The sequence below is a fragment of the Ceratotherium simum genome, chromosome 35, assembly GCF_057802395.1.
Source record: "Ceratotherium simum simum isolate JZ-2026a chromosome 35, ASM5780239v1, whole genome shotgun sequence".
Taxonomy (NCBI): domain Eukaryota; kingdom Metazoa; phylum Chordata; class Mammalia; order Perissodactyla; family Rhinocerotidae; genus Ceratotherium; species Ceratotherium simum.
The window spans coordinates 26,511,660-26,622,531 of NC_141934.1; the positions used below are offsets into that span (position 1 = coordinate 26,511,660).

Genomic DNA, 110,872 nt, shown 5'->3' on the forward strand with positions numbered 1-110,872 from the left:
TAACACAAAATTAACCATGCTGAAGTGAACAATTCAGTGGCATTCAGTACGTTGACAATGTGTGCAACCACCATCTCTGTCTAGTTCCTAAACGTTTTCATCACCCCAAAATAAAACCCTGCACCCATCAGTCACTCCCCATTCAACCCGACTCCCAGCCCCTGGCAACCACCGTTCTACTTCCTGTCTGTATAGATTCGCCAGTTCTGGACATTTCATATACATGGAGTCATACAATGTGTGGTCTTCTGTATCTCTACTTGTTTTTAAGAAATGAAGTACTACTGACACACTTGAAGACTCAAATACGCCCCTAGCCCACATCATGCTGATTATTCCATCCTCAGAACTGACTATGTTTTTAAATGAAGAGGATGTTTCAAGAAGAGAACAAGACTTGGCATTGTAATAGAAATATCTCCCCAAGATAGAAAAAAATTATTGTTATTCCCTTCAGTATTTATTCCACAAATATTTCTTGAGTACCCGCTATTGTGAAGCCCTGTTCTGGGCACCAGGAGACAGCACGGGAAGGACAGACGAGGCCCCTGCTTCTAAAGCACACCGAAGAGGTGGGTGATAAGCAAACACCAATAAGTAAATAGAGAAAAGTGTCAAATAAAGAAATAAAACAGGGCGGTGGGGCCAGGAGTGACCAGATGGCCACCTCGGATTGGGAGGCCAGGGAAGGCCTCTCTGACAGTTCAGCTAGACCTGGAATGACAAAAGGAGCCTGCCACTTGAAGACAAAGAAAAGCATTCAGGCAGAGGGAACAGCATGTGCAAACGTCGGGAGTTTGAACTAACTTGATGTGTTAAAAAAACAGCAATTTGATAAATGTGATGAGGCGACAGAGTGGGTGGGAGAAGTCCCAGGAGTCTCTCTGAGGAAACGACTTTGACATAAGACGTGAATGGTTAGAGGGAGGAAGGTGGGGGTGAGGTTGGAAGGACCGGCAGGGCCAGATCTTACAAGGCCGTATAGGCCCCGTAAGGAGGCCGAATTTTATTCCTGTGCCCTGGGGATAAGCCATCAGAGGGGTGTAAGCAGGGAAGGGGCAGAAATCAGGTGTCTGTCTTAAAGGAATCCCTGGCTGCTTTGCGGAGAGTGGAGGGGTTTCAGAAATGAGCTGAAAACACTTCAAGTTGAGAAAGTTTGCTCATCAAAATCAAAAAGGAAGGAGGAGAAAACAGTTTGGTGGTTCCTCAACACGTGAAACATGGAGTTAGCACATAACCCAGCAATTCTGCTCTTAGACGTATACCCAAAGGCATTGAAAACAGGCGTTCAAACAAATATGTACTTACAGGGGCATGTTCACAACAGCACTATCCATAACAGCAAAAATACACATAATGTAAAACTCACCATTTTAACCATTTTAAAAACCATTTGGTGGGGCCGGCCTGGTGGCGTAGTGGTTAATTCCGCGTGCTCCGCTCCGGTGGCCCAGGACTCTCGGGCTGGATCCCAGACGTGGACCTACGCACTGCTCATCAAGCCATGCTGTGGAGGCGTCCCACATATAAAGTAGAGGAAGATGGGCACAGACGTTAGCCCAGGGCCAATCTTCCTCAGCAAAGGGAGGAGGACTGGCAACAGAGATTAGCTCAGGGCTAACATTCCTCACCAAAAAAAAAAAAAATCCATTTGGGAAACAACCCATACATCCATCAACAGCTGAATGGATAAACAAAATGTGGTCTACTCACACGATGAAATATGATTCAGCCATAAAAAGGAGTGAACTTCTGACACATGCTATGACATGGATGAACCTTGAAAACACTACGCTAAATGAAATAAGCCAGACACAAAAGGCCACATATTGTAGGATTCCATGTATGAAATGTCCAGAAGAGGTAAATCCATAGAGACAGAAAGCAGATTGGTGGTCACCAAGGGATGGGAGGAGGGGGATTGGGGACTGACTGATTAATGGGTAGGGGGTTTCCATTTGGGGTTATGAGAAAGTTCTAGAACTAGATAGAGGTGATGATTGTACAACATCCTGAATGTCCTAAATGCCACTGAATTGATCTCTTTAAAATGGTTAAAATGGTTAATTTTATGTTGTGTGAATTATACCACAATTTTAAAAAAGGAAGCAGACCCATCTGGGGGCAGACGCCAATAGTGGGGGAGGCCGTGCAGGTGTGCGGCAGGGCGTGTGTGGGAAACCTCTGTGCCTGCCCCTCAATTTTGCTGTGAACCTAAAACTGCCCTAAAAAGTAAAGTCTATTCAAAAAAAAAAAAGAAGAAGAAGGAAGGAGGAAATGGAGGAAGGGAGGGAGGCAGGGACAGAGGGGAGGAGGGAGGGGACTGGAAAGAGAGACGGTCCTTGCTCAGCCCTTCTGTGGTGCCGAGCCGCCTCGTCACGCCCCCTTGTGGCTGCTGAAGTTCTGGGGCGGCCTCGGAGAGAGCGGGGTGCCGAGGCACTCCCGGTACAGCTAACAGATAAGGTTTCCAGCCATGGGCTCGCCGCCGGGGTTGCTCAGTTCCTCACCAGGCCCCACTCCACATGAACGGCCCATCGCGCCCCTGAGCGCGCACAGAAACCCGCACGCTGGGGTGGTGAGCGGGTGGGTCATCTTCTGGGCAACATTTAAAAATCTTCCCAAATGGGAGCCTCCATGACTGTTTCCTTTTCTCCACTTATTTCCTAATCACTTTCCCATGTCTTGCCACTGTGCACACAATTTTTTTTTTCACCATTTTAACTCTTTTTCAAGTGTTTAGTTCAGTGGCATTAAGTACATTCACACTGTTGTGCAACCATCACCACCATCCATCTCCAGAACTTTTTCATCTTCCCAAACTGTTCTGTCCCCATTAAACGCCAACTCCCCATCGCCCTCCCCCAGCCCCAGCCCCCACCATTCTACTTTCTGTCTCTGTGATTCTGACTACTCTGAGGACCTCACATCGCTGGAATTATACAGTATTTGTCCTTTTGTGACTGGCTTATTTCTTTCAGCATACTGCCCTCCAGGTTCATCCACATCGTAGCCCATGTCAGAATCTCCTTCCTGTTTAAGGCTGAGCAGTACTGCATTGTTTGGACAGACCACATTTTGTTTCTTCATTCATCCATCAATGGACATTTGGGTTGTTCCACCTTCTGGCTATGGGAATAGTGCTGCTGTGGACATGGTGTACCATAATTATCTTTAAAGGTTGTTAGCTAAGTCAACAGTCCAGTGTGTCTGCTACTGCATAAATCTTGGATTCCAAGAGCAAATCAGTCAACCAGTCACTGAGGCTAAGGGCCAGGTGACAGCCCCTTACTTGTTCAATGAACAGGCCACAGCTGATAACTAAGTCTCCTGTGAAAAACATCATCCATCTTTTTTAGAAGTGACAGCCAGGCAGTCTGACAGTTCATCATAGCTTTGGGCATTACATACCCCATACCCCATTTTACCTTTTCCTCTGCATCCACCATAGCTAATAATTAGCAGTGCACAGCTCAACACCCACAACAGATGAGGCAATCAATATAAACATGAGATGCCCTCCTGGAGGACAAAGTCCCCAAGTGAGATACAAAAAGCTTCAAGAAATGTTTTTCACGTTGAAAGTGACTTTGTCGAGAGGAATAATGAAGGGGGTCCTTACTGCGTTAAGGGAAACTTAATTTTCAAATTAAAACTATATAAGATACTATTATTCACCCAGCAGATGAGCAAAGATCAAAGTCTGAGATGCCCCTGTGCTGGCTAGGGTGTGGGGAGGCAGGGGTTGTTGACTATTGTCGGCAGTAGTGTAAATTTGTATAACCTCTTTGGAGGGGGACTTGGCAAAGTCTGTCTGAATTTAAAATGCATACGCCCTTTGACCCAGCAAGTTCCCTCGAGAAGTTTATCTTTCAGACATACACGCACATGGGCAAAAATCTATGCGTAAGAATAGTCTTTGTTGGACTGATTATAGTAGCAAAATATTGGCAGTAACGTGAATATCCAACAGTAGGAGATTGCTTAACTAAGTTATGGCCCGTCTACACCAGCACCATCCAACCGAACTTTCTGTGATGATGGAAATGGTCTATGTCTGCGCTATCCGGTATGTCAGCCTCTGTCGAATCTTTCTGTTAAGCACTTGAAATGTGGTTAGTGCAGTTGAGGAACTAATTTTATTAAATTTTAATTAATTTAAATTTAAATAGCCACGTGTGATTAGTGGCAGCAGCGTTAGTACAGATTTACACAATAGAATATTTTGAAGCTGGGAACAAGAATGAGACAGACCTACAGATACTAATAAAAAAATTATTCTCAAACTATATTCTTAAGCAAAAAAAGCAAGGTAGAAAAAGTATATATAATGTGCTTTCCTTTATGTAGGGAAAAGGACATGTAAATAACCTCCCAGATACATAAAATTTCTAGAAGGGCTCACAAGAAACTGGTAACCATGGGGGAAGGCAACCTATATGGTCTGAATGTTTGTGTGCTCCCCAAATTCATATGTTGAAACCTAAGCCCCAACGTGATGGTGTTGGGCTGTGGGGCCCCTGAGAGGCGGTTAGGTCTTGAGGGTGGAGCCTCCATGAGGGGATTCGTGCTCTAATAAAAGAGACCCCAGAGAGCCCCCCTTCCACCGCGTGAGTTCACAGCAAAGAGCCGTCTGTGAGCCAGGAAGGGGGTCCTCACCAGACACCGGATCTGCCGGCGCCTTGGTCTCGGACTTCCAGCCTCCAGACTGTGAGAAGCAAACGTCTGTTGTTGCAGCCCCAGGCTGTGGAGCTTCGGTATAGCTGCCCCAACAGGCTAAGACCAGAACGGAGGGCCAAGGACACCGATAAAAGAAAAACTTTGTTGTTATTCTCTTCCATTTTTATTTTTATTTATTTTTTTTTTGAGGAAGATTGGCCCTGTGCTAACATCTGTTGCCAATCTTCCTCTTTTTTCTTTTTTTCTCCCCAAAGCCCTAGTACACAGTTGTGTATCATAGTTGTAGTCTTGTAGCTTTTCTTTATTTTATTTTGTGAGGAATACACTTGTTAGCCCTGAGCTAACATCCGATGCCAATCCCCCTCTTTTTGCTGAGGGAGACTGGCCCTGGGCTGACATCCGTGCCCATCGTCCTCCACTCTATATGGGACGCCGCCCCAGCATGGCCTGACAAACAGCGCGTCGTGCGCGCCCGGGATTGGAACCTGCGCCCCCGGAATCCGAACCCGAGCCGCCTGCGCCAGCAGCGGAGCGCGCACTTAACCGCTAGGTCACAGGGCCGGCCCTCTCCATTCTTAATTTTTGACATGCACATGCACCACTTTCTAAAAGCAGTTGTTTTAATTCTAACAAGAAGGATGCGCTCAAGTGGGTTCAGCAAAGCCGGGGCTGCCTGAGAAACCACGCGTGCTTAATCAGTAAATATTCGGGACCTGCTTCCCACCCTCACCCCCCGGCCAAGAGGATCCTCTCTTCTTCGTCTCTAAGTCTCAGGTCTGCTCCCGGATCTCACTACACAGCTGGACAACGAACAAGCAGAGAAGGACAACATGAAATGCCGTTCAGAGGCAGTCACCACCCGTGATGATGACCACAGTCAGGTGGCCAGTTAGAAGCTGTCGCCAAGACCAGGCGTCAGCTCACTGGGCCCTCTGGCAGCCCCGAAGGCAGCCGTGGAAGGAACCCAGATGACGCGAAAACTAAGGCAGAAAGCTGAAGACGCCCGTTCCAGCCTGCTCCCTCCCTCCAGGCCTCGCTGGGCTGCAGCGACATGTCTGCAGTAGAGGTTTGCAGAGTGTTTTCGCGAATTCAACAGTCCTGCCGAGGCTTGGAAGGCCCCTAACATTTTTGGTGTAAACATTAACTCGGGTACCCCATTGCAAGCGAGATCTTGGAAATACAGAATTTCAGATTAAAACGCCAGGTTGCTGGGGACAGTTTTTCAGAAAAAGATCTTTGACCACTGTGGGAAGAAGCCCACTGCCAGGCAATGTCCTAGGAGTAATTTAAATAAATACCCCGCCGTGACCTTGGTGACTGAATTCCATGAGGGTGAAATGATGGTCCATCCATGCCAGCGTGTCCAACAGAACTTTCTGCTGTGATGGGAACGTTCTGTGTCTGCGCTGTCTGGTAGGGTAGCTCCTAGCCACGTGTTTCTACCGAGCACTGGAAATGTGGCTAGTGCAACTGAGGAACATATTTTATTTCATTTTAATTAATTTACATTTAAATAGCCACACATAGTTAGCTTCTTAGAGTTGATCTACGAACCTGTGACAACTGGACCTTGTCTTTCGTTTTTCTACACCAGTGAGTTATTCCTGAGAACTCCCTGAAGCCGTTCATTCTGCCACTCCTGAATCTGGCAGACTATCCCTGAGGCCCTTGGCTTGCTGAAATGGCTCAGCCACCCGTCCCCACAAGAAGACAAAATGTTGCTTCTTGGGATCAGAGCCTGACGCAGACACTTTGGGTGCTAAGCGCCGAAAGCTGTGGTCAGAGCAGTAAAACTTACAGAAAAAGCCCCAATCTTTGCAGTGCTTAAGTGGGGGTTCTGAGAGCGTCATGGTTAAGGAGCTGGAGCCAGACTGCCCGGTGACCCCACATTACCTCTCTGTGCCTCAGTGTCCACATCAGTAAAATCTGAAAGAGAACCGTGCCTTTGTCACAGAGCTGATATGAAGTTTCAAATTAAAGTGCAGGCTTGGAACCACTCCTCGCGCATCACAAGTGCTCAATATGGGTTATTGGCATTCTAGTGGGGTGCAGGAACTAACAGTATGCACATACACAACCAGTCAGAAAGTTCTGAATCCCGACAAGGGAGTGCTACGAAGGATATAGAAGTGGATCACGGAATGAGAGAGCGACTAGTTGGGGGCAAGTAGACTAGTTTAAGATGGTGGTCAGGGAAGGGAGATTTGAGTTGAGACCTGAAGGAGGAAAAGGGGCCTCCGATGGGAAGATCTAGGGGGGACGCATCCCAGACTGAGGGGACTGCAAAGGCCCTAAGAAGGGAAAAGGCTTGGCCTGTTGCTAAGCCAGAAAGAAAACCGTGTGGCCGAGGGAGAGTGACTGGGGACAGCACTGCGGGGATGAGCCTGGTGGCCCAAGGCCGAGAGCTGGGAGTGTGCTCTGAGCGGGGTGGGGAGCCTTTGGGGAGTTTGGAGCTGGGGAAGGAGAACCCTTCTTGTTTTCAGTAGCTGACTGGGACTGGCAAACAGCGAGCAGGAAGACTCAGACACGAGGGCTGGTGGTGAGTGTGCTAGCACGCTGTTGCCTTCTGGGGGTCCCAGGGCCCGTCCCCTTCAGATTCCGTGTGTTTTCCTCTCCTGGTTGTTGTTTTCAGTCAAAGAGAGAGCCGGAAGTGAGGAAGGAGGGACACAGGCTCCAGCCATCATCTTTCTAGAAATCTGTGCACCCCACACTGAGAGGAGAATGGATCATCCAGGGCCCAAGTGAGAGCAGAGAGACCAGTCGGGGGGTTAAGATGAGAGAAATCGGTGGTGTCGGCAGGGACACAGGGCTGCAAGAGTCTGGCCATGTTTTGCAGGCTGAGTGGACGGGATGTGCTGATGAACTGGACTGGAGGGATGACAAGAGGAGAGGGGTAAAGGCTTCAGCCGGAACATGAAGACACGGTGGAGATATTAGCTAAGACAGAAGGATGGAGAGAGGGACAGGTGGAGAAGGGAGGGCAAACTGGGAGACAACAAATGCATTTTGCTATGTATTTCTCAAAACGGCACACATTCATGAGGAAACAGACGAACCCAGAATGGGGGACATCTCTTAAGTCAGCTGGCCTGCTTCCTCCAAGTCAACGTTGTAAGAAATAAAAAAGGCAGGGAATGGTTCGGATTAAGAGACGAAAGGAGGGTTGTGTGACGGGAGAGAAAGTTAGCACTCCCCTCGGCAAGGATGTCAGAGGCCCTCAGGCCTGACAACACGAATACCATTAAGGCTTAAGGCATGGCCATCTAACCACGGTTTTTCAAAGTCGGACACTTGAGATGCATGGGTGGGGAAGTCGGTGCCTCATCTGCCCTGGCCCCCAAGATCAGCCCCCTGGGTCTGTCTCCAAACAAGTTTGGTGACACCATCGCCAAAGCAGTCAGTGACCAGGTCTGAGGATGACAGTGAAACTGACCATTCAGATTAGACAGGCCCAGATTGAGGTGGCACCCTCTGCCTCTGCCCTGATCATCGAAGTCCTCAAGGAACTGCCAAGAGACAGAAAGAAGCAGAAAAGCATTAAGCACAGTGGAAGTACCATATCACTTTTGATGACTTTGTCAACATTGCCCAGCAGATGCAGCACCAGTCTTTGGCCAGAGAACTCTCTGGGACCATTAAGAGATCTTGGGGACTGCCCAGTCGGTGGGCTGCAATGTTGATGCTGCCACCATCACGGCATCTTAGATCACATCAACAGTGGTGTGGTGGAATGCCCAGCTAGCTAAGAACTAGAAAGGAAAATGTTGCAATAAAGGATCATTTGACAACCAAAAACAAGAGAGAGAGATGGAGACAAAGCAACCAATGCAAAGCATGAATCTTTATTGGAGTCTGGTTCAAAAAATAAATCAGGGGCTGGCCGGGTGGCATAGTGGTTAAGTTCATGTGCTCCACTTCGCTGGCCCGGGGTTGGCGGGTTTGCATCCCAGGTGTGGACCTATGCACTGCTCATCAAGCCATGCTGTGGTGGCATCCCACATATAAAGTAGAGGAAGATGGGCACAGATGTTAGCTCAGGGCCAATCTTCCTCAGCAAAAAGAGGAGGATTGGCAACAGATGTTAGCTCAGGGCTAATCTTCCTCACCAAAAAAAAAAAAATCAGCTGTACAGACATTCTTGGGATGATTAGGAAAATTTGAATGTAGATTGGATCATAGATAAAATTTACAGGTATTCATTTTATTAAATGATAACACCCCTGGTTATGTAAGGGAATGCCCCTCTTTGGAGAGACAAGCTGAAGAACCAGTAATTAGGGATAAAAACATGATGTTTGCAATTTACTTTCAAATGATCCAGATAGACAGATAAAGCAGATATGGCAAAATGCTAATTATGGAATCTGGGGGGGATTCATTATACCATTGCATTATTCTTTCAACATTTTGGTACATTTGAGAAATTTTATAATAAAAAGTTGGGGGGGAAGTAGAAAAAATGAACGTATTTATATGTATCCCAAAATGCAAATTGCTTTTTTCTGGGTTTTTGGATGCAAATTAATTAACTGGTCCCTCTGCTTTGCTGACAGCAGCTGGGCAGCAGTGTGCTTCCAGGGGAGAGTCCTATGCACACCAGGGCATGTGGGCCTGGATTATCCTGTACCACAAAGGGTATGATTTGGCCTAAATTTTGCAAGAGTACCCCAGTGAGGAAGCAGCTTTTCGGGGGTGACACCACTGAAAAGTGGGAAGAGTTGGCCTCCGACCCACAAGAACTGTGTGAGGCAGTGTTTCTTCAACAACATCCAGAGTCCCCGGGGGTTTGATTAAAAATGCAGATCCAGGCGCTACCCCAGCCTGCTGAATCACAACGCCCGGGATGGGGCTGAGGCATATTTTTAACAGGTCCCCGTGGTGTTCTCTGGCACACTTCATCTGAAGAACCACTGGTCTAAAGATGCGTAACGTTGTGCTTTAGCAAGATGACATAAAGAATGAGTGTCCTGGGCCGGCCCCGTGGCTTAGCAGTTAAGTGCGCGCGCTCCGCTATTGGCGGCCCGGGTTCGGATCCCAGGCCCGCCCCGACACACTGCTTCTCCGGCCATGCTGAGGCCGCGCCCCACATACAGCAACTAGAAGGATGTGCAGCTATGACATACAACTATCTACTGGGGCTTTGGGGGGCGGGGGGAGAATGAGTGTCCTCATTAGGTTTCATTATCACTGCTTTTAGCTGCCTGCCGTATACCTCTCTCCATCTTTTTCCTTTGCTAATTGATTTTTTTTTCAGGGTGGAAACATAACCAGCCTCAAGTAATGGATCATGATTGGTCTAAACCAGTGGTTCTTGAAGGGGGATGACTTTTGCCTCCCAGGGGACTTTGGAAATGTCTGGAGACATTTTTAGTTGTCACAACTGGGGGCTACCAGCACCTAATGGGTAGAGGCCAGGAATGCTGCTAACCATCCTACATGCACAGGAAAGCCCCCACAACAAAAGGCCAAAAGGTTAACAGTGCTGAGTTTGAGAAACCTTCTATTTTAAACCAATCTGGCCCCTTGACCAGTTCTGATCAATGAGACCTGAGGGTAAGTCAGCAGAAGCTTTTATTTTCTTCATAAAAGAAACTGATGTGGCTGGCCCCACTGCTCCCCCCTTCTCCCTGCTTTGAATACAGATAGGATATCCGGAGCTGTGGTAACAATCTTGCAACTATGAGGGAAAGAACAAGAGAATCACAACACAGCAGACCCTTGCTGCGTCCTTTCAGACTTCTTGTTATGTGAGAAAATTAACACCCCTTTATTTAATCCTGTGATTTGGATTTTGTTTCCTGTAGCCAAAAGCACTCCTAATTCACACACTATTGCTCAGTCTAATTCTAGTTGGTGGACCATTGAGGAAATTCCAGCTATCTCAGCTCTGGTTATAGCCCCGATGCTTCTCTTCAGCACGGTAAAAAATTGAGTGCTTTCACAAAAGCCAATCAGAGAGCAGAATGGCTTAAAAAGGGAGACAAAGATCCAGATTCTCGACCACTCTGCAAGTCAGAAACCAGCTTTTTCTGGTGGTGGAGGTGGGGCTTGACACAACCCACTTATTACTATTACTCATTACTACTTATTTCTTACTCTTAAAAGCATCCTTTATTACTCATTGAAAGCTTTTGATCGTAGAAAACCCACTATTTTACTAATTGTTCAGATCTATGCAATATATATCTGTCTCAAGATAGAAAACATTTGCATTCTGTTTTCCAGTTCTGTGCCTATCACAAGAACATGGTTCTTAACCTAGTTTTCTTTTTAAGCAAATTAGGAGGCCCAGTAGGAATCATTTAAGGATTTCTATAGCCATATTGTTTGGGGAAGTACAATGAAGAGCCCATGAAAGACTACATCTCATACTTAATAAATACGCCAGTGTGCTGGGGAAACAAATAAAGGAACAGAGCTATCTCATTTGAATAAAGAGCTTCAATACAAAGTATAAACAGCTATGAGACTTCAGGGAAGACAGATAACTTCCAGTTGGGACAGTCAAGGAAAGCTTTGTGGCATCTTTGAATTAGGCGTTGACATTAGGTAGGATTTGATTTGTTGAGGTGCGAGTAGCGCTATTTCAGAAAGAGGGAGCAGCTTGAGTGAAGGAAGGAGGTGCAAAATGGCAGGGAGCATATGGGAAAAAGAAAGTGGCAAGCAGAGAGAAGAGCATTTTGAGGGGTGAGGTCCAACGAGATACAGTAGGAAACAGAGGCTCTATGTTGAATAACAGCTACACTAGGTGTAACAGAATAATTCCAGCTGGGTGGAAACAGTGGCGGCTACAGGACTGGAAGAAAAAGGAAAGTAAAAGGCATTTGAGGGGACAGTAAATCAACCCTTACTGAGTAGTAAACAAGCCTCTGTAACAAAGCTTCAATCGCCTGATCAACCACAACCACTTGGGAGCGCTGCAGGCTTCAGGACTCAACCAAAGTCTGTCCCTGTAGCTCCCTCTTCCGGCAGAAATAAGCACTGCACATTAAAATGGCTGACAGCCTTTAGTAAAAGGCACCTGCCAATCTCGAAACAATATACCTCTATCAGGGCCATCTTCATAACCTGTCAAAGATCCGGTTTTAGTGAGGATTTTGCTCTGCTTTCAGACAAAACATAAAAAGTAACACGACTTTTAATACAAGCCACACACTTTTCACCTGGTTTATTCAAGACACAACCACATCTATGTAAGTGAATTCTCACATAGCATTCATTCAAGTGTGAAACCAAATTTAGGGGTGCTTTAACAATTATTCAACAAACCTGAACAAGTCTAGCATCTCTGTTCTTTAGACTGAGGACCCCTTGATGGCAGAAATCCCTCTCATTCATCACTGTATCTCTACCGGTTCTGACGTGTTTTTTATTTATCGGATGGAAGGGCCTGTGTATGTTCACTAGGGATTGTGTTGCCCTGGTGGCTTTTTGTCCTTGAGAAAATTATATAAAAGGTATTTTTCCTTTATACAAAATGGAACTTTAGAACCATGCCAAAACCATCAAAGAAAAAATGGAAAATGAAAAAGGTGCAGGACAGACTGCAAACCAGTATGCTACCTTTTCTGTGCGGGGGAAGAATTAACTAGTAGTTGCTGGTATACGCACTCATCATTAACAGATTTAAGAACCTTATGCCTGTCCTGCAGTGGACCTTTTCAAGATGCTATTGAGGTCTTTTCCCTGTGCTATGACCACTCATTTCTAACGAGCACCAGAATTACCCGCACCAAGACTCCCAGCATAGTAACCCCAAGTGGTTACAGGTGCTGGTGAGGTTCCTGGGGTTCTTGTAAGGGTTCCTGACCCATGTGTTGACTTGCATGGGTGAGTCATGGAAATTCAGCAAAAATAATGTTACACATGCTTGTGTCAGCACAAAGTGAACCACCACCAAAACTTGTCTAAAGTTTACAGACTTCTCAAATGGCATTAATTTTCCAGTTGCGATCCCTGAAGCTAGGGACTTAACCTAGACTTAAACCCTGTTTCAGCCATATTATAATGGGAGTGACAACACAAAACCTCCTCTACATCAGAGGTTATGCACAGATACCCTAAAACTGGGAGAGGGGGAGGATTGAAGGAGTGGTGCTCCTTGGAGAAAATAATCCCTTACAGTCCTTTAACAGGCCTTGGCTTTCTGGGGCGCCTATCACCCAAAGCCAATTGCTTGTACTAAACCTGCAGCTTCCACCTTTGGTTCTAGTTATGACATAGAAAGATAATTCCTTACCAGCCCCACGTGATTGGGTAAATGCCACTACCCTAAACTTTTGGAAATGAAGACCAAGGGCCACCCACCACCAATGAAGTTATATACAAACCTTTTATCTACAGTCACATGAAAATTATGGAATCATCTTGACAACTTATTTCAGCAATAATTATGTGACATTTGAATCAACAGCTTTCAGTCTCTAAACAGCCACTAATTCCTAAACATTCTCGTGTAATGCCTGACAGGTACTTTTCATTTAATACACATTACCTGCCACATTCTTTAGGAAGTCTGGTTAAATGATGACTTTCTACGCAGCTCAATGTGGATTTAAATAGAGCTATGTATTAAAACTGATTCTTATACATTCTCTTCCACCACACTCACCTTCTGTTATCTCCTTCCTGCTAGTATTCCAGAAACTTTTCCATTCTCAGGTACCTCACAACCATGCCCAAACTCAGTATTTTTCAAGTCAGTAGTCTACAAGTGTCTACATGTAACTGTACATATGGAAAATTATAAAAGCAACCTCTAATTTCTCACCCACTACAGTTCTACATTAACACCATCTTTTAGTGGTATTTCTTACCTCCTGGTTGCCATAGGATTGGGGTAGACTGAAAACCTTAATTCCTCACACCCCACCCTAACTAAAAAGAACCTAACTCAGGAAAAAAAAAAAAAAATCACACTATTTGGGTATGCAACAACTTTATTGAAAGGAAAGTGCAATGAAATTTGTCAGAAGCTTAAAAGGGGGAACTTAGACACCCCCCCTCAAGCGCAGGACCAAGTGCAGAGTAGATTCTTTCTGGATGTTGTAATCAGACAGGGTGCGTCCATCTTCCAGCTGTTTCCCGGCGAAGATCAACCTCTGCTGGTCAGGGGGGATGCCCTCCTTGTCCTGGATCTTGGCCTTGACGTTCTCAATGGTGTCACTGGGCTCCACCTCGAGGGTGATGGTTTTACCGGTCAGGGTCTTCACGAAGATCTGCATCCCACCTCTAAGACGGAGGACCAGGTGCAGAGTGGACTCCTTCTGGATGTTATAATCAGACAGGGTGCGTCCATCTTCCAGCTGTTTCCCAGCGAAGATCAACCTCTGCTGGTCAGGGGGGATGCCCTCCTTATCCTGGATCTTGGCCTTGACGTTCTCAATGGTGTCACTGGGCTCCACCTCGAGGGTGATGGTCTTGCCCGTCAGGGTCTTCACGAAGATCTGCATCCCACCTCTGAGACGGAGGACCAGGTGCAGAGTGGACTCCTTCTGGATGTTGTAGTCAGACAGGGTGCGTCCATCTTCCAGCTGTTTCCCAGCGAAGATCAACCTCTGCTGGTCAGGGGGGATGCCCTCCTTGTCCTGGATCTTGGCCTTGACGTTCTCAATGGTGTCGCTGGGCTCCACCTCGAGGGTGATGGTCTTACCGGTCAGGGTCTTCACGAAGATCTGCATCCCACCTCTGAGACGGAGGACCAGGTGCAGAGTAGATTCTTTCTGGATGTTGTAGTCAGACAGGGTGCGTCCATCTTCCAGCTGTTTCCCGGCGAAGATCAACCTCTGCTGGTCAGGGGGGATGCCCTCCTTGTCCTGGATCTTGGCCTTGACGTTCTCAATGGTGTCACTGGGCTCCACCTCGAGGGTGATGGTCTTACCGGTCAGGGTCTTCACGAAGATCTGCATCCCACCTCTGAGACGGAGGACCAGGTGCAGAGTAGATTCTTTCTGGATGTTATAATCAGACAGGGTGCGTCCATCTTCCAGCTGTTTCCCAGCGAAGATCAACCTCTGCTGGTCAGGGGGGATGCCCTCCTTATCCTGGATCTTGGCCTTGACGTTCTCAATGGTGTCGCTGGGCTCCACCTCGAGGGTGATGGTCTTGCCCGTCAGGGTCTTCACGAAGATCTGCATCCCACCTCTGAGACGGAGGACCAGGTGCAGAGTGGACTCCTTCTGGATGTTGTAGTCAGACAGGGTGCGTCCATCTTCCAGCTGTTTCCCAGCGAAGATCAACCTCTGCTGGTCAGGGGGGATGCCCTCCTTATCCTGGATCTTGGCCTTGACGTTCTCAATGGTGTCGCTGGGCTCCACCTCGAGGGTGATGGTCTTGCCCGTCAGGGTCTTCACGAAGATCTGCATCCCACCTCTGAGACGGAGGACCAGGTGCAGAGTGGACTCCTTCTGGATGTTGTAGTCAGACAGGGTGCGTCCATCTTCCAGCTGTTTCCCAGCGAAGATCAACCTCTGCTGGTCAGGGGGGATGCCCTCCTTATCCTGGATCTTGGCCTTGACATTCTCAATGGTGTCACTGGGCTCCACCTCGAGGGTGATGGTCTTACCGGTCAGGGTCTTCACGAAGATCTGCATCCCACCTCTGAGACGGAGGACCAGGTGCAGAGTGGACTCCTTCTGGATGTTGTAGTCAGACAGGGTGCGTCCATCTTCCAGCTGTTTCCCAGCGAAGATCAACCTCTGCTGGTCAGGGGGGATGCCCTCCTTGTCCTGGATCTTGGCCTTGACGTTCTCAATGGTGTCACTGGGCTCCACCTCGAGGGTGATGGTCTTGCCCGTCAGGGTCTTCACGAAGATCTGCATTGTCTGTCAGAACAAAACGATAAAGAAAAAATCCAAGAGTTTAACAGGTAATTCACGGGTCAACACGTTCCTCAGGAGCAGGAGTCAAAGGTCACTGTGCCAGCCAAAAGACGGAAATGGACACCTCTCTTGAACAACCTCACGCAATGAAACGGGACACGCTTGACAAATGAGCCGGAACCCATTTCAGGAACTTACCAGAGAAAAGCAGGGACACCTGGCCCGGTAGATTTGGACGCCTCACTTATCTCCCCCCTCAGCGGACCCGTGTCCCCTGTCATGTCAGTCCGGCAGCGTCCACATCAGGCCCAAACCCCGTGTCCCGTGACTCACACAAAGCTGCCCCCCACCCCTGCAGGCGGCCCCACCCCGCATTATGAGCCCACAGCGGCGCTGACGTCACGAGCCCGCTCCCGCGAGCGCGCCCCTCCCCCACAGTGGGTGCGGGACTGGCGGGAGCGGCACCCACGACGCCAGGACCCCCCGCTGCGACGAGACCAGGTTCTCGCGCCAGTCACGCGGCGAACCGCTCTCTTCACCGCAGCCGCCCCACACGCCGCCCGACCCGGCCCTACAAGTAGCCGAGCTCCCCCGCGCTCGCGGCCTTCGCGGTTTCCTTCACCCACGACTCCCCATCTCTCTCCAACCTCCTGGCCCGCTTCAGAGTCCCGCTTCCCCCGACTAGGGATCGGAAACGGCCGCCATCTTGCTCGTTCCTTCCCCCCCCTCACGGCTGCCCTGCTCGCGGGCCCCGGGAACCTGAAAGCCTCAGCCGCCCCTGTGCCCGCGGCGGGCAGCGCGGCCTCCCCCCTACCCCGCAGCCGCACGGCCACCAGACCCCAGGGCCACCGCAGCGGCCTCTACTCACCAAGTTGCGCCGACAGCAGCGAACGAGCAACACGAACAGAGCGCCTGACCTACACCGATGTGCCTGCGCCACGCCCGGCGCTTCACTTATATAGCAACGGTAGCCCCGCCCCGGGGATCACTCCGCAGAAAGGCCGAGAAGGGACTACTTTTCTCAGCCCTTCCTGCTGCCTGGAGAGAAAAATAGTTCCCCGGAACCACCTAATCGCCCCCCTGAAATGTTCTCCTGTTAATACGGGGACTTTGGGGTTGAATCTGGGGCCGGGGGGGGCGCTGTCCTGAGAGGCCGGGCGGAGGGATCACCGCGTTCTTTGCGCGCTGCGTCCGCGGACGTGGCCAGCGCTCGATGGAGGGGGCGGGGGAGAGGCCCCCGGGAGGCGCGAAAACCCGGCGCGGAGTCTCCCGGGCGCCCGGAGCGGGCTGTCCCCGCAGCCCGGCCCCGACGCCCCCTCCCCTCAGCCCCAACGGTCCCGCCGGCCACGGGACCCGCCCCTGACGGCCACGGCTCAGGCCGAGCGCCTCATGCAGAGGCGGGGTCCTGCTGCCCTCTCGCGCACCGCGCCCTGCCCCTCCCCCCCCCCGCGACACCGGGGGTCTTTCGGGTCACATTTGAGATAATAATCGTGTTTTTGCTTCACCAAACTCCCCTCACTCCGGGCCGTGGCGGGGGCTCCCCGGGGCCCCCCGGGCCCCAGCCCCCAGTGGTGGCGGCCGGGCCCATCCCCCCCGGGCGGGCACCGGGACAAGGCGAATGACTCGACAGATCTTGGCTTCCGCTTCAGACGCCGGCGTCTGCGCAGGAGGAGCAAGAATGCCTCAAAGCAAACGGGCAAAGCGTGCGTTTCCAACGGAGAAACGACTGTGGCGTGTCTGCCTTGAACTGGGAGAAGAAAGGCAGAAATTCCACACAGCTTTGTGAGACTACTTGAGCTGGACCTGAAAGCTGACAGAACTAGATCTTTCTAGATTGTTCTTTAGCTTTCCTGTTTAATCTGCGTGGCCTTGGGTTTGAGAACTTAGTGCTTGATTATAAACAAGGAGGCTATCAGAATTTCAGCTCTGTCGACATTTCGTTGGACTCGGAAGTTGAAGCTATTTAAGCCTGAGATTTAAAAAGACTAATTGAATCTCAGCTCCATGTATTTCCGGGGAGAAAAAAACATTTCGATATCCCAAATATGAAATTTAATTCTAGAGACAAATTCCATTTTGATAAAAGAGGAGAAAAAGGCTCACCAGCCAGATCTTTTTCATTTTTACGACAGGCTATTTTGTGATCTCGATGTGTCATTTCTTCAGCGCATTTTTAAAATGTTTTAAAATAGGTGAGCATGGTGAAACTTTAAAACAGGTTTTTTTTAAGTTTGCAGTCTCCCTCATGCCCTCAATTCTCCTGCCACTGTTCCTTCTGGGCTCTTCTAGAATTATTCCCTATTTCTACAAATGGGGAGGGGGGAAAGATATTTTAATTTCTACCTTTAACGCCTTGAAGAAAAAAATAGAAAAAGAGGCAACTGACTGAAAAATGTTCTGCCATTAGGAAAAGATTACATTCCTGTTTAAAATTATGAACATTGTTTAAACATTATACTTAAAATGTGAATGAAAATAAAACTGTATTTTCTTCAGTAACCCATGTATGTATGTATTTATGAAAAAAGTCGGAGTGTAAGTGAGCGTAAGTGAGGCCATGTGGTTACGCTAAAATGGCCCCAGCCCCTCCTCTGTGTGACTACTCGTTCTGCACGTAGTCTAAAAAATTCAAATGCTCTCCTGATTTATGGCCTCCACTCAGGTATGTACTCCCCAATAACTTGATAAATTAAAAACTTTGTTCTATGAGTTTCTCTCCAGGAACAGGCTGACCACAGGCAGGGACACACCTACAAGGTATCCATCACAGCTGACAGAAGAATGGAACAATGTGATGCCTGGAGCCCATCATGCTTGGAGTCCAACATCCCTGGACCCCCCACCTTACTGCCCATTTTACTGCCTCAAGATTCTGTAATCTTTGAAGATGGGTCTTTGAGACATTAGTCACCTGTCTTCCGGTTTACCGGATAATCTACTTAAGCTTCGTTTCTCGATCTCTAACTTGTGATTAATTGGCCCAGATCTTAGCGAGCAGAGCGAGCCCATTGCTTGGTATCATGAGCAGTGTTGCAAATAGACTTTAACCTCTAATTTTTAACATTTTTCTAAGAGAATGAATTTTATTACTGGAGAATTAAAATGAATAATAAAAATAAAATTCATTTTTCGGGTTAGCAGGAGACCCTGGTGACTGCCAATACAGATTTCTGTGAAAGATATTTCTTTCTAAGTTTCTGGAAAGAGATTTTAAAGGACCAAAAAGTTGAGGCTCTTAATAAGATTATGTCTCCCTAAATTTCAGGAAGAAGTTTCTAAAGGAAGAAAAACAGGTTCTTTCTCAGGTGATCAGGACTCGCTTCAAACCACACCTTGTTTGCTTTTGGCTGTTGCTTTGCTGCAAGCCGTGTGATTCATGTTGTTTAAAGGCTGAGTCACGAGCTTTGCAACGTGGCTTGTCTCAGAGTCCAAAAGGTACAGAGAAAAATAGGCCTGATTTCTGAGGCAGAGGAGGAAGAGGAAGAGGAAGAGAGGAGGAAGGAGAGAGGCTCAGAGGGTGGGGAGTGGGCCGAAGGTTATCTCCAAAGAGAAAACAACATTCTTAGGCTGAGAACACTGATTTTTTCTCTAGCAGAAAACATTCTCTGAAACACCCTTGCATCCCCTAATCTAAGTCCAATAAGTAGGTTTTTGTTGAAGGAAATAGAAGTAAACATTTGTCCAAGGGCACAGAGTGAGAGACCGGAGGAGACACTGACCTCCCAAGAGAGGGGCTGGTGTTTCTCTGGAGCAGTGGCTCTCAACCAGGAGTGATTTTTGCCTCAGTGGACATTTGGCATTGTCTGGAGACATTTTTGGTTGTCACAACTGTGGTGGCTGAGGGTTGGGGTGCTACTAGCATCCAGCGACAGAGGCCAGGGATGCTGCTCAACATCCTACGACGGACAGGCCCCCACAACACAGAATTACCCGGCCCCCAGTGTCAACAATGCCCCGGTGAGAAACCCTGCTCTACAGAGGATTTTGTTGTTGTTGTCACAATTGCTTTTCTACTTGCTGAGAAGGGCTCCCAAAGTCTAAATGTCCCACTTGGAATCGGGAATCAGGTATCAAGTCACGCTCCTAAAACCTAAAGCCCTCTGACCTAGAATGCAATGCACTAGAATGTGCGAGAAGCTGGATGAGTCACTGGATCCATTTTCAGTTCTTTCCGCCCACAGATCCGTCCTTTGCAGGCGCCCCAGAAGAAATTGCTTCAGAGCTGGCACCAATGGAAAAGTGACAGAGGCCCAGCAACAGGGCGGGATTGGCGGGCAGATGCGAGCACGTGATGGGCTGAGCTCACAAAGGGCCTGGCTGTTGGGCTGCTGGGGGGAAGGGAGGGTTGGGCTGGTGCCTGTCTGCCTGCCTGCCTTTCTTCCTTCCTCCAAAGAATCCAGTTCCCCTGAAGGTCACCACCTTGTATGGGACTGAGCTCAACATCATGAGAATGTTCCAGAGCACAATGGGCAGCAAACATTTCCCCCCTAAGAGAAAGGGTGAAATCAGAGAGCTGGGTGGGAAAGGCCTGCCTTGCTTTGTCATCACTTATATAACCGTAAAAGGTAGTCAAGGGTATCTGCAGCTCAGGAAAAAAAAAAAAAAAAAAGCCCCAGGGATTCTGTTCTTTTTCCTGTTTACGTTTGTGCATTTGCATTGTGTGGCAGAACACCCACTGCTCCTGCTTAAAAATAACCAATTTCATCCCCCACCAGTCAGAAAATCAGACTTAAGTTCCAGGCCCCAAATTTGCCTAGTTTAGGAACGTTAAGGAGTTAGTTAACCTATTGGAACTCTTTTTTTTTTCAATTTTGGCAAAATACATATAACATAAAATTTACAATCTTAACCATTTTTGTGTACAGTTCAATAGCGTTAAGTGTATTGTAGGGAAGGAAAAATAATTTTTCCTCTACTCCTCTGAGTTCTTAACTGAGACCCCTGTAACAAAAGATTAACAAGAGAAAAGAAGAAAAAGCCCAGAAGTTTGTTAACTTGTGTACCTCATGTATACATGGGAGACACCCAGGGGAAATGAGCAACCCAAAGAGGTGGCTTCAGCGTTTAGCCTTAGAAACCATCTTAACAGGGGAAGGGGACCAGGATGTGGGCCCCTTAGGGGAGAGTAAATGATTTTTAGGAAAGATGACTGGGCCTTAGAAGAATAGATGGGAGGTATGACACTTTGTGACAAAGTTTGATGTCGATTCCTAGTCCCTTCTCCTGTGACGAGAGCCAATCTTCCCCGGTGAAACTTCCGGGGAGGGGATCTGTGACCGCTGAGTTCCCTTTGGAGACTGTATCTATAGGCAGATGAGGGGAGTTCAGAGAAAGCCTCTCCTGCATTTGCTGTTTTCCAAGTGCCAAATGCTCAAAATAATCAACAGAACAAAGCGGCATATCTTAGGACGGCGTGTTCTGCTACCCTGCAACAGTCACATCGCTGTGCAGCCATCACCACCATCCATCTCCAGAACTCTTTTCATCTTGCAAAACTGAAACTCTGTACTTGCTAAATGATTCCCCATTCCCCCCTCCTCCAGCCCCTAGCAACTGCCTTTCCGCTTTTTGTCTCTATGAATTTGACTGCTCTCACCACCTCATATAATGGGCTCTGTTTTTGTGAGTGTAAAATAAAATGTAGTAGTTGAAAAAACAATTTTTTCAAATTCACAATAACTTTTCTAAAAAGTTCTGTTTCCCAACAAGCCTTGTGGTATTTTTTCCTTGTCATTGCACTATTACAAATATTTAATTATAAGGCACGAAGTAAAACAAAGTATGTAATTGGTTTCATGTTAGACCTGATAACTTTAGAAATAACCTCAACGTTTTGTTCCCTTAAAACCTTGTTGACATTTAGGGAGAAATAACCTTCACAGAAGATCATTAGAAACAGGAGCTGTCACCAACACTCCACCACCTAACTCATGAGTCATTTCATGAAGTTTAGTTTCCTCATCTCAAAAGTGAAGGCTTTGCAAAGAGTCAGGTCCCTGCAGGTCTAAGATGAGATGTTTTCATGATTTAAAAGTCAAATGAGAGACAAGATTTGATGGGGGAAGAATTCAATATTACAGCAGACAAAGAACTGTACCCACAGAATGCAACAGGATCCCTTCTTTCAATAAAATACATCTTTTTAATGATAAAATACAGATACGGTGTATAAATAGAAATATAAACCGTACGTGCACCAAAGCCATTCACTCATCCATTCGTGCCCTGTTGCAGATGAAGCAGGGAGCAAAAGCCTGCCTAATGGGGATGCTCCAGCTCCCTCCAGAAAAGGTTGTTCCTGACGGCACAGAGGGCAGGGCCCAGCACAGACGCTCAGACCTTTGCACGACTTACACACTTGCCCTCTGATGGTAATGAATGAGTCAACAAGCCTCGAGGCCTTTTACTGCAGTCACAATGCCAGGAACCGTACAGTAAACTCCCCAAATGATCATTCTGTGGTTTCAGCTCCCATCAGGTTTGGCCTTTCCATTTTCCTGCTAACTGCTCCCTCCCCTTCGCATCTTCCAACGAAAGTACCTTTGGACTGTTGGGGATTTCAGAAAGCGGAGATCACGAAGATCACGTCTGTTGTGAAAATCCCACCTCCAAGTGGTAACTGGATACTTGTTAATAACTTGATAATACTTGTTACAATCACATCCGTGGCGCTTTAATGATGAAGAGCATGGGCAGAAATTTTAAAAAAGTAAATCAGAAAAGAACGGTAGTGGAGATGCCGGGGATCGAACCCGGGGCCTCATACATGCAAAGCATGCGCTCTACCGCTGAGCTACATCCCCCTCCCTCTTTACTCTCTTTCCTGAAATTCTCTGCTGTACTCTATTCCTAAGATTTTTTTCCCCCCTAAATTAGAATTTCGTATAGTTTAAACGGATGTTAGGGTTTAGCAAAAGCAAACCAAAATAAGTCGTCTTATGTTTCCCAAATAGGTCCGTTCTTCATAGCCTTGCAGCTGAAATTCTAGCTGATACCAGAAATAAACCTATTCTTGAATGTTGCTCCTCACAGACAGAAAAGAAGGGAAGGAAAATGAAAATTTCTTTCCAATGAATAAGGGCATTGCCCCATTTGCACCTCCACCCAGAAATCTCTGTTTTGTCGTCCTTTAAAACCATTCCAACCTTCAGTGACTTCGAGGTTTGCATATCTGCTTGAATGCATAGCTACCTTTTTTTTTTCCCCAAAAGAACTCTTCTGAAGATAAAAGTAAGCAAACAAAAAGGATACAGATCCAGCCCCCAGAATCATGGGTTAAACTCTGAGGAAGCAATCTTTCTTGGCAATAGCCCACTGAAAAAAGCTACTCTTTAACTGTCAGGGAGCCCCTCTCTCCTCCAGATGCTTAGGATCATGCTTCCGGTCACCAAGGGGCCACTCAGTGGGGAAGCAATGGGTGAGAGGCGAGGCGAGGGCCCCAAACAGAAGGCCTCACCTCTTTCCACCGGTGCTTGAGATTTCCTGGCAGGAAACAGTGACTTATATGATGGGGAGAACGCACCCTAAAATGTCGCGCCACCTCGGTCCCCAGTCAGCCCCCTTACCGCTGCTGATGCGGGAAACCCTTCGCAGCTAAGGGCCTCAGTGAGCTGGCGCACACTGGACCCAGCGGCGGTGCCCTCGCGACCTCGCCTCTCTGGGCTCGTTTGTAAAGTGGAGGTTTGAATAGCAGCTGCTTCACGGGGTGGTCGCGACCACTGAACGAGTTACACGTAGAGCGTTGAGAACGGCGCCTGGTACAAGGTCCGTGCTCGGAAACGTGAGTTCTCCTTGTGATAAGCGCTGTTATTAAGTGAACTCCGGGAAGGGCTGCTGCCCCGCATCTTCAGCCCAGGCGTGAGCCGATGCTTTGCTGATGCTGTTGCGGTGAAACAGAACGGCCGAGCAGGAGGGCAATGGGGTGAGGTGCGGAATAGGGCTGCTGTGTAAGTAGTGCTTTGTCCGTATCCCTCTAGCTCAAGGAGGCAGCCCTGAGAGAGAGAGTTTGGCCACAGAACAGGAGGATGGCACCACGGATGGCATGATTTTGGACACAGTTTGGGAGGGAGCTAGGGGATGGTATTCAGTTCAGGAAGTGCCCCTGCTTGCTCTCTTGCCAGATTGCTCTGCTCAAAACAAGCTCAGTTATGTTTCCTCTCTGCATAAAACTCTTAGAGTTAAATCTATACTCCTTATTCTGGCCTTTAAGGCCCTCTGTGATCTGGCCTCTGTTGATCTTGCTAGCACCATCCCTTACTCCTCTCCTCCTCCCTCGGGGCACTCCAGCCACACTTGCCTGCTTGCTGTTCCTCAGGCATGCCAGGCTCCTTTGCACCTCAGGGCCTTTGCACTTGCCGTTCCCTCTGCCTGGAATGCAGTTCCCCAGATATTCTCATGATTGGCTCTGTCTCATTGTCCAGGTCTTCAGAAAGGCCTTCCTGGCCACCTCTCTAAAGGGGCCTAGGAATCCCATGCAATCCCTATCTCACCCCTTAGATGTGTTCTGTTTTTCTTCATAGCATTTATCACTCTGGGAACCCATTTTTATACTATTTGTTTACTGTCTGTGTCTCTCCCTTGGTCCCTCACTCAGTAGGGCGGGGCCTTGTCTGTCTTGTGTCTTGCTAGATCCCCAGTGCCTGGCACACAAGGAGTCCTCAGTACCGATTTGTGGGATGAGTGTGAAATGAACAGACAAATAAATGAATGGAAGCTGGGAGCCTGGGAAGGATGACAGCTGTGTTCAGGAAGCTGAGTCTGTAAACGAGTTAAGAGAAGAAAACGTCTCAGTTTAGACTCGCCCTCCCTGGTGTCTCAAAGCCCTAAACATTTTCTGAGAGGCAGCCCTGGGCTGGAGCAGGACATAGGAAGACAGAATATTTGCAGCAGAGCGAGCAGTTCCTGGCCTTAGAAGGCCAGGCCTTATATAAACCAAACCCTTTACAGGAGCGCTGTGGGCATGCAGGAAATGGAAAACAACTCTTCAGGGAGAGAACGTTTTTTCTTTCTTGTGACCAGGCGACACTAGGGAGCCAGAGGGTGGCTGGGACCAGGCAGTCGACAGGCGACCGCCGTCAGTTTGAATGTCGCTTGCCTGTCGGGTTTATTCTTCCAGAGGAGAGTAACGAATTTCTCTGAAACTTGAAGGATTTGATTTGTTTAGAAGAAAAATGGAAAAGTGGAGATAAAAAACATAAAATGTAAGTAGCCTCCCCGTCGGGGAATCGAACCCCGGTCTCCCGCGTGACAGGCGGGGATACTCACCACTATACTAACGAGGACAGGCTGTACTGGGTGTTCTCCGGTCTCCCCCTTAAGGTATGTTTAACTTCCGCTAGCTATTAACGCGCCCCAAACGGTTAAACAGTTTCTCTTCCTACAAAACCGAAGAACGAAAATCCCTGTCTGGCTTAATTCCCTCTTAAAGAGGCCGTTTCCTGCTCAGTCCTTGATTTAGCCGCTAGGTTCAGACAGCGGGCGTTAATAAACAGCAAGCAAAAATTAACGAGCAGACATCAACAAACATGTAACAGAGATCAATGAACGAAACAAAAGAAATAGGGTCAGGAGGAGCTTGTCCTCGTTGGATTTCCCGGATGAGGAGCTGCGAGGAGGTTTCCACCCCTCTGGCTTCCCGTGGACACTGCTCGGAGCCGTCTTAAATTAAAGGTGAAACGCTTTTATTAATTGCGAAGAATCAGCTTTCTCTGTTCATTGTCCCCTCCTTTCGCATGGGGAGAAAAAGGGAGCTGCCGAAACCCGGGATCGAACCAGGGACCTTTAGATCTTCAGTCTAACGCTCTCCCAACTGAGCTATTTCGGCCACTGTTGGCACTGCGCTGCGATTCCGTCCTCCTCGTCGTCCTGACGGCCCTGGGTCTTCGCTTTGGGGACCAGATGCCGGGAGACCCGGACCAGCTGGAGCCCATGACTGCCCGGCTCGCCTCACACCTGCCCCTTCTCGTCCTTGAAGGCCACCGCCTCCAAGAAGCCTTCCCTGACCACGCCTCCAAACACGACCCCCGCCCCTTATTTACTGTTAGTTTACATATTGTTTTCTGTTTCCATTATCTGAAGGGCAGATCCATGAGGAGCAGGGAAGTCCTCTGCCTCTGTCACTGCTGTGTCCCTCAGGGCCTGGAACAGTGCCTGGCACATAACAGGGGCTTAATTAATATGTGTTGAGTTAGTGAACGAACGAATGAATGAATGAATCCTACCCCGCTCAGAGCTTTGCTTTCTCAAGCTCCCTTCTCTGTGCAAAGGAACAAGGTCACCCCTTGGGGTCAACTCCCCAAGCAGCCCAAGGTATGGCCGGGATGCTGACCACGCCAAGGCATGTGGGAGGACGCATCAGCCAGAGGTGGCTTTCCTTGGGGCCGTGAGTGACTCAGATCCGGCCTCCAACCACGGCCGCCACCCCGGCGGCGCCTGCTCAGGGTCACGGCATGAAGACATCAACAGGTCGGCATCCAGGTCCCTCTGCGTCCCTTCCCTTGGGCAGTGGCTGGGTGGGGAGCGTTGTCTGGAGAGGATGAGCCAGTAAGGCAGGTGCTTCAAGATGTGAAGTCACTCAACAAGTGTTTGCTAAGCACCTAACGACCCTCTGGCCCTCCACAAGTACGGTAACAAGATAACTGGGTACGATAGTAATGCCGACAGGTAAAATAAATCATGTGACGGGGGAATACCAGGGACAGGGGGCAGTCAGAGAAGAGAGAGGAGAGAGCTGAGAAGACCCGGCGAAGGAAGAGCCAGCTGTGCCAGAAGATGGAGGAAGAGCCTCCCGGACAGAGGGGACAGCTGACGCAAAGGCCCTGAGGCTGAAAGAAGATCGACTAGCTGGAGGAACAGAAAGTCAGCCTGGAAGAGGTGAAGAGGGTGAGAGGGGAGAGGGTAGGTGGCCAGGACCAAGAGGTGGACAGAGGCCAGAGCTTGGCGGCCTTGACGGCCACGGTGAAGGGTTGGGATTTTCTTCCGAGTATCTTGGAAAGCCAGTAGGCAGTGAGGGATAGGATTTACATCTTGGAAAGTCTCCCCTGGCTGCTGCGTGGAGGAGGGACAGGAGGGGCTCAAGTAGCAGTGAGGAGATCGGCGAGGTGGCTACTGCAGTGGTCTGGGCAGGAGCTGGTGGCGTCTCAGACCTGGGAGGAGGCGTGGATGGAGGGGTGGATTTGAGACGGGGTTTGGAAGAAGGGCGGGAGGACGTGTGGATGGATGTGGGGTGGAAATAACGGCAAGGCAGGGATGACATACGACACCCCAGGGCTGGTCTGGACTACCTGGTGGATGGCGGCCACTCTTGAGCCAGGGCCGGAGCCCCGCAGGGTGAGCGAGGGAATCAAGGCCTTCTGCCACAGACACCTTAGGTTTTGAGACGCCCATTAGTCCTCCACATGGAAACTCGGAGACAGCCGATGTCCTGAACTTCCTGGAGCAAACCAGAGTCCTCTAAGTGTCCTCAAACCCAATGTTGCAGGCTAAATTCTGTCCCCTCCAAATTCATATGTTGAAGCCCTAACACCCAGCACCTCAGAATGTGGCTGGATTTGGAGATAGAGCCATTAAAGAGGTAATTAAGGTAAAAGGGGCTTTTTGGGGTGGCCCTCATCCAATAGAACCCATGTTCTTCTAAGAAGAGATTAAGACACAGACACAGAGGGACGACCTTGTGAGGACACAGTGAGAAGGCGGCCATCTGCACGCCAAGGAGAGAGGCTTCAGAATAAACCAAATTGCCACCACCGTGATCTCAGACCTCCAGCCTCCAGAACTGTGGGAGAGTAAACGTGCTGTTTACGCCACTCAGTCTGTGGTATTTCGCTATGGCAGCCCCAGCAAACCAATACACCAGGCTGGAATAGACCTGCTCATCCTAACACTTCCTGTGGCTGGATTTTCCTGGATAGGGGGCAGATTTCAAGGATCTGTGAGAAACAGGAAGGTTTGTCTTCCTTCTGGAATCTTTGGCTCTCTTTCTTTCTAGAATAGGTCCCCTTCTGAAGATCCTCCTACAGAAGCTTTGCAAATGGCCTATCGGAGGTACAGCTGTGTGTTCATTTCTGATAGAGGTGTCAGGTCTGGCTAGATCCAGCTCCAAACAGCCAAGCCAGCAATGCAGCACACCCAGCTTTGAGCATCCAAGAGAAGGAGTGGGCTTCAATGTTTATTGAGCCTGAATCTACAGCGATCCCAAAGCAAAATGCGTGTTTTGGACACGTAATTTATGTCATTAAAAGTTGAGGAGGTAAAACACTACCCATCTCATGACCATTGTTACCACTTTTTAAAATTGTTTATTCACTTTGTTTTGTTGCCTCATATTTTTTTCCCAATCATTCAGTTCATACAGTCTGTCCCCTGTTTTTCTCACTTAAATATATCAGCTCAATGACTAGCACATAGGAGGCTCTCAATAAATATTTGTTGAATAAATGAGTTACGAGGTCTTAAATATTGTATTAGCCTCCTAGGGCTGCTGTAACCAGGTACCACAAACTGGGTGGCTTAAAACACCAGAAATTTATTCTCTCACAATTCTGGAGGCTAAAAGTCTGAAATCGGGGTGTCGGCAGGGTTGGTTCCTTCTGGAGGCTCCGAGGGAGAAAGCTCTCTCCTCGCTTCTGGCGGTGGCCACCAATCCTTGGCGTTCCTTGGCTTGTAGATGCATCGCTCCACCTCTCCCTGGTCCTCACCTGTCCCCCTACATCTCTGTGTGCCCTTTCCTTTTCTGTCTCTTGTAAGGACACTGGACTTAGGACCTACCCTAATCCACGATGATCTCATCTCCAGACTCTTACTTTAATTACATCTGCAAAGACCCTCGTTTCAAATAAGATCACATTCCTAGGTTCAAGGTGGACATATCTTCTAAAGGTTACTATTCAATCCACTACAATTACCATCACATTATTTTATTTTTATGATTGATTTTTTTATCAAAATATGCTCAATATCAAAAACCATAGAAAAGTATGAAGAGGTGGGCTAATATACACCCACATTCCTCGGCTGAAAAACAGCCCTCATCGACGGTAGTTGAGCATAATTCTAAACCTCTCTCTATGGACGTATACAGAGAGAAAGATAGGTGGAGAGATGAGCAGATAATTTTTATTAAAATGGGATCACAGGGGCCGGCCCTGTGGCGTGGGGGTTGGGTGCGCGTGCTCCGCTACTGGCGGCCCGGGGTTCAGATCCCGGGCGCGCACGGACACACCGCTTCTCCGGCCATGCTGGGGCCGCATCCCACATACAGCAACTAGAAGGATGTGCAGCTATGACATACAACTATCTCCTGGGGCTTTGGGGGGAAAAAAAAAAGGAGGAGGATTGGCAATAGATGTTAGCTTAGAGCCAGTCTTCCTCAGCAAAAAAAAGAGGAGGATTAGCACGGATGTTAGCTCAGGGCTGATCTTCCTCACAAGAAAAAAAATAAATAAATAAAATAAAATGGGATCATATTCTAAATGTCGTTTTTAACAAAAAGCATCAACATTAATTTTATTTTAACAAAAGAAAAAGAAATCATAAATGGAATTGAGAGTTACTGAACTTCAGATAAAAGTTTTCTTCACTCCCACAAGACAAATTAGTTTCTAATCGATTCCTCTGTATTGAGAAAAAGATGATGAAAAAAATTTAAGCATTTGGAGGCATTTAAAAAATTCACATCAATTTAAATGGCTTTGTGATGTTCCATCACCAATATACAGTAATTCATTTAACTGTCTTCTGATCTGTGGCTATTTAGGTTATTTGTACATAGGCTTTTCCTTTTGTCCGTAAAATTTGTTTCCCTAATGGCAAAATTCCAAGCTAGGCGGTGGAGTACACAGCATTCCAGGCACTTTCTGTAAGGGCTGAAGTCATTTACTTTCCCATCCCCCCATCCCATTCCTTTCTTCCCCAAACAAGTCTTGATCATTTTTTTAAAGTAATTTTTTTTATTGAGGTGAAATTCATATAACATAAAACTAACCATTTTAAAGTGAACAATTCAGTGGCATTTAGTACAGTCACAATATCATGCAACCACGATAGTTCCAGAACATTCTATCTAGTTCCAGAACATTCTCACCACTCCAAAAAGACAGCTGTTCCCATTAGCAGTCACTCCCCACTTGCCCCACTCCCTGCCCCTGGCAACCACCAATCTGCCTTCTGTATCCAGGATTTTGGTCATTAAAAAAAAAAGCCAGCAAAGTTTATTAATATCATAGGCCAAAAGTGGTAACTCTGCTTCACTTCTATTTACTTAAATACTTGTAAGAGCAAACTTTTTCCATACATTTTATTAACATTTCTTAATATTTTTCCTCTTCTGCAAGTTCACACATTGTTGACTGCTGACTGTGATCTATTGGTATTTTAGGATCTTTCTTAGTGATTTGAATAAATTATTCCTATAATAAAGATATTAATCCTTTGCCAGAGTTCTTGAAATATTTTCTACATATACCAAAGTAGTACATGGACATGGTTAACAAAATAATACTTAAAGATTTATAATGCAGAAAAACCTTCTCCCCTTCTGTGCAGGGAAATCTGGCGAGGCCTTAGGATTCCTTTTATGCTGATTCTTCAATATGCTGCTGTACTGTTCTTCACATTTAATCTCTTTTGCTTTTTAAAATACATATACCTTTTAAATCCATCTGGAAGTTATTCTTGCACAAGCGAGATGAGAGTCTAAATAGATATTTTTAGTGTAAAAAGAAAAAAGACGTTTCTTAACCCAAGATCTTCGACCCAAGTTATTGATTAGATGTTTCCACAGTTTCAAGATTTCAACTAAATACAGAGGAATATGAAGAAAGAGAGAAAGAGACCAGTGAACTTCCTGTCCATATAAATCCTGTTGGTATTTAAAAAAAGAAAAAAAGAGAAAGTATAAGGTTTAAAAATTGTGATGGAAAGGACTTTCCCTGTACCCTCCTGGGTTCAATATCAGGGTCCATGAAATAAGCTAACAAGCAGATTAACAAGAGAAAAGATATATAAATTTATTAATTTTTAACATTATCTATGCAGGGGCATCACAGGAATACTGCCTGGTGCGTGACGGGAGCTAGAAAATTGTTAGTTATTGTTACTGTGATGCCAATCAGAAACACAAATATGAACATACTCCAATAAAAATGCATATTTTGTGCACAACGGGGGCGCGAGGACGTCGCTTCCCTCAGCTCGTGCCGGGGGTGCAGGGTAGCTTTTGGAAGCGCCCTAACGTACCCGTTTCCAGGCACAGCCCGGGTGGGCGCGTCCCCGTCCGCGTGCACATCAGCGAGCACGTCGCGGACGCAAAGGTCTGCGTCTGTAAAACGCTGGGCCGGCCTCCCCGTCGGGGAATCGAACCCCGGTCTCCCGCGTGACAGGCGGGGATACTCACCACTATACTAACGAGGACGCGCCGCGCCAGGCCCCCTCCGGGGCGGCCCATGTGGAGACGGGCTGTGCGGGGCCGCTCCGTGCGTGTGGCGCCGGCGCCTGGCGGGGGAGCCCCGGGGGCGCGCGCGGAGAGACGTCCCGCCGTCGGCGGAGGCGCTGAGCGTCCGCAGAGGCAGAGCCGCGCCGCGCAGCGAAGGCGCGGCCTCTTACAGCCTCGCTCCCGGCACTCGGGCTCCGGCGGCAGGGGATGTAGCTCAGTGGTAGAGCGCATGCTTTGCATGTATGAGGCCCCGGGTTCAATCCCCGGCATCTCCACGTGCTCCTTTTTCCTTCTAAATCACAGTTACGCGGTGGGATGGCGAAGCAGCCAAAGGGTCCCAGACGCCCCCCGTCAGCCGGCCTGAGGAGGCAGCTCCCTTGGAGCGGGCAGCTCTAGGAAATGTCCCTGAGCCAAATCACAGGCGCCGGGGTCCCCTCTGCTGGAGATTCGGATCCAGTTGATCGTCCGCGGGCCCCGGAATCTGCATCTATAAACGAACACTCCTAGCTATTCGTGTCACCAAGCAGTTGGAAACACTGGATTTCTAAGGAGAGGTTTGCAACTGGCCATTCATTCAGTGGCTCCTGAGCGCCTAATGACAGGTAATGTGCACACATTGAGCACCTATTGTGTGCGCTGCTAGTGTCAAGTACCGTGGTACCTGGATAAGACATCCAAGGTTTCTCAGCCCTCCTGGACTTTACATTCCAGTTCAGGAGACTAGCAATAAGCAAGTAGCCACAAATTTTATGAAGACAGTAACAGTGAAGAGATGGAGACTGAAGGGCGATGCTGTAGATAAGCTGTCAAGGAGGCCTATCTGCAGAAACAGAGGAAATGGCAGGTGCAAAGGCCCTGAGGTGGGGGGGGCGGTGCTCTGTGTTGAAGGGACAGAAGGAAAGCCTCGTGCATGGAGTTTAGTGAATGAGGGTAGGAGGGAGTTGAACTTTAACTGGAAGGCCTGATGCAGGGGAGTGGCATGATCAGATTTAGGTTTTAAAAGGCTCCCTCTGGCTGCCATGTGAAGAATACACCACGGGCTGGTGGGGTGGACACGGGAGACCAGCAAGGAAGCCACAGCCATGGCCCCGGGCACAGCTGGGGGAGGCTTGCTGCGGAAGCAGGGTGGGGGCGCGGCAGTGGAGGTGCGGAGCATGGGGGGTTCTGGACAAAGTCTGGAGGTGGAGCCCACAGAATTTGCAGGAGGCTTGAATGTAGGGGGTCAGTAGGGGAGACCGCCTGGTTTGGGGCACAGTGGGGTTGGTGGCCTGACTGTGGAGAAAGTGAATAGCTTTGGAATATTAAACATGTATCTTTGTTGTTTTATTTGTGTATTTATATGATGGAATTTATGCATTTATACTATGATAGCACAAATTAATTTAGGAAAAATACCGAAGAGAGAGGAAACCAACCACCCCTCCAGGCTCACAGTGCCAGACAACCATCCTAATGGGTCGTGAGCATCGTCCAGACTAGTTTCTAGACACGTGTGCGGGTGGGGCAAGATGTCCCCAAGACCAGCCTGACTTCAGAGATTCGCTAGAAGGACTCACTGGACCTGGTGTAGAGCTGTTCTCACAGCTAAGAACTATTATAACGATGTCATGAGGACACAGTCGGATCTTAAGGGAAAGACAGCGGTGGGGTCTGGAGGAGTCCACGTGCGGGTTTCCTCCTGTCCCCTCCCTGCCGTGAGGGCTACCAGAGCCACCTCCCCCAACAACAAAAACAGAGCAACTTGTGTTTGGTGCTTCTGCCTGGGGAGGCGTGTTAGAGCCTCAGCACACAGGACTTGTACTGGGGCCTGATCACGTCGGCGCCCTCCAGCGCCCTCCACCCGGCTTGCAGCAAACTGGCAGACTCCCCAAGGAGAGCGGGTGTCCAGCACAAACCATATTGTTTGTACGGTCTGGGCACGGTGAGCCAACCTCATCAGTTGGGGAACAGTGAGAATCCTCCCCAAATCCAAGTCCCCAGACCCAGCCGAGGGCCGAGCTGGCCAGCAGGCTTTCCAAGGAGGGAGCTGCCGGCCTGCTGTGTGAGCTCTCCCTGCACAGCTGAGACAGGGGCTCACCGGGCAGTTTCGTAGCCGGATTATGTCCACTTAGCACACACTTCCGAAACACTGCTTCAGGTTGATGACATTACGACGTCATACTGAAGGGCTCCAAATCTTTCATGATCTGGTTGTGCCATAATTAATTTAACGAATACCCTCTCCACTCCCAATGCTGCCAGATTTTTCCCATTATTAACAGCACCTGTAATGAACATCCTCTACATGTGTCTTCACACTCTTTTCCTATGATGCTTTTTGCCTTGCAGTGTGAATTTGTTTTCTTTTCTTCCCTTATTTCTTCTATCTGCCTCCCTAACTCTCCGCTCCGGGCCCAGGTAACCAGTTGTTTGCTGTCTTTCCTGAAGTGGAATCCTGCAGTTTACACTGCAACTTGCTTTTTCTCACTTGATGGATGGTGGGAATGTCTCCAGGTCAATAGAGTAGCTCGTTTGTAGGAAGAGCTGCAGAATCCTCCCTCACACAGGTATACTGCACTGCATTCAACCATTCCTCTGTCACTCAGGTCACTGTGCTTTGTCTCCGTGAAGAGCTGTGGTCGACATGTGACACACACGCGATCCTCGCTTCCGGTGCCCGTCTCTGTTGGAAAGCCCATATGGGGCATTGCGTGTTCATCCTAAATGCTGCTGGCTTTGTCCTCTCAAGGCTGCGGCCATTCCACAGCCACCACCAATGTGTGAAGGTGCTTTGCCCCATGTTCTCACCAGCAATGGGTGTTGCCACGATTCTTCATATTTTCTAAATCTGTTGGCTACGAGGTGTTATTGCATTATTTATTTAATTTTATTTCCTGCCCACCTGAGAGGTTGGGCGTCTTTTCGAAATCTCCCAGCCACTTAGATGAGGGTACTTACCACTCACCTCACAGCCTTGCCTCGTCTTTGTCTCATCCCATCGCAACAACTCCTCCGATGGTGTGCTGTTTCTTTATCATGTTTTGCAATATTTTTTGTCTATTCTTCCACCTTCTAACTTTACATCATTTTCCACGTCGATCTGAAATTTCCACGATGTCACGTCTTTCCTTTCTAGTTTCTGGGATGCCTGGTTTTTCCAGCCTTTTTACAAATCTTTGTTGCAATTTTCTTCTTAACATTTGCACTCCCACGTGTTGGGGACACAAGATGGTGAGTGAGACAGAGGCACTTGCTGTCACTGGACTTGCTGTCCTGGGTGGAGGGCAGACAGGCCAGCCTCCCTGGAGACGGTCCAGAGGGGCCTAACCCGGATAGTGAGAAGCCAGCCAGAGGGGGCGAGAGGGGGCAAGGCACAGAAGCATTCTGGGAGAGACAACTGCACCTGGGAAGCTGATAAGGGTGCTTGGGAAGATGGGAGTCCAGGGTGGTCCGAGGGGTGTGGTGTGAGGTGACACAGGAGTGCAAGGTCTGTGCACGCACACCCTCGGAAGCCACATCACAGAGTTGGCCTTTAGCCCTCGGGTAACAGGGAATCTTCCCAGGGTTTCAAGCAGGGCAGCGACATGACCTGATCTGATCTTGAGGAGAGCATGGTGGGAAGTTGGAGGACAACGGGACCATCTTCCAAAACAAAGACTCCCCAGCCTCTTGACCTGGTGACTCCAACTCCCAGTATTTGCCTCATGGGTACACACACAGATACGAAATGACACATGTACAAGGATATCCAACACAGCCTTACTTGTAACAGCAAATGATTGGAAAGGACCACCACCGGGGCCTGGGTTAACAAACGATGGCAGAGCTACACTGTGGAACATCCCACAGCTGTTACCAAGGTCGGGGCAGCTCCGCGTGCAGACAGGGGATCTCTGTGATGCACTGAGGAAGCAGGGTGCAGCGCGGCAGGCTTAGGGTGCTCCTGTGCTGATCTGCAGACAGGAAACTGAGCACCGGGGGTGCCTCTGGGAAGGGGATTCACTTTTCTGCTAGAACATTTTGAATTTCATAATGTGCAAAAATTGAGTCAGTGCAGAAATATACCCATGCACCTATGCTTAATTTTTGACAAGGGTCCCAAGACCATCCAGTGGGGGAGGGAACAGTCTCTTCAGCAGGCTGTGCGGGGACAACTAGATATGCACACGCAGATGAGGCTGCCCACCTACCTCACACCATTTGCAAAAATTAACTCAAGATGGATGACAGACCTAAACGTAAGAGCTAAAACTATAGACTCTTACAAGAAAACACCAGGGAAAAGCTTCATGACATTGGACTGGTCAACGGTTTCTCAGATGACACCAAAAGCACAAGCAACCACAGGAAAAAACAGATAAGTTGGACTCTATCAAAACTAAATTTTTGTGCTTTAAAGGGCGCTATCAAGAACGCGAAAAGACAACTCACAGAATGGGAGAAAATAGTTGTGCATCATTTATCTCATAAAGGACTTGCTTCCAGAACTCCTATAGCTCAGTAAGAGGAGGAACCCAGTTAAAAATTGGGCAATAGCAGCATTATTCACAACGGCCAAAAGGTGGAAACTCATGTCCATCAACAGATGGATGGATAAACAGGACTGGTGGACCCACACAACGGAATATGATCCAGCGATAAAAAGAATGAAGAGCTGACACGTTACAACCTGGATGAAACCTGAAAATATTGTGTTAAATCAAAGAAGCCAAACACAAAAGGCCACGTACGGCATGATTCTTTATACGGAATGTCCAGAATGGGCAAATCTACGGACACAGAAAGATGAGTGTTGCCTAGAGCTGGGGAACTGGGGGTTGACTCTGACGGGTACGGTGTTTCTTTTCAGAGCCATGAAAATGCGTTGGCGTTAGACAGATAACAGTTGCACAACTGTGAATGTAAGTCATCAAACTGTACACTTTATTTTTTAATAATTTTATTTATTTTTCCCCCAAAGCCCCAGTAGATAGTTGTATGTCATAGCTGCACATCCTTCTAGTTGCTGTGTGTGGGACGCGGCCTCAGCATGGCCGGAGAAGCGGTGCGTCGGTGCGCGCCCAGGGTCCAAACCCGGGCCGCCAGCAGCGGAGCGCGCGCACTTAACCACTAAGCCACGGGGCCGACCCCGAACTGTACACTTTAAAACAGTGACACTTATGGTATGTTAATTATATCTCAAAAATTTTTTAAAAACCGTCTAGGTACAATGGTTTTTCCTTCGCTGTGGCTGCGGAGCAAGGTGGAAGGAGGGCAGGTCAGTCAGGAGGCTACTCAGTACCTGAGGGAACGGCTCTTACAGCCACCTCGGAACTGCCAGCACCTGTGTGGTCGGAGTTTTCCAGAAAGGCTGGACATTAGGATTTCTGAGTGGGAAATATCCCAGTTCTACTTATCGGCAAGAAGTAAAGCCACCTCAGTCACAGTGCGGGTCTGCAGGCCGCTCCGGGGCTGCGGGCACCACCTCGGAAACCACGGGAGGGCTGAGCTCCAGGGCGGGGTGTGAGGTGAGAAGTGCGGGGCTGGCACCCCGTCTGAGGGGCGGGAGGGATCTTCCTCCCAGGGAAGCTGCGGAGGGCTCCGGGAGCAGCCTGGGAGGGAAGAAAGCCCAGCGAGGGGAGGCCTCCCTGAGGAGCCGGAAGGGCAGTGTCTTGAGGCGGGAGTCGGGCACCAGGACAAGCCTGGCGGACAAGCCATGCCCCCCAGAACGGCCACGTGTCCACCTGCTGAGTCCTTCCCTGAGTTAATCGGGCAGAAAGATCTAGGCAGAAGGAATATTTTTATTTCATGACTCCACTTCCATGTGCAGCAGAAGCAGGACGCTGGTGACGAGTCCATTGGGCCCCTTGCCATGGAGGACGGAGAGTGGGGCTTGGTCCTGCCCGAAGCCCTCTTGTCCTGCCTTCTGGCTCAGGGACCTACCTCTGTCTCCTTACTCTCCTCCTCGACTACCAGAGAAAAGAAGGAGGGAATGTAAGGGGTCAGGGTCCCGAGGGCTCCAATTCAAGGTGAACGGGACAGCTGTACGGGTGCCCGGTGCAAGGCCTGCCCTCTGCAGCCTGGCAGGGGGGGCCCCCCCGCCATCCTGGCGCTGACCACCAGGGGAGGAGATGCCCCGCTCCTTGCGGTCACCCGTCCACAGGGGAAGGTGTGGAGCTTGAGGGGCTGGCGGCCGGGTGCACTGGGGGCCCTCCCTCGCTGTAGGACACCCTCTCCTGCTCTCGGCCACCTTGCTCTCCAGCCCTGCTGCCCCACAGGGACGAATGTGGTCCACAGAGCACGTTTAAACAGGAACCAGCGTGTGAGATAAATCGTTACCCACTACGCAATCAACAGCTAGAAAAAGTCACCCCTCGGGCAGGATGCCCAGGGCGGCAGCAAACTGTGTCCGGAATTGGGCTTGACCTGTCTCTCGGGAGCAGTCCTGTGCCAGGGTGACCACACCAGAAACCGGCCGCTGCCAGCCCCCTTGGTCTCCAGAGCAGTCCTCAGGCCTGCAGCCAGGCATCGGGTCAGCGGTCCGAGGCTGGGGGCCAGGCTTTCTCCACGTCAGCGTGCACAGCCTGCGGGAGCCACTCGCAGTACTCGGCCAGCAGGTCTGCAGGGCGGGAGGGAGGACGGCGTCAGGGCGGCCGTGTGCCAGCCGCTCACGGCAGGGCAGATCCCCCGCCAGCCCCGGGCTGCCTCGGCGGGCCCCATCCTGTCCACTTCCAGCCCCCTGGCCAGGGGTGCCTGCCCAGGTCAAACTCACATTTGGGGTTTTTCTTCCAAGCAGCCAGCAAGGCGTCCCGGCAGTCAGCTTTCTCGGCAACAAGGGCTCTCAGAAGACTCTCTGTCCTGGGCTGGAGCCTGCCGACAGGATGTGGGTTAGAGGATGCGAGCCATAGGCCATCACGCTGTCTACACGCTGGCCACTGACAGGCCTGGTCAGGAGCCGCGGGAGGGGGCGGGCACCACCGCCAGGCCAGCCCTGCCAGGAGTGTGAAGGGTCCTCCATCAAGCTGGGGGTGTGGGCTGGATGGAAGGATCTAGACTCTATCGCCTCTGACCCCACCTCCTCCTCTGATCCAGCTGCCTGGCCTTCCTCACGTTCCTTGAGCACTCGCCCTCCCAGGCTGCTTCGGTACTCGCTGCTCGTGCCACCCAGAACTTTCCTCCAGATTTCTGGCTGGCTCACAGCCCCGCCTCCCTCGAGTCGGCTCAGTCAGGCTCTCCTGACCACCCCACCCTGCCCAACGCCTCACCCCCAACGTCCTGCTTTGTCCCTTTGTAGTGGCGTCACCACCTGCCACCTGTACTAGTTACATTCTGGTTGCTGCCAACGTCCCTGCACGGGAACCTCCCCACGGGGACGAGGTCGGGCCTGCATCCCAGCACGAGAACATGCCCGCCACAGGCAGACGCTCAAAACTGTCTGCTGGGGTGAGTGACTTGGCTGGCAGCACCTGGCGGGGGGGTGCTCGAGTCCCCAGGAGGGAGTGTTGGTGCACGCACGCGCCTGCACCTTCGGGGCCCCCGCACCATCTAGGATGCCAGCCTCGGGAAGCGGGGGCGTCTTCTTGGGGCTGAGCCATGGCAAAAAGAAAGCAGAAGGGAGGGGCAGGGAAAGGTGGGGAGGAGGAGGAGGAAGGGGGGAAAAGCTGGGGAAGAGAAGAACGAGGAACAAGGGGAGGAGGAGGGATAGGAGGATGGGCAGGAGGGAGACGCAGACAGGGAGGAGGAGGAGGATGGGCAGGACGGGGGTGGGCCGGTGCTCAGCTGGCAGAAAGCCCCCAGCGGCTCAGGGGTGCAGGATGCCTCCTGCTGACACCTGGCAACTCCGTAGTAGGTTGACCAGTGTCCCCTCAAAGGCTCATGTCCACCCAGAACGTCAGGATGTGACCTTATTTGAAGAGAATCTTCGCAGACGTTAACTAAGATGAAGTCATACTGGATTGGGGTGAGCCCTGAATCCGATGATGGTGTACACAAGAAGAGGAGAGGACAGAGACAGAGAGGACGGGCAGATAGAGAGAGAGACAGAGATGGGAGGGATGTGACCACCAGCCATAAGGAGCTGGAGGAGGCAGGAAGGAGCCTCCCCTAGAGCTTTCAGAGGGAGCGCGGCCCTGCCCACACCTTGGTTTTGAACTTCTGGCCTCCAGAACTGTGAGAGAATATATTTCCGTTGTTTTAAACCACTCAGTTGGTGGTCACTTGTCACGGTGGCCCCAGGACACTAACACCAGCTCCCCCCCACAGCCTGCCGCCCTGATGCTCCCGGAAAGCCTGTACCTGGCCCACGTCTTCAGCATCGTGCTGGGGCTGGACAGCAAACAGCCCTGGTATGAGGCCAGCTTGGGGAAGACCTGAGGAGAGACCACGGGACGGGGTGAGGGATCCTGGGCTCACATCCCGCCCACGGCACTGAGAAGGGGCCGAGGGAGCCGCCGGGCTGCCTACCTGCCCTTCCAGCAGAACCCGGGCAAAGTGCTTGTAGCAGTCAACGCCTTCTGGAAAATCCACCTGGACCACGGGCAGTGGCCAGCCGACGCGATCTGAAGGGCAGGAGCCCGTGAGCGAGGGATAGGGATGGATCCCCACAGCCCCCCAAGTCCCATCCCTGAGCCCGGGTGCCACCCACCAAAGGGGCAGGCGACTGAGATGACACCACCCATGTCACACACACCTCCTAGGGCAGGGTGTGGGACCCTGTGTCCGCTGGAGCCCAAGGCCACCAGGAAGTCACCCCAACTCACAGAACACACTGGCCCGGTGACACAGCACCCGCCCCTTCTCGGGGCAGTAGGCAGGGGGCGGCTCCTCCAGCGGCTTGTCGAACTGGCAGTAAGAGGGCAGCAGGACTGGAACCCACTGGGCCTCCACGGTCGAGATGCCTGGGCCAGGAGAGCAGGGCTGGGGTCGCAGTGGGCACTGCTGCCAGGAGGGTCCCGTGTGTTCTCCCCACAGGGGCCCGGTGACACAGCTCACCAGGGCCACATGGGTCAGGCGAGGGGCTGGCCACCAGCTCTGCTACCTTTCATGTACATCTTGGTGGTCTCCACAATTTCCTGGTAGACAACAAACTCGGGGAGCTCTCTGAAAAGGACGGAACTGGGGTGGATGAAGACGGGGTCATCGAGGAGAGGCGTCTGCAGAGAGAGACGGTGCGTGGGCGTGAGTCCAGGTGAGATGAACCCACGTGAGTTCAACGACACACTCAGCCAGAGAAGCAGGAGCCAGCATGCCATCAAATGAGGAGTGGACACGCCAACGTGGTGCATCTGTGTGACGGACAGTGTTCTGCCACAGAAAGACACTGATATGCGTTCTGACTCCTGCTACACAGTGGATGAACCTCGAAAACATGACGCTGAGGGGGGAAGCCAGATACAAGAGGCCACGTGCTGTATGATTCCATTTATGTGACACGTCCAGAACAGGTGAATCCACAGAGATGGAAAATGGATTCATGGGGTGGGGAGATCAGGAAAAAACGGAGAATGACTCCTAATGGGTACAGTTTCTTTTCGGGTCGATAAAAATGTTCTAAAATTGACTGTGGTGATGGTTATGTGACTCTGTGAATATACGAGAAACCACTGAACTGTACAGTATGTGGTTTATGTCTCAATTAAGCTGTTGTAACAATAAAGTTGGGGGCAAAGCTAACACTCAAAGAAAGATTGATTCCACTGTACACCCCACCCTGTTCCTCAGTGGAAACTTTCCTGGAGGCCGCGGGACCTGCGACCGAGGAGGACAGGCCCACCCAGACCCCCAAGGGCCCCCCTGGCTGCCCCTTGCCAGGTGTCCTGACGACGCCCAGGCTGGCAGGATGAGACAGACGGAGGACAGGGAGGGCGGGGGGAGGGGGAGCCTGGGCGCAGAGCCTGCCACGTGGCCCGCCCCCAGCCGGCGCCCAACCTTGTAGGCGTTCCTCCACTTGTCGTCCAACAGATCCTCGCTCTGGACCCTGCGGGCCAGGTGGTCACCCAGGCCGGCCGTCACGATCTGCCGCAGGTAGGTCACCTGGCTCTCGGAAGGCGGCTGCATCTTGGGGTCCACAAAGAGCCCGGCCTCAGGGCACACGGCATTGACTGGGGGGAGAGCCAGGTGTGAGGACAGAGGCGGCCTAGGGCTGGCTCTGCCCTGACCTTCTGGAAGGCTCCACACCACTTAACACGGAGCTCTGGCCTCAGTCACCTGCTTCTCTTGGCCCCTGTCTACTGAGGCTGCCGGGGGACTTCAGCAGGACAGAACTAGCTGCCCGCCCCACACCCACGTCCTCCTCTTCCTGAGGACAAAACCCCAATTCCTCTGGGGGCGGCAGAGTGTGCTGCTACGAGAGAACCTGCTGGACCTGCCCTGGCCTCCCCAGCAGCCTCAGCAAAGGGAGCCCACCTGCCCGCCCAGAAGATGAGCGGGATGTCCTCTCTGAGCGTGTACGACAGGGCAGAGGCCACGTCTCCTCTTGAGTGGCCCTGGGTGCCGCTGAGGGGGAAGTCACCCTTGTTGCGTGAACCCGGGGCGAGACCGCATCCTTCCGCACCAGAGAAGGAGAGGATCTGAAGCTCTGGGGACATCTTGGATCGGGGAGTGGGGAGAGGAGGCAGGTCCTTGCCTGCCTCAGGCGGGGAGGTGGCAGAGAGAAGACGAGAGGGGCAGGGAAGGAAGGCAGGGAAAGTGGATTTCTTTGTTCTGAGGTTTGCAACGTAAACCTCTGTTTTCCCTACAAAACCTTCCATGAGAAGTACGTTGTTTAAAAACAGAGAAAAGGAAAGACATAAGAAGGAAGGAGGCACCCGGGACAGGACACGGGAGCCCCCGCCTCCCAGACCCGGCCCTGACATCTCCGCCAGCTCCGACCACGAGCGAGCAGACAGTGGGCACTGAATCACCAGCTGCTCCCCGACCCCAACAAGGGCCCCTCCACAGCGGGAGAAACAAACCAGGGCCGGCCCTGCTCACGAGTGTGGACCCCAGGATCCACACTCGGCCGGCGGCCGAGGCAGCTGGGCAGGAGGTGGCGCAGAGCCAGTCCAGGCCAGAGCCGGGGACAGAGAGTGACGAGAGGGATGTCCCCAAGGAAGAGACAAGACCAACAGATAACCCGATGGGCGAGCACGCGCATGTCACCACTCTGCTTGTGCGCGTGTCCTCGAAGGACCACAAAGCACCAAGTGCTGATTTGGGGTTACAAATAAATTTCAGCAAGCAGGTGAGTTCACAAACGTGGAATCTGTGAACAATAGGGATCAACTGTACAAGGATAACACTGCTCAGAACGAGTTTTAACATTAGAAAGGGCCAGCTCAGGTTCTCTGCTGGGTGCTGCCGAGGGACGGGAGGACCCAGGAGCGCCTGGAGGCTGGTGTGGGGCTGTACCTGCAGTGGTCAGCTGGCCCCGCAGGCGCCGGACCTCCATCATGGCCTTGTACCGCAGCCCGTTGGCCTCGCAGAACTGGGGTGAGCAGCCGGCAAACTCACAGGCTCCCACGGCACCTGTGGACAAGGGGGCACGTTTACTCGCTCGCTGCCCCAGCCCAGGCCCGCCTGAACCTCCCCTCCCCCTCCAGGGCCGGGGCACACACCCAGCAGCACCATCAGGTCCCCGAGTTTCAGAGAAGCGCCTTGCCCAGCCCAGATCCTCTTCATCTGGGCCACCCGGGCCCGCCTGCCCTTCAGCTTGGCCAGCTCCTCCTCGCTGGCGGCTGGTCTGCAGACACACACACATATCACATGGGTTATTGCCGGGGCCGCCCTGGGGGCGGCAGGGGCAGGGCGCACAGGCGTGGGGACAGACAGAATGCGTGGTGGCATCACTCATCAACATGACTCATGGCTTAAGCTCCAGCTCAAAATTCACCTTCACGGCCAACAAGGATAAAAACCTGCATGCCTCCTAACTCAGCAATTCTACATCTAGAGAGTGATATAAACAAATAATCCAACAAATGAGTAACAACACACATTGCTGCACTGCTTATAAATAACGAACAATCCTGAAAACCGCTATGCTACCCACCAAGTGTGGACCAGGTAAAGGAATTATTCTCATGGTTCCCAAACCTGAAAACAACAGCTGACGCTTAGGCACGCATCAGGCACAGTGTGAAGTCCTTTATTGGTATTAATTAACTCAACCCTAACAACTCAATTACTATTAACATCTCATCCCCATTTTCCAGATGGGGAAGATGAGGCACAGAGAGGTGAAGCTGCCTTCCCAAGGCCACACAGCTTGGAAGTGGCAGAGGGAGATTTGAACCCAGGCGTCTGGCCGAGTCTGGGCCCTTAGCCATTATGCTACAGAGCCTTGACATCTGCAAAGCTCAGGGAGTTTTGTTAAAACAGAGTTCTGCAGAGATCAGAACACTGTCGGGCTCCGGGAGGACGGGGGGCTTGCACAGGCCACCCAGGAGCCAGTTAACCCTGGAGGCTGGGCTCCAGGTCATCTCTCAGGCCGGGGGACCCTGAATGCCCAGACCACCAGCCCCACCTGTCCAGCTCCTCGAACAGCTCCCGGACTGTCATGGCGGCCACGATGGTGATGGCGTAGGGGAGGCAGCCGTGTTGCCTGCTTAGTGCTAGCATCTTGGCATAGCGGGGCGCTACGGGGAACGTGGCCATGGTCTTGCCCAGCTCGGTGATGGGGCAGCTCAGCCGGGACGTCTGCAGCTGCTTCACCCTGGAGGACGGAGGTCTGCGGTGGGGGGCGCTCCAAAGGAGGCTGGAGTGCCAGAGCTGAGAGGCCCGGGCGCTCAGGGCAGCTCAGGAGGGGGTAGAGGGGAGTGGCCGGGAGTAGGGCGGGAACTGGGCTCTCCCTGCCATCCCCTGCCGCCCCTGCCCTACCTCTCCGCTTTCCGGGGCGCCTGCAGGGCACCCAGCGCGATCAACAGCTCCTCGGCGGCAATGAGGGACTCCACGGAGGGAGGGGTGGGGAAGGGGAAGTTGATGACCTGGGACAAGGGAGACGAGGCAGGAGACAGGTGAATGCAGAGAAGCCAGCACGGTGACGGCAGAGGGAGCAAGGCCGGCCTGGCAGGCGGACGGGGCTCCTACCACTGTCCTCTGAGCACCCACGCCAACCGGAACCAGGGGCCTGGACACCCAGAAAGGGGCCCGGGCGCGCTCACAGCCCATGTGCCAGGGAGCCCAAAGCCTCCCTCCTCCACTGAGTCACATCGTCCACGCACTCAGAAGCACCGAGCGCCTAATGTGCGCCGGGGCTGCTCCTGGCGTTGGAGATGGAGAAAAGCACAAGACGAGGGCTCTCCTCCACCGAGCTTTCACTTAACCAAAAGGGGCCACAGACGACCAGCAAGGAAACACATAAATAAATGGGAATAAGAGTGCCCAGACAGTAAAATGGTAAGGGCAGAGAGTGACCCTGCCCAGGGACGGTGGCACCTTGGAAAAAGTGCCCAACTGCAAACAAGAGTTACGTAAGTACGTGTGCACGAATGCTCACAGCAGCCGAGGGGGAAACGCCCAAGCGTCCCTCAGCTGACGGACAGATGAACAGATTGTGGTCCAGCCACACACTGGGATACGATTCAACCACAAAAGGGAATGAGACTCTGACACATGCTACAGTGTGGATGAACCTTTAGAACTTTCTGCTAAGTGAAAGAAGCCAGACACAAAAGGACAAATATTGTATGATTCCATTGATAGGAAATGTCCAAAATGGATAGCTCCATACAAACACAGCAGCCTCGTGGTTGCCAGGGACTGGGGGAGGAAGGAATGGGGAGTGACTGCCAATGGGTACGGGCTTTCTCTCTCTGCCTGCACCACCCCTCCTGGAGCAGGGGAGAGGTGAGCGACCCCGGACAAAGGGAATGTGAGGACGTTCCTCCCCCTCCCCCCAGAGGACTGAGTCAGAACATTCTGTGAGCCCCAAGGACACTGAAAGCCCTACACACAGTGGGTGGGCCCTCTGCACGGCTTCTGTTCCAGGCAGCTGTCCCCCGGTGTTCAAGGGGTGCAGCATGGCGGAAGGGGGGCTCCCGGGACATGGGAAGGCCCAGGCGGCTGGGCAAGCACCTCCGGGCTCAGCTCCTGGCTCCCTGTGCCGTGGGGAAGGGAGCCGGCCCATGAGGGGCTGGGGCCGCCCCACCAACCAGACCAGACACAGGTGTGCCGGGAGCTCAGCGGGGAGATGGCAGGGCTGGGGGCTGCAACGGACCTTTTCAATGTTGAGAGCTTTCATCTGAAGGATCAAGTCTTCAACGGGCCTCCGGGTGATTTCGGGAGGAGGAAACTGCTCAAAGTCACCAAAAACCGCAGACGAATAGAGCCTGGGTGGAGAGGAGCACCAACAATGGAAAATGTGGATAAAGAGAAAAGAAACTCAGCCAAGCTCCCCGGCACTGGATCTGCACTCGGCCACTCACTAGGCAAGGTGTCTACCCTCTTCCTGCCTCACTCTCCTCACCGGGGAAACGGGGCTAAACCAGCAGCTGCCCGTCGGGGCTGGTGAAGATGTTCTAGATACCACATCAGAGCGCTCGGAACAGCACCTGGCTCACAGCACTCGGTCAATTCTAACTACTGTTATTGCTTATTAGCTTCTCAACTTTCTTTTTTTGTAATTTAAAACAACATTGAAAAGAACAGCAGTAAAGCTATTAAAAATAACAGCACACAGACTAAAAGAAACATCTGCCAATGATACCTCCGATAGGGACCTAACATCCAGATTAGATGAAGAACTCTTATAACTCAACAATAAAAAGACAACTCCATCAAAAAATAAGCAAAAGATCCGACTACACATTTCTCCAAAAACATATACAAGTGGCCAATAAGCAAGTGAAAAGATGCTCAGTATCACTAGCCACTAGGGAAATGCAAACCAAGACCGCAGTGAGATACCACTCCACACTTCCATTTTCAAAAAATGGAAAATAACAAGCGCTGGCAAGGACGTGGAGAAATCAGAACCTCCACACACTGCTGGTGGGAACGTAAAATGGTGCGGCCGCTGTGTCGCCATCCCACACAGCAATTCCACCCCTCGGTACAGACCCATGAGAAACGGAAACAGATATTCAGGCTAATACTTGGTCACGCATGTTCACAGCGGGACTACTCACGAGAGCCAAAATGTGGAAACAACCCAAATCACCAACAGATGAATGAATAAACAAATGTGTTCCATTCACACAATGGAATACGATTCAGCCACAAAAAAGAGTGAAGCACCGACACCTGCTACCACAGGGATGAACCGTGAACACATCACGCGAGGTTGGAGAAGCCAGACACAAAGGCCACGTACTGCCTCAGGCCACTTACAGGAAATGTCCAAAACAGGCAAATCCATAGAGACACAGAGCAGACTGGTGGTTGCCAGGGGCTGCGGGGGCAGTGTGGGGAGAAACTGCCTGATGGGTGTGGGGTTTCTTTTAGGGTGACGAGAACGTTTGAAAATTGACTGTGGTGATGGCTGCACAACTCTGAATACGCTAAAAACCAGGGACTTGCACACTTCAAAATGGTGAATTTTACGGTATGTGAATTACATCTCGATAAAGCTGTTACCAACACAAAAACAAATCAGCTGAGAACAGTCTGCCTCCAGCTGTGGAGGGAAGAATGCAAGAACCGAAAGCCAACAACGGCTTGCGGAGGACGCAGGGACAGTCCCCAGCGTCACCGAGCGCACCCGGGGAGCCCCACCTGTAGCAGTGGCCGGGCTCTGTCCTGCCCGCGCGGCCCGCCCGCTGGTCAGCTGAGGCCTGGGAGACCCAGGTGACGCGGAAGGAGGACACGCCGGTGACACGGTCGTAGTGCCGCTTCTTGACCTTCCCGCAGTCCACCACGTACTTGATGCCCGGGATGGTGAGGGACGTCTCGGCCACGTTGGTGGCCACGACGCACAGCCGCGTCCCCTCTGGGGGAGGTTTGAAGACCTAGGGTTGGGGGGGGAGGGGCAGCAAGAAAATACCAGAATCAGGAGACTCGTGGGACAGAGGTGGGGGGCAAAGCCGGAAATTTCTCTCGATCAGAGAGAAGTCAGCCAGGCTGGGGGGGCCGGGGAGGGGACGAGGTCGACAAGTCCTCTCCTTTCTCTTTGCCTCCGGCCACAAGGCTCCTAAGCTAAACGCAGGGAAGCATTTCTATTCTCCAAGAACGAGACGCCAATACCCTCTCAAACATCTGGGGGTGCTGATGGGACAAATGACCCAGGGCCTGACCTGGCCCCCTTCTTGACGCCCTTAGGAGGTGCCCCCCGAGAGACGAGCTGGGCGCCCCCAGCCAGGCATCCACCCGAGGCCCCGCGTTCTTACCTGCGCTTGCTTCTCCGGGGCCAGCAAAGAGTAGAGAGGGAGCACGTGGAGGGGCAAGGAGGCGTCCGGCTGCTCACCTGCAGGGTAAGCAGACGCCCGCTGGCACCCCACAGACCCTGGCAAGAGCCACCTCAGGCAGCCAGCACCCCCCGCCTGCTCTGCCGAGAGGTCCCTGCGCCAGCCCCACTGCCAGGGGCTCAACCCAGCACAGCAGGCGGACAGAGCCTGGGTGGACGTGAGAGGCTCCAGAAGGCTCTCCCGGCCCCACTGCCCTGCCCCAGGGCGGGAACGCCCACCACACTGCCGAATCTCCTCAGAAGAGCCTGGCCGCGGGCCCCACAGCTTGTTCTGGCGCCGCTGCCGCGTGGCGTGTGTGGGGCCCCCTATGGGCTTCATCCTGGCCCCACATCCCAGGGCCTGCATTCACCCAACAAAGCTGAGCCTGGAGTGGCACCCCCATTACAACCAACACAATGATACTCGACGGCCTGCTCTGTGCCAGGCAGCTTTAGCAGCTCAGGAAACAACAGGGCACAAAGCAGCCGGAAACCCCAACCTCCTTGGAGTTCAACACCAGCGAGGAGCAAAGACGCTCCAGGTCACCTCGCTTGACTCGGAGCCCCACCAGGGTGGGACACGCAAGTCTGGGCTACAACAGGGCCTGGCACGGCAGGGGCTCCAGACACTTGCTGAGCGAATGAACAGAAGGAGCGGACGCCCTGCTGAGGGCACACCTCCGTCCGCTCCATCGTCTCTGTCGTCTCCCAGGTCCAGGTCGAGGTCGGAGCCCAGGGCCGCCTCCTCGTCGTCCATTTCCGCTGCCCTGTCCTCGTCGCCTTCACCCGCGGGCAACACGGAGTAACTGTCCAAACTGATCTGGGGCAATGCCTACAGTAAACAGGACATCAGCTCACAATCCGTTCAAGTACGAGGCCCAGCCTCACCACCCTCGGGTCACGCCACCGTGGCAGGTCACGCAACCTTTTTCTGCCTCGTTTTCCTCATCTAAACAGGGCCCATCATCCTAGGACTTATCTCACAGGGCTGCTGTGAGCACCTTTAGCTAACACGTAAAGCACTCAGAAGGCTGCCTGGACACTGTAAACGCAGCAGGAGGGTCAGTGACTGTAGTGACACTTGCCAACGGATCCACGGTGACATGGTGCAGACATCCTCGGGGTGAGGGCCCCACAGCCTGGCCTGCCCCTCAGCTCGCACCCGCCCCCCGTTGTTCAGCAACCACCAAGGGTCCCTCGCCCTTGTACCGCCTGCCCTCCCTGGCGATCCCTGCAGGCCCTGCTCAGGGCCTGGCCTTCTGGAAGCTTCCCCTCGGCCCACAGCATAGGGAACCTTGAATGTTTCAAATCACAGCCCCCCTGCCGCCTTTGGAGCAGCACCACCCAACAGAACTCCCTTCCACGGTAGGAATGTTCTAGACCTGTGCTGTCTGATACGGTCACCAGCAGCCCCAGGAGGCCACTGAGCATCTGAAATACATCTAAGACGACCAAGGAACTGAATTTTAATTTTATTTCATTTTAATTAAATCTACATCTACACAAGCACACAGGGCCAGCGGCCACCACACGGACAAGGCAGCTTCAGGGCCCCGAGCTGCCCCACGAGGCTCCACGTACCACTGCCTGGGCCTTCTTCACCCTCGCCCTCGACTTCTTAAACTTCCGCACTTCTTCTACCGAATCTTTCTGATCTTCCTTTTCTGGGCAAAGATGAGCAAGTTAGGGAGCAGACATCTTGTGGCCAGGGCCCAGTTATCAGGGCTCTGCTCCTCACTGTCCAGGGGAAGGTCACTGCCTCGGTGACCATTGATCGGGGGACAGGAGGGCAGGCAGCGGCGCCGACAGAGCGAGGCTCTGAAGCCACAGCTGACAGCCCCCAGCCGCTCGGGGTGAAGTGCTTCCCCGGGGAGTCGGGCTGCCGGGGTTACCTGGTGGCCTGGGTCTGGGGTGTGGGAAGGCTCTCCTCAGCCTGCGGCACAGGGCGTGTACCTCTGCCTGCCCCGTCAGGAACACCAGGATGCCGCCTGCGGAAGGAAGGAGGCCCCTCTGTTATCTGCTCACTCGCGAAGCAAACATTGTCTTAGCCACGATCATCTGCCAAGCCCTGCTCTGAGAGCTGGGGCGCCAGGAAGAGCCAGTCACACAGGACTGCAGACAGACGGGCAACGGGCAGTGCCTCCCAGACTGAGGGCGCTGTGATGGGGAGTCAGACGGAGTTACCGTACCACCCCGCAGTGCCACTCCTGGGCATGAGCCCAAACGAACGGGAAAGAGGGACGCAAACTCAAACCTGCAGATAGATGCTCACCACCTCCACTCACAACGGCCAAGAGGTGGACGCAACCCAGGCATCCACCAATGGATGAATGATAAGACGTGGTCTATCAATACAGACGAATATGATTCAGCCATTAAAAGGAATGAAGCACTGACACCTGTTACAACCTGGATGAACCCTGAAAACATGATGCTAAGTGACAGAAGACAGACACGGAAGGTCACTTACTATGTGCTTCTATTTATATGAAATGTCCAGAATAGGTAAATCCACAGAGACAGAAAGTAGGCTGGTGGTTGCCAGGAGCTGGGGGGAGGGGGAATGGGGAGTTAGTGTTGAATGGATACAAAATTTCTCTTTGGCAAACAACCAGATCAAAAAATGGGCAAAGGATATGAACAGACATTTTTCCAAAGAAGATATACAGATGGCCAACAGGCACATGAAAAGATGTTCAACATCACTAATTATTAGGGAAATGCAAATCAAAACCACAATGAGGTACCACCTTACACCTGCCAGAATGGCTATAATCACCAAGACAAGAAATAGCATGTGTTGGAGTGGATGTGGAGAGAAGGGAACTCTCCTTCACTGCTGGTGGGAATGTACACTGGTGCAGTCACTATGGAAAACAGTATGGAGATTCCTCAAAAAACTAAAAATAGAAATACCATATGATGCACCTATCCCACTACTGGATATTTATCCAAAGAACTTGGAATCGGGCCGGCCTCGTGGCTTAGCGGTTAAGTGCACGTGCTCCACTGCTGGCGGCCTGGGTTCGGATCCCGGGCGCGCACCGACGCATCACTTCTCTGGCCATGCTGAGGCCGGGTCCCACATACAGCAACTAGAAGGATGTGCAACTATGACATGCGACTATCTACTGGGGCTTTGGGGGAAAAATAAAAAAAAACAAAAAAACAAAGAACTTGGAATCAATAACACAAAGAGACTTATGCACCCTATGTTCATTGCAACATTATTCACAGTAGACAAGAAGTTGAACCAACCCAAGTGCCCATCAACTGATGAATGGATCAAGATGATGTGGTACATACATACACAGGAATACTACTCAGCCATAAAAAAAAAGACAAAATTGTGCCACGTGTGACAACATGGATAGACCTTGAGAGTATTATGTTAAGCAAAGTAAGCCAGACAGTTAAAGACAAATACTGCGTGATTTCACTCACATGTGGAAGATAAACAAACACGTGGATAAGGAGAACATATTAGTGGTTACTAGAGGGGAAGGGGGCTGGGCAAAAGGGGTAAAGGAGGGCATATGTATGGCGATGGATAAACACTAGACTATTGGGGGTGAGCACGATGCAGTCTACACAGAAACTGATAAATAATAACGTACACCTGAAATTACACAATAAGCCAATATGACCTCAATAAATAATTTTTAAGAAAATTTCTGTTTGGCGTGATGAAAAAGTTCTGGAGATGGATGGTGGTGATGGTTACACAGCATTGTGAACATACTAAATGCCACAGAATTGCACACTTGAAAATGATTAGAATGATAAATTTTACCATAAAAAAAAAAGCAAGTGACGATAAGTTGAAGCCCTGGAGTGGCCGTGGCTGCCCAGGGAAAGGGCGTCCGTCACGCAGGAATAGAAAAGGGCCCTTGCAGAACCCCGAGGAACAGCGGCACCTGAGGAGGACGAGGAGGAAAAGGAGCCACAGACGACACGGAGAAAAGCCACAGCGGTGGGGCGACACCACACAGTGAGGAGGTGGGAGCCGTCTACACTGTCCACTGTCACCAAAGAACCAAGCAAGACCTTTTTATTTACAAGTGTCAAGAGAGCTGATGGTGACCTCAGGAACAAGTTCAGGTGAGGACGTGCAGACGCCACACTACGCCGGAGGAGCAAGTGAGAAACGGAGGCGGACAACGTAGCAAGCTCTCAAGGAAGCTGGATGAGGGGGCAAGCAGGTCAGAGGTCAAGGGGGGTTTGCCCCACGATGACCTCTGAAAACGTTCAATGTGACAGTGGAAAGGGGCAGGTGGCGAGGAAGCAGATTGGGGAACAGAAGACTGAGAACAAGAGGCCTGGAGAAGCCAGAGGGAAGCGGGGTGAGGCACGGGACACACGTCTCCCGTCCTGATGGGACCGAGGAGAGAGGGTGCAGGAGGCCTTGAGTTCTCGGGTTTGACGTGAGGAAGCTGGAGGGTTCCTAGCCGACGGCCTCCTTCCCCTCTGCGAGGGAGGGGGTCTAAGAGCAGAGCGGCCAGCAGAGCAAGGAAGAGCCAACAAGGAACCAGAAGACAGCTGGGCATGGGGGGAGGCCCTTGAGTTTGCAGACACCAGTCCACAGAGGCAGCGTGGGGGGCCCCTGAGCAGCGAAGTGAGGAATACTGGCCACACTCACGAGATGGAGACGACGGCGAAGAGCGCACAGGAGTGGCCGAGGGGCAGATGCGGTGAAAGAGCAGGAGACGAGCCGGGAGCAGACGACATGCTCTGATGGGCAGACCCCCCACGCAGGGGAGGCCAGCTCCCCATACTCCACTGCTCCCAGACCCGAGGCCACTCCAACGCGCTCTGCCCGAGCCCCCGCCTCGGCCTCACGCCCTGACACCCCCGCCATCCCCTCACCCACCAGCTCAGTCTCCCAGAGAGAGGATGTGAACCCCGAACCCCGAGATGCCTTAAGCAGACAAGCACAGGGCATCACGGAACAACAATGCAGCCTCCTGGCAGGACACAGGCAGCCTTGGCGGGAAGCATCTCTACTGCTCTCTACGTCTTAGCATGGAGGAAGCAGGCCTCGGGCCCAGCTGCAGCAGACCCGAGTCTCTGCTAGCAGTCACCATGACTGTCTCGGCTGCTGCATTCTCCTTGTGTGGTTCTCTCTATTTCTGGTCAGGAAAGCTGGTTCCTATCGATACTATTTCCTTTTGACAGACATTTGTTCACCCAGAGAAGGTCAAGCCAATTTAAGTAACAACATTGGGTAAACAGCTGAGCAAGTGTCACGGACGTGGTGAAAACTTTGAGGGGATCAGGAGTGAACCCAGGTGGGCCGCGCCTGTTCACCTGTCCTGCATCCGGGGGCACCTGTGCCAACTGGCACCTGCCCGGGCCCTGTGGACTGTTCTCATCCGAGTGGACAGAGGGCACACTCGACGCCCACTCTCACCCCACAGGGAGTCACTGAACCTCACAATCCTCTGGGCGGAATGCAGCAGGTGCTGTGGACACTCCAGAACCAGTGAGGAAACTGAGGCCCAGCCAGGACAGGGGACTACTCCGAGCCCCTCCGAGACGGGCCGAGAGCCCACACTGCCTGCACCCCGTGGGTCTGCAGGAGAAAGACCCGGCCTCTCTCCTCGCCAGGCCTCACCTGCGGGCAACATCCGGTGGATCTTGCAGACCTTCCGGAAGCACTCCCCGCTGTAGTCTTCCAGCGGAGTCCGCTTGTTAAAGTGAACCGTCACCGGGAACTGCCGGGACTCGACCTGCCAAAGACCCCAAGGAGGCATCGTGGGGTGCGGGTGAGCGTTAGCCCAGGCTTGGTCCCTCCCTTTCCTCAACTTTCTGCACTGAAGGCCTCAGTCTGGCGCTCAGCTCTCTAGCGCCTCTCCCACACTGTCAACCCTCCACGCGGCAGAGTGAGGTCTCTCAGGGGACCCCTGCTTCCAGGGTGCCCTCGTTCTGTCGAAGCTGACATGGGCCCCTCGTCACCTGGTGCCTGAGACTCCGGCCTGGGCGGTACCTTGATGACAGGAGGCGGCGTGGCAAAGAGCCGCGGGTTCTGGGTGAAGTCCTCCACCCGCAGTGTGGCCGACATGATGAGCAGCTTCAGCGGCAGGTGCCTCTGTGGATGACAACCTCGGTGACCCACGGCCACCCAGGGCAGGGGCGGGGGACTTGTGCCATCCCAGCCTCCCTCCAGCCCCCACCCGAGCCCCTTTTCTGGTTGCCAAAGATGCCAGACAAAGTGGCAAAGAGAGCTGACGGCAGGAGCTGCCTCTCCGGGGGCAGCGGCTTGTTAAGGGCAGTCTTTAAACTCCCCCAAGGTTAAGCTCTGTCGGCGGAACGTGAGGCAGGTGGGCTGAGCCTGGGGTCCACCCAATGCAAAGGGACAGCAGGCGTGGCTGCCTCAGTTCCTACCCCACATCATGACTACCTGTCTGTCCCCAAGGTTCAGGGAGGAGCGGCCCTGACTCTGGTGTGTGGTGGGGGGTCCCTGGTTCCCGGCCCCCTAGACGGCACCTGATGTGCCTCATGGTGGGTTTTGCTCTCAAGCCCCTGGACACTGTCTTCTGAGGCTAGTAGCCCCAAACCCACAAGCTCAAGGCTGTTCAGAGGGTTTGGGTGAAAAAAGCCCAGGGGAGAGGCACAGCGCAGATCAAAGGCCCCGTCTCCTCCCCACAATGACCCCAGGCTGGCCCCACGCCATGCACCTTCCTGCCCCGTCTCCTGGTTCTCCCCACCTCACTCCACTCGGCCACTCTAGGCTCCCTGATCCTCGAAAGAAACAAATCAGAATCACGAGATACCGCGTCACCCCCATGGGATGGCTAGGACTAAAAACATGGAAAGTAACAAGCGTTGGCGAGGATGTGGGAATTGGCACCCCCGCACAGCACTGGTGGGACGGCAACACAGTGCAGCCGCTGTGGAAAACAGTCTGGCAGGGGGTTCGAATGGTTAAACGTGGAGCCCCTGTGACCCAACATTTCTATCCTAGGCACAGGCCCACGAGAAATGAAACGTGTCCACACGGAAACCTGTTCACGAATGTTCACAACAGCCAAAAAGTGGAAACAACACAAATGTCCATCAAATGAATGGATAAATAAATGTGGTCCATCCATATGATGGAATGTGATTCAGCCTTAAAAAGGAAAGAAGCACTGACACCTGCTACAACATGGATGACCCTTGAAAACATGATGCTGAGTGAAGGAAGCCAGACACAAAAGGCCACATACCGTATGACTTCATTCATATGAAATGTCCAGAACAGGCAAATCTACATACAGAAAGTAGACTCATGGATACCCTGAGATGGGGCTCCAGAGTGTGGGTGGACTGGAGGTGACAGCTAAGGGGTATACAGTTTCTTTTTGGGGTGATAAAAATATTCTAAAATTGATTGGAGTGATGATAACACAACTCTGAATATCCTGAAAACCACCGAATTCTACGCTTTAAGTGAATCCACTATATAGTATAAAGCTCATTACAAAAAAAAAAAAAAAATACCAGCTGGCTTCTGCCTCAGGGCCTTTGCACCAGCCATTTCCTCTACTCTGAATCTCTTCACTGCGGTGGCCACCGCTCGCTCCTTCATTTCCTCCAGCCCTCCACTCAAAGGCCACCTTCCCCATGAGGCCTTCTCTCACCACCAACCCTCTACCTTCCCCGCCTCCCTGAGTTTGTCCATCACCAGCTCAGACTCTCTGAGTTTCTTACTGCCAGTGGCCCTCACTAATGCGGAAGACCTAGGAGGGCAGGAACTGTGGTCCTATCCACTGCCGAGTGCTCGGTGCCTTGAACGTGGCCCGGCACACAGCACACACAGAAGCAGCATCCGCTTGACGAACAGCCTGCACTTGAGAATAAGGCACAGTCAACCTCTCAGCAGGACGGGCGGGCTAGAACAGGACTGGAGCCCCACCCCAGGGCGGCCTCCTCGACCCAGCAGGCCTCTGCCGTCCACCTCTGCCCGATCGGGGGTGGGGTGGAGAGACTGGGGGAGAGGCTGGTGCGGGGCCGGGCACCGGGCAAGCGTGTCCGAGTGTGTGGAGCTTGGGGCTTGGCTGGGGGCCCTACTCGCTCTGTGGATTCTGAAGACCTGCGGGCGCCTTAGAGCCAGCTCCACATGAAGCCTGGCCCACCACGAACTCCTTGCTTGAGCCCCTCGCTTTGCACGGGGGGAAGGGTCACAGTTTACGAGGCTGGAGCCAGGATTCCAAGAGGGTGGACGTGTAGATTTCCACTGAGACCCTCGGCACAGCCCTGGGCCTGGGGGACCCTGTCCTCGGGAGACCCTCTCTCAGCAGCACCCCGGGGGCAGAGGGCGTGGGCCAAGGGAGCCTGGGACATGGGGGCTCCCGGCACCCCTGCCTCCTGCCCTACCTTCGCTCGGAGGGTCACAATGCGGGACAAGAGGCCGATGAGGATGTCCGTGTACACACTCCTCTCGTGGGCTTCATCGAGGATCACCACCTTGTACTTCAGCAGCAGGAAGTCCTGGGGAGAGGTCAGCAGGGTGAGGCCTGCCAGCCAGGCCTGGCCACCCTGGGGCCACTTCACACACCACAACTCCCACTCGAGGAGCCCGGCTGATAGCCGGCACAGGTCCTGGAGCACTCAGTCTGGGGAAGTCCTGGTCTGTGACCTTGGGCAAGTTACTTCACCTCCCCATGCCTCAGTTTCCTCATCTGTATTATGGGGACAATAGGACCCACTGCACGGGGTCACGGTGACGTTTCAATTACAATCACTATCTGTAAAGGACACTGCATGGGGCCTGGGACCTGACAGAGAAATTGCTAGGGAAAGGGCAGCCACTATTTATGAGAGCTGAGCTACCAAACGCAGATGCTATGGGGTGGACAGGGCTGCAGGAAACAGAAACGAGATGTCGGGTGGGGACTGAGGGCAACTGGACATGCAGGTCACACAGAAAGACACCATCAGACCCCACACCATGCTCACACCTTCCTGAGCAACCCTGGCCAGCCTTGAGGCAGAGGAGGCAGGAATCACCCCTGCCCTCCCCAGAGACCCCTGCCGGGGGAACGTCACACAGCCAGTGAGGAGCAGTACGCCAACACACACAGTCTGTAAACTGAATCATAATAAAAATACAAGCTCACGTTAATGAACACCTATCAGGCATCGTGCTAAGGTGCTCTCACGCATTATACAATTTCTGCTTCAAAACAATTATACGAGGAAGGCACCAGCTTGCAGATCAAGAAACTAAGGCTCAGAGAGGTTAAGTAACCCACACAGTGGCACAGTGGTGCATCTTGCTTTGCCAACAGTTGGCAGGCCAGCTGCTCACATGCCGGGTGACATTCTACCTCCTTACCTCTACTGGCCTTGCTTTGTGAGACAAGACGAGCAACCAACCTTCTGGATTTCCTTGAGCAACACGCCGTCCGTCATGAACTTGATTCTGGTCTCCTCGGTCACATTTCCTTCGTATCGGATCTGGTAGGAGACAACCCTGTGGGGACAGGACACGGCTCAGGGCAGGCGAGTCCCCAGAGCTGCAGCTGGTTGGGGCTGTGCCATGCGGCCACTCCAAGGTGGGCAGTGGAGGCCTGGCCCCACTGGGCAGGCGGCCAAGGGCAGGGACCCCAGGTCCCCCAACAAGGCCCAGACCGGGCCGGCCCCGTGGCTTAGAGGTTAAGTGCGCACGCTCCGCTACTGGCGGCCCGGGTTCGGATCCCGGGCGCGCACCGACGCACCGCTTCTCCAGCCATGCTGAGGCCGCGTCCCACATACAGCAACTAGAAGGATGTGCAGCTATGACATACAACTATCTACTGGGGTTTTGGGGGGAAAAAATAAATAAATAAAATTAAAAAAAAAAAAAAACAAGGCCCAGACCCCTGCCCACCCCACTATCCCTCTCCAGTGTGAAGGGGGAGGGAGCTGTCAGGGCCAACTAAAGAGCATGTCAACCCAGCAAGCGCAGACCAAGGCCAACGAGCAACCAACTGTAAAAGCGTGTTAGGAGAGAACCAGGGAAATCTACATGTGGACAGGAGGATGCTCGAGTCATGATACACTTTTCAGTTATGATAAACATATTGCAATTATGTTTTAAAAATTCCTTATCTTAAAAAAAAAAAAAAAAGAGTCTTGATCTCTCAGACCCACACAGTGAAACACTGAGGGTGAGACGACATGACATCTGAGACTCGCACCTCAACACCTGGGGGAGGGGCGGGGGCACAGATGGAACAAAGCTGGTCACGAGTTGACTATTATTGAAATGGGGTCTTGGGTACATGGGGGCACATTCTTTCTACTTTTGTATACGCTTGAGAGTTTCACAATAAAAAGTTAAAAAGAACGATGAAAAAACGGACAGCTTTTTATGTATCACTATCTTCAAAACACATACTATTAAATGGAACAGGAAAGCTACAGAAGGGTGTGGATGGTGTGAAACATTTATGTAGAAGTCAGAGAGGGAGAAATACAGACAGACAGTTGCTTGTCTGTGCACAGAACTGTCTAGAAGGAGCCACAGTAAATGTGCAGTGGTGGCTGCCGTTGGGGAGGGGAGCTGGAGGCACCTCGCCCACCTAACGAGCAAACAGAACAAGCCTCCCCACTTGCATGCCAGCCCCAGGGGCACAGGTGGCTCTGTTCACTCAGCCCCATGTCCCTGGAGCCCAGGACAGGCTGGCACCCGGCAGGTGCTGCTTGGCGAGCACATGATGACAGGACGGATGCAGGAGCCTCTAGCTCTATCTCTTCTGTGTCTTCTGGATTCTAGACCTTATTGGACGTGCTGCCCCTGCAAACCTGAATTAGATAGTGTGGGCTGAGGCCCCAAGCCCTTCTCTAGCAGATGCTATCCTTGCTTTGTTCAAACTGCTTTCCAAGGCGAGTCCTATAGCCTTACTGCCAGGAGAGGACTTGCATTCTGGAAGCCTGAGTTGTAACGTAACTTAAGTGCTAACCACTGCCTGCCTGCACTCAGCCACCTGCTGCTCTGCTCTCCCCTTGAACCCCTGTAAGGGCCATCTGTCCCCTCAGCACACATGTGTGATGTGAGCCCAAGGGCCTGGCTGGCTCGTCCCTGCTCCGTGGCCCCCTGCCCAGGAGAGGCCTGCTGTCCAGAGTGCGGGAAGCCTTCTTGTACTCAGAGACTCCTGCACTTAGATGCAGAAGCGACACTCCCCCCCAGCACCCTCGGGACGGACGGGGACCCACAATGCTGCTCAGCTCCTCCTGGACAGCCGACCCCCAGGCGAGGCAGGAGGACCACCCTCTCCCTCCCCAGGAGGCAGAGCCTCACCTCTGCGACAGATTCATCTCCTTGGCCACTCGCTGGGACATGGCCACCGCAGCCACACGGCGGGGCTCTGTGACGCCGATGATGCTGTTGTCGCTGGGGGAGGGGGAACACAACACATCAGCAGTCCTCGGCCCCAGTGTGTGTCCCAAAGCCACACGCGGTTTCACGTCAGGAGTCACTGTACAGACGCGGCCCCCATCGGGGTGACGGGACACACACACCAGGCGAGGCAGTACCACCTAACAGCAAAGGGAGTGGTCCACAGGCCAGCACACAGGTGCCTCAACAGTCAGGGTGCAGAGGAAGACAGGCTCACAGGAACCAGGCCTAGGTGGACCCGGGCCTGCAGCCCGGTGGCTCGGCCTGACCCAGCCCCGCACATGGTCCTCCAAACAGAACCTACCAAGGGGACAGGGGCTGGTTTCCGCGCTGTGCAGAAGACAGATCACATGACAGGTGCGAGGCTGCCCTTGCTAAGCAGAAAGACCCACTGACGGGCTCACCCCTGGCTGGCGTCTGGGACCCTGGCCTGCAGGAGGATCCCCCCACCCCGAGTGATGAGGGGCTCTCTGCGCCTGGACCGTCTATACAGACAACGTGGTTCACGCTGACCACCTACTTTCTTCGGGGAGTCTGGGGTCTGGGGACGGGCCCGGCAGAGGTGCCCACGTGACCCCAGTAAACAGCCTGGGCGCTGGGTCTCTCCTGGTAGATGACACTTGGCAGGTTCTGTCACAACCCGCTGGCTGGAGGAATTTGGCGTGTCCTGTGTGACCCCCCGGAGAGGCTCTGGAGGCCTGAGCCTGGTTCCCCCAGACGCCACGCCACGCGCCTTCCCCTTCGCTGCTTGTGCCTCGTGTCCTTTCCCGGTAATAGACTGCAGCTGTGAGCACCACCGTGTGCTGAGTCCTCCTAGCAAACCACTGAATCTGGGGGTGGTCTGGGGGACTCCTGACACACATGCGACAGAAGTGCCAACAGGAGGAGACACAGCCCACGCGTCAGGGACTGAGCCAGGCGTTTTACACGAATTCCGTCACTTCATCTACATAACAACCCTGTGAAGCAGTGCAATGATTCTCCCCATCCCACAGCCGAGGAAACCGAGGCCCAGAGAGGTGCAGCAGCGTGCCCAGTCACACAGCATGTAAACGGCAGAGCCCATGCTCAGAATGACTCTCAGGGACCACATCCCTGCTGTCACCCGAGGGACCTGTGGAGGACCCTGTGCCAGCCCCCACCTGCTGTAGCCTGCTTCGTAGAGAAACTGGGGCACCTGCGTGGTCTTCCCGCTGCCGGTCTCACCACACACAATGACGATGGGGTGCTCGGCCACCGCCTCCATGATCACTTGTTCTTCGGAGAGAATTGGGAGCTTTAGCCGTTCTGCCTGGCAAAACAGAGGAAGTCAGCGCTCAAGGAATTGTGGGAGGTCCCCTGCAGAACGGCAGAGGGAACAAGGGGACCCTGGTCAAATAAAGCAAGACTGTAGTTTCTACAGTGGTTTCTACAAAGGGGGCAGCTGGCACATGGACGGCACCCAGCCACAAAGGACAGGTGTGCCCATTGGTGACCAGAAGCCTTGAGAGCTGGGGGTGGGGACAGAGAGCTACGCCCCAGGTCCTTCAGAGCATCAGACCCCGTGTCCTCGGGGACAGCCTGGCTGGTGCAGGAGCCCCTCTGAGACACGGGAATCTCAGCTGCGGCTGCTGGGCGTCTACGTTTACGGCACAACCACGTCAGTAAGGAACCCAGTGCTAATTTTACCAGGATCAAGGGTGTGCACGTAGCAATCCCTCTCCTAGGTACGGACTCCAGAGCAGGGGTTTTTTCCCCATGACCCACAGAAAGCAGCACGTTTATATCCTGACTCAGCACACGTGCACACTTCAACACAGGTAAGTACATCTCAGGAACATAATGGTGACTAACAAAAAAAGCAAACTGCAGAAAAAGATGTATGACGTGATGCCACTTACAAAAACACACAAACCTAAGCCATAAATGGTTTAGGAACATGTATGTGGAAGAAGCACACAGAAAGGCAAGGGTGAAGCCTGGGGTGGCGAGAAGAGGAGCAGCGGGACATTGGACGGGTGGAGCCCGGGGCCCTGAATGACCGTGTGGAGCAGAATCCCACACCACCACTCACCATCAGGTGGCGCTGGGCCTAGAAGTAAACCTCTGTGGTGGAAGCCAGGGGCTCTTTGGGGTTGTCTGCTAGAGCAAGCACCTTACCCTGATTAACTTTTTTTTTGTGTGTGTGAGGAAGATTGGCCCTGAGCTAACATCCGCGCCCATCTTCCTCTACTTTATATGGGATGCCGCCACAGCATGGCTTGAAAGCGGTGCGTCGGTGAGCGCCCGGGATCCAAACCCGTGAACCCCAGGCCACTGAAGTGGAGCACATGAACTTAACCACTACACCACCGGGCCAGCCCCCTGATTAATTCTTTATATATGAACATACAAATGTACCTCTAATTGAAATCACAATTTCATTAAACAGTACTTACTCTTATTTGGAATTGCACTGATATTTCCTATTCTTTTTTGTTAAAAAAAAATAGAGCTGGTCACATCCCACCTGTTTCCATGATCCAATTTTCGGTCTGAAACAGCGGCTCTAGGGACCCAGGAGCCCTCCCGCCTCAGGGCCTTTGCTCACACAGTTCCCAGTGTGGGGGAGCACCCCTCTCAGCTCCTGCTGGTCCCTCAGCTCCTGCCTGGGACGTCCCTTCCCCACAGACACCTGCCCTGACGAGACCAGGACCCCCGTGCTCCCCTCATGTGCCCCATTTTTCCTCATGGCTCTGGGCCCCGTCCATGACAGCATGTGGTCAACGCCAGTGTCCCTGCTGGACTGAGAGCTCGGAGGCTGCAGATCATTCCCTTTCCTGTTCCGGCCCACAGCACGTGCTCAGAGGAAACATGTGGACAGACGGACAGAATCCCCATCACCCACGATGGGCCAGGTCCCGGCTACGTGACCTCCCCGCGTCCATGTCACCAACACCTCCCACCCACCCTGAGACAAGACAGCCAACGACTCCACCTCGAGGTGTCCCGAGCCTTCCGTGGGCCTCGCCTCCTCATCCCTGCCTCTTCTCGCTGTCATGACAACCCAGCGAGACCATCTTTTACCAGACAAGGAAACCGAGGGAGGCACAGAGGGCTGGACATCTGAGGTAGACGGAGCAGCCCCATTCCACAGGTGACGAAAATGAGGCCCAGGAATGAGCTAGAAAGTGGTGGAAGCAGCACTCGACCTCAGGCCACTGACTCACAGCCCTGCTCTTGTCTGGATCAGCGGGCACCTGGGCCCGCGGTCAGAGGCTGAAGGTGACGGTGAGCAGACGGCGATGGTGATGGTGACACCCACCTCAATAGCCTGACTCCTGTAAGCACATCCTCACGCGTCCCCTCGTCAGTCTCTGCCACGACCCTCCCAGGCAGACACGGTCATTCCCCTTTGCAGACGAGGACACTGAGGCATGGAGGCGATGCCACCTGCCCTAATCACGGGGACGTCCTCTCTGCACCCTCAGCCCCTCAGGCGCTAACCTAAGTTCTTATCACAAACACCAGGGCGGCGAACCTGCATTTCGGGGGAGCGGTTCACGGGGATGAAGACGGCAGGCTTCGAGGGGGGCCTGGCCAGGGCGGGGGCTGCTGCCGGAGGAGCCGCAGGAGTCCTGGCTGGAGACGGCTGACTACTGGGCGCTGGGCTCTCGCCCCGGCCCCCAGTGGAGCTGGCAGCTGATGCCATTGTCCCTGCACCAGCCTCCACCCACTCAGTGCCCGGGGCCACCTCGGGCTCAGACTCCATGGAGGACTCAGACTCCTCCTCCTCTGCCTCCTGGCGGCGGCGCTTCCGGTGGGCCCCGCTGAGGCTGCTGATCTTCTCCTGACCCTGGGCTGCGACCTCGTCAGACTTCCTGCCGGGAGAGCCAGAAGGCAGACCTGAGGCAGCTCTGGGTTGCTGAACACTCACCAGAGGCCAGGACTCAAAGGCCAGGCCCCTTCCCACCTCAGGGCCTTTGCACGTGCTGTTCCCGCTCCCTGCAGATAACTTCCCCCTCACTTCACTCAAATGTCTCCTCTCAGGAAGACTGTCCCTGACCACGCATCCTGAAATACCTCTCCCGTCCCCCTCCATGCCCTTTTCCCTGCTTCACTGTCTGCTTAGCGCTTACCCGCACCAGATATATATCTGTTTGATTATTGCCCACCTCCCCACCATTAGAAGGTAAGCTTCTTAAGGGAAGCTTATTACTTCACGGTTGTGCACTGCCCTGTCCCCAGGGCCTGGAGGAGAGCCTGGGACACAGCCGATACCCAATAAGCAGTCATCAAATGCTCAACACTACTTATAGGGACCAGGCCAGTTCCCACGTAAGAGAACAGAGCAGGCCGAGTGTAAGACAGCAGAGAGTGCAGGTGGGACTCCGTAACCTGTGAGCCCTCCCCCAGGGGCCCTGGCAGGAGGAGCGGGCTTCAGCAAGGGGCTGGCCTACTCACTCTTTGGTGTGGTACATGCGGGCCCCCGTGCCCAGCTTGGACGTGGTGTAGAAGAGCTTCATCTCGGCTTCCGACACCTGGACCTCACTCAGTTTCTGCAGCATCTCTGCTCGCTGGGGAAGGAGACGAGTGTGTGAGACACCTGGCACCACGACCCTCCCTTCAGAAGGGAAGTGAGACTCCACATAAAAGTTCAGCATCGCTAATAACACCTGCAGTCTTTTTAAACCAAAAGTCACAGTGCAATTGCACGGCTGCCTGGTGTTCTCACACAAACAGACGTGTGAGCCTGGGGCGGCTTTTCACCCCCCAACGGAGTCTGGGGTTGGATAAACAAGGCTCTCTTTGCATCGCTGTGTGTCTCAAGAGAAGGCCATTGACTACCCAGATGCCCATCAACAGGTGACCGAATGAATAAAGCAGGCCCGTCTGTATAAAGCAGCCCTGCCAGCTGTGACTACAGGGGAGCTGCTGTGTGTGACAGGCGCTGGTCCCCACGCTGCCCTGAATAAAGCAACGTGGTGGGGGAGGGCGGCCCAGGTGGTTGCTTTCCCCGGGTGACCATTTCATGAGTTTTTGTTTTATTATTCTTAAAATTACCATTTTATACGTGCTTCTGTTTGTATTTTACAACCAATAAAAGAAATAACAAGGCACAGAACAGTGGAAAAAGTGCTGCACAGGATTTAAAAGAACAGACTCCTGGGAGAGCGCGTCTCTGTGCGGTGAGGGCTCAGGACTGAGCGTTGGTGCTGCCAGGGGGCCCACTGTGGCACCGGGGGGACACAGCACCGCATGGCAACCCTGACAGAGTCACACGTGAATCTCACGAAGCCTCTGGTCAGGGTTTCTGTCTCCACGTTACTGGCATTTTGGGCTGGGTAATTTTTGTTTTTTCTGTGGGGTATAGGCCATTTAGCAACATCCCAGGCCTCTACCCACGAGATGCCAGCAGCACCCCCAAGTCATCACAACCCTAAATGTCTCCAGACGTGGCCAAATGTTCCCTGGGGGCACATCTGTCCCGGATGAGAATCGCTGCCACAGATCCAAATACCAGTTTACAGGAAATACAGAGGGCGAGGAGTGTGTTGAACTATACCACAGAGACAAAATTTAAAAAACCCAGACCGTGGGAAACTCTATGAGACAAACAACCCAACTTCTTCAACAAAAAAATTATAAGGAGAAAAAAAAGAGACGGGGTGGGGCAGTATCTATGAAAGAATTAGAGATTCGACCATTAACTGGATAGTTGATGATATTTTTTAAGAATTTAGGTGTGCTACTGGTATTGTGGTTATCTAAATTGATCCTTACTTTAGAGATGCAAATTGAAATATTTATGGATAAAATGTTACATATAGTGGGTTGAATGGTGGCCCCCAAAAGATATGTCCACGTCCCAGAAAGTGATCTTATTTGGAAAAAGGGTCTTTGCCAACATAACGAAGTTAAGGGCCTGGAGATGAGAGCCTGGATTATCCACGTGGTCCTAACTCCAAAGACGAGCATCCTTATGAGACACACACAGGGGATAAGGCCATGTGAAGACAGAGGCCGAGATGGAGGGATGGGGCCACCAGCCAAGGAACGCTTGGAGCTGCCAGCAGCGGGAGGCGGCGGGAAGGACCCTCCCCTGGAGCCTGCAGAGGGGGCACGGCCCTGCCCACGCCTGGATTTCAGCCCGCTGGACTCCATAACTGTGGTCATCTGTTGTGGGAGCCACAAGAAACGAACACAGATTTATGTGGCCTGGGCCTTAACCCAGGAGGAGGGAGAATGACCAGCAGTAGAGACGACCCGAGGTCAACCATGGCCGATAACTGTTGGAGCTGGTGTCAGGGACACAGGAGTTCATCACATATCTTCTCTACTTTTGTATCTCTGAATTTCCCATTACAAAATTTTTCCCTTAAAATATCAAGGGAGAAAAGGTTAAAATTCTCCAGAATAAAGTTAAAAAATAAATAACACAAAATGATTAGAAGGAAAAAAAAAAAAAGATGAGCACGTTGATTAACTGACTCCCCAGTTAACAAACATCTGGCCTCAACAAACCTGGGCCATCCCAGACTGAGAGACCCAGGCAGCATGGCCCCCAGAGGACTAGAAGGTTCTGGAGCTGTGTGTCTGATGGGGGGCCGCTAGCCACGTGTGGCTATTTGAATTTAAATTAATTAAAATTAAGTCACATTAAAAGTTGAATCCCTCGGCCACACTAGCCATGTTCCAAGTGCTCAATGGCCACACGTGCCTAGTGATTACCGCGCCGCACTGTGCAGACACAGAACACGTCCCTCGTTCCAGAAAGTTCTACTGGACAGTCCTGCTGCAGAGGTCAAGTCAGGGGACACAGGCCTCCCATCTCTCCCCGTCTGGAGAGCTGTGTGCAGACCCGACAGACCGGTGTACCTGGCCCTTTTTCTCCTTCTGTTCTAAGATTTTCTGCAGTGTTTTCCGCTCTTTCTTGGTCAGAGGCTTCTTCTCCTTCTTTGACAGGGGAGGGGCCTTGGTCTTCTTTTTCTTCTTCCCAGGCAGAACGAGCGCGTTGCTTGCATCAACTCCTTTCCACGTGCCCTTATCTGAAAAGACACACTTGCCTGAGCCCCAGCCTCGGAGGCCAGAGAGTGCAGACGCTTTCGACCCCCGAGACTCTGCCTTAAAGACATTTTCCTCTGGGGGACTCCGTTCCGCCTCTCCCGGGCTCCCCTGCCCCACGTGTGAGCCGCCTGAGCACCACACAGGAACGGGGTGCAGGCCCGTCACACATTCACTCAATTCGTCTACCCAGCACCTGCCACGGGTCAGGCTTTGCTGTGGGCCGGGGCACCTCCATCCCAGTGTGTATTTGGGGGTACCAGTAAGCAGGGTAGTGCTCCCCTCAGAGTATGATCCTGCTCTCTGTGGGTCCGTGAGCTCAAAACTATTTCTGTAATAATACTATGACGTTCTAAAGAGTATGCAGTGGACTAAGGACTGAGTTTGTGTCACATCTATTTTTTTTTTTTTCTGATGAGGAAGACTGGCCATGAGCTAACATCCAATGCCAATCTTCCTCTTTTTGCTGAGGAAGATTGTCCCTGAGCTAACATCTGTGCCCATCTCCCTCTATTTTGTATGTTGGACACTGCCACAGCATGGCTTGATGAGCGGTGTGTAGGTCTGCGCCCGGGATCCGAACCCGCAAACCCCAGGCTGCCGAAGCAGAGCGCACACACTTAACCACGACGCCTCCGGGCTGGCCTCCAGCCCCTATTGTTTAAATGTCATAGTTTAAAAGCATACGATCTAGACCACAATTCAGCTATCATATCCCTCTTCAACTCAACCCAATGCAGCAGCTTGGGGAGGAGAGGCCCTGGGGAGCACCTATTTCTGCTGACAGCTAAAACTAGAATTCCCTCTCCAGTGTTCCCTATGGGCAGTATCTGACTCTTTTATTAACTACTCAGGCTTTGTGCATCTTTACTTGTTACAAAGTGTAGGAGAGGTTATGTGACCCTCATGAAGAAGAATGAGACAGTTTTAAGCAACGCAAGCTGTTTGTTTTGCAATTCTCAAATAAAAAGAATTAAAAGCAGAAAAAAAAAAAAAAGGAGCGTATAGTGGCATTTTCCAGGGGCTCCAAATCATGTGACATGTTACTGCTCTGATGGGTAAAGGAGCATGTGCTTGTATGTGCTTGTGTTTCGAAATTTCTTAGTTTTAATTTCTAATATGGTAAATATTGATAGATATAACCCACACTAAAACAAAAGCACTTTGGGGCCCTCAAATTTTAAGAATGTAAAAGGGTCCTTAGTCCAAAAAACTTGAGAACTGTGCCATAGGAAAAAACAATAGGGGATGTGGTAAAGACAAAAATAAGTGGGTAGCGATATTGGATCAGTGGTCGGGGAAAGCTCTTTGAAGAAGGCAATCTGATTTACGTTCTTATAAGATCCCTCTGGCCCCTGAGAAAGGCGGGGATCCATGGAGATGCCTTGTTCTGAGGTGAGAAACCACTTTCCCCAATCTTTGGGTCTAAGAGACCTCGGCCCCTCTGCTCTGAACATCAAGTTCCAACTGTCAGCCTGGGGTCTTCTGTCCTCTTAGAGGTGCGGTCTCATGTCTTGAGCTGTCACTGCTATCATAACGATGACGCCCATCACAGGACACGTCACATCTGCACTTTTCAAAGCATCCTCATTTCAGTCATAAACATATTCTCCCAAAATACCACCTCCAAAAGTCTGATAGCAGGTGAGATGGCTATTACTACTGGACCCAATTTACAGAAGAGAAAACTGAGGCAAAGAGATGTTAAACAATTTGCTTCAACTCCCAGGCTATCCATGCAACTTCTGGGGAGGGAATTCAGACTCTGGATTCCCACCCCGACATTCTTTCCTACAACCTCACTGCCCTCCAGGTCCAGTAAGGTGTGGAACAGGGGCCAATTACTTGGTCAAGGAAAACAGGCTTCTCCAGGGGCTCTGGCTCTCCCTTCCTCCATCTCCGGAATCTAGGCCCATTCTTTCCTAAATCAACACGGACTTCAGGGAGCACATACAAGCAGCTTGAAATGTGCTCAGTTTTGGGGGCCTGGAAGACAACTTTGAACCCACTCAATCACTTCACCCCAACTCTCCTCCGAAACTGGCCCCATCAAGGTCATCAATGGCCTCCCCAGGGTTACATCCCACATCCTTCTCTCCCTCCCCGACCCCACAGCAACTTCTGACGCAGACAGTGGGTCCTTCTCCAGGGTCCCCGGACAACCACACTCTCCCAGTGCTCTCCTCCCACCTCCCAGGCTGCCCCACCTCCTCCTCACTCCCCTCTCCTCCAGGGCTGGACTCAGCGAGCTCATCCAGCCTGTGGACTGTAAATAAACATCGTCTATTCACAGATGATCCCAAATTGCTATCTCCACCGGGACTTGCCTCTCTTGAGCATCCGCGTCAGCAGCTGCCTGGCTACCCTCTCTCCCTGGATATCTAACAGGCCCCCAAGCACTCGTATCCAAAGCCGAGCTCTTGGTCTCCCCGCAAGCCGCCCACCCCACCTTCTCCAGAGGCTGGAGTCATTCTTGACATCTCCCTTGTTCTTGTGCACCGCCAGCCAGCAAATCCTGTCAGCTCCACCTTCAAAGTACATCCCGAATCCAACGACCTCTCACTTCCTCTGCGGCTGCCTCCCTGGTCCAGGCATCGACTCCCACCCGGGCGAGCGCACTCAACAGCCTCCTAACCGGGCAGCCCGGCTCTGCTTTGCCCTCTACTGCTTTTCAGAGATGCTGTTAAAACATAAGCCCACGCAGTGCCCCTCGTCTGCTCTGTACGCCACCCTCCTCACCATGACCCACAAGGCCCTACACGATCCTGATTCCATGTTTAATTTCATCTCCCCTCAGCCGTGCTGGCCACCTTCTGGTCTTGAAAGCAGTGCTTTCTCAGTGAGGCCTTCCCTGCCCACTCTATGGAACACTGCAGCCCCCCAAACACCTCTTCTGCTTCCTCTCTTCAGTCATACATCCACACAACATTCTATATATTTTACATATTGATCTCTGCCCGTCTCTTCCCAGGAGCATCTAAGCTCAGTACGGCATCGATTTTTTAAAATCTCCTCTTCTGGGCCGGCCCCGTGGCTTAGCAGTTAAGTGTGCGTGCTCCGCTGCGGGCGGCCCGGGTTCGGATCCCGGGTGGGCACCAATGCACCACTTGTCCGGCCATGCTGAGGCCACGTCCCACATACAGCAACTAGAGGGATGTGCAGCTATGACATACAACTATCTACTGGGGCTTTGGGGGAAAAATAAATAAAAATAAATAAAAAAATTATAAAATCTCCTCTTCTGTTATGTCTCCTAGAATAGGCGCTCCTACTAAAAAGGAGTCTGAGCAGAAATGTCAAGCAGCCTGGAGTTGAGGAGACAGGTCTACGCTGAAAAATCCAAATTTAGGGGTCAAAGAGATTATAACCGAAGCCATCGGAAAGCACGGAATTACCTCATTTTCTCGCCCAAATTCCCCACGCTGCTATACTAGGGCTGGACCCTAAGAGAGAAAGCCCGGGTATTGGCCCAAACTCGCTGTTAAAGCTAGACTGTCACTGTGCCCCCTCCTTCGGATCATCTGAGAGGGGGTTCTCTCTGGCCCCCCGCCCGGAGTCGCGGAGGCAGGGCACAGGCCGGAAGCCCTTCGGCCCCCACTGCCCAGTCCTGGCCGCGAGGCCCTGGGTGGCCCCTCCCCGAAACCCAGCCCCTGTCCCGGGACGCCTTACCCTCTAGCTCCAGCCGCACGGGGGGCGGCTCGGGGGCGCCCTTCGAGGGGCCGGGGGCCACCTGCTGGCGCCCCCTGACGTTGTACCGCCGGCGCAGCTTCCCCATGGCGTCCTGCTCACTTTCGGCTCTGGCGGGGGTCACCGGCAGTACACCCCAAAGCCCAGCCCACGTGGGCTCCCAAACCACTCGCCCAGGCCGGGAGACTTCCGGAATGCGCTCTCGCGAGAGCTGGGACTAACTTGGCCCGCGAGGTCCGGGGCTGGAGGCGGGGCCCGTCCGGGGACGGGGCGGAGCCAGCCGGCGCAGGGGCGGGGCCCATTTAGAGGCGGGAGCGAGGCCTGAGGTCCCAGCAGAGGCCTTGCGGTGTAGTCAGTCTCTAAAACCGAATTATTTACTAACGCTAATTTGGCTACTTGGGAGTGAGAGTGTCTTGTCACCTTTTAAAATATAACCCTTCCCCTAATACAAACTTCTTCCCTCCCTTTTCTGCTTATTTGCATTTTCTGATATTCCTACAAGAAACATACATTAGTTGCATCATAAAAAGGCACTAAATATTTCCATTACGCGGACAGATAGAAGAACTAAAAGAGGAAGGCATATATTAGACAATTTTAAACCCTCATTACCACATCACACTGTAGCGCACTTGGAAATAATGTATTTTCTGAATCCTGTAATTATCTTTTTTTTTTTTAAAGATTTTATTTATTTATTTTCCCCCCAAGGCCCCAGTAGATAGTTGTATGTCATAGCTGCACATCCTTCTAGTTGCTGTATGTGGGACGCTGCCTCAGCATGGCCGGAGAAGTGGTGCGTCAGGTGCGCGCCGGGGATCCGAACCTGGGCTACCAGCAGCGGAGGGTGTGCACTTAACCGCTAAGCCACGGGGCCGGCCCCGAATCCTGTAATTATCTTGCAAATAGAACGGTTATATTATGTCGCCTTTTTTCTGTTAAAAACATTAACTCATTAAGGGCAAACACTTAAATTATATTACCAAAAAAAGTGAAGGCACTAGTAGTTATTTTAGAATTTTAGAAAGGATAAAGTTATTTTTTTTAAATGACAAAGTTACTGCCCCAGGAAAAACATTTGAAGAATCTACAACAAGATCTGGCTGCAGAGTAGGTAAGCAATAAATAGTTGTTGAATATAAGAATGAATAAATGAATGAAGAGTGTGACTGAATTTGGATAAGTTCCCCTCCTTTCCCGAAAAACATCCAAAAACAAACCCCACAAACACACAGGTGGTGCCTGAGAGGATTTAGATAGTATACATAAGAGCATGTTTTTAAAGTTATATATTAATTTAAAAGGATTTGGGGGAAAAGGGTATAATTAGCATAATAAACCTGTATTTTCATGGATTTTATTGCTTAGGATGACAGTGATCTGCAGTTTCTTTTAAAAATATTTTTATTTAGGTAAATAAAAAGTGTATCCGGGGGAGGGCGAAAGGGGTAAAGGGGCACATATATGGTGATGGATAGAAACTAGACTATTGGTGGTGAACACAATGCAGTCTATACAGAAGCTGAAATATAATAATGTACACCTGAAATTTACACAAGCCATATGACCTCAATAAAATAATTTTTTTAAAAGTGTGTCCATTTTTAAGTTAAGTAGGTAATAGTATATTCTCCTATATTTTCTTCTAAAATATTATACATCTAAGGATTATTTCCAGAAGATGTAAAGAACATAGTATAAAGCAAGAAGAAAAAGACATATACACAACAACGTGGATCTCATAAATATAACATTGAACAAAGGAAGCCAATCACAAAAGATCATATGGTGTGATCCCATTTACATAAAGCTCAAAATCAGGCGAAATGAATCCCCTCAATTATGGAGAGGGACATAGTGAACAGGGCAAAGGGAGCCTTTCTGGGAAGCTGCTAACATTCTATTTCTCCATCTGGGCGCTGGTTACCCTGAGTGCTCAATTTGTGAAAATTCAGAGAGAGGCACCTTATGATTTGTGTATTTTTCTGTTCATATGCTATACTCTGATTTAAAAAGTTTACTTTAAAAAAGAAGATACAAGAAAAAATGGTCAGAGGGTATGAACAGGCAATTCACAGAAGAGTAGATCACAGGGCCAATAAATACATGAAAACCTCACCAGGAATCCGGAAAAAAGTGAAGTTCAAAAAAGAGATACCTAGGGCGGGCCCCATGGCTTAGCGGTTGAGTGCAAGCACACTCCGCTGCTGGCAGCCCGAGTTCGGATCCCGGGATCCGAACACCGCTTCTCCAGCCATGCTGAGGCCGTGTCCCACATATAGCAACTAGAAGGATGTGCAGCTATGATATACAACTATCTACTGGGGCTTTGGGGGAAAAAATAAATAAATAAAATTATAAAAAAAACAAAAAGGAGATACCTTTTTTCACTTTTTTGATTGGCAAAAATTGTTTCATTTTCCTGGTTGTCTCAAAAAATGTGTGGTTAGACATGGTTTGTTTGATTTAGGATGCAAACAAGCCCCTTGCTTTGCATTTGGTTATTATGGCTTTTCAGTCTTTTAAAACCAATAATCCTCCCCACCCTTCACTTTTTATGCCATTTACTTATTGAAGAAACCGGGTTTTTTGTCCTGTAGAATGCTTCACATTCTGGATTTGGCTGATTGCTTCTGCCACTTCTAATTTTTGCCTCCATCCCCCATATTTCCGCTAAACCGTTGGTTAGAGGTAGAGGCCAAAGCGGGTTATGGCTCCAATCCATCATAGGTGGCGCTGGTACTTCCTGCTACTAAGATTGGCGGGTCCAGGTCGGGACACCTTGGCCCCTCCATTTTCAAGTTCCCCACCAACTGTCACCTCTTGGTTTTAGTCTCTTGATGATCGTCACCTGGATCCATCGTTTCATTAAGGGATGCAAAATGATGTTCTAATTTCTCTCACTCCCTCCTCAGTTACTAGCTGGACTTATCTAAACGGAACTTTCCCTCCTCAACTGTTTTGGGACTCTTGAAATACAGTTCGTTCAGAAAGAGCAGGAGGGATGGCTGAGTCTTTCCCTTTGTTTAAACATTTCAGAATGAATGAATGAGCTGGCGCCCTTGCCATCCGCAACGATGGCCAATTGTTGGGTACCATTATAAATTCAGTGATATATTTTATATTTTCCAATTAATTGCAGTCATTACCCTGGCTGAGGCTGTTGTAAGTTTTACAGGCATGCGTTGCTTTTAACAGAAAAGTTAAAAATAGAAATTATTTTTTTAGAAGGTTAAAACGCCACCAGTTCATGGAGGGCTTGGCGGGGGGATAAACAAAGCAACCTCAAGCCGCGGCCGCCGGGTGGGCCAGGTGGGCGGCCGGGTCCCGCGTCCGGGGGCGGGGCGAGGCGTGGGAGAGCCGTCCGCCTGTGCGCGCGGGGCGGGGCAGGTGGCGCAGCGGCGGCGGCGGCGGCAGCCGGCAGAAGCGAGGCGCGCGGCCCGGAGCGCGCCAACGCGGTCCCCGCCGGAGCCGCCGCGTCCCCCCGTGCGGCCGTCGCCCTTCTCCCCGACCCCGATCCCGCCGGCCCCAGCATGGGCGCGCGCGCCTGGGGCGGGCCCCGGGCCCGGGCTGGGCTCCTGCTGCTGCTGCTGCTGCTGCTCGGGCTGCTGGCCCCGGGCGCGCAGGGGGCGCGGGGCCGCGGCGGCGCCGAGAAGAACAGCTACCGCCGCACGGTCAACACCTTCTCGCAGAGCGTCAGCAGCCTGTTCGGCGAGGACAACGTGCGCGCGGCTCAGAAGGTGGGCGCCGGGCCCGCGGTCACCTTGCCCCGGCCGCCGCGCACCTGGCGGCCCTGGGCCGTGCGGGGCCTCGGGGGCTGCCGGCCGGCCGGGGCGCGGGAAGAGGGGTGCCCGGGCCGGGGCGGGGGTGCCCGGCCTGCGCCCCGAGGCCTGCGCCTGCAGCTCCCCCGCGCTGCCCGGCCGGCGTCGGGTCTGGAGGCCGGTTCCGGCGCAGGGCCTCGGGGCGCCCTCCCCTCCGCGCCGCGCTTCTCCTTGGACCTCGCCCCCCAGGGCGGCGCGCCGGGGGCCTCCCCTGGCTGCGCTGACGCCGGCCGCGCCTCTCATTCATTCATTCAGCACGTTTGAATGAGCACCTACTGTGAGCCAGGCACCGTCCGCGGCCTAGGGGGCGCCCTGCCCGCCCGCGCCCTCTCCCCGCGCTGCTGCGCGCTCCCCGACAACCCCGAATTTCGTCTAGCGTCGCATCCGACCCACTTCCCCGAGCACCTTAGGCCCTCCTCCTTCTGCTTTGAAGATATTTAGCATTTTTTTTTTTTGACTTTATAAGAAAAGAAAAAGGGAGTAATGCAGTCTGCTCTGTTGCTTTGGCAACCTGGCACAGTAACCCTCCTGAGCACCTACTGTGTGCTCGGTCTTTTCCTTGGAGCGTTTTGTGTACTTTGGGGCTGTTGAGGAGCCTGCAGCCCCCCGGGAATGGTGCTGAGTGCTCAGGAGGAGCGGGGGAGGCTCCCCGGCCGGCCCTCTGGAGCTGAGACAAGCGCGCCATTGGGGCTGAAGTCCACACAGCAGCACGAGAGAAACGGGAAGTGAACAGGGGACGGTTGCATGTGGTGCTGCGGTTTTCTGAGTACAGGCTCATTAATTCCTTTGCTCCACGCTAGCACTGGGGTTTTGGGGAGAAGTTTGGGTTTAGGTTTGGGTTCTGCCACTTGCAAGCTGGCTGGCTTTAGGCAAGTGGCTTCACTTCTTTGAGCCTCAGTTTTTTAATCCCTTAAATGGGAGTAATAATAACATCTTAATTACGAGGTTGTAATTGTGAGTCGATACTTTCCTGGCCCAGAGTAATGGTTGAATCGCTGTCCATTATTGTTCATATGTCCTGGCCAAGGCGCCAATCAGCGTTGCTTAGCCCTGCTGGAAGGACTTTCAGGGTGAAAAAAAGTTTTCTGGTGCTTGAGATGGAGGGGAAAAAGAACATTAAAACCCAAATCAGGGGCCGGCCCCGTGGCTTAGCGATTAAGTGCACGCGCCCGCTACTGGCGGCCCAGGTTTGGATCCCAGGCGCGCACCGACGCACCGCTTCTCCGGCCATGCTGAGGCCCGGTCCCACCTACAGCCACTAGAAGGACGTGCAGCTATGACATACAACTATCTACTGGGGCTTTGGGGAAAAAAAGGAGGAGGATTGGCAATGGATGTTAGCTCAGAGCTGATCTTCCTCAGCAAAAACAGGAGGATTGGCATGGATGTTAGGGCTGATCTTCCTCACAAAAAAAAAAAAATTAAAAATAAAAACACAAAAAAACCCCAAATCAGATTGGCTGGATATTCTTACTGGATAAAATGGAAGACAGGTTAATTTGTTAGGAAAACTGTAACTTCTGACCACCCTCCTCTGGGTGTGCGGATGCCTCTTGCAGAGGTTGTGGGTTCTAGGGGGCGAGAACTCTGTAGGTGGCCGAGGAGGGAGAAAGATGACCCGACCTGAATGCCCAAAGAGTGCCCTCCAGTCAGCCTGGGCGTGAAGGATGGGAGAAGGTGAACCTGCAGGTCTGCAGACAGCGTTTGTTTTAGAGCAGAAAGAAGTCTGACTGTGCCGGATACGTGCAAGCAACCCGTGTCTCGTCTCAGCTGACGGTTCTGTGAGAATCCAAAGTCCACGGACATGAAATTCAAAACAGATATTTAAGGGCTTAACCTCTGGGTTGGTATCAGTAAGACAGCTGTATTCTGGCAAAGAATCTGAGCATCTCGAGGTCAGAACTCTTTCTGGAGTAAACCAGGGTTTGTGCCTTCAATAGAGACGATGATAATTCTAACTTTTGTTATTTGCTTAAAATGCACAAAGTGCTTTTATAGATAAACTCGTTTAATCCTTAGAACAACCCTATGAAGTTGGTACTGTTACTGTTTCCATTTTACAGATGGGGAAACTGAGGCACAGCGTGGTGAAGTGGCTGGCTCCAGGTCAGACTGAGTGGCAGAGCCGGGATTTGAACCCAGGCAGAGTGGGCCTGGGGCCCACACCAGTGCCCTCACTGGTCTTCCTGCCTCGTGACCCTTCCTGGTTCTGCTATCAGTGCACCATCTAGAATTATTTTATTTCCTGCTGAGAGTAGCCCAGACCAGCCAGGCTTGGGGGAGGTTGTTTTGTCAATCTGAATTAAAGGAAAACTGAGTCTGCTAGCAAGTATAGTTTTCAGCGCTCCTGGGCTTACTAATTAGAGCCAGACCTGCTTGGTGGCTTGTGAAGCTTGACGGTGTTTAAAGAAACACCCCATGTTCTAATCTAGGACATGTCTAAAATACACCCACCACTTTTGGGTTTGGAGCATGGGCCTTGATGCCCAACAGACATGGATTTGCATCCCAGCTCTGCTTCTCACTTGGGTGACCTTGGGCCGGTTGTCCTATTCTGGACGTTTCATATAAATGGAATCATACAGTGTGACTGGCTTCGTTTGTTTAGCTTGATGTTTTCAAGGTTCATCCATGTCGTATCAGGTGTCAGTGCTTCATTCCCTGTTATGGCTTTTTATTTATCCATTCAGTTGATAGACATTTGGGTTGTTTCCACTGCATATCATGCTGCGAAGAACATTCCTGTACAAGTTTTTGTGTGAATGTATGTTTTCAATGCTTTGGGTATGTACCTAGGAGTGGATTTGCTGGGTCATATGGTAACTAACATTTCAAGGAACCTCTGTACAGCTGTACCGTTTTACGTTCCCACCGGCAGTGTGTGAGGGTTCCAGTTCCTCCACATCCTTGCCAACACTTGTTATTGTCTGTCTTTTCATTGTAGCCATCCCAGTGGGGCTGAGATGGCATCTCACTGTGATTTTGACTGGCCAGTTGTCTTTCGAAATGTCCGGTAGTGTGTACTATCTGATTGTTTCCTTCGGGTTAGGTTGAGGGCATACGATTCCAGCGAGAATTCTGCATAAGGTGTTTGTGTCTCTGCCGTGGCAGCACCTCGGGGCACGTGGTGTCAGTGTGTCCCTTTACCGTGACCTTTGGTTGAGGCTCAGTGGACCTTCCACCCTAGAGGTGCCTTTGCTCCTTTGTGATGCATTCATGACCTGTGTGTCTGTTCCAGCATTTTTAGCTCCTGTCACCTTTGCATCTCGTCGTGTTCTTCAGATGCTCGGGCAACCTCTGAATGGCAGAAACTCTCGCCTCTTCTCTGACTTGCTCGTCAAGGCACATTTGCCCTGACAGCCTCCTTTTCCTTGGAGCCAGTTTGCCTGTGCCTGGGGAGGTGTGACGGGTGAGGAGAGAGTAGGGTGGAGTTGGTGTAAGGGAAGAGGTAATGAAATCCCGAGCTGGAGTGATCTTGCCCCTTCCTAGGGCCACGGCCACAGGCCTCCTAAGTTCATTCACCTGACTCTTCCTTGTTTTAACTTTTCATCCTGAAAATTGTCGAACATACACAAAGGGACGAAGAATCGTATAATACACCCCCGGACCTACCACCCAGTGCTTCAGTTGATCAACTCACTGCCATTCTCATTACGTCTATCCCCCCATCAAAAATTTTTTTTAACCTGGACTAGTATTTTATAATTCTTTTTTTTTTTTTGTGAGGAAGATCAGCCCTGAGCTAACATCCATGCCAATCCTCCTTTTTGCTGAGGAAGACCGGCCCTGAGCTAACATCTGTTGCCAATCCTCCTCCTTTTTTTTTCTCTTTTTCCCGCAAAGCCCCAGTAGATAGTTGTATGTCATAGCTGCACATCTTTCTAGTTGCTGTATGTGGGACGCGGCCTCAGCATGGCCTGACAAGTGGTGTGTCGGTGCGCGCCCGGGATCCGAACCCGGGCTGTCAGTAGCGGAGTGCGCGCACTTAACAGCCAAGCCACCAGGCCGGCCCTGGACTAGTATTTTAAAGTTAATCCAAGACGTATTAGTTCACCTTTGAATACATCAGTCTGCATCTTTAACAAATAAAAAGTTTGTAAACTCATGACCACAATACCATGATCACAGCTCATGACAGTTCTTTAACAACTAACCCAAGTCCATTTTCCGATGTCCCTGACGGACTCAAAATTCTTTTTACAAAATTGCTTTGTTTGAGTTGGGATCCAAACAAAGTCTACACTTGGGCTTTACTGATATGTATTTTAAGTCTCTCTCATTTTTAATATCTTTATTTTTTTAGAACAGTTTTAGATTTACAGAAAATTGAGAGTATAGTACAGAGTTCCCAAATACCCCGTACCCATTTTCCCCTCTTGTTAACATCTTACATTTTTATAGTACGGTTGTTACGTCAATGAACCAGTATGGATACATCATTATTAGCTAAAGTTTGTACTTTATTTAGATGTCCTTGGTTTCTACCTAATGCCATTTCTCTCCTCCAGGATCCCGTCCAGGACACCACGTTACATTAGTTGTCATGCCTCCTGAGGCTCCTCTTGCTGTGACGGTTTCTCAGGCTTTCCTTGGTTTTGATGACCTGGACAGTTTTCGGGAGGACGGTCAGGGATTCTGCAGGATGCCCCTCGATGGGGATGGGTCTGATGGTTTTCTCATGATTAGACGGGGGTCATGGGTTTTGGGAGGAAGAGCACAGAGGCAAAGAGCCATTGTCATCATGTCCTGGCAAGGGCGCACACTCAACGTGATTTCAGTGGCTTTTTGTTTTAACGGCTCCTTCTCTCCCTCCTGTGGTGTTTTTTGGTTCAAGGCCAGTTTACTTGGTGGAGAAGCCGGGGCAGGTGGGGCAGTGCCCCGTAGCCGTCTCCACGTTTGCATTTGGTCCTCGTGGTGGTGTCCCTCGTTCCTCCATCCCCGATTCCCGTGAACCCGCAGCGAGACCCAGGGGCCTGATGCGAGTCAGGTTCGGTTTGTCACTGATTTCTGTGACCTGCCTCAGGCTCTGGGCTCCGCTGTAACCCCCTGGATTGGTCTGCCAGGGCTCCAGAACAAAGTAGCACTGCTGGGCGGCTTAAACCACAGGAATTTACGAGAAATCTGAGATCAGGGCTGGTTTCTCCTGAGGCCTCTCTCCTTGGCTGTGGACGGCTGTCTTCTCCCTGTGTCCTCACAGGATCTTCCCTCCGTACTTGTCTGTGTCCTCCTCTCCTGATAAGGTCACAAGTCCTGTTAGCTGAGGGCCCACCCTAATGACCTCATTTTACCTTAGTTACCTCCTTAAAGACCTGATCTCCAAATCCAGTCACATTCTGAGGTGCTGGGGTTAGGGCTTCAACATAGGAATTTTGGAGGAACACAGTTCAGCCCATGACACCCCCTCAGGGCTCCTGTGTCTTCACAGAGACATCGGAGCAGTAGCCAGAGCAGGCAGTGCCAGCCCTCAGGGCGGAGAGCAGGTTCTCCCGGTGCAGGGTTAGGGAGGCCAACCATGGGCCCTTCCCTGCATCCGTCCTCCTGCCTGGCCAGTTCTCAGGTGGGCCTGTCCTGAGCACTGCCAGGTCATGCCCAGGCATGCAGGTTCTCAGGTGTGCCAGGTTTCCCAGCTCCTTGAAGACGTGCGTTACATGGTCGGTGATTGCTCAGTCTGCAGTGAGCGCCAGGTCGCCCAACCATTCGCGTATCTGCCAGAAACACTCTGGCCGCTCCAGCGCCCAGGCACTTGCTGTGTGCTGGTGTGTGCTGGGGTCTTTACAGGTTCTCGTGTCCAGTCCTCTCCTAGCCCCAGTTCACAGCTGAGAAAGCTGAGTCCCGGAGAGGTTCATCAGCATGAGCAGTACCGTCTCTTCCTTCCCAAATAACTGCTTCCTCACCCCCTGTCTAGGGGAGTTGGTGCCATTTTAAAGGCCCGATATCCTTTTCTCACAAAAGCCGTGGTGTGGAGCCCTTTCCTTTTCCCTCCATTGGAACAAATTATAAAAATTGCTCTCCATCGACCAATGTGTACAAATTGTACATACTTTAAAGAATTATGACAGTAGAAACAAAATCTGGTATATCAGTAAAATACAATGCTATTTGGCAATAAAAAGGAATTAAGTACTGATTCATGCTACGATACGGGTGGACCTTGAAAATGTTGCTTTGAGTGAAAGGAGCCAGGCACAAAATGTCAGGTGTTGCATGATCCCATTAGTGTGGAAAGTCCAGAAAGGCAAATCCGTAGAGACAGAGAGAGATTAGTGGTTGCCTAGGCTGGGGGTGGAGGGAACGGGAGTGACTGCTGATGGGGACAAGGCTTCCTTTGGGGCAATGAAAATGTTCTAAAATTAGATTATGGTGATGGCTGTACAACCTTGTGAATATTCTAAAAACCACAGAACCGTCCACTTTAAAGACATGAACTCAGTGGTATGTAAATGATATATCAATAAAGCTCTTTAAAAAAAAAAGAATTGGGGGGCCGGCCCAGTGGCGCAGTGGTTAAGTTCGTCCGTTCTGCTTCGGCGGCCCGGGGTTGGCTGGTTTGGATCCTGGGCGCGGACCTACACACCACTCTTCAAGCCATGCTGAGGCGGCATCACACGTAGAACTAGAAGGACCTACAACTAGGATATACAACTATGTACTGGGGCTTTGGGGAGGGAAAAAAAAACAAGAAGATTGGCAACAGATGTTAGCTCAGGGGCAATCTTCCTCAAAAAAAAAAAAAAAAGAATTTGGGGCTGGCCCCCCTGGCTTAGTGGTTAAGTTCCACACACTCCCCTTCAGCGGCTCAGGTCCTCTTCCTGGGCGTGGACCTACACCACTCGTGGCCATGCTGTGGTGGCGACCCACATACAAAATAGAGGAAGATTGGCAACAGATGTTAGCTCAGGGCCAATCTTCCTCAGCAAAAAGAAAAGAATTATAACCAAACCAATACCAATGTGCCTTCTAGCTGGGTGGAGATACATTCTCCCACATCTCCCCACCCACCTACCCCACCAAAGAGAGGGACCATCACCCTCTTTCTCTCTGACATATATGTTTACTTCTGGCATTCTCCACAGCATCTGGTGTTTTTTTAATGTCAACTCTCCCATTATTCTTTTTTTTTTTAACCCTTCCATTTTTTTAATAGCAGCTTTATGGAGGTATAATTCACGATACCATACGATTCATCCATTTAAAGTGTACAATTCAGTGGTTGTTAGTATATTCACAGAGTTGTGCAGCCATCACCACAGTCAATGTTAGAACATTTTCATCACCACAAAGAGAAATCCTATACCTTTTAGCGTTCGCCCCCTCCCCAGCCCTAGGCAACCACTAATCTACTTTCTGTCTCAGTGGATTTGCCTGTTCTGGACGTTTCATACAAATGGAATCATATAACATGTAGTCTTTTGTTTCTGGCTTCTTTTCCTTAGAATCATGTTTTCAAGGTTCATTGCTGTGGAACATGCCACAGTACTTCATTCTTTTTTTATGGCCAAATATTATCCCGTTGTACGGATAGGCCAGGCTGTATTTATCCGTTCATCAGCTGGTGGCCATGTGGTCTTTAAGTATACAGATCCCTGTAGTGCAATTACCTAAAGCTAAGAGGACAATGTCCTTGCGGGACATACGGGGGTCAGCGCTCTGTCAGAATATTGGATGTCGGGAAGAATTTTGCCCATTTACCAGGTGCTCAAAGCATTTCACGTGAATATCCCATTTAATGCTCAAATAACCAGATGGGGTAGGTACTATGACCTCCATTTGTTAGCTGGAGCCCTGGTCTGTATTACATGTAATATACCCTTGGTCGCCTAACTGGTAGGAAGAGGCAGAGCCAGGATATGAACCCCGACGGTTAAACCCCCAGGCTGGTGCAGGCTCAGCCAAGCCACAGTCCTGCCCCGAGGTTGTTGGCATCCTCTGTTCTCCGGTTGCTGATTCAACCCTGCGCCTCCTTTTCCCTGGAGGAATGATCCAATTTAAAATGCTGTAGCCAATTCACTTTGAGGCATTTATCCTCCACTTGTGAACCAAAGGGCACGTATACAGGGTCCCATTGCAGCTCCCCCGTTCACGGTAGTAGTGCAGGTCGGGAAAAACCTAGGTGTCCATCAGTAGGGGATTCGTTCAACAGCTGCAGGGGTACCGTCTTTAAAAAGAATGAGGCAGCTCTGTACGGTCTGAGGTTGAGTAACCACTGTGTTCCACAGTGTTCCATGAGAAAACCTGCAGAACTGTACACGTATGCTGCCGTTTGTGGGAAAAACATTTGTCTATGCCGTTTTCACCGGGTGCATCTAAGTGAGTGAGTGACAGTGGTGCCTCCGGAAGGGGATTTGGGTTCCTGGGGAGCGAGCCGGGAGGCTTACTTTTCACTGAATTCCCACTTGTCGCTCTGCGTTTTTGACCATGTGGATAGAATGTCCCGTATTGAAACGCATAAGGTGAGGCGAGGCTGCACCCCCGTTCGCATCGTTGCCGCCCAGTGCTTCTCCGGCGTCCCCCGGAGAGCGGGTGCGGCCCTCCGGGGCCCCTCACAGCCGGACGGGGTGTGGGTCTCCGTCACTTGCACGTGCGCAGCGGGCGGCTGATCCGGCTCAAGTGTGCGAACCACATCTGGGCGGGAGGCCGGGGGCGGGAAGTCCCGCCGGTTAGACACGAGGGCAGGCGGAGGCCGGCGGAGGCCGGGCAGAGGGGCGCAGAGCCCCGGGCCGGGCGGCCGCGCGCACGAGGGAGGCGGGCTCGCGGGGACGTCGTCCCGGCTCCAGGCCGCGCGGGGCTCCAGGCCTTCGTCACCCGCGGCTGTTTTCCCGCTGAGGTGTCCGCCCCCGAGCCTGGCGGGGCAGGAGGAGGGGGGCGGTGGCCGAGTCGGCAGTGACCGCTCGCTTGTTTCCGCAGTTCTTGACCAGGCTGACCGAGAGGTTCGTGCTGGGAGTGGACATGTTTGTGGAGACGCTGTGGAAAGTCTGGACGGAGCTCTTGGACGTTCTCGGCCTTGACGGTAGGTGTGGGGGGCGTGCATGTGAGACGCTGGTCTGTTCTGGTGGCTCTCACGGCGAGGAGCGGGTGCCCGCGGTGGGTGGCGCGGGCAGAGACTTGGGGAGGTCTAGTGAGGATGCCAATGAGCATTTTGTGCTGCAATAGTTGCTTTTACGCACGGCCCATCAAAGCCGCGCGTCGCAGGTGCTCTAGGCTCAGGCGTGACTGGGCAGCACCGACCTGTCTGCCCCCCGAGCACACCGCACGCGCCGAGTGGGTTCTCTGGGTGGTTGGCATCCCAAACAAGCTACTCCAGGTATTTAGGCTGAAAGAGATCCAATCCAGAGGATGAGGCGCTCACAGAGTCGTCAGAAGGGCTGAAGGAGCCACGTGTGACCCCTGGGACACTGCCCGCCTGGCCTGCCAGGGGCTGCTGCCCTGTTCCGGGAATCAGGAGGCTGCCGCTGGGGACCCAGGAATTCGAGGACACAGCCCTGGGCCAGGCCCCGCCTCTCACTCCAGGAAGTCTGCAGTGGCCTCCTGTGTGAGGCCCCCAAGAACACCTCTCCCCCCAGGCTTGGTGCATCGCTAGGGGGACTCACAGGACTCAGCACACGGTGGTGCTCACGGCTGTGACTTATCACAGCGAAAGGACATGACGCACAAGCAGCGAGGGGGAGGGCGCGTGGATGGAGACCAGGCTCGGGCTTCCAGAGCCCTCCCAGGGGAGCCACACAGGACACACTCAATCCCCCAGCTCCTGTGAAGTGTTGTCCGCCAGGGATGCCCAGGAGAGACTTAGCACCCAGGGTGTTTACTGGGAGCTGGTCACATTGGTACCCTCTACCTGGCCCGTCCCCAGACCCCAGACTCCTCAAAGGAGAGCAGGTGGTCAGCATGAACCGCGTTGTTTGTACGGACAGTCCAGGCGCAGAGAGCCCCTCATCAGGGAATGGAGGGAGCTCTGCCTCCATGTGGTTGTTTTTTTTCCCACACCACCAAGCAATGAACTCCATTCTTCTCGGACACCGACCAGGTGTCTCACAAATGGAACTCAATTCTGGGTTCTCCCTGGAGATCGCGTCAGGTCCCACGGGTGAAGGCTCCGTCGCACAAGGGTGCTTCCACTGCAGACGCCAATTTCAAGTCTAGGTTGTCACCCCTCCTTCACACCGACCAGCTATAAATAAGAGGTTCCCATGACCCCCTCCTCGGGTTCAGTTGATTTGCTAGAGTGGCTCACAGAAATCAGGAAACCAGTCTGCTCACTAGACTCCTGGTTTATTACAAAGGATGTAACTCAGGAACGGCCAGATGGAAGAGACGCATGGGGCAAGGTCTGTGGGAGGCCGCTCGGAGCTTCCCTGTTCTCTGAGTTCACCAACCTGGGAATCTCTCTGAACCCCCGTCCTTCTGGGTCTTTGTGGAGGCCTCATTACATAGGCACCATCCCACTGGCCATTGGTGATGGAGTCACCCTCAGCCCCTCCCCCTCCCCAGAGGTCAGAGGGTGGTACTGGAAGTTCCAACCCTCTAATCACATGGTTGGTTCCCCTGGCAACCAGCCCATCCTGTGGTTGTCTAGGGGTTTCCAAAAGTTACTTGATTAACATAAACTCAAGTGTGGTTGAAAGGGGCTTGTTATGAATTATCAAGACACCTTCATGGCTCGCATCACTTGGGAAATTCCAAGGGTTTTAGGAGCTCTTGCCAGGAATGGGGACGAGAACCAAATATATATTTCTTATCATAAATCACAACATCACACTTCAGAAATCCAAGTTCCCGGACGCCAGCCAAGGTCCCACCTTGCCAGCAGGCCTTCCAGAGGGCGCAGCCTCGGGCCCCCTAAGAGGGGGCCCTGCACACATGCCTCCTAACTCAGCTTCCTCTCTTGCCCCCTGTGGTCCCTGCTCAACAAATCAGCCGGAGAGATTTTTTTAAAAAACATGTCGGGTCAAGTCACTCTCCTTAAAGCTGCCCAGTGACCTCCTGTTGCACTTGGGATGGGCACAGGCTTCGCACAGGACTGTAAGCTCCTAGGATCTGCCCAGCCCCTGGCCTCCTTCCCCTTCCTGGACGTGCCCTCCAGTCCCTTTAGGTGTTCCCTGCCTGGGGCGATCCCCAGCCCTGTGCCTGCTCAGGTCTTTCCCATCCTGGGTCTCTGGTACATGACGCCTCCTCCAAGGGGCCCATCCTGATTACCCCACGTAAAGGGACCTTGTCGTCTGTTCTCACACTGTCCATTCCTTCTCTTTATGGCACTCCTCAGCTGTAACGTCCCGTGTGTGTGTGTGTGTGTGTGTGTGTGTGTGTGGTCTCTCCTCTGGTACCTCAGCTCCTGTGAGCAGGGCCTTGCCCATCCCCTCCAGGCTGCACCCTCAGCCCGGGTCTGCCCCTGGCACAAAGGGGCACATCATTAATAAGAGCTGCGGGGCTGTTGGCTCTGCTGCTTTGCTGCTGGTGTGAGTTGACTTGTGTGCTCCCCAAAGCCCCGTACCTGTGTGTGTGACCTTATTTGGGAAGAGGGTCTTTGCAGGTGTGATCAAGTCACGATGAGGCCATCCTGGCTTGGGGTGGCTCCTAAATCCAGTATCTGGTGACCTTATAAGAAGAGGGAAATTTGGACACAGACGCAGAGAAACCCACAGGGAGGAGACGGCTGTGTGACGATGGAGGCAGACATCGGAGTGAGGCAGCCAGGAGCCACTAGAAGCTGGAAAAAGCAAGGACCCTCCCCTAGAGCCTGCACAGAGAGCACAGCCCTCCTGACACCTTGGTTGCAGAATTCTGGTCTCTAGAGCTGTCAGAGAATACGTTCCTCTTATTTAAAGCTGCCGAGTCTGTGGTCATATGTTGTATGACCTAGCAGCCCTAGGAAACTAATATAGCTCCATTTTGTGCAGAATCTCTCGGAATCCTCCTGTTGGCCCTTGACACTCTCACCTTACAGATCGGAGACCTGGGCTTGAGGTTGAGGCACTGGCCGAAAGCTGCACAGGTTGGGGCGCCCTGGTCCACACCTGCTGTCGCCCCCCCAGCCACTCAGAGCCATCTGCAGCCATGAACCATTGAGTTCAACCTCCGAGAGGCCTTAGGCCAACTCAGGGCACCGTGCTGCTCGGGCCAAGAATCGGAGGCAGCAGCATGGCCGTGTGAGAGGATGCCGTGCAGCATGCAGCCCCTGGGGCGGGCGATGGCCCCTCCTGGGACTCAGGCTGAGTCAACACATAACCCAGATACAGCAACTGTGTGCAATCCCGCTTGGAATCCCTATTCACTTGCCCGGATTGTGAAACTCGCAGTATTTCCACCCCTGACCAGCGGGCCCTGGAGAAACAAACCTGATTGCAAGAAATTGCGTGCAGTTTGGAGTGAAGAACTACAGAGTAGAGACAGCCTTCTACCCACGTGGGAGAGGACCAGAGCAGAGTCGCTCTGCAGCAGAACGAGGAGGCTGTGAACGCCCACAGTCATGATGAGCGTAGCTGGCACACTCCAGAGGCAGAAGTACCCACTTGCATGTATGATTTTCCCCTTTTTATTTGATGCATAAGCTTCAAGCAACCGAAGGCCTTTGGGATTTGTGTGTTAGGCGTAGAAGTTTGAGTGTGTGAAAGGCTTTACAGGAAACTGTTCCAAAGTTGGATATTCTTTTTTTTTTTTTTTTTGTGAGGAAGATCAGCCCAGAGCTAACATCCATGCTAATCCTCCTGTTTTTGCTGAGGAAGACCAGCCCTGAGCTAACGTCTATTACCAATCCTCCTCCTTTTTTTCCCCAAAGCCCCAGTAGATATTTGTATGTCATAGTTGCACATCCTTCTAGTTGCTGTATGTGGGACGCCGCCTCAGCATGGCCGGAGAAGCGGTGCGTCGGTGCGCGCCCAGGATCCAAACCTGGGCCTCCGGTATCGGAGCGCGCGCACTTAACCGCTAAGCCACGGGGCCGGCCCCCAAAATTGGATATTCTGGTAAAAAATGTTTCCAAGAGCACAATCCTCTAATTTCCTCCTTCAGAATTTTTCAGGGTACAGGTTAAAATGGAGACTCCTTAGTGCAGAGTGGTCTGTTGGAAATCAAATGCCAGCCACATATGTGATGTTAAATGTTCTAGTTGCCACGTTAAAAAAGTAAAAAGAAACTGGTGAAATTAATTTTAATAAGGTATTTTAGTTAACCCACTAGATGAAAAATATTATGTCAACTTGTAGTCAATATGAAAAATTATTAACAAGGTGTCTTACATTTCGGGGGGTATTAAGTCTTCCAGATCCAGTCTGTGTCTGACACAGTGCATCTCAGTTCACACTTGCTGCATTTCAAGTGCTTGGTGGCCACATGTGGCCAGTGGCATCCATAACGGACAGCACAGTTTTTTTCCACTCCAGATCTGCTGGCTCAGACACCGTTCTGGGAAATAGAGCATCTGTCCAGGAATTGGAAGGATGGATTTAAGTCTCTCATTTTCGTCAAGTTGTTCACTTTCTCTGGAGCCTCAAGGCCACTTCTAACAAAATGGGGGGAATATGAATTCTGCCGCGATGATGCATCAGGATAGCACAGGGAGTGGAAGACTCTGGAGACTGGCCTCCCTGTGTCAAAACCCCAGCTCTGCCCTGCCCTAGCTCTGGGACCCTGGGCAAGTCCCGCTCTGTGCCTGTGTCCTCGTGTGGAAAATGCTGCAAATCTCATCATCACATGGTGAGGATCGAACGACAATTCATGCAGAGCAGTCAGAACAGTGCCTGGCCCACAAGAAATGGCTTGTGAAGGGGCTCTGCTCCAAAGAGTAAGTCATTGTGCAGTTCTGGGGCCCGCCTGATCTCCATTCTCTATGCTGAGGGCTGTCTGCGTCCAGTGCCCAGAGCCAGCTTTCCCCTGTCCGCCCATGGAGACTACAGATGTGCGATGACTTAAACCTGGGCCAAGCTGAGAAGCACGTCTGCCATCGAAAGGTTTACTTTTCTTTGAGTGGTACCTGTTACGGGTTGAATTGTCCCTCAGATCCTTCTGTTGAAGTCCTAACCTCCAGTACCTCAGAATGCGACCTTATTTGGAAAGAGAGTCTTTGCAGATGTAACTAATTAAGATGAGGTCATGCTGGAGTAGGATGGGCCCTGAATCCAGGATGACCTCCTAAGAAGGGGAAATTTGGACGCAGAGACACACAGGGAGTCGGCCATATGAGGATGAAGGCAGAGATCAGGGTGATGCTTTTTTGAGTCAAGAATGCCAAAGATGGCCAGCAAACCACCAGAAGCTGGGGAGAGGCCTGGAACAGATTCTCCCTCTGAGTCTCAGAAGGGACCAAGCTTCATCTCCGACTGTTCACCTCCAGGACTGAGAGAGAGTGAGTTCCTGTTGTTTAAGTCACGCAGCTTCAGGTCCTTTGTCACGGCAGCCCCGGAAACTACTGCAGTACCCTTTGCTAGACGGCAGGGTAGCCAGAGTTGCTCAGGTTCTATTTAGGATTTTCAGGGCCTGTGGGGAGTAAGGTTGCTTCTGACCGCCCTCCCTTGATTGAGACGGCAGTTTTGAAGTCCGTGGTTGAATGTGGAGTGCAGGTTAGCATTCTCATCTCCAGGCCAGGATTCGCCCAGGTGGCCTTGTACCTGCTGATCACTTGTCATAGCCCCTTGATAACAGGTAGTACGTGTTATGTGGCTGTGTACATACAGTCGAGTCTAGCGGTTCTCAAAGTCTGCTCTGAGGAACCCAGGGGTCCCCGAGGCCCTTTCAGGGGAACTGTGAGGTCCTCCTCTTTCCAGCAACATGTCTCCATGAGGCCACGCATTCTCATGTGCTCCAGTAAATTTTTTTTTTTTTTTTTTTTTTGCTGAGGAAGATTGGCCCTGGGCTAACATCCATGCCCGTCTTCCTGTACTTTATGTGGGACGCCACGACAGCATGGCTTGACAAGCGATGTGTCAATGTGCACCCGGGATCTGAACCTGCAAACCGTGGGTCACCACAGCAGAGCGCATGCACTTAACCACTGCACCACCAGGCTGGCCTCTTCAGTAATTTTTTATATTGATTACGTGTTGATAATATTTTGAATATATTGGGTTAAATACAATATCTTAGCATTAATTTTACCTGTTTCTTTTTGCCTTTTTAATGTGGGTACTAGAAAATTTAAAACCACACGTGGCCCAGATTTGTGGCTGGCAATTTATTTATGTGAATTCAAAAACAGATTCGAGGATCCGGCTCTCTTAACAAGCCAGATATTAAAGAGATTTGCAAAAATTGCAAAACAATACCACACTTCTCACTATGTTTTTTTTTTCCGTTTTGTTTCAGAAAAGTTATTTTTCATAAAAATATATTTTTTTCTGTTAACCTATAATGGGTTCATCGTTACTTTTAAATGAATTAATAACTGTTTAAAAATTATTGGCAACTTACATCTTCCACTCAATTTTGCTGTGAACCTAAAACTGCTCTGAAAAATAAAGTATTTAAAAAAAAAAAGTAGTGATTAAGAAAGATTAGCCTGAAAGTATGAAGTGTATTAAAGTACATAATCAAAAAGAAATTTTTTTTTAAGTTCAGAATGTATTAAATATTAGTTTTAGTTTCTAATATGGCAAATATAAAGAGAGAGAACCTATATAAATAAAAGCTCTTGGGGGGCCTGAGACCAAAAGGTTTGCTTTAGTCTCATCTTCTCCAGGGGTTCCAGGTGAAATTCAGCTCCAAACTCAAAACCACATTTAGTTAAAATGCTCCCGATGACTCTGGAAGGCACCGTGAAGAAGTCTGGCACTCCGACTTTTGGAGGGTCTGAGCCTTCAGCCCTGGAGAAGGTTGCTATTTGTGAGGTTGGGCCCCAGAGGAAGTGGCCGCCTTGTGCACGACAGTCTGATCACCTTTGGGGGATGTGGCGAGGGTTCGAGATGTTCACGCTGTAGATGCGTTTAGAGACTTGAAAAGCCCCGGGTTCCAGTCTTCCCATCTCATGCTTGCTCTGGTCCACACTGACCCTCTCCACATCGTCATATCCCACTTCACCCCGTGCCCCTCCTTCCCCGATGCCTAGAGTTGCTTGTGCATCAGCCAGTAGATCCCAGAGCGAGGCCTTCAGAGCAGCAGCGGCAGCAGCGACATCCCCGGGAACTTGTGAGAGGTGCGGATTCCCGGGCCCCCCCAGACCTAGGAATCACACGTTCTGGGGCTGGGCCCAGCTGCCCGCGTCCACAAGCCCTCCAGGGGCTGCTGACGCACTCGCTCACCTGTGAGAACTGCCGGTGCAAGCTAAATGCACTCGGGATGTAACTCCCCGTGAACTTGGTGAACGACACTCTGAGGAGACAATCAGACATTCCAGGAGGGAGGACCTTCTGCAAGGAAACTAGTCTTCAGAAAGTCCGTGTCACGGGACTCTTCTGGATTAGAGGAAACTGACCAACGTGGCCAGTTGCAGTGCGTGAACCATAATTGGGTCCTGGTTGGGTGGGGGAAACAGATAGAAATATATTCCTGCATACCTGGGGAAGTTTGAGTGAGGTTATGGAATTTTATATTCTTAGGTATAATGATAGTAGCATGGCGTTGAGGAGAATGTTACTTTATCCTTAAAAGATGAAAGGCATCAGAATTGGAAAGAAAGAAGTAAAACTGTCTCTTTGCAGGTGACATGATTTTATATGTAGAAAACCCTAAAGACTCCACCAAAAACTGGTAGATCTAATCAACGAATTCAGTAAAGTTTCAGGGTACAAAGTTAACGTACAAAAATCCATAGTGTTTCTATACACTAACAACACATTATCTGAAAAAGAAATAAAGCGATCTCATTCACAATGGCGTCAAAAACAATAAGATACTTAGGAATAAATTTAACCAAGGAAGTGACAGATCTTTAAACTGAAAACTACAAGACGTTGATGGAAGAAATTGAAGACACAAAATAAGTGGAAAGGTGTCCCATGTTCATGGTCTGGAAGAATTAATATTGTTAAAATGTCCATAGTACCCAAAGCCATCTATAGATTCAATGCCATCTCTATCAAGATTCCAATGGCATTTTTCACAGAAGTAGAAAGAACAATCCTAAAATCTTTATGGAACCACAAAAGACCCCGAAGCCAAAGCAATCCTCAGAGAGAAGAACAAAGCTGGAGGCATCACACTCCCTGATTTCAAGCTGTACTATAAAGCTATAGTAACCAAGATGGTACGGTACTGGCGTAGAAACAGACTTGTAGACCAGTGGAACAGAATCGAGAGCCCAGAAATAAACCCATGCATATACGGTCAACTAGTGTTGGGTAAGAGAGCCAAGAATACTCACTGGAGAAAAGACGGTCTCTTCAATAAAAATGGTGCTGTGAACATTGTATGTTTGCATGTAAAAGAATGATACTGGAGCCCTATTTTACACCACTCAACAGTGAATTCAAAATGGATTAAAGACTTGAACATAAGACCTGAAACCATAAAACTCCTAGAAGAAAACATAGGCAGTAGGTTCTCTGACATCAGTCTTGGTGATGATTTTTTGGATTTGAGACCAAATGCAGAGGCATCAAAAGCAGAAATAAACAAGTGGGACTACGTCAAACTAAAAGGCTTCTGCACAGCAGAAGAAACCATCAACAAAATGAAAAGACAACCTACAGAATGGGAAAAAGTGTTTGCAAACCATATATCTGATAAGCGGTTAATATCCAAAATATATAAAGAACTCATACAACTCAATAGCAAAAAATATTCCAATTACAAAATGGGCAAAGGACCTGAATAGACATTTTTCCAAAGAAGACACACAGACGACCAACAGGCACATGAAAAGGTGCTCAACATCACTAATCATCAGGGAAATGCAAATCAAAACCACAATGAGCTATCTCCTCACACCTGTTAGAATGGCTATCACAGAAAGAGATAAAAGTGCTGGCGAGGATGTGGAGAAAAGGGAATCCTTGTGCACTGTTGTTGGGAGTGTAAATTGATATAGCCACCATGGAAAAGAGTACTCAAAAAATTGAAATAGAATTACCATATGATCCAGCAATCCCACTTCTGGGTATTTATCCAAAGGAAATGAAAACACTATGTGGAAGAGATATCTGCACCCCTGTGTTCATTGCAGTATTATCTACAATAGCCAAGACATGGAAACAACCTAAGTGTCCATCAATGGATGGATGGATAAAGAAGTTGTGGTGTATATATATATATACACACATACAGTGGAATATTATTCAGCCACAAAAAAAGAAGGAAATCCTGCCATTTATGACAACATAGATGGACCTTGAGGGCATTATGCCTAGTAAAATAAGTCAGACAGAGAAAGACAAATACTGTATGATCTCATTTATATGTGGAATCTTAAACAAAAACAAAAACCAAGCTCATAGAAAAAGAGATCAGATTTGTGGTTACAAGAGGTAGGGGGAGGGGGAATTGGAGGAAGGTGGTCACAAGGTACAGACTTCCACCTGTAAGATAAATAAGTCCTGGATGTAATGTACAGCATGATGACCATAGTTAACACTGCTGTATGATATATATATATATATATACAGAAAAGTTCTTGAGAGAGTAGATCCTAAGAGTGCTCATCACAGGAAAAAAACATTTTTTTTCTTTTCTTGTATCTGTATGAGATGATGAATGTTAACTAAACTTATTGTGGTAATCATTTCACAATGTATGTAAGTCACTATGCTCTATACCTTAAACTTATACAGTGCTGTATGTCAATTATATCTCAATAAAACTGGCAAAAAGATGCATGCTGAAGTGTGATGTGTGCATCTTTCAAATGATTCAGTAAAAAAAAGTACGTGACTAGAGACATGAAGTGAAATATGGCAAGATGTTAACAATTGTTAAACTTGGGTGGTTTCAATTGGAGTATTTATTTTACTGTTCTTTTAACTTTTCTGTTTGAAAATTTTCTTAAGTCGGGCACACAGAAGATGCAGCTCCTCCATTTCACTTCATTCTTAAGATGGGACTTCATGTGTGTGTACCAGTTACGGTTAGGTTTGGCTGTGAGTAACAGAGACCCCAAATAACAGCAGCTTAAACAAGATGGAAGCTTATTTCTCTTTTGTGCAAGTTCACAGGTAGGTGGCTAGGCAGGTAGGTGGCTTGTCCTCAGGACAGAGGCGCCTTCCATGTTATTGCTCCCCAATAGGTGACTTCCCTTCCCCCATGGCCCAAGACAGCTGCTCCCACTCCAGCTATCACATCTACATTCCAGCAGGCCGAAGAGGAGGAGGTAAAGGGCACCTTCCTGCTACTTTTAGGAAAAACACCTTGAAGGGACCACATAACATTTCTGTTTACCTCTCCTTGACCAAAGCTTAGTCATGTAGCTGCAAGGGAGGCTGGGAAACGCCTTTATCCTAGGTAGCCATGTGCCCAGCCTAAAACTGGGCATTTGTTACTATGGAAGACAGGAAGGAAGGAAATTGAAAGACAGTCTGAAGGCTCTTCCCCGCCATGAAAGGTATTTGAAACCCACGACATGGCAGGCAGTCTTATGAGCTGCCCTGTCTTCTCCTAAGACTTAGTCTGAAGGTTAGTGAGGCAGCTTAGTTCCTTGAGTTGTTGCAAAGGCCCAGCAAGTGAGCTGAGCTGCCCAGCCCCGCCTGCAGAGAAACCCTGGGCTCCCTGTAACCAGTCTCTGTCCCTCTTTTCTGTTTGCAGTCTCGAACATGTCCCAGTATTTCAGCCCAGCCTCGGTGGCCAACAGCCCGGCCCGCGCCCTCCTGCTGGTCGGCGCCGTCCTCCTGGCCTACTGGTTCTTGTCTCTGACCCTGGGCTTCACCTTCAGCCTCCTGCACGTGGTGTTCGGCCGCTTCTTCTGGGTGGTACGTGTCATCCTGTTCTCCATGTCGTGCGTGTACATCCTGCACAAGTACGAGGGCGAGCCGGAGCACGCCGTCCTGCCACTGTGCTTCGTGGTGGCCGTCTACTTCATGACCGGGCCCATGGGCTTCTACTGGCGCAGTGGCCCGAGCGGCCCCAGCCTGGAGGAGAAGCTGGGGCACCTGGAGAACCAGGTCAGACTGCTCAACATCCGCCTCAACAGAGTCCTGGAGAGTCTGGACCGCTCCAACGGCAAGTGACAATCAGCCGGCCGGCCGGGGCCCCTCGCGCCAGCGCCCTCTCTCCGAAAACAGAAAAGGAGAAGGAAAAAAAGAACACCAAACCCCAAACAATCTTAATAAACGTTCCAGAGCAAGAGAGTGGCGCTTTGTGAGGGTATTTCTGGCCACGTGTCGACTCCTGGGACACGTTCCAAGTGGAGTGATAGATCATTTGTGTGGAACTACCTGCGAAGTGTCATGAGTGGAGAAAATATTTTTTAAACAAAGGATATAACCGTCTTAGCTGTACAGTCAGAGAAGTTTATCTGTGCATAGAGCATAAAGTTAATTTTTTCAAGCATTTAAATACATCTTTTGTAAGGTTTTTTAATAAAGGCAGATCGAGTCAAGTTTATTGAAACTTTACGTTGAGGGGAAGAATACGCTGATTCGACGCTCTGGAAAAGTTTCGAGGCTGGCGTTTGTTTTCGCAGCGTAGGGACGGGTGGGTGAGGTCTGTGTGCGTTGTTTTCATGTTCCCAAACTGTGAGCCTCATTCCGTGTTGTTTTTGGTTGATGCCTTAGTTGATGAGTGTTGTCGCTTCTCAATGTGGACGGGTGTCTTCGAGGATAAACCTGAACCTCTTCTGAATCCTAGCGATCCCCGCCAAGCTGCCGTCAATTATATCATTAGATGAAGAAATCATTGTTTGTACAAAACCTGAGATTTTTTTTTTCCCCTCTGTATTTTGATGTGTTTTAACCTCAGTGTTTTGTAAAGGAAAATTCGAGGACCTGGCAAGTGTCTTTGGGGTTTGAAGCCAAGAGCTGCTGGGTAAGCCTCAAGGCTCACTCAGGAATCTTGATCTGATGTCCTAATTCCGCCGTTTGCCAGCTGGGCCTCTGTAGGAAAGGTATGCTCTCGAGCGTTTTTTCTGTTTCATTTTGTTTTTGATTGACTGAAGACCTTAGAAGGAAACCACACCATAGCAGCTAATAACGTTTTCAAGTCTATTGCTGCTTATAAAGCATTCTCAGGAACCATGAGCAGCGATAAAGAAGCTTTGGACAAGATCTGAATTGTTTTTCCTGCAATTTTTACAATACACGTGTGAGGTGCTTTTTCTCTGAAGTCCACTTAGGTGGTCTCTAGGGGCAGAGAGAGGTACATGCAGGGCAGATGGTCGCGGGGTCCTGGACAGGGGAGCCTTGCAAGGCTCAGATGGGGGGCTGGTGGAAACACCCCCTTTCTGGAACCCCCAAGGGTGTTGTAAGCCCAGGGCCAGGAGAAGTCACAGCTTTTGCAGGACGCAGTTTTGCAGGCTGCCGGGGGTTGAGACTGTCTCCACAGTCCTTCCCTGCCCCTCTCTGCGCCCCGGCAGCGCCCCACAGAGCCCCTGGATGCTGATGTGCAGAGACCATGCCAGATCGGGTAGAAACAAAACCTTACGGTCCACGTATCATTTTGGAGAGAACTCAGCTGTCTGCCCACTTTTCTGTGGTGTTTCTGTGAGTTGTTATTTTTGGTTGCAAGTATCTGGAAGACAAAAGCAGACGTGTTTGAGGATGTTTATGAAACTTCTGTGTTTAGGGTGCACGTAATGGGGCCCAAACTCTCCTGCATTCGGTTCACTTCCTGAAATGCATACGTGTTCTCCGGGATTTGCTTGGGCAGATCTTTGTCCGTGGGCATTTCAGGCTCGTGGTTTCTGGGTTGAAACCGTTCCAGTTTTGTCACTGAGATACTCATAGGCAAATCTATTTTAGCACAGGGTATAAATAACTCTGGGGAGGTCATCTTTGCCCTCCTTCCTTTTGCTCATTTGGCTTTTGTGTATTTGGCGTGTTTAGGTACTAAAACATTGCTTTGCGTATGTTGGCCAGGGGAAAGTTAGCATTCTCTGCACAAAGCTTTTGAGTCTTAAACCATCACTGGTCTGGGTATAATATCCACTCCCTGCCCCCTCCCTCCCTCGCACATGAAACTTGAAGGGTACGGTGCTGTGTTGAAATCTAGACAGGAACACCACTCTAACTCGAGTCAATCGAGGGGGGCAGGTGCGTATCTGGGCGTTGGTGGATTGAGACCACAAGCACCAACTGAAAATTGCTGTTGAGAATACCCACCATTTTACCAAATTCGCTAAGTGTAGGGTCTGAAGCCAATTTTACAGTTTGATGCACTCAAGTGAAAAATGTCTTGATGTTTAATGAAAGAACCTGCAGTTAATTAAGAGTCTCACTTCAGGGTAGAACCTTATTTGAAATTCTGATAGAAATCCTGGATGGTAGGTCTGAATTACTCTTGCTTTTTAATGCATAAATTTGACTTTTGTTCGGGCATATTCTTAACCCCAAAGGGTTTGTGATTCTTTTTTCTCCATTCCGTGGAAGGGCACTTGGCCTTCCCCCGCCTCCCCTATCTCTTTCTTTTTTCTCTCTTTTGTACGTGGAAAAATGTATTTTTGTACCATATCTCATACCTTGAAGAGAAACCGTTTTTGTGTCTTCAGGGCTGTAGACTACATTAGTGCGACACTTCATTCGATGTGGTATAAAACCATCCTGATGAAAACTGCTGTGGATCTGTGATAATGAAGAGGCGGTTTCTGAGATAGCTTCAAGTTCATCAGTGTTAATTTCCCAATGCTTCAGTATCACAATAAATACCAAGCACAGAAAATAGTCCAGAAAAGAAAAAGGACCAACTCTCTCTAAATTGCTGGATTTGTGTGGATCTTTTGGGGTCGATGTTTAGACGTCGACTAAACATGCCAGCAAAGATGCTTTCGTGGCGAGTAAGGCTCCCCTAAGTACGTTTTCCAATACCAAGCAGCATTTCCTGCCTTCTGGGTTTTTTTTTGCTTTACATTTCAGTGATATCCCATATCATTTCTGGGAACGAAGCACAGCCACGGAATTTCTGGAAAGCTGGCTTTGTGAATTGTGCCGGGGTCCTTAACTTAGAAAGTGAGTGACGGCATGGAGAGGTTAATGTCATTGGAAGAAGCTTTACTACAGTTCCACAAAGATGACGGGCACAGCATGCCACGCAGGGCCACACGAAGCCTGTCACACACAGGGTCGGGAAACGGGACCTGGGACTATGCCTTGTGACTGTGGTGGGGGGCAGTAACTGGGTGGGGACATCCCCTGTTGGGCACTAAGTGTAAATGTGCAGGTCGGGGCCAGTGGTTGGGAGGATTGTAATATGACTTCTGCACGCCCACGAGGGCTGGCCTGTGGGGAAGTTGTACCTATACCACTTTGGTCATTAGTCTGGCCCTGTGATTGAGTGGCCTTATGGAGGGGTTAGGAAGAACACGGCAGATATCCAATGCAGAATCTAAAACACGGTTAATACACCTTGTCACCAGTGGGAATCCTGAATTGCTTCATTTCGATGCTTCCTGCTACTGCTGAAGATGCTTTTGATGAATGACAGCTGCCTTACGAGTTGATACCTCATAACTTCTCCCTGATGGGTTTTGAATTGGCTGACTTAACCGAAAAGCCAGCTCTCCACATCTAGTTAGCTCATGTTAAAAGGAATTCCTAAGGCCCTGAGGTGTCAATCCCCTCTCCCAACTTTTTTTTTTTTTAATTATGTATCACCATTCTGCAAAGGTTTTGTTTACGGCCATTTGAGTAGTTGGACTTTGCTCCTTACTTGTGAATAATAGAATTATATATTTTGGCAGGACCTAACACAGTACCCTTAAAATTAATACTGGACAACCCTCAGTATGATGTATGGTATCTGGAATAAACAACCTTTGTTCAGCATACTGAATTCTGTGCTTTGCTCCTCAATGATCCCTTGATATGTCGGAGATGCACCAGGACCAGTTTCCCCTTGTGGTGGCGTAAAGAGCTGATCGTCATTCGCATCGTCTCCTGAAACCCTGTGGCAGCTAGCGGCGTTACTGACCCTGTGTCCTAATGTCTTTTTGCAGATTTAAAGGTTTTATTCTAGTGTCAATTTAATATCTGCATGTGTGTTAAATCTCTGAGTACTGTGTAATTAAATTGATTTCTTGTGATGGTGATGGTGATTCGTGCTCACTTAAAATCCAGTGAAGCAATTATTTCCCTCTTCTTAACTGGAAATCATCTACGTGAGGTGTGGTACCCTTTAGCAACAGTGTATTCACGATTCAATTCGTATTTTGTGTATCTGGTTATAAATTTTATATAGCATTTAATTTGACACAATATAAACCCATTTGATTTAAATATAGTGGTGTGAGTGTGTGTGTGTATGTGGTGTGTGCACATTTTAGTCCCAGAAGCCTTGGGAAACTGATTGTACAAATATCATATATAGACAACAACGTATAAGGCTTATTTTTTTTTTGCAAAGCGGTACATACGTTCCTCTTATTTATTAAATCACTGGCTTTGGTGTTGTGTAGAGATATTTGTAGACCGTTTTCAGAACAGAATTAAAATATTGTGAAAATTACAGCTGCATAAATGTTTATTGTAATTTCGTTGTATGGACTTCCTAATATATTTCCTCACTTCCAACGAAGTATTTGTGGCGTTTTCCCGATTTTGACATGTAGCAGTGATTCTATGATTCTGTTCCCCAATCTCCTACAATCTTGGATTTAAGTGTTCAGTGTGGGGTAGAGTTGCCAAAATACAGGACGCCTGGTTAAATTTGAGTTTCAGATAAAGCACAAATTTTTTTTCTTTTCTTTTTTTTTTTGTTTTTTTGCTGAGGAAGATTCGTCCTGAGCTAACACCTGTGCCCATCTTCCTCGACTTTGTACGTGTGTTGCTGCCACAGCATGGCTTGATGAGCAGTGTGTAGGTCTGTGCCTGGGATCTGAACCCGCAAACCCTGGGCTCCTGAAGTAGAGCATATGCCAAACTTAACCACTAGGCCACAGGGCCGGTCCCTACAAATACTTTTTTAATATAAGTATGTCCTGCGCAATGTTTGGGACATACTTATGCCAAAAAAAAATATTTGTTGCTCATTTGAAATTCAAATTCAACCGGGCGTCCTGTATTTTCGTTTGCTAATTTGGGCAATCCTAGCAGGGCACTGCAACTGAGTACACCCCTCCACCCCACCCTGATGCTTTTGTGGGTGCTAAAAATTGTTTCCCTAGCAAACATTCAGCAACAAATGTAACAGAACAGTCAAGGTAAATACACTCATGATGCAAGAGTACTGCCCCCGGGTGTATATATATATAGCCCAGCAAGTCTCACATGGGTCCGTCCCTAGAGCACAGTTTGAGGCTAGTCATTGTGACGTGATTTGGAGGTCATCTGGTTGGCCCACCTCTGGGCGAGTGAGCAGGTCAAAGGCAGGGACCCCACACCACGGAGGAGGACGCAGCGATTAGCAGTCACAGCAACTGCGCCGGGTGAGAGCAGGAACCAGAAAGATACGACAGCGTCATCCGTTTGAGTGAATTAAATACATGCAATTAGTCATTTTGCAAGAGCACATTAAAAAAAAAAAGATTCCAATAGAACACAGCGAGCTGGGGAGGAGGAGGGGAGCTGGTCATGGGGACCAAGAGGAACGTTGAATAAATGGGCACAGCCTCGCCAGGACCCGGTGATGCCGTGTCAGGCAGAGGAGGGTGATGAGACACAGCGACGGAGAGACAACCACACGCCCTGCTGCGAGTGTGAGCAGACTCCTGCCCCCAACCCGGCCTCGTGTTACCTTGCCCGGCTTCTGCCATCCCTTCTGCCCGCGCCGCCAGCTGCCTCCAGCCACAGCCACCGTTCAGCCGGCACGCGGGGAACCTAATGCCCAGGCAGCTGGGTGTGGCACCCGTCCCCTTCACACCCGTTTCCAGTCCAGGCCTCCGACAGCCTGTTTGTTTCCTAAACGGCCTTACGGAGGAGTGACTGGCATACGATGAACCGCACATGTTTCAAGTGGACAATTTGAGACCTGGATATATGTCTCTACCCATGAAAAGGCCGCCATCAAGATAGGGAGCATGTCGGCCATCCCCAAAAGTCCCTCGTGTCCCTTTTCGGTCCCTCCCTGTCACCTCTCCCCTCTCTCCCTTCCCCAGTAACCCCTGATCTGTTCTCTATCCCTGTACATTCATTTGCATTTTCTAGCGTTTTCTATAAATGGAATTAAACAGCATGTACTCTTTTCCACCCTGTTTTCTTTCGCTCGGCATAATCACTTTGAGATCCACCCAGGTGCTTGTGTGTGTCAGTGGTTCACTCCTTTTTATTGCTGGGTAGTAGTCCATGTGTGAATATATGTCAATTCATTTATCCATTCACCTGCCAATGAGTTCTAGTTGTTTCCAGTTTGAGTCTATTACAAATAAGGCTGCTATGAACACTGATGTACAGATCTTTGTATGAGCATATTCTTTCATTTCTCCTGGGTAAATACTTAGGGGTGGAATGGCTGGATCATATAATAGGTATATGATTAACTTTTTAAGAAACCATTTCGCAAATTGGCTGCACCATTTTACATTCCCACCAGCTGTGTATGAGAATCCCAGTTCCTCCACATCCTCGCCAACACTTGTATGGTCAGTTTATTCCCCCAAAATGTATATTCATTTACTGATAGGTAAGGCTAGCCATCTTTAATTAAACCAAGAAATGCTTATTTCTGACAAGTATAAACAGAATTTCAATAAACAGATATGTCTAAACCTTCTTAACTATATATACTAGCCAGCACTTGATCTTTATGGTGGCAAAATAACCACTCAAAAAGAATAACATGCATATATCCAAATACCTGTTCTAACATAGAAGAACCAACCATGTGATTGGAAGGTTGGAATTTTCAGCCCCAACACTCAGCCTCTTGGGAGGGGCAAAGGGGGCTGGGCACTGAGTTAATCCCCCATGGCCATTGATTTAATTAATCATGCCCATGTGATAGAATCTCCATAAAAATCCCAAACCACCTGGTTCTGAGAGCTTCCGGGTTGGTGAACGCATCCACGTGCCGGGAGGGTGGTGCACCACGACTCCACAGGGACAGAAGCTCCTGCACTCGGGACTCTTCTGCACCTCAACCCATGTACCTCTTCCTTGGCCGGTCATCTGTATCCTTTGTAATAGCCTTTAAAAAAAACCCAGTAATAGTGAATAAAGTGTTTCCCTGAGTTCTGTGAGCCGTTCTAGCAAATTATTGAACCTGAGGAGGGGGTCGTGGAACTTCTGATTTGTACCAAGTCGGACAGAAGTATGGGTGACCCGGGGCCCCACTACCTGCGATTGGCATCTGAAGTGGGGGCAGTCTTGTGGACTGAGCCCTTCACCTGTGGGGTCTGCGCTAACTCTGGGAAGTTAGTGTCAGAATTGCTTCATGTGAGGGGAAACCCCACACATTTGGTGTCAGAGTGTTGTGAGTAGAGAAACAGCTTTCCTTGAGATGAGTTTTCAGGACCCAGAGTCCCACAGGTTGATGTAAAAGGCAGCGGGAGAGGGATGGTGACTATGTGCCCCCTTAAGTGACAGCCGTAATTCTCATATACAGAGCCTTCTGCGTGTCGGCTCTGCTCTACCTGCCCAGGCTTGCTGCAATTGCACAATCGCTCTGCTAAGAAGGGATTATCTCTGTAATACAAATGAGAAAGCCCAGGCTCAGCAGAGAGGTTGAGGAGCAGCACCCACAGTCACACGGCAGGTTCTCAGGGAACCTGCGTTGAAGCCCAGTCTTGCAGGCCACCTCCCTAAAGGCAGAAATCACGAGACCCTTTAGGATCTCCCTCCCAGAGAAGTTGTGGCATTTGAGTGGTTTTTTTGAACTCGTATCAATGGAGATATTAATTAATGGCCCTGATGAAACAATGACTGTATATCACGACAATCGAACAGCTCATATAACCACCATCTTCTCTATGGTGAAGAGCGGCAGCTGGGAGGGATGATAAATACCATCTGTTGTTTTAGATTTTATTTATTTTATTTTTTCCCCCCAAAGCCCCAGTGGATAGTTGTATGTCGTAGCTGCACATCCTTCTAGTTGCTGCATGTGGGACTCGGCCCCAGGATGAACGGAGAAGCGGTGCCTCGATGCGCACCCGGGATCCGAACCCGGGCCACCAGCATCGCAGCGCGCGCACTTAACCACCAAGCCACAGGGCCGGCCCCCATCTGTTGTTTTACAGCTTACCAATTTTTTTTTAAATTTAAGCGTTACCTTACGGCACATTCCTGTTTTGTATGGGGCTCAGAGAGGTTAAGTGACTTGCACAAAATGGCACAGCTACTCGGGGAGTGTGGGGAGCCAGGACTGAACCTCAGCAGCTCTCATTCCACGTCCAGTTTCCCACTCCGTGCTGAGGCGTAGAAAGCGCCCTCTGTGTCGTCAGAATCTACACAGAGTGATCTTTCCTCCGGACAGTTTGAGAATCTATAAATGCATGCATTTGGCCATTCTCATTCGATTAAACCAATCTCTGGCTGCGCTGGGAAAGGAGGAGTTTATGTACATTTACAGCTCATTAGACACATCCAGGAGAACCTCTGCTCGGACGGACCTTTTCTGGACACTTTTAGTCTCGGGTTGCCCTATCAAACAGGCTAAACCCGACTAGGATTTAGGATCTTGTTGCCGGTAGGGTGGACTTGTTCTTGCCTTAGGAATCAGACAATTTGCCCTGCATTATGACAATAAATTGTCACCTGTCTTAACATTTATTTTTCTGTGTCAGAATTCTTCTGGAAGTGTTTTAAGCCAATGATTGCAGGTCTCTCTGTTTATAGGGTTGGTCAGAAAACAGCATCGTTAATAAGAGGTGATTTTAGAAAGCTGAGAACTCAAATATAAGCTATACATATTCTATACATAGCTTTATGTTTAGAAAAATGTTTAAACGAATAGAACGGGAGAAAATAACAGAAAAGGAAGTGAATCAGTATGCAGCCCCACCAGAGCCTGAAGCTATGCACCCAGGTTAAATTATCTTCCCACTTCTAGAGTTGTATGATTGGAGCGTCCTTTTCCTCTTTCATTCTACTTTAGTGTTTTCAGTCATATTTACATATTTTGACATTTATTTTAATTTGGCTCTGGCTCCCATCTTCACAAAGGTTTCAAGTTAGACTTTAGAACTTGTCTCTAAGAGTGATTATTTCTACAGTAAGACAGGTTCACCGATAGTTTTGAAAGTATATTCAAATTCATCACACAACTTTAAACTTTAAACACACCCTCTGTCGTAAGTGTGCAATGAATTAAAATCTTTAATAAATCCCCAAATTTTCCTCTGAAAAGCACAAAGCATTGCAATGTATATAGTCTAACATTGTACGTATTAAAATAGTTGGCATTAATTAAAAGCATTACCTTATTAAATGTAAACATTTAAAATAGGCATTTAAGGGCTGGCCCCATGGCCTAGTGGTTAAGTTTGGGGCGCTCTGCTTTGGCAGCCCGAGTTCGGTTCCTGGGCGCTACACCCTTCGTCAGTTGCTGAGGTGGCAACCCCCATACAAAACAGAGGAAGACTGGCACAGATGTTAGCTCAGGGTCAATCTTCCTCAGCAAAATAAAATAGGCATTTAAAATGTAACCCAGTTTTAGCATTTCTTCACTTTTTTTCCTATACTCAAAAAAATTCAAGTGGCCTGGCCCACTTTTTTAACCTCTGAGTTTGGGTGGGTAGTGTATTACTATTTAGAGAAGAACTGCACCATCAACATTGAAAAACTGAACTCCTGCAAGGAAAGGCAGTCATTTTTCTAGGGTTTTGTGTTGGGGGAGCTGGGCATTCTGCAATGAAGATCTGGGTCTCCAACGACGAGGACAACGCTGCCTAGACATGCCTGCATCACGTGGTCGTGTCATGGGTCCACAGTCACCTTCACAAGGTCCTATAAGCTCATCACACCTCACCCCAAGGCAGCACGACCTAAGCAACGGGGCAAACCACATGCACATATATTCTGGCTCTGCCCTAAAGGGGCGCGTGATACTGCTCATGTCCATTTTGTCTTCAGGAGGGGCAATGAGTCTGGTGGGACCAAGTGGGATGGGGAGAGCATCCTGTCTCCTCGTAGGCACCTGCGTTTGCGGGGATCCAGCCTGGGGGTCCCGCGCTTCTCGCCCCGCAGCCATATAGGGGGCACGGCGGAAAACATGCCTCCTGGCAGGATCACAGCTGCAATTCAGAGGAGCCCAAACCATAACTCAGACCCTTCTATCGAAAGTCGCCCCTCCTCACCTCCATCCCAGCCACTCTCTGTACTGCGCCCTTGATTATTTCTCACTTCCCACTAACTTGAGTGATTTGCAGAGTTGCTTCACTTTCTTCCCGCTGGACACGTCTCCCACGTACTGGGAGCCCCAATCTGCATATACACCTGAACATATAAATGAAAGGATAAACCTTCCCCAGACACTTCTCTTGCCCCCCAGGAGTCAGGCTCACGGCTGTGACTCAGTGAGGTCAAGGGTGACTATTCCGGGATTGGCGGAGACAAGCAGGGGGAAAACCGACTCTCCGGGGACCCATCCGGTTGTCAAGGTGACGGCGCTCGGCCTTCACGGTCGAAGGTGACCCCGCCCCGCTGCCCAGCTCCAATTGGGCACGCCCTTTTGTGGATCCCCTTTCGGATTGGCTGAGAGGCGCGGCCCGTGCACGGCGGGGCGCCTTGCGATTGGTTGGCGCTCGGGGCAGCCATCCGCGGCGCGGCGGCCTGGGCCGATGTGGGGCCAGCTCTCCGCCAGCCAATCAGAGCGCGGGCTGAGTCTGCTGCCCGCCGCGTGGCGCGGATCCTTCCGCCGCGCCGCGCGCGAGGCCCCGGGGGGCGGGCGGTGCCGGAGGCCGGCGGGGGGACCCGGGGGAGGCCGCTGTCCTGCCGGCTGGAGGAGAAGCGGCGGGAGCCGGGCGGCTGTGTCCGGAAGGGGCTTCCGCTGCTTCTAAGGACTCCTCTAGCTCATTTATACTCTTGCGTGACATCCTAAAGAAGATAAAAATAAAAAAATTAAAAAAAAAGCCACCAGCAAAGGAATCATGAATATAAATACATGAAAGGATGCTAATAAAAATAAAAGAAAGGTGTAGATTGCCCAAAGTATCCAAAAGAAATGCCCAATTTAGACGAGAGAGGCAGGTAAATTCTGAGCTGGGGGCTCAGAGGTGTGGGAATGAATCTTCCCGCGAGTGTGCGGGGCTGCTCCGGGGCCCGGCCTCGCGGTGGGCGCCCGGGGACGGCCGGGAAGCGGGCGGCCGGGAGCCCGGTGCGGCCGGAGCCCGCGGGGGCGCGCGGGGGACTGAATTTCTTTCGGTGGCAGTGCGGCGGGTAAAAACCGGGTTCTGGGGGCGAATCCGGGCGCTTCCCTGCACCGTACCCACGTGCAGTGAGTGTGGTGGGGGGAGCTTTCCAAACAGGGAGCAGCCTTCTGGAGACCCTTGCTGTGTGCATGGGAGATGGTGTGAAAAAGGGAAGGGGGGGTGTGTGATGATAAGATTTCCTTGCATCTTATTACACCGTCGAGCCCCTTCTTCACCATCTGTGCCAGATGAAGACTTTGTACTGGAGACTTTGTATTTTTCATAATCCTTTTCTCTGGAAGCCTGGCTTCTGCAGAGAGAGCTTTACACTTACCCCAGAGGAGAAAGAAGCCAAGTCAAACTAGAGGGTGGTGAGTCACCTCATCTGGTCACCCTTTCTTGTCCCATTAAAAACAAGCAGGAGAGGAAACCATCGCAAGCTTCAGAGGACTTGTATGACTGGTCTAAATCTCTTTAGGATTCAATGAGGCCTCTGCTGGCGGGAATACCTGTTTCACCATTAGCACTAGGTTAATAAGGATTCGTACTGTCCAAAACCCTTTTTATAGTATCCCATTGAGTTGGGGGCATGTTGAGTGCATGAGTGTCATCCAGACAACAGTGAACAAGTAGCCTGTGCCCTCTGAGGGTTTGCCGTGAGCCCACAGTGGTAGATATCAGTGAGCTGTAGGGGACAATGCATTCATGTGACAAATATTTGTTTTGTGCCTGCCAGGTGCCAACACAGGAGAAAGGTCCCTACTGTCATGGAACTGCATTGTAATGGGGCGAGACAGAGGATAAAAAAGTAAACAAATTAATAATCAGGATGATTTAGTCTCGCACTGTGAAGGAAGCAAAAGGAAATAATGTGTAGAGAGCGCCTGGGGAGGGTGGGAGGATTGTTTAAATAGCTGTTGGCTGGCTGAGGAAGGGGGGTGACATTTGAACTAATGACAAAAGGCTGTGTCAGGTGGTCCCAGCAGAAGTGGTCCAATATATCGAAAATCAATTTGCCGAAAGCCTGTTTGCCAAATAATCAATTCACTGGATTTGCAGAATTGGCCAGATTTACCAATTTACTAAAAAAAAATGTTTTATGGCTTAATCTTCTTGAACTGGATTCAAAGAATAAGAATATAGTCTTCTGATTATTTTTTCTTTTTTTTTTTTAATTTTATTTATTTATTTATTCCCCCAAAGCCCCAGTAGATAGTTGTATGTCATAGCTGCACATCCTTCTAGTTGCTGTATGTGGGACGCAGCCTCAGCATGGCTGGAGAAGCGGTGCGTCAGTGCACGCCCGGGATCCGAACCTGGGCCACCAGCAGCGGAGCGCGTGCACTTAACCGCTAAGCCACAGGGCCGGCCCTGATTATTTTTTCGAATATGAGAAAATGTGCTTCATGAATATATTCTTTGATTCAGCCTACTGAAGAACATCCAGCTGCAGGACCTTGCTGTGATCCTTGAATGTTCTCGTCTCGTTCTGTCTGTCTCTGGCTTGTAAGCTCTGGCGTGTGTGGGGGAGGGGCGCACTGTGCCTGTCGTGTACACTCTCGAAGCCCCTGACCAATTCTAGGCTTTCCCATTGGACAGAAACAGTTTGCTGAATGATTGAGTTCCATGTCCAGACTGTGCCCATGGAGATCTTTCTCTCCAGGCTTTAGGAAAGAGAGGGCTTACAGTGGGAGGTTCTGAGCATAGAAGGACATTTGGAAGCAGTCACACGAACCGTGATCCTTTATTATTTATTCCAGAGATCTTTACAGAGCATCCCTGGGTGCCAAGCTCTGTACTAGGCGCTGGTACTGAACAAAACTGACAAAGACCCTGCTGTCATGGAGCTGACGTTCTAAAGGGGAGCTAGATCATGAACGGGTAAACAAAAAGAGTAAGCTCTAACACTGCAAGTAGTCACAGGGTACATTCTCCTTATAAAAAATGGGAACATGGCAGGGGCCAGCCAGGTGGTGTAGCGGTTAAGTTCACGCGCTTTGCTGCGGCAGCCAGGGCTTTGCAAGTTCGGATCCCAGATGCTGACCTACGTACCATTCATCAAGCCATGCTGTGGCAGGCGTCCCACATATAAAGTAGAGGAAGATGGGCACGGATTTTAGCCCAGGGCCAATCTTCTTCAGCAAAAAGAGGAGGATTGGCAACAGGTGTTAGCTCAGGGCTAATCTTCCTCACCAAAAAAAAAAAAAAAAGGGAACGTGGCAGACAAGATTACAGCATCTTTTGACATCTCTTCCATCCTGGTCCTGTCCTGCCTCCCCAGAGGTAACCACTGTTAGCAGTTGAATGAATATCTGTATTAGTTTCCCGGGGCTGCCATAACAAACTACCATAAACTTGGTGGCTCACAACAGTAGAAATTTCTTCTCTCACAGTTCTGGAGGCCAGAAGTCCAAAATCAAGATGTGGGCAGGGCCGTGCTCCCTCTGAAGGCTCTAGGGAAGAATCCCTCCTTGCCTTGTCCAGTCTCTGGTGGCTGTCAGCACTCCATGCTCTGCCTCCGTATCACATGGCCTCCTCCCTTGTGTCTTTCCTCTGTGTGTTTCTTATAAGGACCCTGTCATTAGATTTAGGGCCTTTGTGGGCAATCCAGGATGATCTCATCCTAAGATCCTTACCTTAATTACATCTACAAAGACTTTTTCCAAATAAGGTCATAGTCACAGGTTCTGGGTGGACATATCTTTTGAGGGTGGGGCTCCTCAACTCACTCAACTCACTCAACTCACTACACTATCCTTCCTACACATATATTAATGTATGGAAAATATATATGCCAAAGAAGAAATCTATTTTTTAACACAAATAGCGTCAGGTATGTGTTTTTCTACAATTGTAGCTATCATTCTGTAATTTGCTTTTCCTCCTCAACAATCTCTTTGAGAACTATGCTGTTTAGAGGTCGATCTTATGATTTTTATCTGATGCGTACAGTATTGCAAGGTATGGACTATATCACTCTCTCTATTACCCATTCCCTATTGACGGACTTACAGTTTGTTTCCAAACTTTTATCCCAGACTTGGTGAAGTAAAACACTCAATGTCATCAGTTTTGGGCCCTCCTTTTATTTTTATTTTTTTAAATTGTGAGGTGTATGAAGCATACAAAACGAATGAATAGTGTGTGTGTACAGTGTAAAGAATGATAAATGCACACTGTGTACTTATACCCAGCTTAATAGGGCATGACCAGTGGGGAGGGAAAGCCCCTCCCCAAATCCCACCCCCACTTCCTTTAGAAGAAACCAGTGCCTCAAACGTTGTTAAGCATTTCTTTGCTTTTCTTTATGTTTTTCTAACATGTACAGATTCCTAAATAAGATATTTTGGGGTTTTGCCTGCTTTTGACCTTTCTGTAAAAGGAAACATACAGTTTCTACACTTCTGTGGCTTGCTTTTTTGCTCAGCATTATGTTTTTGAGACTCATCAGGCTGATGCACCTGTAGAGCGGTCCTTTTTCGATGCTGCATTGTATTCCACTGGACGACTATCCCACCATTTACTTATCCTAATTCCTGGGGAGGAAGTTGGGTTGGGGCCGCATTTTCTCCTCTGCTTCCCCATTGGGGCTGGAGAGGAGGTGGGGAGGCTGAACTCTGGGACATCACTTCAGGCACGTCTGGCCCTGGGTAAGTGACATCCACCCAATCGCCACATCCCGGTGGGTGGACGGGGAGGGCCGAGGCAACCACACCATGAAGGCCAGAAAAAGAGATCCTCAAACAGCACTTTGGCCTGAAAGACTCTGGGAACTTCGCTGAGTCTCTGACTGGAATCACTCCTTCACCTTCTTTCTGGCCTGCCTGGTAGAGCCTGTTGTCCTCGTAGCTGCAGGAAATGGAAATATGTCGGCTTCTTGCCCCTTCCGGTCTTCTCTCCTTTCCTTGAGCCCACTCCATCACTCCTTTGGTTATGATTTGGGGAAAATCAGTTTTATTTGTGCTACAACTTGTTCTCATCTCATCTGGGCCCCCAGGACTGCTTGTCTAATGCAGCAGCATATCCTGTTCGTTCTAGCTTCCAAAACATCTCTATGCGAATATAGATATTTAAAGATGTAAATCTACATAAGCTTATATTTATACATAGGTATCTCTATCTGTATCTATAAAGAGCCCTTTGCTCATCATCTCCGCCTTCCACCCTAGTCCAAGCCACCGGGACACCACATGTGAACTTCTGCAATATCCCCCTAACAGGTCTCCCTGCTTGCACTCCATCCTATGCCCCAAACCCCACCCCACTCATTCTCTTACCACACAGCAGCTAGAATAACCCTTTCAAAATGTAAGTCACATCACGTCCCTACTCAAAACGTTCCAAATGGCTTCTCATCACACTTTGAATAAAATCCCAAGTCCTTACCCCAAGGCCCTATATGGCCACTACCATTTGACGGGGCCAAGCATGTCCCAGGGCCTTTGCACTTGCTATGCCCTCTGTCTGGAAGGTTCTTCTCAAGGATCAGCACTGGGCTAGATGCCTCACTTCGTTTAGGTGGAGAATCTTCAGTTCTTCTCCTCCCCGTCCTTGTGGAACCCTGGGACACAGGAGCTGTGATAGAGGGGTCCGGGCTGGGGGATGTGACCCTCCCTAGTTACATGATGGCCTCATATCTTCAGACCAGGTGTCCAGGCCATCGCACGTGGGCGATGAACTACCAGAGTGAAGAGGAGCCCCTCCAGGGGAACGCGCACGTGAAACATGACCTTTGGTGACTGCTCCAGTTGGGATGCTTTTGGCAGCAAGTTATGATGCTCGACTCCCAGCGGCTGAAGCCATGAGGATGGTTACTGTGTATTCAACCAGAGGCCCAGGGCTGGCTTGCTCCGGCGGCTCCGCAGACGGTCTAGGCTGGTCCCCCTCTGCCCTGCCATGGTCTGTGGAAGGGCTTTCTTCACCCTTGTATCTCAGGGTCACGAAATGTCCGTCGCACGTCCCTGCAGAAGGACCTCGCTCTCAGGGGACAACTTTTCCAGAGGCCCCTCCTGGTACCCACCCCTTTGGTCTCATTGGCCAGAACGTGGTCACATGCTCACCCCCAGGCCAATCACTGGCAAGGGAGAAAAAGGAGCACTGTGATTGGCTTAGACTAGTGGGTCTTTAAATTGGGGCACATTGATCCCTGCGGGATACACAGAGAATTTCCAAGGCATGTGGATGCACAGATTCTTTTAATGCAATTAATTTACAGATCCTCAACCTCATACGTACTTGGTCCTTACAATTGCCAACAATTGCCAGAGAAAGTATCTCTGTGGTCCAACGCCCTTCGCCAACCGAACAACAGTAACAGAGGCCTACTCGGAATGCACCCCAACTTTGAGTGTGTGCCGTGCCCCGGGGTGTAAGCAGCAACCTGGCACCAAAGCTTCCTGAAATGGGTGAATGCCATTCTCTCCTCCTTCTCTGGCTTAGACATTTCTCCTAAGGGTCAAGATTAGTTTGGGTTGAAACATTCTGACTTTAGAACAACCACAGCAGTGAAATTTACTGACACTGATTCTTTTAAGTGAAACTGGAGTATTTTCCAGTACTTCTAAATTTCTCAAGATACATTGAAGAACATCCATGAGTATATTTTTAAATGCAATTTCTTTCAGATCTGGTGTCCCTTTATCAATAAGAGAGACAGCCCCCTCAGGGGAGGGGGCTATTCTGTAAGCCATGTTTACGTAGCAAGCACCTTGTTTTAAGTTAGAATCTATGTTTATTCGTGGTGGCCGGGAGATGGAAGTCGTTTAAGATTAAGTGGTGGAGATGGGAGGTTGCTTCATAAAACTCCAATGGTGTAAAAAACTGTACTTGGGGGAAGCTGATTGGGCTGTTGTGAGATGGAGTTACGGCAGGAATGTGGGAAGGTCCCGCACAGCGCTAACGCACAGTAGGAGTGCAATAAATAAATCTTCAAAATATATCCAAGTCTCATTTTTCTCTCCATTTCCACAGCGGCTACCCTGGTCCAGCCACCATCATCTCTTGCAACATCATCATAACTGGTCTCCCTGCTTATACCCTCGCTCCCTGAAGACTATTCTCAACTCAGTAGCCAGAGGGATTCCCATCACAGCTGCAATCAGAGAATGTCCCTCTTCTGCCCCAACCCTTCCAACGCTCTCATCTCACTCAGGGTAAGAACCAAAGTCTTTAACAGTCTCCAGGAGCCACCTGAGCGGCCACCTCTTCCTTCACTGACTTTGTCTTCTACCCCAGGTCTTGCAAGTCAAAGACACAGGCCTCCTTACATAGTTCTCTAACCATGCCCAACACTCTCCTGCCTCAGGGCCTTAGCACATGCTGTTTCCTCTGCCTGGAAACTTTCCCCCCAGATACCAGTAGCTCATTCCTGTCACCTTCTTCAAGTCATTGGTAGAAGTCACCTCTTCAATGGGACTTTCCCTGACAACCCTGTTTACAAAGATTTATTTATT

General features: G+C 50.7%; 3 protein-coding genes, 5 non-coding genes and 2 pseudogenes across 9 annotated transcripts; 4 read left to right on the forward strand and 6 right to left on the reverse strand.

Moving 5' to 3' along the window:
- Positions 1–7,837: 7,837 nt before the first annotated feature.
- On the forward strand, positions 7,838–7,956 carry LOC147912481 (U6atac minor spliceosomal RNA; annotated as a pseudogene).
- Positions 7,957–7,962: 6 nt separating this feature from the next.
- On the forward strand, positions 7,963–8,423 carry LOC147912482 (large ribosomal subunit protein uL11 pseudogene; annotated as a pseudogene).
- Positions 8,424–13,598: 5,175 nt separating this feature from the next.
- UBC (ubiquitin C) lies at positions 13,599–16,521 on the reverse strand. The gene is made up of 2 exons (XM_087423454.1): positions 16,366–16,521; positions 13,599–15,500 (listed from the first exon to the last, which is right to left on the reverse strand). The coding sequence occupies exon 2, from the start codon at positions 15,495–15,497 to the stop codon at positions 13,668–13,670; it is 1,830 nt and encodes a 609-aa protein (XP_087279580.1). The 5' UTR covers positions 15,498–15,500; positions 16,366–16,521; the 3' UTR covers positions 13,599–13,667.
- Positions 16,522–22,228: 5,707 nt separating this feature from the next.
- TRNAA-UGC (transfer RNA alanine (anticodon UGC)) lies at positions 22,229–22,300 on the reverse strand. The gene has a single exon. It is a non-coding gene; the product is annotated as a tRNA-Ala (tRNA).
- A 2,406-nt stretch (positions 22,301–24,706) lies between these two features.
- On the reverse strand, positions 24,707–24,778 carry TRNAD-GUC (transfer RNA aspartic acid (anticodon GUC)). The gene has a single exon. It is a non-coding gene; the product is annotated as a tRNA-Asp (tRNA).
- Positions 24,779–25,247: 469 nt separating this feature from the next.
- On the reverse strand, positions 25,248–25,320 carry TRNAF-GAA (transfer RNA phenylalanine (anticodon GAA)). The gene has a single exon. It is a non-coding gene; the product is annotated as a tRNA-Phe (tRNA).
- A 5,513-nt stretch (positions 25,321–30,833) lies between these two features.
- On the reverse strand, positions 30,834–30,905 carry TRNAD-GUC (transfer RNA aspartic acid (anticodon GUC)). The gene has a single exon. It is a non-coding gene; the product is annotated as a tRNA-Asp (tRNA).
- Positions 30,906–31,130: 225 nt separating this feature from the next.
- On the forward strand, positions 31,131–31,202 carry TRNAA-UGC (transfer RNA alanine (anticodon UGC)). Its single transcript has one exon. It is a non-coding gene; the product is annotated as a tRNA-Ala (tRNA).
- Positions 31,203–35,806: 4,604 nt separating this feature from the next.
- DHX37 (DEAH-box helicase 37) lies at positions 35,807–69,496 on the reverse strand. The gene is made up of 27 exons (XM_004430149.3): positions 69,300–69,496; positions 65,445–65,614; positions 63,030–63,142; positions 62,107–62,446; positions 59,750–59,898; positions 58,509–58,601; positions 56,603–56,699; positions 55,601–55,714; positions 53,229–53,330; positions 52,857–52,971; positions 49,135–49,230; positions 48,824–48,906; positions 47,921–48,074; positions 47,187–47,263; positions 46,576–46,808; positions 45,080–45,191; positions 43,741–43,847; positions 43,388–43,576; positions 42,480–42,604; positions 42,274–42,390; positions 40,813–40,985; positions 39,923–40,037; positions 39,645–39,782; positions 39,349–39,443; positions 39,181–39,254; positions 37,658–37,755; positions 35,807–37,504 (listed from the first exon to the last, which is right to left on the reverse strand). Exons 1-27 carry the CDS (start codon positions 69,403–69,405, stop codon positions 37,419–37,421), a joined length of 3,471 nt encoding a protein of 1,156 aa, XP_004430206.1. The 5' UTR covers positions 69,406–69,496; the 3' UTR covers positions 35,807–37,418.
- A 3,269-nt stretch (positions 69,497–72,765) lies between these two features.
- Positions 72,766–97,642, forward strand: BRI3BP (BRI3 binding protein). 2 transcript variants are annotated; one of them, XM_087423456.1, is made up of 4 exons: positions 72,766–73,057; positions 82,043–82,145; positions 92,280–92,363; positions 92,795–97,642. In XM_087423456.1, exons 1-4 carry the CDS (start codon positions 72,851–72,853, stop codon positions 93,214–93,216), a joined length of 816 nt encoding a protein of 271 aa, XP_087279582.1. In that variant the 5' UTR covers positions 72,766–72,850; the 3' UTR covers positions 93,217–97,642. The 2 variants fall into 2 exon arrangements, with proteins under 2 accessions (XP_087279582.1, XP_087279583.1); XM_087423457.1 differs by lacking the exon at positions 92,280–92,363 and having other exon boundaries at positions 72,774–73,057.
- Positions 97,643–110,872: the final 13,230 nt, after the last annotated feature.

Excerpts from the sequence above, each read along its gene's own strand:
- UBC (XM_087423454.1), bottom strand. The coding sequence starts at position 15,497 with ATGCAGATCTTCGTGAAGACCCTGACGGGCAAGACCATCACCCTCGAG.
- DHX37 (XM_004430149.3), bottom strand. The coding sequence starts at position 69,405 with ATGGGGAAGCTGCGCCGGCGGTACAACGTCAGGGGGCGCCAGCAGGTG. Across the intron at positions 65,615-69,299 it reads CGTGCGGCTGGAGCTAGAGG|ATAAGGGCACGTGGAAAGGA; the intron begins GTAAGGCGTCCC and ends GTGTCTTTTCAG. Across the intron at positions 48,075-48,823 it reads TGAAGAAGGCCCAGGCAGTG|GCATTGCCCCAGATCAGTTT; the intron begins GTACGTGGAGCC and ends TGTTTACTGTAG.
- BRI3BP (XM_087423456.1), top strand. The coding sequence starts at position 72,851 with ATGGGCGCGCGCGCCTGGGGCGGGCCCCGGGCCCGGGCTGGGCTCCTG. Across the intron at positions 73,058-82,042 it reads ACGTGCGCGCGGCTCAGAAG|TTCTTGACCAGGCTGACCGA; the intron begins GTGGGCGCCGGG and ends TTGTTTCCGCAG. Across the intron at positions 82,146-92,279 it reads GGACGTTCTCGGCCTTGACG|GTGACTTCCCTTCCCCCATG; the intron begins GTAGGTGTGGGG and ends GCTCCCCAATAG.